This window comes from Peromyscus maniculatus, chromosome 23 (genome assembly GCF_049852395.1).
Source record: "Peromyscus maniculatus bairdii isolate BWxNUB_F1_BW_parent chromosome 23, HU_Pman_BW_mat_3.1, whole genome shotgun sequence".
NCBI lineage: Eukaryota > Metazoa > Chordata > Mammalia > Rodentia > Cricetidae > Peromyscus > Peromyscus maniculatus.
Genome location: NC_134874.1, coordinates 13356314 through 13477865, shown reverse-complemented (window position 1 = coordinate 13477865; position 121552 = coordinate 13356314). Strand labels below are relative to the sequence as shown.

Here is a 121552-nt window from a genome sequence, read left to right as displayed (position 1 = left end):
AGACGTGGAAGCTCAAAGGGCTCGGGTGCCTGGGGCGAGGAGGAGCTCTTGGAGAAAGTTGCATCCAGCTGGAGAGCGGTCCGGGCGGCCAGGTAGAACACGAGCCTAGCTCCGGGCCCGTTCCCGGGACCTGGCGGACCTTAGGTGGGGGAGCGGAACCCGAATGGATGGCGCAGCCGAGGCAGGTCGGACGGGTCAGAGAGCGGGGCTAGGGCTGGGCTGGGCTGGGCCCCCTTCCCCCCTAAGAGGTGATGAAAAAGCCGCGGTCGCAGTTGCTAGACCCGGCCGGGAGAGCGCAGATAAGACCCGGCTGGAGGAGTCCGCAGGGGCGCGCCCCCACGAGGTCCCGAAGGTCGGGCGGCCCCGCCCCGCCGCGCGCCAGGCCCCGCCCCACCCCTTCCAGGGGCCCCGCCCCGCTGAGGCGGGCGCGAGAGAGGCGGGGCCAAGCACGCTCCGCCCCCTGAGCGATTCCCTTCCCTTTAGGGGGCGCGACGCGACTTGGGGCGGGGGCGGGAGAGAAACTGAGCGAGGAGGGCGGGGCCGGGATAGGCCCCACCCCTCGCTCGCGGCTGGCGGCAGACGGGGCGTGGCCCGCCGTGGCCCCGCCCCCGAGCCGCCCTCGGCTGCCGCGCGCGCCGCTCCGCGGCCGGTTCCTCTTTACATAACGGCGCGCGGGGCGGCATGGGCTCGGGCCGTCGTCTCCTCCCGGCCGCCCGCCCGCCCAGACCGTCACGGGCCACGGGGCCCACAGGGGCGGCAGCGGTAGCGTCCCCGGGGCGGCCCGGAGCCGCGTCCCCCGGCTGCTGTCAGGCGCTGGCGGCGGAAATGAGGCGCTGGCCGTTTTCCGAGCCGGGGTTTCCTGCCTGAGCGCCGAGAGGCCGTGCGACGACGACGCCATGGGCCGGCCGGGCCCCGACCCGCAGCTTGCGCGGTAAGCGCGGCCCCGCCGAGCGCGCTTGGAGGAACCGGGCGGCCGCCTGCGCCCCGCTTCTGTTTTTCTGGCGTTTCCTCATTCTGTTTCTCTTCCCCAATCCCAGAGACCGCAGCGATGTGGGCGCGGAGGTCAGTGCTTGCAGCTGGGGCCTCCCGGAGAGGGGGCCTGGCGGGGCGCCGCGGGAGGAACCGAGAGCCGCCCTGGGGACACAGCGTGCTTGGCCCCTGCCGGGGAAGGGGGGCGGCGGACACGTGTGTCACTGACCTGACAGGCGGAGCAAAATCGGCCCTGGTGATCTGGAGGGGTGGCATACCGATCCCTCCAGGCGGAAAGCAGGCAGAGGTCGTGGCCGGGCAGGCCCATGACAGGCAAGGGTTTTAGGCTCTTAGGACACGCTTCTGAGCCTTGTCCCGCCGGCCCCCCCACCGGGAGGGGGGCTCCATCTGGGCCAAGGGATGAATACATTCTGGAACTTGTGCAGTCCCTATGGGCCCACGGGGGCGGCCAGCTGGGGAGGGACTGACCCGAAGCAGCAGCAGCAGCAGCAGCAGCAGCAGCAGCAGCGTGGTCTGGGGCCCTCAAGAGCTGGGCCGTGGCAGAGGAGGAAACAGAGGGTCCTAGAGACAGAACTTGAATCCTTCCTCCCTCTGCTTTGTAAGCTGAGAGCGAGCCGACCTCAGTTTCCCCTCGGTTAGGCGGGTAATAAGAGATTTGCGGTGCAGTTTTAATGAGGTGTAGTTTTAATGAGGTGTAGTTTTAATGAGGCTGGTGTGTGGCAGTCACCTGTGCCGGCCTGGCCTGGCCCTGGCAGAGAAGATCTCAATTACAGGCGTTTCACACTGTCCTGTTTTACGGACCCGAGCCGTGGGACCTTCCTTAGCTCTCCTGAGCACCCGCTGCTCTGGGGTTCCCCAGATCTTTGGGTGGGGGAACTCTGAAGGACCCAGGCAGGGTCAGGTGACAGCCCCTTCCTGGTCTTGGTCTCTTCAGTTGACACCTACCTTCTTGTGATGACCACCAGAGCACAGAATGGCTTGAGTCATGGCAAGGGTGTTATCTGTTTGGTTGAGGTCATTTCTGCTCCTGTTCCTTCCTGCCTCGGTGGCCCCCAAGTCTGTCACCCAGTGCCTGGTCCTTCCTGTTCAAGAGGTAACCTTCTTAGACGAGTTGAGGTCCTTTGAGCAGCTGGGCCGTGCAGTCAGCTTGTGTACCTGAGGAAATCTCAATCCAGCTGGGACAGAGCTGGAGGTACTTGGGTGCCCTTCCTGGCTTCCAGGCTCAGGGTGCCCTCTCTAACATGAGTGACAGATGGAGAGCTCCGGTGACCTCACAGGGAGCTAACGGCCCCCAGCTTGGTCTTATACTCGTGCAGAGCACGCCTTTGGGGTCCATTGTATGTGGGGTCCAGCCTATTGCCTCTGAGGCTAGTCAGCTTCTGGATCTCCCATTGCTGTGACTCTTTGGGTGGTCACTTAACCTCTCTGAGGCAGAGTCATCCGGAGTGGGAAGGGATTTAACTGCCGTGGAGTCTGGCCCACACAGAGATGGAACAGATAGCATTGTTGGAATGGGAGGCCTTTCCTCTCACGTCCCCACTTCTCCTTGGGGGCAGCACGCAGGTAGAGACTCAGGCTGCTAGCTTTAGGTGTGAGGCCCTGGGCAAGTGACCTGCCATCTCTTGAGACCTGCCCAATGTGGACCAAGTCTCTGCCCCTCTAGGGTGATGGCTGTGCCACGTGGGAGCCTGCCAAGGAGTAGGCATTCGAACTGGGTCGGCTGTACGTGTGCTGGCTGTGAGGTGTTAGGTTGGTGTTTTACCATCTCTGAGCTACAAGTGTTCTCAGAGCTCTGAAGTGGGGTGCTTGCTGAAGGACAGTTGTTCCGAGAGAGGCATGCAGTGTCGGCATGAGGTTAGTGCTCGGTAAGTTCAAGCTACTGCTATTAATCCCGGCATGGGGTGACTGGCACTTAATTGCCAGGCTTCCTGGGAAAACGGTCCCTAGGGCCCCCGGGTGTTGAGCGGCTCTGGTTGGGCGGGGCGGGGCAGGAAGCAGCTCCCATCTGGAGTGTCTGCAGGGGCTGCTTGCTCCTGCCAGGCCTGTTCCCAGGCACCCACCCTCCCCAAGGAAACTGAGGCTGGCAGGCTGCCTAGAGGAAATGACTCAGTGGGGGTCACTGGCTGAGTCATGCCTAATTGGACCCAGGAGCCCTGCACCCCAGCTCCCAGCTTCCGGGGGCTTGAGGTCCCTCAGGGACTGGGTAGGTCTCAGGCCTGGCTGCATGTCCATGGCCACGGCTCGACACCACCTACTTAAGCCCCATGATTCAGACAACCAGTGTCCCTTGGTCAGTGCTCTGGGGTCCCACTGACCACCCCTGGGCTGTCTAGCCCAGTGTCCCTCTTCTCATGGGGACAAGAGACAGGTCCCTAAGGGACCTGATGGCCTGCCCCACCCTGGCCAGCCGGAAACCCAGCAGCTGAGCAGATGGCTGAAAGATTTTTCCTCCCACACAACCCTGTCAAGGGTCGGCAGGGGGGCCAGCCCCCCCCACCCCCCGGGCTTCCTTGTGAGCCAGGCCTGGAGCCCCTTGAGGCCTGTCCGGATGTGCCCCCCCAGCTGCTGTGGGGGTGCTGCTTGGTCCGCAGGGAGGCCTGGAGGGAGGAAGTGTGTGCCCTGCTTGTGGGGCTGACTCACGGCAGCTGACTGGGGGCGGGGCCAGACTAGGGGTAGGGGCTCAGCGTGGCTGCTTGAGGCAGGAGGTAGACTTACCTTTCAGACCCCACACTGGTGGCCTCTCCATAGAGCCCAAGGACTGATCTGGGTGGGAAGGGGCGCACAAGGGTCAGGGGCTGTTGGTTCATTCTCCTTAAAGCCCCAGGCAGTTGAGGAGCTGGGAGGCTCTCCCTGATAGTGAGGTACATCTTCTGCCACCACCTCTGTAACTGTCAACCCTGAGGCTGGTGAAGGAAGCCCTGACTGGTAAAGAGAGGGTACACTGCTCTTGGGGGCTGGCCCCCTGCTCTCCCCACCTCTTGGAGCCTGTCTGGGGTAGTGGCTGTCTGGTGTCAAGTTGCCAGGGGCAGGGTACACAGGAGGAGTTAGGGTAGAGGAAGCCGGGTGACGCTTCTCATTCTGGCAGACTGGGCCAGCCTGGTGACCCCTGAATGGGCCTCACTGACTGTCAAGTGGTCTAGCCTTAGTCTTTCAGGGCCAAACTGATTCCTATGCACCCTGTTTCTTGTGGGCTAGAATTTGAGTTGTGTGCACTGGGTCTTTTCAGCTCTGTAGCATAGTCTGTTTGGAGGCCTCCTTGGAGGAGGTAGCCTTTAGAGGATGGTGTGGGGCTTCCTGTCCCAGCATCTAGGGGTGGAGCAGGTACAACTCTTGGGTACATACACACGGAGCAGCCCTCCTGGCCTGGCAGGTGGAGTGTTCCAGGCGTCCTCTGCACCTGTGGGATGGGGGTGGTGGCCAAGCTGAGAGGCTGCTGAGCCAGCTTTACAGTCATGGGCTGGGGTGGTCACAGAGTCCCCTCCAGCACCCCTCCATTCTCGCTGACTGGACAGGCCCTCTGTCCTGGGGGTGGCTGTGCCCGAGCAGGAGCATCTCAGCTTAGCTGCAGCTCCTGCGGACCAGCACTGCCTGCCTGGGTTGCCTGTGGCTGTCTGTGGCTGTCTGGGGGCAATGAGGGTGTTCGGAGATGCCACTCACCTCGCTGACTGCAGGGAGCTAGCTGCCCTGCTTGTTTGCCATGGGGACTTGGGGACAGGGGAACAAGCTTTCCAGGGCCCAGCTTTTCTTTCTTGTCCCCGCGGCTGAGCCCAGGTGGGTGGATGAGGCTGTGTCCTCTCTGTGGGGAAGGGCAGGAGAGGAGAGCCATACTGACAGAGCCTGTCACGAGCTGACCCTGGGGCTCCTGGGGCCGAGCTCTGTGCCTTCCTTCTCTCAGTTTCTCCATCTCATCCCAGGGTTGTCACAGCTGAGCAGCTGTGCTGCATCTCCTAGCACATGGAAAGTATTCAGTCACTGAAGAGGACCATCTTCCTGCCGCCTAACCCCCCTGGCCACCCCGCCTGGAGCCACCTCGGCCTGGGACAGTCTGTGTTCCACAGCCATGCCACCCATACTGTCTGACCCAGAACTGGGTGCCTCCTAAGGCTTGGGCTTTGCAGGTGGGCGGCCTGATTCACCTCCATTGCTCTTCTAAGTGTCAGGGATAAGCAACACAGCCGTTCTCTCCAGCCTGTGCCACCCTACCACAGCTTTGAGTGCCGCCGACAGGTGCCTATCAACGCCTGTCTGCCTGTCCTGCTGCCTCTGGGCAAGGTGTAGTGGGGGCAGCGCCCAGGGCTGTGGGGTAGGGTCCTAGAGGGGTGTCCTTCCTCCCTAGGGGTGTTCTTAGTGCCCCATGTTGGAGTGGGGCAGGTGGAGTGCCAGCCTGCCTTGCCCAACTGCAGAGGCACCTGGGGGCACTTGCTCTGAGTGTGGGTGTGGTAGGAGCGCCTCAGAGTGGTGGAAATGGATGGTACGCAGTATTTCTGGCTCCAGCCCGTGTTTGTGAGCAGGCTGGATGGAGTCTGTCCCCTCTGGGTGGCTGTGGGTCCTTGAGCAAGCCCACCTCCCATGCCTTGATTTCCCCATCTTTAACCTGAGCCTAAGGCCAGGACAGCCAGCTAGTGAGGGTTCGGGGAGCCTGGAGTAGAGCCGTACATTTCAGTGGGAGTGGGTGGGCTTTCCTTGTGCACTCTGACTACTTCTGCAGTTGGTCGGTTTGGGCTGTGGCAGGCCGCTGGTCACTTGCCGCTTCAGCAGAGCTGAAACAGTCCTGCATATTCTGGGCTGTGCTGTAAGCTCTCCGCAGGATGTAGAAGTTAGTTCCTGGGGTGCATTTGGGCTCTTTGGGGTTCCCTCTGTGAGTGCTGCACTGGTCACCCTGTGGTTTCATTCCTGCACCCTAGGGGTTCAGGGAGGCCTAGAGTTTGTCTTTGAAGAAGTGGTCAGAAGGGTGCCTAGCCAGTGTCCCCTTTGTGAGGGGCACTGGGGTGTGCGCACAGCTGGACCTGGCTCGCAGCCTGTGTGGAAGGTCCTGCCAGGGTCTGCCTCTGCAGCTGATAGACAGAGTGACTAGGCACAAGTTCCAGATGAAGGGGCAGGCAGGCTAGGAAAGATGGTGGCCAGTGGGTGGTGTGGTCACCAGGCATCTGTCTACCTGTGTTTATCCTTAGACTGGCGTGTGGCGCAGCTGTAGAGCTGCTGTATGTAGCCTGTGGGAAGCCTGGGTTCTATCCCTAGCACCACAGAAACCCAGTCCATGTCCAGAAACCCAGCTCTCAGAAGCTGGAGGCGGGAGGAGGCCAGCCTGGGCTACATGAGGCCATGTCAAGAGGAAACAGTTCTTTATGCCAGGCCTGCAGGAGGAGGATGTGCCCAAATCCCGTTTGGGCTGTGTAGTGAGACTTAAAGTTGTGTGTGTTTCATGGAGCCCCTGCTGTGGCAGGAAGTGGATGAGAGCAGGTGTGCCCTGGTCCCAGGGCCATAGTCTGGTGGAGATGGCCTCTGACAAATCCCCACTGCCGAGGACAGTTGTGAGCAGTATGCTGAGGACAGATTCAGGACTTGGTGCTTCTCTTGTGATGTTATGAAAGCAGAAAGAATCCAGCCCAGTGGCCCCTGCAGTGTGAGGATGGGACTGGAGCTACGATGTGTGCACTCAGCTGTGGGTCATCCAGGCTCTGAAGGCTGTGTCAAGGCCTGGTGTGTGGGAGTACAGCACTGACTAAGGCTGGGACTAGGTGCTCCTCATGGGGAGCTGGGCAGAGTGAGATGGGCTTGGTTAGATGTGGCCTGTTCCTTTCTGCCTCCTGGCTTTTACTGCTTCCTATGTGCAAAGTGCCTACTGTGTGCTAAGGACCTTACGGTATGGTATGCAAAGTACTGACAGAGTGCAGTGTCCCCCCAGTGAGAGCACGGGCCTCTGGACTAGAGCTGAAGTGTCCTGTCATGCTGGAAGTGACTGTCCACCCTTACTTGTCTATTCTGGGTCTCCAGGGCACAGGCCACAGAGGAGAAAGTGCCTGTGGTAGGGATAGCAAAAAGAGCCCCACTTGTGGGCCCAGCCGTTCCCCTCTAGTCATGGCAAACATTTTATGATTTTAGGTGCATTGGTGTTTCATTTTTTGGTTTTTCAAGACAGGGTTTCTCTGTGTAGCTTTGCCTGTCCTGGATCTTGCTCTGTAGACCAGGCTGGCCTTGAACTCACAGAGATCCACCTGCCCCTGCCTCCCTCTGCTGGGATTAAAAGTGTGCGCCACCACCGCCCGGCATGCATTGGTGTTTTGCCTGCATTTATGTCCTATGTGGGTGTCACATCACTTTGAGCTTGATTACAGACAGTTGTGAGCTGCCATGTGGGTGCTAGGAATTGAACCCGGGTCCTCTGGAAGAGCAGCCAGTGCTCTTAACTGCTGAGCCATCTCTCCAGCCCCCTAACATTTAATGAGCTGGAAATTGAGGTTCAGAGAGATGCAGTCTGGTGACAGTGTCCCCACAGCCAGTGCCTGGTCCCCTTCGCAGTGAGCCCTGGGGGACGAGGTTGGTTTGTTTTGAGACAGGTCTCCTGAAGCCCAGGACGGCCTCCAGTTCACTGTGCAACCACAGATGATCTAGAACTCTTGACCATTCCTGCGCTGGGGTTATAGGCACATGCCACCACACCAGCTAAGGTTTAAATATCTTGCCTGTTACTGTTGTGTCCCTGGGGCCGAATGCAGTGTCTGGTACACAGTGTATTGTGTGGGATCAATGGGTGGGTGGGGATGGAGGTGGGTCTTGTTCACGGGTCCTTGCATCTGGCCTGTGACAGGCAAGCTGGGTGGGTGGCCCTGTTCACTCAGGCTGAGCTTCAGAGATGTCCCTGTGCCTGGCTCCTCCGTGATTATCTTCTCCAAGGACAGTGCAGGGGTGACCCACTGACTGACATCTTGTCTTGCGCCTGTGTCTGCCTAGAGATGCCTGCATCCCTGTGAATCTGGTCAGTACAGGCTGTATGTCATCTCTAATGGGCTGCCCCCACGCTTGCTACAACATTTGAATGAGGACAGCATCCCACTGAACTTTTCCAGACTCTAGGCCATTCTCAACTGAGTCTTTAATAACGCTGGGGATGACTCCCCTGTGACGTGGGAAGCTGAGGTGGAGAATCACTTGAGGTCACTCAAGATCACGTGTAACTAGTGAGAGGTGGGACTGGGATTTGGACGTAGGCTTCAGAGTCCATGTCCCCAACCATGCCTTTTAGAGATGGGCAGTAACCCGCTACCTTAGACCCTCCCCTGCGAGCCAAACCTGCCCCAGGTCTACTGTTTCAGGACGGACTGCCTGCCTGCCAGGCCTGTCCTGACCACCATTAGATGTGTTACCGTGCCGGAGAGGGACGTGTGAGCCTTGGGTTGCATGCTCCGTGAATAAGGTTCTATAGGGTGGACTGTTGGGCCTGATTTCGGGGTGACGTTGGTGCTTCCTGGAGGAGGGGGTAGATTGCCTCCTGCTACAGGGCAGAGGCAGTGCCCTGCTGCCGCAGCGTTGGGGCAGGGTTGTCACAATGGCAGGGAGCTGTGGTCAGGGCTCTGGACGTGAGCAAGTGTTTACCCTGAAAACTTTCAGCTGTGGGAAACGGGTGTAAAATTACTCTTGATATACTGCCCCTACAGAAGTTGTACTGCGGGCTGGAGAGATAGATGGCTCAGTGGTTAAGAGCACTGGCTGATCTTCCAAAGGTCCTGAGTTCAATTCCCAGCAACCACATGGTGGTTCACAACCATCTGTAATGAGCTCTGGCGCCCTCTTCTGGCCTGCAGACAGAACACTATATACATAATAAATATTAAAAAAAAAAAAAAGTTGTACTGCAGCTGGGTGGTGGTGGTGGTAGCGCACGCCTTTAATCCCAGCAGAGGGAGGCAGAGGCAGGAGGATCTCTGTGAGTTCGAGGCCAGCCTGGTCTACAGAGTGAGTTCCAGGCTAGGCTCCAAAGCTACACAGAGAAACCCTGTCTCGAGAAACAACAAAAGAAGGTGTACTGCTTCACAGAACACACCCTAGGTAGTAAAGCTCCGGTGGTTTAGTCTTCAGCAGCCCTGGGTGTCACTGGCCAGTTTTACTTTGGGTGGGCAGTTCCCCTCATCCAAAATTTTACTCCCCATGGTCAGCCGCTTGAAACCACTAGACGGAAAATTCCAGAAAACCCCATGCATGGCTCTGAGAGGCGCTGAGCTCTGGGAGTCCCACTTGAGTAAGCAGCTCCTCCCCGGTGGCTCTCGCCTCCCCACTGTATCCACCTTGTATGCACTGCCCGCCCTGCTCTGCTGGTTTCCACGTGCGGGGTGCCCGGGGTGCCCGCGGGGGGCGGGGACGTTCCCTGGCTCACTGCCCTCTGTCCTGTCTTGCAGCCCGGCCGCCCCGCCTCGCTCTCCGCCATGAACGGGCCCACCGTGCAGCCGTCCCGCACGTCCTCGGCACCCGCGTCGCCCGCGTCCCCGCGCGGCTGGAGCGACTTCTGTGAGCGGCACGCCGCGGCGGCGGCGCGGGAGCTGGCCCGCCAGTACTGGCTGTTCGCGCGCGCGCACCCCCAGCCGCCGCGCGCCGACCTGGTGTCGCTGCAGTTCGCCGAGCTTTTCCAGCGCCACTTCTGCCGCGAGGTGCGCGAGGGCCTGGCGGGGCCACCGGGCCGCGACTACCGTGCCACTGCCCCGCATCACCGCCCCGCGCTGCCCAAGGCACGCAGCTCCGAGGACCTGGGCCCGCGGCCGGCCTGCGCCCTGCAGCACCTGCGCCGCGGCCTGCGCCAGCTCTTCCGCCGCCGCTCGGCCGGGGAGCTGCCGGGGGCCGCCAGCGACCCCAGCGACCCCGACCCCTCCGCCGCCACCAGGCCGGGCCCAGCCCGCAAGCTGCTACCCTGGAGCCTGCGGGAGCCGCCGGCCGAGGCGCTTAAGGAGGCGGCGCTGCGCTACAGCCTGGCGGACGAGGCAGCCATGGACAGTGGCGCGCGCTGGCAGCGGGGTCGCCTGGTGCTGCGGGCCCCCGGTCCAGGCCACGGCCGCCTGCTGCAGCTCTTCGACCCGCCCAAGGTGAGCGCCCTGCAGAGTATGCAACAGCATGCCCATAGCTCGGTAGGCCTCTGTGGCCCGGACTCTTCCAGGACAGTGAGTCTGCGATCCTGGAGAGTCCAAGGTCACGCTGTGGATGGGTTGGAGCAGGTTAGTTCGGAGTCTCAGGAAGTCCCGAAGGGCTGAGTGGCACCCCGTCTACCTGCAGTTTCTTTTCTGGACATTTGTTCCCTCCTGGCTGGTGGCCAGGGCAGGTGAGGCCCAGGGTCTTTGTGCTGTGCGGCAGCCGCATCCATCCCTCCTACGTGGGTGTGTGAGGCCCGGCTGCCTGTCTTGATTTCCACTCCGTTCTCTGTGGTCCCATTCAGTGTGACAGAGGCTGTAGGGTGAGTGGAGTGAGCGAGCCCAGCCCCAGGGCACTGATGTCACAGGACAGATCTTTGTCAGCACATACTGTATGCTAAGCACACATTGGGGACTGGGAAGTCACCTGTCTAGTGGAGCTGTGGAAGGAGCGAGCCCCCAGTGAACATGCACTTGGCACTGTTGCCAAGGAAAGGCAGTCAGGTCCGCTGGGGCGGCCAGGGCCTTGTAACACAATCTTCCCTACCAAGGACTGCTGAATGGTGGTGCTCTGAAGCTCTGAGTTTGAGTGTGCCCCAAATGGCCCAGAAGCCCCTGCATCTCCTCACCCTCTGCCTTCTCTCTCTACAGTTTGGATGTCTGGTTTTGTTTTTGAGTAAGGTCTTACCTAGCCTAGCCTGATCTTGAACTAGTGATGTAGAAACTGACCTTGAAGTTGGAGCCTCTTGTCTACCTCCTGGGTGCTGGGATTATTGGCATGCGCCATCATGCCTATTTTATGTGGTACTGGGATTGGACCTGGGCATTGTACGTGGTTGGTAGGACTCTACCCAGCCACATTCTCAGTCCCTATGTATTTATTTATTTTATTTTTTAAGATTCATTAAAAAAAAATTTAAGATTTATTTTTTATGTGCATTGGGATTTTGCCTATATGTATGTCTGTGTGAGGATGCTAGATCCCCTGGGACTGGAGTTACAGACAGTTGTGAGCTGCCATGTGGGTGCTGGGAATTGAACCTGGGTCCTCTGGAAGAGCAGACAGTGCTCCTAACCGCGGAGCCCTCCCTCCATCCCCATGTGTTAGCACGCATGTGCCCTCAGAGGTCAAAGGTGTTCGGTGCCCTGGAGTTGGAGTTAGAGGTGGCTGTGGGCCCTCCAGCCCGTGGTGTTGACACTGTGCTCTTCAGGGCGCGCACTGGCCCACAGCTGGCTCATCACAGCTGGTTCAGTGCCGGCCTGTTGTTGAGGGGTTGGTGGTTTCTACTCCAGTGCTTCCCCTTGGAGATGGGGTCTTGCTTAGATCCTCTTGCGTCAGTCTCCAGTGCTGGGACTACAAGTATATGCCCTCACACACTTGGCTTTTTTGGGACTTTTCTGAATAATGTCATAGTGACATTTGCATATAAGTTTCTGCAGGGCATGTGTTTTCATTTCTGTTGGGTGTATTCCTGGAAATGATTCCTGCCGACACCATGGCCTTTCCCAAGTGGTGTGGCAGTTGGTGTTCCTAGTGGTGGCGGCGGAGAGACCCCTGCTTCCACAGCCTCACCTACTCTTGAACCTACCTGGTCAGTTCTCAGGAGCTTTAGTGTCTCATGCTTACTGTGACTGATTCTTGTGTCCTTCGTGTGTGTCTGTGTGTGTGTGTGTTTGGGCACGCAGGTGCATGTGTGTGCGTCTTTGTTCTCCACCCTATTTTTAGAGACAAGACCTCTGAACCTGGAGCTCATCAATCCAGCTAGCCCCCCTGGCCAGGGAGCTCCAGGGGTCTGTCTGTCTCTTCCCTGTGCTGGGCTGTGCCCAGCGGTTTCTGGATTGTTTTGGGTTCTCATGTCTGTGGGTCATGCTTTTCCAGCTGAGCCATTCAATAAGCTGCTGTTCCCGTTTCTTAGGACCTCCCGGAGCTTGAGTGGAGTACAGGCACTCCTTCACTGCAGACGTCACGTCGCACAGTGTGGGCTGCCTTTTTACCAGCACAGGCTTTCCCCTTTTATGTTGACTTACTCCTGTAATTTAGCCTGTGGCAGGGGCGGGAGGGGCCGTGGCCTGTGTGTCTAGGTCAGAGGATGACTTACGGGAGTCAGGTCTCTCCTTTCCACTACCCGGGTCTCAGGGAATAGAACTCAGGTTGCCAGGCTTAGTGGCAAGCACCTTCCTTTACCCGATGAGCCATCTTGACAGATTATTTTTCTGAGACACCATCTCCCTGTGTAGCTGAGGTTGACCTTCAACTCATCAACCTCCTGCCTCAGCATCCTAGGTGCTGGAATTATAGGTATGCGCCACCACACTGGATAAGAAGCTCCCCATTTTAATGCTTTCTGTATCCTGCTTAAGAAATCTTGGTCCACCCCAGGCTTTGTGAGCACTCAGTCTTTTTCCCTGGAACTTTCATGTAGGACTTCATGGTGTGGCCGTGGGCATCTGGGCTGAGTTGGTGTGTGGGTTCTGGATATGTGGCTGTGTGCTGGAGAGACTGTCCTTCCTGCTAGAGTCCAAGGTCATTTGATGCTGAAGTGCTCGTCTATGGGGATATGCTTCTGGAAGTCTCTGTCCTGCTAACCAGAATTTCTTATGCGAACACCACTGGCTAATTGCCAAAGTTTCCTTGCCTTTTTTCCCCTCGCCCCAGACAGGGCCTCACTCAGTAGCCTGGGTCGGTCTAGAAATCACTACGTAGCACAAGCTGGCTTCCAACTGAATGCAGTCTTCCTGCTCCAGCCTCGAGTGCTGGATTACAGGTGTGTGCACCACACTCGACTCCTTGTGAATCTGGAGGAACCTGCTGACTGGCAGCAGGGGCCCCAAGGTGGAAGGTGTGGAGCATATTTGAAGGAAGAGCCAGGAAAGCTGCCTGGGTGGCATGGAGGCCATCCTGAGGACTTAGTGCTGTGTTCCAAATATGTACACAGGGGCGAGTGAACACTTATCCTTATTCGTAAGATATTCTCCCGGAGGGAGAAAAATCCTAGTCTAACTGGGTATGGTGCCACTACCTATAATCCTTGTAGATGGGAAGTGAAGGCATCAGGTCAAGGTCAATCTTAGTTACATAGCAAAATTGGGGCTAGCCTGGGCTACATGAGTTATACCTCAACAACAGACAAAAACCTAAGTCTGGGCATGATGGACACACACCCCCTCCCCCTCCCCCAATTACCCCAGTACTCTGGAAGCTGGGGCAGGATGATTGCGTGTCCAGGTTGAGCCTAGGATACAAAGTAAGCCCATCTCAAAAAATAGAACCAGACATCTTGAGACTGACACAGGAAGGTCCCTGTACCTGGTCTTCTTACCTGTGTGGTCTAGTAGAGACCAGAGGACATCACTGGCTGAGCGGCCTCTGTGCAGTCTCAGGGCAGTGGCCTCGGATGCTGTGTGGGTGCTGTAGATGTTGGGGCTGAAGGCAGTCAACATTTCAACCAGTGCCTCAGCTGGAGGTGCCACCGAGGTCCATAGGGAGCCCCAGCCTTTGCACCTCCAAGGAACCAAGGCTTGGGGCTGCTGGTCCCTGCTGCTCGGCCCATTTGGCAGAGGTGGTTCCCAGGCCTGGTGACTTCCAGGGTACTTGTGCTATCCTTAAAAGGCAGGCAGCCTGGTGGCTCTCCCAGCCCCTTGGAACAACAGGTTAGACCAGGCTCAGCCCTCCTTTGAGACTGAGGCCTACTGGTGCCACTCCCTGTGGCTTCTGTGGTGTCAGGAACTGGAGTGACTTTGGAGTTCGCCCGGGTCAGGCCTGCAGGAGCGGTTGCTTAGGGAGAAAGGTCTCACAGCTGCTGGTGGCAGGGGCTTAGAGTGTGGAGTGCTGTGGGAAGGGAACCGGGTGTAAGGCACCCTAGTGCCAGGGCTTTCCTAAGTGTGGCTGTGTGGCCTGAAATAGGTGCTTCAGAAGCTGGAATGGTGATGGTAGGAGAGCCATGCACTTGCTGGGCAGGAGGACTGGGAGGCTAGCAGACTTGAGGAGCCCAGGGCACACAGGGGCCTGGCCTCCCTTCCTCCTGCTGTGTGGGAAAGAGGAAGCAGAAAGAAAGGGCTGGCCACTGCCGGCCTGGCGGTTTCCTCTGGGCTGGGGAGGAGGTGGCGGGGAGGTGGCAGGAAGCCCCGTCCTGTACCCACCAGCTCTGCCGGGCTCCAGGCTCTGCTGTCCTACAGCCCGCCCCCACCTCCGCCCAGCCATGGGAAAGGCACTTGACCCCTGAAAGCCAGACCTGCCTCGGGACCATTCCAGCTGTGTCCCTGGTGCAGGGCTTTCCCTGTGACAAGCAGTATAGCTGACTGGGCATGGAGCCCTCCCAGCATCCCTTTGAGGCCCATCATGAAGTCAACCTCCAGATAAGACCGGAGGAGGCAGAAGTGGGGTCTTGTGTGAGCACAGGGCAGAGGACATTAGGGTTGGGATTGTGTTTAAACCCACACATGTGCAGAGCAAGCCTGCTGCAGAAGCCACACCCAGATGTCCTAGTGCTTGTCGGGCTCACCCACCTTGGGCCTCGGGGCAGATGCCTACCCATCTCTGAACTGTGAACAGTCAAGGGGCTTGCTCTGGGCCTAAAAGGGATTGGAAAAAGAAGGGGGGAAAAAGGAGGTCCCAGGGCTCCCAAGGGGCCTGCTGCACACACAGCCATTTGAAAGCATGCTCCCCTGGTCAGCCCCAGGCCCTGCTGACACAGCAGGCGGTGGGGTCACTCAGGCTTCTATCGCTCCAGGGCTGTGATGCAGGAGCAGAGCATGCACAGACGGGGGGAGATGCCAGGGAGTTCCGACCCTGGAGCACCCCTGTCCGCTGCCACCACCTTCATGGCGTTGGCCCTGTGGCTTTGTGGGGAGCCATCAAAGAGTCGGGGCTCTAGGCTCAGTGTTGGGGTCATGGTTAAGGGCAGTGTGGTGGGCACTGGGGAGGAAGCATCCGAGCTCCTAGTTTGGCTTATGTCCGTGGGGTGCAGCTCTGGGCTGAGAAGTTGACTTTCTGGTCCTCAGTTTCCCAGTGGTAGACAGAGTGCTCTGGTACATTACCATCCTGAGGGGCAGGAACGACTCTGCGTGGAAAACTCCAGCCCAGAGCTGGGTTTCCCAGGTGGGCCCTCCTCAGTTCTGCGGCCACACTGGGAGTCCTCAGTCCACTGCTTTGTGAATGGACGAGGAAGCAAAGGCCCCAGAAGGGCTCCAGGTGGCCCTCCTCCCTCCCTCTTCCGGCTGAGGCTGGGGTGAGTGGATGGAGACCCCGAAGGAGACAGGCCACCTGGCCTTGGCACCAACACAGGTGCAGCAAAGTCTCCCCCTAGGCAGTTGTCTGAAAGGGGCACGTGGCCTCCGAGTGCTGCCACCGTCTAGGGAACTGACGGGGTTGCCTAAAGTAACTAAAACCACAGATGGGCTCCCCAACATCCTCCTACCCTGACACATCCGAGTGTCTCCTTGGGTTGGGCTCCTCTCCTCACCCCAGGGTCCAGATTCCATTGGAAAATGATATGCTGCCGAGATGTTCACTAGTTCGGAGGGGCATGGCCATCACCACCCTCTCCTAGGACATTAGCTGAAGGACTCAAGCTGGAGGTGGCCTTTGTATATCTGCATTGCATCCCTTACGTTTCCAAGTCACATGCATTATCTTGTTCCTTTTAATGGTCAAATAATATTCCCTTGTATGGTTTTACCATATCTCCCAACCCCTAAATCATGAGTAAGTGGGAATTAGGCTGTTTCCACTTGGGGAGGTTTGGCAAATAATGCTTTGAACATGCTGTGTAGCAGGTTAAGGAGCTGCAGCATTACAACATAATGTGGTTTTCCCACAGGAGCACGGACAGGTCCTCCCTGACTCGCCACGCCACGGCTCCACGTTGGCTGCAGCTGGCGGGACCTGAGCCAGGACTGGACTTGGGTCTCTGGCTGGCTAAGGGTGTCTTTCCCACACTCAGTGACCTTTATCAGGGGCACTGTCTTGTCACCCCACTCCCCACTTTTACACTGTATCTCAGGCTAGCCCACAACTTGTAGTCATTCCATCCCAGCTTACGGTTTTCATTGTGTGTCTGTGCATGTGTGCGCTCTGGTGCCTGTAGAGATCAGAAGAAAGTGATTGCCAGTCACCAGGGAGGTGCCAGGAACCAGACTGGGTACTACGCACAGCACAAAAGTGCCTTTTTTTTTTTTTAAGATAAAATATTTATTTTCTATTTTAGGTGCATTGGTGTTTGACCTGCATGTATGTCTGTGTGAGGGTGTTGGATCCTCTAGAACCAGAGTTAGAGTTGTGAGCTGCCACGTGGGTGCTGGGAATTGAACCCAGGTCCTCTGGACCACTGAGCCATCTCTACTTTCAATACAAAGTGCTCTTAACTGTTGAACTATCTCTCCAGCCTCGAGCCCAGGCCTTTTCGGTTATGAGTATGACTGGCCATCTGCTTGTGTTTGTTTTTCAAGACAGGGTTTCTCTGTGTAGCCCTGGCTGTCCTGGAACTCACTCTGTATGTAGACCAGGCTGGCCTCGAACTCAGAGCCTGCCTCTGCTTCCAGAGTGCTGGGATTTAAAGGTGTGCACCACCACATCTAGCTGCCTTTCCTCTCTTTAAAAAACACCTGGCTCACTCCTCTCGGATCTTGAACTCCCTGGCATAAAGTTCTTTATGTCTCAGAGCCATCACTTCTTTCCAGCCTTCATTTTCACCCCAGAAAGGTTTCTCTGAGGACCCTGATAATCCACCTGGCCTTGACAGGCAGAGTTCTGGGGCTCCCTTCAGCTTGTGAGGGTTCCTGTGGGGCTCTTAATAGGGGGACCCCCTCCCCAAATATAGCCTGAGATGATTTCAAGGGGTCCCTTTAGAACTGTCTTGCCCCTTGGTCCCACTGGGTCTTTCCCCTCCATCATACAATCTTCATGCCATGACATAACAGTTGCGTTGTGTTGCTAGCCTGCAAACCCCACCCCTTGGAAGCACGTTGCTGGGCAGCCCATGTTGCGGTGTTGGCCAGTTCTGAGGATGTCCTCTCTGGCTATTGTGTGACCACTGCTTTCAGGCCTCTGGGACCACCCTGGCGCATGCTGCCAGATGTAGCATGAATCTTAAAAGTTCTTATTAATAAAACAAGCTCAGAGACAGGTATTGGGGTGAACACTGGATGATCAGAGAAGCAGAACAAGCCACAGCTTCCTCACCTTGACAGTTCCTCAGCTGGTCCTGTTTCCTCAGACTGGAAGCTTCTATGTCCTCATCCCAATGGCTCTCAGCTGAACTGCTGCTTGAAAGCCTGAAAGCTTAACCAGCCAAAAAAGCTCCTAGTTTCTGGTCCTCACGTCTTATATATCTTTCTGTTTTCCACCACCACTCCCTGGGATTAAAGGCTGCTTTTTGGGATTAAAGGTGTGAGTCACCATGCCTGGCTGTTTCCATTGTGGCCTTGAACTCACAGATCCAGAGGGATCTCTGCCTCTGGAATGCTAGGATTAAAGGCATGTGCTACTACTGCCCATCCTCTATGTTTAATATTGTGGCTGTTCTCTTCTCTGACCCCAGGTAAGTTTATTAGCGTGCACAATATTTTGGGGAACAGTACCACCATAGCCAGAGCTCTTGCCAAGGGGCCTTTATGCTCCATCTTGACCCTGTAGGGAACTCTGGGGGAATAAAGGTAGCAGGACCAGTCCAAGCCTGGCTAGCAGGTGCCATGAATCTGGAATTTGCAGACTTTCTTACCTGACCCTAAGTAGCCTAGAATGAGAATAAGGTCCAAGAAAGAGGACAGAGTCAGGAAAACGCATGGGCTCAACAGTCTGCTGCTAGACTGGTCAGAGTCCCTCTTCAGACTGACTTCTGGTCTAGTTGGCTTCTACATGTCTCTGCAGTCTGACTGAAATCCATTTTGGAACAAAGTGGGGTATTTGTGTTTTTGTTTTGTTTTGAGAAACAAGGCTTCCCGTTATCTGGGAAGTTAGCCCCCAGCTCCTGCCTCCATCTCCCTAGTGGCTTTTTGACAGGATTGTCCCGTCACTGGAGTGGGTGTTTTCCATCACCCCGGGTTTGAGGACGGCACTGGGGCTGGGAGAAGACAGTGACAAGTGGCAGGACTCAGTTGCCTCAAGGCCTTGTGGGGCCTTTCTCCTGTCACAGGGTGGTGGTCGAGCCTGGCTCTAGGCTGGGAGCTGCTTCAGCCTGGGTGACACCAGTGAGGCTGTGTCCTGCTGTGCCATTCACTAGGCACATGGCTTCTTGTGAGGATTTCCTTTCTTGGGTAGGTGTGGCTTCCTTGGGCCAAGTGCCTTCAGGGCTGCAGCAGTCTGCTGAGATACCGTTGGGTACCAAAACAGATCCCTGCTGTCTGTCCCTTGACACTGAAACTGTGTGGCTTTAAGAGTGACCAGGAATCAGCACAAGGACCCAAGAGGAGGCCACGGCTCTATGTGTCCCCCCCGCTCATGGCTCAGCAGGCTGGGGGTGCAGTGGCTGGTGGCAGGACTCCTGACCCCTGCCGCCTCCTGGCTCTGTCACTGCTGGGACTAGAGAGACAGGAGGCAACTGCAGCGACACAGTTTCCGCCATCATCCTGGCGACAGCTCAGGCCTTTTCTTCCACCATCAGACCCACATCAGCTGTCAAAAATACAGTTTGGAAAAGGGCAGCTCCCATGGCCTGGGGATGTAGAGGAGGGAGGGGCAAGACAAAGTAGAGGAAGGTAGAAAGCCAAGGTTCACTGTGGAAATGCGATTACTAGACTTGACACTGAGCACCCTAACAGCCAAAACCCCGTTTCTGGGCCTGGAAGTCGATGGTCTGGAGTGTGGTGGTTGGCGCCACTCCACTCCCACTGAGAACTCTCAGGGCCTGGCCATTTCAGTGCCACGGCTGTCCTGAGCTGGGTCGAGGGGGAGCTGCTTATTGGCCAGGCTTGACCAGTGAAGTACGCTGGTGAGGAAGAATCCAAGGCCTTCAAGTGTACTTAGGGTTCTGCTAGAGACCCCCCTCTCCCCTCCATAGTCCAACCAGATGGGCCACAGGGCCAGCGCTTGCGTGCCCTGCCCTGGCCTAGTCCAAGCTCAGGCACCCCCAGCAGGCAGCTCAGAACAGGCACTGTGGTGCCAGGAATTGGGGAGAATCCCAAGTCTGGTCAGCACACCGCAATTGTGGACAAAAGTAGGAATCATTTGGCCCATCTCCAGCAGCCCCCCAACCCCCTCATTCCAAGCTGACGGCATTGGGGTGGACTTTTCTGTCTGAAGCTGGGGCAGGGCAAGAAGCAGAACAAGCCCGGCTGGGTCTGATGTTCTCGGCTAGAGCACCTGGAACTCTGTCTTGTCCTGGGACAAAAGCCACAGAGGGAGGGGAAGAGGCCTGTCAGATCCTTCTTCCTTCCTACTGACCCAGCTCTCCCAGTAGTTGATGTCTTAGCTCTGCTGGAAGCTGGTCCTCAGCCATCTCAGCCAGCAAGAACAATCTTACCATCAGAGGAAATAAGGACCAGAGGTCAGGGGAGTGAGGGCCTCCCTCCTAGGAACAACCCTGACCCTAAGCTTTGCCTGAGAACTGGCATCTGTGATGCCAGCCAAACCCAGAAAGGTGGCACCTTCCAGGCATGTTGTGCAGCCAACTGCAAGGACTCTTGCAGCTGACCGTGTGGGCTATCCCAAATCCACTGGGCGGTCGGGTGGGGGAGGACTAAGATGCAGAAGGGCGTTCTGTGCCTCCTTCCTCTAGTGCTGAGAGACTGAAGACAACCTAAGAAGCCTTGAGGGGGGGTTAAAGTCTCCACGGGCAAGCCTTGAGTGGCCCTCTCGTTTTTTTCTAGAGCTCAAAGCCCAAGCTGCAAGAGGCCTGCTCCAGCATCCGGGAGGTCCGGCCATGCACACGCCTGGAGATGCCTGACAACCTCTACACCTTTGTGCTGAAGGTGAGTGCCGGGACTGTGCCTCCCTGGAGGGAGATGTGGCTCTCCTCAGATGCAGAGCTGTATGCTGCCTCTCTGCAGGTGCAGGACCAGACAGACATCATCTTTGAGGTGGGAGACGAGCAGCAGCTTAACTCATGGCTGGCGGAGCTCAGAACAAGCACAGGCCAAGGGTGAGGCCTGCCCCTGCCCAGCTTCGCTCTGATCCTCCTGCTGGCTCCCTCCTCACCCAGCCTCTTCCCCTACAGGCCGGAGCGCATGGACACAGAGCTAGCCCTTTCCTTCGTGGCAGAGCCTGGCCCAGCCAGCTCTCCAAGGGGAAGCACAGACTCCCTGGACCAAGGTATGTGTGCGCCAGACCCTTGGCCTCGGGGTCCTGGACACGTGGCCCCGTGCGTGTTACCACCACCATCCTTCCGCTAGGTGCTTCACCTGGGGCGATGTTGGACCCAGCCTGCCAGAAAACGGATCACTTCCTGTCCTGCTATCCCTGGTTCCACGGCCCTATCTCCAGGGTGAAGGCCGCACAGCTGGTTCAGCTGCAGGGCCCTGACGCCCACGGCGTGTTCCTGGTGAGGCAGAGTGAGTCCCGGAGAGGGGAGTATGTGCTCACGTTCAACTTACAGGGCAGAGCCAAGGTAGGGCAGGGACTGGCGGGCTGGGGTGGGACACTTCAGCCTGGGCGCGTGCAGCAGCAGCAGCAGCAGGCTGACGCCCTCCCTCCCTCCCCAGCACCTCCGCCTGGTGCTCACGGAGCGTGGACAGTGCCGTGTGCAGCACCTGCACTTCCCCTCGGTGGTGGACATGCTCCGCCATTTCCAGCGTTCCCCCATCCCGCTCGAGTGCGGAGCAGCCTGTGAGGTCCGGCTCTCTGGCTATGTGGTGGTCGTCTCCCAAGCACCAGGTAGGAACCCAAGTCTCTGTCAAGGGAGGGCTGGTGTCACGGAAGCCCAGGGCTTGTCTGCTGCACTTCTTCACTGTCGAGACTCACCTCTGTCTTCCCCAGGTTCCTCCAACACAGTCCTCTTCCCTTTCTCCCTTCCTCCCTGGGACTCGGACCCAGGTCTTTCCCACCTCCACTCTGCTGGCGGTCCCCCCAGCCTTGGCACAGAGGCTCTCCCCGGCCGAGGGACACCCCCAGAGCAAATCTTCCACTTGGTGCCTTCTCCTGAGGAACTGGCCAACAGTTTGCGGCACCTGGAACTGGAGCCTGTGAGCAGCGCTCGGGACTCAGACTACGGGATGGACTCCTCTTCCCGGAGCCACCTTCGGGCCATCGACAACCAGTACACCCCCCTCTCACAGCTGTGCAGGGACGCAAACTTGTGAATGTAACCACCCTCCTTCCCTCCAGGGAGCTCCAGGCTGCGGTCAGCCTCCCCAGCTCAGATGTGCCCTCCGCCGCCGGGCCGCCACAGGCCCGTCAGCACAGCCAGCCCTGGCTTCCCCACTGTTTACAGATGGAGTTCTTGTGCACAGGTGCCACTAGCTGGTACCCTAGGCCCAGTCCCCGACCCAGAGGAGGGGGCTCCGGGCCCAGAGCTGGCAGTGGAGACTGACAGTCAGAGCTGACGACAGACTTCCTTCCTAGCAGGTAGGGTCAGCAGGAAGCACAGACAACACTAACAAGTCCCCGTCTCCTTCCCGCTCTGCTCCACCAGGACCCGTGCCATTCTCAAGTCAGGCTAAGAGGCCTGCCTCACTCACCCGAGCTGAGCCAGCAGGCTCGTGTCCTTGTCTGCTCCTCTCAGGACGGTTGCCTGCTATGGGTAGCCACTGTCCTCCCTCATGCAGAGAATGAAGTGTGTCACCCTTTCAGGGACATCCAGGCAGCAGACAGAGAGGAGGGCAGCAAGGGACGTCCTACCCCAGTGCCTTATGTGTAGAAAACAGGACTGCTTTACAGCGGCTTTCCAGAGGATGGGATGAGCAGTGGGGAGACCCGCACAAATGGAAGGCTCCCCGGCCTGTGCAGTGGACCCAGATTTATAGCCCCCCCCCCAACACTCTTCAAGCATCTAGTGGCTGGTACCGTGCAGAAACCCCTGTAAGAGGTCACAGTCAGTGTTCTGTCGAGGCGGCGGCAGCAGGGTCCCCGGTGGAAGGCTGTGCGCCCGCACACGCAATCCCCGTGTAGACAGGGCTGCACTGGTGTGGCCTTTCCCAGGTGTGTGAGTTCACAGGGACTAGAGAGGGCAGCTCCTGAGCACAAAGGTGCCAGTCGGTGCAGCCTTGGGGCTTTTATCAGCGGCTTTAGGGAATCACAACTTATCTTGGACGCGTTGGTCGGAGGTGAGCATGCTGAACCCCTTATCTGTTTACCTCTGTACTGTGCAAGCTCATGTGGCCCTGAGCAGATGGGGGTGGGGTGGGGTGAGGGGTCAGCCAGCTGTGCTTCGCCTTGAACACCCACCACTGTGTTCACGGAGCAAGGCACATCCCACATAGGTACAGGTTTGTGTTCCATCTTTGAGAACTAGCTTTTCTTCATTTTCCACAGAAGTATGAACCAAAGATATAAGCAATATTCAGTCACTGGTCCAGACTCTTCTCTAAGCTGTGTAGGGAGGAAAGGGGCTGGGTGGACAGCGGGGTCCCTGCTCGTGGCCGGAAGCTCAACCAACTTCACGCTAGGGGCACTCACCTCTCCTGGGCCGTCAGACACAGCTCTGGGCAGAGAGGAGCACCTCCGCCCCGCGGCATTGGGGCTCCTCCGCTGTGGATGGCTTCCTTTCGAAAGGCCTCTATTATGACAAAGTCTCATGGCCCTGGGACAGAGTGGCGCTCAGCCAACACCTTTTCTTTCTGCTAGTGTAGGTCCAGTTGGCTTGAAGGGGAGCTCAGTGAGGCCCCATTCCCACCCCAGCCGTCCCGACAGACCGCCGTGGGCAGGTGAGGCCACACTAGGCACAGGGGAGTGGCCCTGTAGAGACTCTAAGTGCGGCTCCACAGTCCCTGCTGCTTTCTCCTGACTAGAACGACACACTAACAGCCACCAGCACCAAAGAATTAAGTCAACTAACCTGCCTTGACTTTAGACCAGCAGTCCACATGGCTTTATCTGGTATCAACTCTTCTGCCTTTGATCATTTCTGGACCACAGGAAAAAGGAATAGTGATTATTACAGTTTTGGGCCACACAACACTATTTTTACATAAGTTTCTTAACCTAAAAGAAGGCTTCATCTCTTCCCTGAGGGCTCTTGTTCAAATGTTACCTTAACATCACGTGACAGACTGTCGTCCACTGCCTCCTAATGAAGACGTGTCTAACAGCCAGTGTGGGGCTGGGAACGGGAAGAGGGGATTTAAACTTCTATCATAGGCAGAAGGTGTTTGGCAAATCTTTGTTTTATGTACTGTATGAGTAACTTATTCTTGAATAATGCAAATTTTGCTACCGTGTACAAATCGCTATATGTGAATTAAAAAAGTTTTCAGAATTATGGCCACGATCTCTGCCACACCACTCCCTCTCCACTGAACTTAGAGCAGACAGCTTGGTTCTCCTGGCTTTCCTGACCCCTGGCTCCCCTCCCCTCCCTGCTGCAGCCCAGATGGACCCCGGGCTCTGTGCTACTAGCAAGCACTCAGGCACTAGGGACACAACGGCCAGCCTGGTAAAGCAGTCCCTCCTGCCCCTGCTGGGAGCACAGGCTGAACTGGGACACAGCCCATCAACAGCGCTTTGGTTCTATAGACAGGAGACAGAACCAGACAGTCTGCAGCTGCTCACAGACAGGGACTTTTGAAAGCCCCCACCTCTGGCCAGTCTTCCTCCTGCGAAGCCTAACGCTAATCCCCCAAGAGGGAATCTCATCTTGACCTTTTCTAGATGCCTTGAGCCAGAAGCGAAGGTGAAGAAAAGTCATCGGTCAGCACCTCCTCCGGTAGGGTCTGTTCCTCAGAGCAGCAAGAGTCGCCACAAACACACACTAACTGGGTATCAGTTTTTAAAACTTTTTTTATTTTTTAATTTTTTTTTTAGTTTTTATTTTATATTATCTACAAAGTAAAAGTTTTCCCTTAACTTAAAAGTTGAACCACTGCAGACAGTGATCGCCTCATCAAACTTGATTTATAAATAATAATCCGTCAGTTTGGCGGTAAGAATTGACTGAACTTGTGTCAAGTTTAGTAAAAGGGCGTTCCAAGTCTTGATTTTTTTTAAAGCGGTAATAGCAGCAAGAATCACTCTTGTTACTTCTTTTGCTAGCTGATGTGTTCATGACTCTCAAGGGCCATTAAAAAATAAATAACTTCCAGTTTCAGCAAGCAGAGCTGGGTACTTGCGGGACCCTGCAACAGCGCATGGAATTATGAACAGCCACAAGTCCCTACATGCCTCTACTCGGTCCAGAACATCCTCCACTGCAAGTGAACTGTTAGCATTCCTATTGGATGGTAAATCAGTGTATCTTTAAAAAACAAAATCAATCAAGTTCTAGTTTTCTGTGCTTCCAGTTGGTAGAAGCAGGAGGAGGGAGGAGGGAATTTGGCCTTTCGGTTCCTCCAGGGCAGCCTTACAACTGCTGTTGGTGGTGGGCTTGTACTGTAAGAAAGAAAAGTGGCTATTTAAACGGAACAGAGGCACCACTGCCCACCAGCCTAGTGTCTGCAGCACGTGACTGTCGACTATTCTTGTGCTAGCTGAGTAGACTGGAGCTTTAATGCTGCCCCCACCCGCCCCAGCTGCAGCCAAGGTGGGGTTGGGGAGGGAAGGGGGGTGAGGAGAAACAAACCAGTCAGACGTAAAACCACTTCAGATACAAGTCCTGGACTTGCTGCTTGTGGGGCAGGAGCACAGGCCTTCACACCCCCTCCCACTAATGCTAGCCAAGCACCAATACTTTCCAAGTCACCGGGGAGACAGGTGTCGCCACAGCAGCCATCCAGTATGAGACATCATGGGCGTCCTGTGTCAGGGCACAGGCTGGGGCTAACACTACACTCAAACCAGTCCGCACACAGCTCATCAGTGTTCTCCTCCAAGCTACAATCAAACTCGGCCATGGGCATGAACCCCCCACATCAGCCTATAGGGACTCAGGAAGGAACACACTTGCCCTGTCCAGCCTGTCATACATAACCAGGAAGGCCAACTGAGTCCTCGGCATGCATCAGCTACCCAGAATGAGGCTGCTGCTCTCAACCAACCCTGATACCAGCAGAACACACACAGACTCCGCTCCGGAGGCCCTGAGCCCTGCTGCTCCCTGACCATCACAATCCCTCCTGCGCACACTTGGACGGGCCTTGCTAGCCAGGTTTGGAGCCTCAAGCAGTGGTCCTGCCTGCCGTTCTACCTGGGCGAGCAGAATGCTCGGGGTGCCCCGGCGGCCCCTGCACACACACGCCTCACCTGAAGGGTGCGTCATATAGGGGAAATGCGCTGTTGTCGAGACTGGAATGGGCTGTAGTGCACTTTGAGCGAGGGCGGCCTGGGGACCGCCGGGTGGCTGTGTCGTCATTAGCATCATTGGCGCATGGGCAGTTGGATGAGAAGGAACCATTCCTGACTGTACATGAGCCTGAAACAGAGAGCTCTTTTACGCATACAGGCAACATCTCCGTCTTAAACAACAAGTCAACTGTTCCTTTCATTGGACTGGGACTCAAGAAGGGGCAAGATGGAGTCCTTGAGTCAAATCCTGCAGGGTTGGGATGGAGACGTTGGCCACAGCCTCCTAGTCCCCAGTGTCTGCTCACAGACTGTCACACAGGGCAAGGTCTTCACCAAGAGCAGGCCTCTACTAGGGTGGGAGGGGCGCGTTCCTAACTCGCCATGGCACGGGGCCAAAGACATCAATGCCCTTTTCAAGTGAGCAAGCAACTAACAAGGAAGGCCTGTGAGGAGGCTGCCTCCCCAGCACCCTTAGCAGCTTCCTGCGCCTCCTCTCCCGCCCTCCCCCAGTCGTGACGGGTTCCCCAGAAGTAGGGTGAGCAGCACTTAGCCCCTCACTCTAAAAGCTTGGCTGGTGGAGCAAAGGGCGCAGTTAAAGGCTCCAGTGAGATGAGGGTGGCCTGAGGCTGGCCCAGCCTGGTGCCCTGGACCAGGTGGTGACAGGGTAGACCAGCCATGCTGGCTGACCGGCTGGCGAGCCCGGCCTCCGCTCTGCGGGAGTGGGCAGAGCAGGAAGAGGCTGCTTCCTGCCTCCCATGCTGTGCGCTGCTCTAGACCGTCACCCCAGCGAGGCGCTGGCTCACACCTCAACAGGCCCACGGCTCTCCGCTGTCCCTGTAATCGAGCCTCTCTCTGCCTCTTCGACACAAACACACAGGGAGGTTTAGGGGAGCCTGTCTCACACGTCAACTCGCAGCCTCTGCTCGACACTGAGGACCCTGACTCTTAGCTCTCACTCCACCAAAGCACTGACCAGACCGGCTCCCCTCCCACTGCACCAGACAATCAACACGAGGACGGCCTATGGCCCTTAGCTCTGGGGGAAGGAAGGACACCTAGTAACAAACTAGCCTTCTGCAAGAGACCCAACCGCACGGCATCTCGAGCCCACACCTTGCCAGAGCCTCACTGGCGCACTGTGACAGGAAATGGAGTCATTCAGTAACCCTGAGTGAGACCCGCCTCAGGGAGCTGCGATCAAAGCAGCCGAGACACCTGATGCAGCCACCTTACACTAGACAGAGGCCTCCCCTGGCCTGGGCTGCCCACAGTCCACGGCCAAGCACTCAGGAAGCACAACACAGGACTGCAGCAGGTAGAGGGTAACCCGGCCAACAACTGAGACACGTCTCGGAATTCGTGTGACTAACATTCAAGCCAACGGGCCAGTACAGTCACCTCAGAGAGCTGAGAACCACTGACAGCCTGCCTGCCGTCCCTGCCAGGCTCCCGTGTGTGTGTGTGTGTGTGTGTGTGTGTGTGTGTGTGTGTGTGTGTGTGTGTGTGTGTGTAGAAGTGTCTATATGTGCACACATATACACATGGTGGTTAAGCTAGAAAGACGCAGCAAAGCAGACACAGAGAGGAAAAGACCGGGGTGCATTCCAGACTCAGAGTTTTAAGGTCTCAGCTGGGAGATGCTAAGTCACAATTTCACTGATCCCATCACAAAATCATAGCAACATTCACTGAGGGCCAGAAGATCACGTACTAAGCAGGGAGGGGGAGACAGGCAGATGGCACCACACACAGGGTTTCCTGGCTTGGGGAGCATCTGGCTCCTTGCTTGCTTATCTGACAACCACCACACCCTACGTGGCCTTCACAGAAACTTGGCTAGTGCTGTTTTACCTGAGGTACGTGGGCCATGTGGGGAGGGGTGGTGTATGCCGGCTGAACATGAGAAGGATGGATGGTGAAGACTGTCTGTTGTGCTGCTGGGAAACTGCTCTGTGGAGACTGTGTATTAGAGGCAGGTGTCATGGAAGGTGGGGTCGGTGCCAGCCCCGCGTGGTAAATGGCTGACTGCTGCTGTGGACTGGCCAGATGAAGAGCTTGGGCGGCCTGGTGCTGATGGTGCTGCAAAGCAACGGGAGATTTCTTGACTGAGAAGCCGTCAGGATGAGAGCAGCAGCCCCGCCCCAGCCCAGCCACGCCCAGGAAGAACACCAGGGCATCTCCTGTCCAGACAGTCTTTTCTGGGTTCTCCAGCCCATGCACATCTCAGCCTGGCAGTTACAGGTCCAAACAAGTAGAGGTGGAACAACTCACGGGACGCCTGGCCATTCACTGCCCACTAGCAAATGTGGCTAAAGAAGCCACAGGAAGGCAACATTATCAAGTGGCTTCAGGAATGCAATTCCAGACAGTGCTTTAGACTTAAGCTAAAGTAGCTTTTCCACAATCATGTTTCCGGCATTTACCCTTAGGGGATGGCTTACTTGACATGACATTTTCAAGACCTCCCCTGTACCCACAACTGCCTGCAGCTACGTCACGATGGCTGCTCCATACATCCTGATCACACAGACTTGTAAGCAGCCGAGACAAGGAAGCAGCTGTCCACGCACAGCCCACATCTCCTTACCTGAACAGGACTGGGTGCAGGATGACTTCCACCATGCTGGCTTTGTTGCTGTCCAGTGGGAGTGGCCGAAGGCTGTGGATGGGGCGTATGTGGATGCAGGGTGGCATTAGGATGCGCATACTGCTGAGCAAGGGAGCCCGTGGAAACTGAGGCAAAAGGAAAAGGAATGTGTACAACCGATACATGCTGATGACCACTGCCAGCCCGCTATGCTCACTGAATGCCTCACGACCACTACAATCTGACCCATGCCACTGACATTCTCTGCAGCCGTTTACATCAGGCACAGTCTGGAAAATACACATCAGGGCTCTGCTTCACAAGGGCAGCATTTAACTCACGTTACAGCTCTGCACATTACACCAACACCTAGTTAATCTGAATTTACTCAACAGTCCATTTCTTTTGGAGGCAGAAACAATTCCAAAAATCACTCTGGCTCACATGAAGACATGTGCTGCCTCTCTCAGGGCCATCCTCTGGCCACCCTCACCATGCTACTGTCCTACAGTCTCAGCGCCCACATTGGTGAAGCTGGGGGCAAAGACAAGGTCATTGTTATCCCAGTCACAGCATCCATTCCACTCCTGCTTCCTACTGCGGAGCTCCTAATAAAGCCCAGAGATGAACCTGCCCACCCCATCTTGTTCACTAGAATACCACCAAAGGAAACACGATGACCCTCTTAAAATGTGATCAGAGACAAAGACCCAGAGGCAGCTCGCTCTCTATCTAGTATGGGCTCCACCCTGGTACCAAACAAGATCAAGAATTAGATGAACCCTGCCTTCACAACAGCAGGCTGAGCATGAAAAGCCTGGGAAGGTCTCACTGCTCCTGTAACTCTGGACAGCTCACGGGTTCAAACTTCACAGGGAGAAGATGGAGTCAAAGGTCTATCAGCCGGACCCTTAGCCCTCCACAGCAAAGCTGCTGTCACACCATGCTCATGCTCTTCAGATAATACGTCATCTGTGTTTACAGATGGAGTATGGCAAAGCAGCAAAGCTCCTGAGAATGGCCAGCATGGAGGACTCCGGCTGCATACCACCTCAGTGGGAGAGAGGGTTTACGGACAGTAAACAGTCCTTGTGTGCCACAGTGCAGGGCACTCTACTCCCAACAGTGTGGTCTTGAATGGTGAATGCATCTCAGAGGGCAAAGCAGAATGCCAGAGCTGGGATGACCTGTGCACCAAACCACCAAGGCCACAGCTGTCACCGATGTTCCTCAGTATCCAGGTTAGACTGATGGAGGCGGTTTTGTTTAGACCCCAGTCAAGCTTCCCAGACTGGTAAGAGTCAACAGACAGACACGGTAACGAGAAAACCACGGCAGTCTAATGTCGGGTGTCTTCAACGTGATGGGTTTCTGTAAGTCAGGGAGTCGCTGTCTTCCAACTTGCTGGATTGTTCAAAGCCACCCTTAACCAGCACAGTACTTAAAGCTACTCTTCTTCTTGGAGACAGATCTCCTATGCACCCTAGGCTGCTGGATGATGATGACTGGTCTAAAAGTCCCATTTTTAAACCACATACGTTAAAACCCTTCCGCTGTTTAATGTTTCCTTTGTAGCAATGCTAAATCCAACCAAGGGAAAGAAATCCTCAAATTCTACTTAGAGGGTTTTATAAAGACAGTTGGTACAGAAGCTCAAGAGCTCTGAGATTTCATTAGTAATTAATTCCCAAGTATTCAGAACATAAAAAAGAGAGAGAAGGAAAAGGCGTCGAGACACAGCTCGAGAACAGAAAGGGAAACAACAAGTAACTCTGAGGAAACTAGGAAAAGGCTGCACTCCCGTCGCCATGGAAACACAGCCACCGCAGTAACAGTGATTATGTCCACCAGTCTCAGAATGTACAAGTCTTGATTCTGCCGGGTGGAAAGATAATTAAGATTCTTATTCCTTCATACCTCAAGTTGGCCTGGAACCCACCATCCTCCTGACTATCACACACACACTCAGCCAGGGTGAAATGGCTTTACTACTTACTTACTTACATTTTATGCTAAAGATGGAAGCCAGAACATCCTGCATACTGAGTACATAGTCTACACAGAGTTACCACCCCTAGCCACGTTTGTAAAATGTAGTCATCGGAAGGAGGCCTAATGGAGCCTCAACTCTCATTCTGTCGTTCAAACCCTCACACAACATCATGTCGCTCAGGATGACCTTGAACTTCTAAGAGAACATCTTGCCTTAGCTTCTCACATGATGGGGTTATGATTTTGCTCCCACACCCAGTTTTAAATTTTATGTTTATATACAAGGTCTTGCTACATTGCCTGGCTAGCCCCAAACTCTTAGGCTCAACCAAACTTCCTACTTTAGCCTCTTGAATAGGCAAGGACATACATCATGTCCAACTTTTAACTATGTATTTGAAAACCTTAAAATTATTATTGGTGTGTGGATGCCAGGAGGCGGGGGTGGAGGAACGTGACAGGGTTTTTCTGTGTCAGCCAGCAGAGCTGGTTTTCTCCCTCTACCTCTACGTGGGGTGCAGGCTTGAACACGGTGAACTTTTACTGTGGAGCCATCTTGCTGGCCCTATAGATACTTCTTTTAAAAAGATCTATTTTTCTTGTCTATAAAAACCCCAAACTGAAGCCGAGCTCACCTTCCTCCTAAATACCAGGTAACAAGTCCTTAGACGTAAAAGGCAGAGCTGTGAGAGGCAGAGCAGAGCTGGAAGCAGCACTTTCAGAAGCATCGCTAGCAATGTTTCCATCTGCTTAGGTGCTGGCTCCAAGCGTCTAAACAAGCCCCTCACAGAGTAACTCCCTTGTGAGAGCCTGGAGCCACGGGAACCCGACAGTCACTGCACACTAACAGCGAAGAGACACAGAGTGGGGAGAGGGAATTCTAAACCCAGGGAAGACAGGTGGGAGCGCAGAGATGGGTAAAGACAGGAGAACACGGAGAATGAGAGCACAACTCGGGAGAGCAGGGAACAAGGGTCTCAGCGTAGGGCAGGACTGAATGGTTCTGCTCTACCGGTTAATCTGACGTCCTGGGAAGTTAAGACTGAATCCTCCCTCTCAGAAGCTCTGAAATGGCTATTCACCAGCTAACCCACTACTTACAAGGCCTGAGCAGCCTTACGAGAGCTGCGTGAGAAGAGGACAAAGTGTTTCTTGACCTAAATATTTACAATTCTAAATATGCCATCAGTCAAAAGATGTTTAACACTGACTACACCTAAAACCGGTCTCCTAAGTTAAGATGTTAACAGAAGCAACTTCAGTCCATAGGGCCACGTGTTTGACCTTTTTGACCGTGGATGCACAAGTCGTCACCGGTGCTCCCCAGCACTGGAAAACGACACTGACAAGAAGCAGGACACGATCCTCCGACTTCAACACTAATTCTGAAAAGGGGATATGACTCAAGGAGGACATTTCAAGGGGAAGGGAGTAAGAGACACCTAACTAAACCCTGGGGAAATGGAAGTGGAACACCGTGGCGACTACAATCCCCACTAGCAGCTGGTGGATTTTTGACTCCTTGAAAGTCAGGAGGGAGCTATGCTCAGGCTGTTAGTGCTCCGGGAAGATGACTGAGGACCTTCAGCCATTGACCAGGACAGGGACTGTAACAGACAGCAGGATGGTGAGGAGAACTGCATGTGAAAGCTGTCCTCATGGTACAGTCAACAAGACTTTCCACTTTCCCAAGAGCACCTTGTTAAAGGACTCCATTTGTTAACTGATCCCGGGCACAAAAAAAAAAAAAAAAAAAAAAAAAAAAAAAAAAAAAAAAAAAAAAAAAAGTAACTTATTTTGAATACCAAGCCTTGGTACAATTAATGAAAATTTAAGGTCAAAGTGTTTCCAAAACCCTGTACCTGATGATTAGCAGTCATGCCAAAATAACCCAGAATTTACTCCCTAGTAGAAAACTTAAATCTCAGCATTCTCTAGAACTCATGTTTCATACAAACTGACATCAGCAGCATACATTTCTCAAGGATCTGTACTACCAAACTCCGTGATCTGCTTTATTTGAAAACACTGCCCCCAAACAGGGAAACCCATCTATCAACTTCACGCAAGGGAAGGCGGCAGCCTAGACCTCCTTCTGTTGGCTGCAAGGCCTGTGCTTCCAGGTCTACTCGTGCTGAGGGAAGCTCCAGACACCCCACCATAGCTGCTCCAGGCACTCTAAGCCTCTAGTCATGAAAACACAAACCAGAAAGAAGAACTGCCTCTCCAAGTACATCCTCCACCCTCTGCTACAGGAACCCCAGTGAGGACACTTCTCTGTCGCCAGGACACTACAAAACCAGGGATTAAGCTTTACGCTAAGTTTGTGGCTTGTTCAAAAACAGTATTAGTTGTTCAGAAAGTTTCCCTGAATAAGGTATTTCCCACACAGTTACACTCTTGCTTTGTATGCAAAAACTGCTTCCTAAAACAACTCAGCCTTCCTTTGTCCCCAGCCTTATTAAGACGGGCCAGTTTTTCTGTCAAAACTCGGAATTACACAAACACAGCCACAATTTTTTTTTTTAACTAGGGAATAAATTCAGGGTCTAGTGCATGCTAGGGCAAGTATTCTACCACTGAGCTACATACATCCCCAGCCCCACATGCATACTTTGAATGATTCTGTCTAGCAGAAGGAAAATACTCTCCAACAAGTTAGCTATTTTAACATGTATCGCTTAGTGTTTACTGTGTAATTAAAATTAGTATAAAAAACCCAACTCACTGGCAAAGTAGAAAGAAGGGCTTGTCTCCTTGTTGTATGGTAATTTGGGACATGCTGAATTTGGGAAATAGAAAGGTACATTAGCCTCTTGAGGTGTGCATTGCTGATGTTCTGGAAAGGCCGACACATTCAGTGATCTTTGTACTGATGCACGGTTCGCCTGGACAGGGGTGGGTGCCCAGCACTGTAAATAAGCATTGCTGCAGAGATTTACAAGCGAACAGGACTGAACCGGAAGGCTTTCCTTCTGTACTGAGGGAGCAAGTCCACACGCTGACTTGCTTAAATAAAAAGAATAAGATTATTATCTAATATAGAACCATTCACTGATAAAAAGACCAACATGGCATCCATCAAACAGCCTTGATATAAGCAGTGGACTGAGGTAATGCAATATTTAAGCAAATTCATGATATACAATTTTTCACAGCAACACAAATGTAATTACAGACCCCTGGTAGTGAATCCTAAAGTTCATGATATAAAAATATGAACACAAGCCGGGCAGTGGTGGCCCACGCCTTTAATCCCAGCACTTGGGAGGCAGAGGCACGTGGAGCTCTGTAAGTGTGGGGCCAGCCTGATCTACAGAGTGAGTTCTAGGACAGGTAAGGCTACAGAGAGAAACCTTGGCCTGACCCCCCCCCCAAATATATATGTATATATACACATACACACATATAAACACAATATTTATGTTCATTATACTTAAAAAAACTTATCTGCGTTAAACCACACGTTCAAAATATTCAGCTGAGTGTGGCTATACACACCTCCAATCCCAGCACCAATTGGGAGCCAGAGGCAGGTAGATCTCTGGCAGTTCAAGGCCAGCCTGGACTATATAGCAAGTTCCAGGCTAGCCAGGGCTACATAGAGAGCCCCTGTCTTTGGAGAGGTAGAGGTGGAGAGAGGCAGAGCACATTCAGTTCTTCGTCTCATTATTGTTTCTGGAAATGAAACCATTGCTGGATCCCAACTCAGATGAGCAGGAGCCTGATATGAGGGGCAGACGTGAAAGTCACTTCTTAGGAGGGGAGAGGCAGCAAGATGAGGTGCTAACACAAGTCCTTTCTTAAGAGAGTACAAGGTCACACATGCTGTAGCCTCCTTGTCAAGAAGGCCCTTGCCTTGACTACACCAGTAACCACCAACAAAAAGGAGATGCCCGATTAGCACCAACAAGTGCGGCAAAGCACCATCACATCATCAAATCTGGAGTTAGCTACAAGTCAATGTAATTCGATTTCTTGACATATCAAATACATACTTTTCCAAGGACATGGACTTAAAATCAGCATTCCCATACAACAGTTCTCAGACAGTATTTTGGCATAACTGACCAGAGGAAGAGCCAAACTACCTAAAATTACTGGAAGGTACTGACAAACTTGTATGAACAGATTGTGACTGCAAAAAAACACCCCAACAATTAACTCCCTGGTGTGCTTTCAAGGAACTGCACGACCAAGCAACCCTTCTGCAGTGTTGCCCTGGCTGCCACAGTGGCTGTTCCTAAAAGCACTGGAAACCTCAGCTCCAGACTTTGCTGATCCAATGGGGACATGCCAGAAAACAGGAGGGAAGAGGTGGTTCTTCTTAATCTGCAGGAACCACCAGTGTCCACAATCTCACCAGCTTGCCACCCGAGCCTCTAACAAGCTGGAAAACTGCAGGAAGGCCAGGAAGAGGATCGCCAGAGTCTTTCCATACAAGGGCTGATCTGGTCCCAGGGAACACACACATCATGATGAAAACTGAAACCAGGCCAGGCTATCACTTTATAAATCAATTAAGGGGGACTTTTGAGACAGAATCTTCTAGTCACTTAGACTGGTCTTTGAATTTCTGATCATCCTTTTTCCTGATGTCCACAGGGCTGAGATTTACATGCTCACCATGCCAGGAAAACAAATGGACTTTTTTGTTTGGTTTTTCAAGACAGGGTTTCTCTGTGTAGTTTTGGCACCTGTCTTGGATCTCACTCTGTAGACCAGGCTGGCCTCGAACTCACAGAGATCCACCTGGCTCTGCCTCCTGAGTGCTGGATCAAAGGCGTGAGCCACCATTGCCCGGCCAGGTGGACTTCTTGAAAGCACAGCAGACTTCAGAATTCTATAAAGGCAGATGTTTTCCATGGCATATATCCTAACTCCTAATGAACCCCAGTGGCAGGTGTGTACTGCTTGAATGCATGTACGTGATTAAAAATACAGTAACAACAACACTCAGGCTGTCCAATCCTAATCTCAATCAACCGGCACAAATGTTACAACCATCAAGAAGGATCAAAGAAGTGTTTACTAGAACCTAGAAATGTAACTGTCCGGCATATGCTCAGTAAGGCACAAAACAACAACAACAACAACAACAAAAACACTAGAAATACAACGTCTGTACAGCTGCATGTATTTATCATCTTAGTCCTACAGTGTGCACTTCTCAATTTTATGAGTAAGCGATACTCACTATGAACACAACTGTGTGTTAAGTTTGTTTTGGTGTCATTTAAAGCTGGGACAAGCACACAAGCACACTGTAAAGTGGCCGGGCAGTGACAAGGGGTAGAAGCAGGGATGGTGGCACCCTTTCCTGCAAGGCTTAGGCAGCAGGGTAAGTGGAAAGACCCGACAAAGATACCCTCTATTACATCATTACCTTTTTGTTCCTTTCAAAACAGGGTCTTACTATGTAATACCAAGCTGGCCTCGAACCCCCAGAGATTCGCCTGCCTCTGTCTTCCTGAGTGCTGGGATTAAAGGCGTGCGCCACCACACCTGGCTCATGTTATCATTTTTTAAAGGAGAAACAAGTCGAGACAAGAACTACAGGTACAAAGTAGAAATGGTCTTTTGTTTTTGTTTTAAGACTCTCAATGTCACAGTCAGGTTACTTTTACTTCTTGTTTTTGAGGGAGGTCTCTTCACTGCCCAGGCTCGACTCTAACTCCTGGGCTTAGATGATGCTCCCACCTTAGTCTCCCCGCAAGCAGCCAGGATGTAGGGTCCCCCCAGCCCACCTATCTCAGGCTATTCCTAAACAGAGAATCTTCCCAGAGCTTTAAAGCAAGCACAGCCATACACACAGAAAAGACAGTGAAATGCTTCTTACCATACATGGCATGCGTCTGCTCATGAGCCCCGAACTGAGCTGCTGAAGAAGATACTAAACCAGGCTGTGCATGTGCTGCTGGAGCCATCATTCTGGCACTGCCCTGTATGACAGGGCTGTACACGTGGGGATGCTGCGTTCAGACAAAAACAGACAAACACATACATAAATAAAAAAATCATACCAAAATGAACCATGTGGATCTTAGTTAAGATTCATGGTGTATGTGTGTGTGTGTGTGTGTACGTATACATGTGTACACGTACACATGCATGCACTAATGTCTGTGTTGGTGCATGAAGAGGCCAGAATAAGGCATCATCAGATCCCCTGGTCCTGGAGTTACAGGAAGCTGTGAACTGCCATGTAGGTGCTGGGAACCAAACCTGGGTCCTCTCAAGAGCGGGAAGTGTTCTTCACTACTGAGCCATCCATCACTCCAGCCCAGTCAGTTCCTATTCCTACCTTCATGGTTCCCAGAATGAATGTGGTTCACATATATACATGCAGGCAAAACAATTATACACATAAAATAAATCACAAATCTAAAACAATTACTATAATTCTAACTTGCAGAGAAACGTAAAAGGCTCCATCTCCTTAACTATCTGATACCATTAAACAAAGCCAAAAACTCCATAAACATGTGACCAGCCAAAATGAGCTGTTTTTGTCAAGAGTTACAGTGAGTGAAGCCTCCCGCCTTACCTGAGACTGATAATGTGGCACATGCTGAACTAGAGGCTGATTGGGAAACTGCTGAGGGCTGTAGGCGACGTACTGAGTGGAGTAAGCGGGTGGGGTGGCTACAATGGGGGGGCCTGCCGCTGAGGCAGGGTGCATCATGGTGCTTTGATGATGCTGGTCTTGCCGCTGTTGGGGCATATTTGGTACTGCAGGGAAGAAAAAGAAACACATGAATAGGAAATGAAGCTTCCTCAGCACAATGCATGCACCTGTGTGATCTGACTCTGATCCTGCCTCGCACGGCTCCCACCCACCTTCAGCCACTCAGCTTACCATCCTGCTCTCATCCTCAGGAATATGACCCACCCTTCAGAGTTCAGCTGGTCAAGTGGTCTTCCCTTCACCTGGCTTTCATCGCTAACATAGACATAGTATCAGGATGGGGGAAGTGTGTCCGATACATTTTATCATGTGTTTGAAGGGCATGAAAGTTCACTTCAGAAGAAAAATAAGAATGACAATACAAATCCAACGCCTACCACTCAATCCCCTCTTCACTTCCCATCCCGTTTGGATTTTGTCAGGACCCCGGGAATGCTCAACAAGCCCACCACTGAGCTACACCCCAGCCAGCCCTCCTCGTCTCCCCCAACATCACACACCACCAAGGGCACCAAGTGGCAGGGTTCTAATTAACATCCCCATGCGCTTCCACATTCCTACAAGGGTTCCTTTTCCAGACAAATGCCAGCTGAGAGCTGCGCACACCTTCCACCCAACACCCAGGAGGCAGAGGCAGGAGGGTCTCCGTGGAGTGCTCACACACCCACTGTGTCACCGGGGCCTTTCTCCCACAAATGCCTAGCGGTTCTAACTGTCACACCTGTTTCTGATGTCACGCTAACTGAGGGGAGGAACTACATGCCTCGTGAGGGGTACGGCACCAAGAACATATAACATGGCTTGTTCACTAGGTGAACAGAATCAAAGCAACTATTTATATCTATGTATTTATTATTTTAAATTTTTAAAAAGGTTGGCTGTACATTTAATGACTACTATAATTTATGTTATCTATTTAGAAAGTAAACTTGAAAACAGAAGAAAACAAAATAATGAATTTTCCCAATATAGTCCTGGCAGTCCCCATGTTAAAAGGTGCTGAACTAAATACTGCGGAGCTAGTGGGAGGCTTTTTGGCAGGCACGAAGCAGTGAGGCCACCCCGAGTGCCACACAAACCAGCAGAACTGGTGCACACCTGCACAACTGTAGCACAAGGAAGGTGGAGGTAAGACGAGCCTGAATTCAACACAAGCATAAATGCACTTTTGAGGCTGGCTGGGATACATAACCCCTGAAGATAAATACATTAGAAAAGAAACAAGCAAACAAAGCCCAGAGCTAGTCATGCATACCTGACCCCTACAGAGGTGTTCTACTGACTTGGCTGTAGTGGTTTCTACAAAACTGAATGTCTATGCATCTTAGGTCACACTTTATACAGACCACACTTGAACCATTCCACATGTCAGCAGCAATTCTGCCCAACACAGGCCATGTGGCAGTGCCTGGAGACTGTCTGAGTCACTGTCATCAAGGTAAGTTGGGGGTACAACTACGAGGGTCTGGTGGTTGCCAATAAGCACCCCAGTCCACAAGGGGTTTCTCCCCTGTAGAAAAGAACACCAGCCACAAATGGCAATGGTGTCAGGGTGAGAAAATCTACTTGAAGCCTGGCATAATGGTTGCAGGCATGAAGCTCAGAACCTGAGTATAGGAGGCAAGATCAGTAGTTCAAACTCCACACAGCTACAAAGAACTGGAGGCCAGAGCAGACCCAAGGACTCTGTCTTGAACAAAACAGAGGTGTGTGTGTGATCTACTTTATGTTAATTCCCTGACTGGCATGTGTTCAAACATAAATCTACCAGCCTCACAGGATGCACAAAAGGTAAATGTAATTTATGACGAGGGGAAACTGAGGTGTAGTTTTATGCAACGTTTCCACTGCCATGCAAGAAAAGGTCTCTTTTGTATGGTGTGTGGAATTTTAGAACCAGCACTTGACTTTGTATATTTGAAAGATATTAGAAATACCTTTGTCCAGCACCTCAGTTTGTTCAGGAGCGGCACAGCAGTGTAAGGATACAGTAAACACACAGGCAGAGACAGCTGCCTTTGCAGGACTTTCTAAGTTATGACTTAGAAGATACAAAGTACTGATATTTCCAAAACAGCAGTTTAAAAGGCAGATACTGAGGGAATGCATGAGACCCTTTACTTCTACCAGAACAAGTTTATTCTTGGATTTTCAACTCCATGAAGGGAGACAATCTCCTCTAGGTTAATTTCTAACTTTACTGAGAGTCTAGTAAAAATGCTAGCTGGAAAAATATACAATTCCTTAAGTTGATAATGCTCAAAGCATACAACACATTATTTTTTATCTTTAGAGACAGTTTTAAAAGGGCACCTCCTTTTCAATTGCATATGGTGTGCAAAAAAAAAAAATGAGGGGGGTAGATATAGGGTCTCATGTAGCTCAAGATGACCTTGAGCTTCTGATCCTTCTGCCTCAGTTTCCCAAGTATTATTAGAACTATAAGTGTGTGCCATACACACAATGAGAGGAGACATGACCCACCTCCACTGAAAGAACATGCACCACTCATAACAGCACAGACTGAATAAAACAAGAAACAAAACCCAAAAAAGCCCTATAGTCTGTCATTGCGGCAATTTGGGAGGCTGAGAAAGGATGAGTGTGAGTCCCAGGCTTCCTGGAACACAGAGGCAGAGAGCAAGGCTATCCAGGACAGCTTCAATGACTCTCTCCTCCCCTCCCTCTCTCCCTTCCTTGTGCTTTGATTGCCATACATGAAGCCCTGAGTTCAATTCTCAGATATATCTTCAACACCAGGGGGAAAATAAAAACCAACTTTGTTCTGGAAATTACTATTATGTAGTAATAGAAGTTTCCAGGGCTGGAAAGCAAGTAAGACTCCTTTAAACAAACACTACCCAAGGATACGATCAACAAGATTCAGATGCTGCCAAGAAATTAAAAAATGCACTCATTGGACTTAGAGACCAGTACTAAAGCTGTGGGCGGGGCAGGAGGAGACTCGGGGCGGGCAGCAGCTGCTTCCACACAGGAGCAACACAACAGGGCAGCTCACAGCCACCCGTAACAGCCCCAGCAGACCCAACACCCTCTTCAGACGTTGGAGGGTATTAAACATGTACTTGGTGTATATACATACGGACAGGGAGACAAATACATGACAATGAATTCTTTTTTTTTTTTTTTTTTTTTTTTTGGTTTTTCGAGACAGGGTTTCTCTGTGTAGCTTTGCGCCTTTCCTGGAACTCACTTGGTAGCCCAGGCTGGCCTCGAACTCACAGAGATCCGCCTGGCTCTGCCTCCTGAGTGCTGGGATTAAAGGCGTGCGCCACCACCGCCCGGCTAGACAATGAATTCTTAAAAAGTAAAATAAATAAATTGGGGGGGGGGGAATGGAAAGGTCTGTGGTTAAGAGTGCTTGTTGTGAGACGCTATCTAAAAAAAAAGAAAAAGAAATTAAAAAGCACTTGCCAGGTAATAGTGGCCCATTCCTTTAATCACAGCACTAGGGAGGCAGAAGCAAACCGATCTCTCAGTGTGGAGTATAGACTGAGCTCCAAGACAGTGAGGGCTACACAGAGAAACCCTGTCTCAAAAAACCAAAACAAAACACAAACTGCAGCTCCATGGGATCTGACATCCTCTATTGGCCTCTTCAAGCAACTGTGCACATGTACATACACATATGCATATAAACACACACACACACACACACACACACACACACACACACACACACACACACACACAATTTTGAGATCTGAAGAAATGGCTCAGTAGTTAAGAGGTCTGTTCTTTCTAAACCCAAGTTCAGTTCACAACACCCATGTTGGGCAGCTTATTACTAACTGGTAAATAAAAAGAAGTGGTCACTAAAAAACAAAAACTAAACAACCAAACCCTCCCCCTCCACACACTGATTTCATCATAGAGAAAATCTAGTGCTGACCAACTCTAATCCCAGGACTTGGAAAGTAGAGACAGAAGGAATGGAAGTTACTCCAAGGTCAGCGTGGACTACATGAAGCTACCTCGGTCAATGAAACACCTGCTGTGCACCATTAGAGCCCGACACCAGACCTGCAGCACCAGGAAAAGAAGGTGTGGCTCGCACCTGTCACCCTACAGTCGGAGCCAGGGAGATCTTTCAGGCTAGAGTTCTAGGTTCATTGGGAGACTGCCTCAAAAACATGGTGGTCAGACACTTTGCTCGCATGACAAAGAAACCAAGTTCTCCTGTGGCTGGATGCCCTTCCTGAGTCAGTGTGGTGGTTTGAAGGAGAGTGGCCCCATAAGCTCATGTATTTAGAGGCTTGGTCCCCAGCTGATGTACTGTTTGGGAAGGGTTGGGAATAAGTCCTTGCTGGAGGAGGAATCTCCCTGTTGGTGGACTTTGAGGTTTCAAAAGGCCACACGAGGTCCAGTCTGTTCCGGTCTCTCTTTATGTGGCAATCCACATAAAGGACTTGAAGAAGGAGGCTTTTGCTTTCTGCCTGCTTGCCATCACTCTCCATGGCAAGTTTCATTGTCCTCTTGCTGAGGCATTCCCTCAAGGTTGTTAGAAACTACTTCCGGATCCTACAGACGAAGACCAGCTAGCTGCTCCAGGAGTCCTCTGGGACTGCAGAGCCATTAAGCCATAGGATTAAATACCTATCTTTCTCTCAGGGGAGAAGCCTTGTTGGACTACCTGAACCACAGTCTGTAAAGCACTCTAATAAGTGTGTGTGTGTGTGTGTGTGTGTGTGTCCATCCTTTGCAAACAACCTAAGGCCAAGAGCTAGTGCCAGTGGTCCAAAAAAATGTGAAGTAATAACCCTGTGGATCTAGGCAGGCAAGCATTGTGATCACTTCTTGTGACAGCAGATCAACATTTAATATCTTTTAGCACCTTAAGTCTCAAGTAAGAAACTAAGAGGGGTAATGAATGAGAGGGTAAAGGACTGTACAGGGCTTAGTGAATACCCAAACCCACGTAAGGTTATGTGAAGCAGAGGTATCTGGGGTCTCATCTAGCACGGTGGACAAGCGAAGACGCTCTGCCAAACCAGGTGACTGCTGAGTACTGTTTTTGACCTTTATGCACACACACATGCGAGTACATATGTCTCAGTAAACATTTTACAGTAGTGGCTGGAGAGCTGGTTCAGTGCTTCTGAAAATGACTGATTATCCTTCCAGAGGACCTGAGTTAGACCCCCAGCACCCTCATGACAGCTCACAAGGGGATCTGATGTCTTCTGGCCTCTGCAGGTAGTACATAAACATAGTAGAGACACACATGTAGACAAAACACTCATACACATACACAAAAATGAAAATAAAGATTAAAATTAAAAAAAAAAAAATTGCCTGGCGGTGGTGGCACATGCCTTTATTCCCAATACTTGAGAGGCAGAAGCAGATGGATCTCTGTGAGTTCGAGGCCAGACCAGTCTACAGAGCAAGTTCCAGGACAGGCTCCAAAGTTACACAGAAAAACCCTATCTCAAAACAAAACAAATTTTTAATTCACAATGTTATTCTTTTTTTAAAAAATTATTTATTTTTATGTACATTGGTGTTTTGCCTGCATGTATGTCCATGTGAGGAAGCCAGATCCCCTGGAACTGGAGTTACAGACAGTTGTGAGCTGCCATGTAGGTGCTGGGAATTGAACCTGGGTCCTTAGGAAGAATAGCCAATGCTCTTAACCACAGAGTCATCTCTCCAGCCCCTACAATGTCGTTCTTAATTAGAAACATCAATATTAATTTGTTTTTCCCTTCGAGACAAAGCTTCTCTGCGTAGCCCTGGCTCTCCAGGAACTTGCTCTGTGCACCAGCCTGGCCTTGAACTCACAGAGATCCACCTGCCTCTGCCTCCCGAGTGCTGGGATTAAAGGTGTGTGCCACCACCAGCTGTCTTCAATATTAGTCCTTAAATCTAGTTTTTGTGGTAGTTCCCAGTTTTGGTCACTAAAAGGAGCGACAGGTAGTGACTCACTAGTGAACACACCAAATGACTAGGTTCCAAAACACAGTTCTTAGTAAAAGGAATTGGGGGTGCTAAGTGGTGGTAGCACACACCTTTAATCTCAGTACCTGGGAGGCAGAGGCAGGTGGATTTCTGTGAATTTAAAGCCAGTCTGATCTACAGAGTGAGTTCCAGGATGGTCAGGGCTACACAGTGAGATCCAGTCTTAAAAACAAAATAAAAACAAACAAACAAACAAACAAACAAACAAACAAACAAACAAACAAACTAACTCAAGGTTTCCTGGAGAAAGGCAGTCGGCTCAGCCAGAGCTACTGTGACTTCAAGCTGCTGGGAGACGACTGGGTGTTTTAAACCTAGAGTGGAGGTGCCCTGCCCGAAGGGGCCCCTCAGTCAAAGATGGTGCCCTGCCTGGAGGGGCCCCTCAGTCAAAGGTGGAACAAGAACAAAAGAGCAACTGACCCAGGCGTGTGTATTCATCCATGTTTCACAGAGTCTTTTTAAAATGAGAAGAAAAATGGCTGATTAGTCCAATAGTAGACCAATAAAGAGAAGGAGTTACAAGCTCACAGAAACCCAAGTGAAGCTGCAGCGGGCACCGTGGGAAGCAGAACCGAGGAGGAGTGTGCCAATTCTTTTTCTGAAAACTGGGCCGGGGGGTGGTGGTGGTGGTGGTGGTGGTGTGGTAGTGGTTCTGCATCTGTGTATCAAGTATCTGAGGTTAAGGCCTCACACGGCCCAGGTCCACAGAGGATGACTCTACCTAACAATGGACAAGAATTCCTATGCACTCAGAAGCTTCTACTTCACACAGCACCGGTGGATCCTGGGAACTGACTCTTACTTTCCACTAGAATTGGGGGCCATGCTGCAAACTCCTGCACAGAAACTACACACAGGCTCAGAGCAGTTGCACCTCTGCTAAGCACATCTCTCCTCACATGCTTCAGATACACACTGAACCTGGAGAGCTACGAGTAGACGAAGTGATGGGAAGGACCAATCAATCCACAGCCAACTACAACAGTGGATTGCTTGCTTACAGTGGGAGGGGAAGGAGGTGGTGGGCAGCTGGGTGTCAGTACCGTGTGTGGGGCCCGACACTGACGTGGAATATCTAGTTCCTCCCTAAGGAAAGCACTGACTCTGCCAGTCACCAGTGACCAGAGAACAGGCAACCTATGTGGGGACACTACAGAGCAGTTTCTGCATACCCCTCAAATAAAAGCAGCAAGAAAGGGAGGGCAGGGCTAGAGACATAAGAACACGCAGGAACCCGATGATGCTGTGACCCACTTCCCCAACAAGGCAGCTGTAGGAGGACACGCTTGACTCCACTGGCACCAGCCGGATTACATGTGGTTACAGGGAACTATTTACAAGATTAAAAATCAACAAATACATAAATTAAGGGAGACAAGGGGGTGCCCTGGCTGTTTAAGGAAACTGCACAAGCGTCAGCGTGCTAACACCCGAGTGATGGGGTGCTACGATGATGGCATTTACTTTTAATCCTCAGCAACGAATGACAAAATCGTGTTGTCACTCAAAGGAACTGAATGTCCCTAAATGACTTCCAACTCCATGACAACTCCTGTTCATCTCTGTCCTCTACTGTTTAGAGAGGAACCTGACCTGGCTTTCCCAGGCTGTTCTGAGAGATCCTCCTGCCTCAGCTCTGTGAGTGCCACATATTCATCACAATTCCACAAACAAAATAATCCATGAACAGTAATAAACCACAAACAAAATAATCTCTTCAAGAATTTCAATTTAGACTTCAGGTTGAAATTGTCAAAATTTATTTCTTTTGAAAGAAAATACCAAATAGGCTTATCAGTTCAGAGCATCTGATGCTCTTATAGAGGATCAGGGTTCAGTTTCCAGCATGCACTAGGCAGCTTACAACTGTCTGTGGTAACAGTCTAGGGTTCCACTGCCCTCTCCTGACTTCCATGCACCCATACAGTACAAGTACAAACATACAGGCAAAATATTCACATATATAATGTGTGTGTGTGTGTGTGTGTGTGTGTGTGTGTGTGTGTGTGTGTGTGTTGCCTGCATATATGTCTGTATACTCTGTGTATACCTGGTATGCAAGGAGGCCAGAAGAGGGCATTGAGACTGAAGTTAAGTTTGTGAGGCAACATGTCGGTGCTGAATATCAAACCTGGGTTCCCTGCAAGAGCAACAAGCACTCTTAACCAATGATCCAACTCACCAGGCCTCAAAATACATCTTTAAAAAGAAGGCCAGGTGTTGTGGTGCATACCTTTAATCCTAGCACTAGGCAGACAGGTGGATTTGTATGTGTTCCAGGAAAGCCTGGTCTACATAGCAAGTTCCAGGCTAGCCAAGGCTACATAGTGAGAGAGTGAGAGTGAGAGTGAGAGTGAAAGAGAGAGAGAGAGAGAGAGAGAGAGACAGACAGACAGACAGACAGACAGACAGACAGACAGACAGACAGACAAAAGACAGACAGACTCTCCTTTCAAGGGAAGAGGGGCAGAAGGGAAAAAGAGACATGGGGGGGGGGTTGGCAAGATAGTTCATTGGTTAAAGGTAATGTGGTCCAGCCTGATGACCCAAGTTTGATACACAAAATCCACAAGGTGGAACTCCTACAGGGTTCTCTTAACCTCCATGCCCGTGTGCACATGCACACACACAAGAATATTTTTCACACGATTACTATCCAATTCTCACTCATCAAGAGTCACCCGAATGCTCACACTGGCCATCAGAAGCGAACACACACCCTATGAGTTTCAGGCAGAAAATCTCCAGGCCTCAAAATACATCAGGCAGAAACTCATTGAAGCCAACTATTTGCTGGGCCGTGGTGGCGCACGCCTTTAATCTCAGCACTCGGGAGGCAGAGACAGGCAGATCTCTGTGAGTTCGAGGCCAGCCTGGTCTGCAGGACAAATAGAGCTGTTACACAGAGAAACTCTGTCTTGAAAAACCAAAAAAACAAACAAACAACATAAGCCAACTATTCTTTGCACACTGGTGCTTAATTCATGCAGCATGCAGACCACAAGCAAACACAGGCAGGGTTATTCTCACCTTTACCTGCTCTATATGTCTTGGCTTGGTTCACCGGCATGGGCGTCATAGGTATTGGGTATAAAGGCTTAAAGGGATTGAAAACGTATCATTAGATTCATATGATAACAATTCATGTTCTATCAATGTCTTCTGATGTGATCTGGCGTGGGTTTTCCTGACTCCTTATGAGTTATCAAAAATTAAAATAATACAACTAAAAGGAACAATTCTGGACTATAGTAAACGCAAGTCATTTTTCTGTAAACTACTCCTGGGACTCTGATCCGCGTGCGAATAATACACTAAATCCCTACCCTCTGCCCGCTCTGTAGCCCGCTCTGCCATCAGGTGTCCACTCAGTGCAAACCCAGGAGACTCATGCGAACAAACGAAGGTGGCCCAGCCCTTCCAACCCGTGGGACTTACCTGCACGCCTGGGCTCACTGGGACCGGATACATCATATTTGGTGCAAAACAAACAGGCTGGGTGTACACTGGAGCTGGCTGCTGGTGCCCAACCATTGACGGGCTCGGCTGCGCCTGCGGCCGAGGTGATGTTGGGGTGGTAGAAGGCTTTGGCTACAAAACCAGAGATCAGATTCAGCCAGGCCACCTTGAGAGTGACTGACAGTGAACGCAAGCTTTAGGCCACAGTGAGTGTGACTGACGGTGAGTGCAAGCTTTAGAGCAGTTCCCCAGCTTTCTACTGATTGTTTTCTTCTTCTCTCTCTCCCCCTCTCTCTCTCCCTCTCTCTCTCTCTCTCTCTGGGTTTTTTGAGACAGGATTTCTCTGTAGCTTTGGAGCCTGGTTTGTTTCTAACTAGCACTTTTTATCCAAAAGACAAAACAACAACAACAGAAGTAACCCAGAGTCTAGCATGTAAGAAGCTGACTCAATATCCAGGGGGTAGGAAATGGAAAACTCAGGCAGCAGACATTGTTCGGTGGTAGAGGACTGGAGGACTGGTATAAACAGACTTGGGACATTCCCCAGAACTACCACTATCCCTACCTCTCTCCCTATCTAAGTGTGTGTGCATACAACTCTATTTTAGTGTTTTGAGACAGGTTTCTCTGTGTAGTCCTGGCTGTTCTCTAGATCAAGGGGGCCTTGAACTCAGAGATCCACCTGCCTCCTCTTCCTCCCAAATGCTGGCACTAAAGGTGTGGGCCACATGGCCCACTATATATAAATTTAAAAATCTCACACACACACACACACACACACACACACACACACACACACACACACACACACAAAACGATTTGTTAGAAAGCTAAAATATTTATCATGAAAAAATATAGAAAGCTGTAGTAATTTTTTCAGAAACTAGAAAAGGTCTATCCCTTCTTTATTCCTTTTCATTTCTGTGTTTCAGACAGGGTCTCACTGTGTGGCCCACACTAGCCAAACTCCCGCTCCTTCAGCCCCAGCCTCCTGTTTGCTGGGATTCCAGGCATGCTCTGCCACACCTCCCTGAGGGAAGGAGTGGAACGACCGGTATCTGAGCCCAGCAGCCTCACTCATCAGCACCCTGCATTCTGAGCTCTTCTTCACGGCCACTGTTCTAACGGCTGCACAGCCCGCACTGCCAAGCCACAAGGAAAAACAATCTGTCTTGTTATTCCACGGCTGTGCTTAGTTAGGACAGAAGCACAGGAGAAAAATCATGACTGATCACAATGAATTCTCTTCAGAACTGACTTACCTGAGAAAAAGAACGCGGGTTGAACTCCTTTGCATTGGGATTCAAGGTTGACTTCCTAACTTGCCTAAATGAGGAAAGAGAAGAAAAATGGCCAGTGAAACCTGCATGGAACTCAGGTTTTCTTCAAGTCTGCCACACTGGTCAGGTTTCCCAGGATGACTGACACAGTTAAGATAAAGGACTCTCCTGCAGCACTGTCCGTCTGTCTCCCTTACTGATGCACATCTGCTGCTAGTCTGACAGACGCCAGTGGTACAAGAACAAACCGAAGCCAACTAATCCCACCCTCATGGCAGTCAAGGAGTAGTATAACTGAAATGGCAGGAACCCCATAGAAAACACCCTAAAACAACAACAACAACAAAACCACGAATCTAATGGGGCTGTGAGACAGAGGCTGCCCTTCCACAGGCCTGAGGTCCAATTCATCCACTCCAGTTCTAGAACATCTGACACCTCTTCCGGCCTCCGAAGGTACCGAGTGCATGTGTGTTCAGATGGACATGCAGGCAACACACACACACATAAATAAATCTACTGTAAGAAAACCCCAATGCTTTCTGTATGAATTCACAGTATTTCTCACTGGTGTTTTTAAAAAGATAGGGCTTTTCAGTGCAGCCCAGCGTTGGCCTTAATCTTGGGATCAACTGCCTCAGCTTCCCCACTGATGTGCTAACAAAACCTGGGCCACCGTGTGTAAAACATGCGGTAACTTTTAACAGTGTCAAGCTGGGTGGTGGTGGCGCATGCCTTTAATCCCAGCACTTGGGAGGCAGAGGCAGGTGGATCTCTGAGTTTGAGGCCAGCCTGGTCTACAGTTCAAGATAGCCAGGGCTACACAGAGAAACCCTGTCTCCAAAAAAAGAAGAAGAAAAAAAAAAAAAAAAAAACCCGAAAAAATAAAATAACAACCCCCCCCCCAAAAAAAAGCACCAACAGTCAGGATTTTCTAATCACATGACTTGGGAAAGGCCATTGTTCTAATAATTATTTTTAATTGCATGTCAAGAAAAACTGTCAGGGCTGGAGCGATGGTTCCAGTTCAAATCCTGAATTTAATTCCCAGGAACCACGTGGTGGCTCACAACTATCTATAATAGGATCTGATGCCCTCTGCTGGAGCTCATGCAGAGAGCTCATACATAAAATATAAATACATTTTTTAAAAAAAGAAAAAAGAATAAACAGTCTCTCAACAACCTGCCATCTAAAAGTTCAAATACAATTAGGTTGTTTGCTATCCAGAACACAAAAGCCCACTAGTCTATTTATTAAATTGCTTCAATATGCCAGATGCACAGAATTAAGATTTATAAAGATGTGCATACTAACTGAACATTTCTGACAGAAAATGTCTTGCAGCATGGGCACCAGTACTGTGTACACCCTTTCTCACCTGGGGCAGCAAACAGTCCCTGCAGACAGCAGGGTCAGAACACAACTAGAGCCCCAGGATAGGCCTTTGAACTTTAACACTGACTTCTATGTCTCTACAGAAGTGGCTTTTCTTACCCCCCTTGTTGGGTGCAAATCAGAATGGGAAGAATGTTAAGATTTCAATGACCGCATTCAGCGAGGATTTATTAAACCTGCTCTTATTAGCTACTTCGAAAGCCCTGTGAGCATGCAGACAACTCCAAGTGGGAAGGAGGAAATCCTTTAAAGCAAGTTTTACTTGGATAGAGGATGTTCTAACCCCCAGATGACTCACTCAGCAGCGTCTTTTTTCTCTTCTCGGTCATCCTTCTCTTGTTTGCAGGCTGGACTGGAAGTCTGCACCCCCTGGGACGTGACCTCGGGCCCCCTCTTGTGCTCTGTGTTACTAAGCACAGAAGGGGAGATGCTAGGGCTGTTGGTCTTGCTGCTGCCACTGGGACAGGTGCTGCTGCTGCTGTCAACAAAGGCATCCTTAGCATTTGCTTCCATTTTGTCTTTGATCAAATCTCGTGACTTTTCTCCCTCTCTACTTTTGCTTAGAAGTTGATCCATAGATTCGGATGTAGAACTTGGCTGTAACTAAATAAAAGAAATAAGTTCCCGTGAGTATAAGCAAAGTAGTATCTGAAGATAATGAAATACTTTGAATAAGGCTTTTTGTTCATATTTCCAGAATATGGCCTTTTTTTCTGAGACCAGGTCTCTCTACATAGCCCTAGTTGTTCTGGAACTCACTCTGTAGACCAGGCTGGCCTCATGAGATCTGCCTTCCTCTGCCTCCCAAGTGCTGGAAGTAAAGGCCACCAAGCCTGGTTTATCCCAGCACTCAGGAAGCAGAGGCAGGTTTGTGAATTCTAGGCCAGCTTGGTCTATATAGTGAGTTCCAGGACAGCAGGACTATGTAGAGAGACCATGGCCCACCTCTCCACAATTATTAGCTGAATACGGTGGCTCATGCCTACAATTTCAGACCTTGGGAGGCAGAGGCAGAACAGCTGGGAGTTCCAGCCATTCTGGGCTATATAAAGAGATTCTGTCTGAGGGGCAAGAGAAAAAAGTTAAATCTTTACTACAGGCTTCCAAAACGAGCAACTGTATGGCTGACACCAGACGACACGGGAAGGCAGAAACCCAAAGGGAGGCCAAAAGAAGGGAAGCCTCAGGAGAATAACCATAACCTAAACAAAAACTAACTTTAAAAGCCCAACAGTGTTCCAGTCTGTAGTGGCACACACCTTTAATCCCAGCACTTGGGAGGCAGAGGCAGGCGGATCTGAGTTCAAGGCCAACCTAGTCTACAAAAGTGAGTTCCAGGACAGCCAGGACTGTTACACAGAGAAACCCTGTCTAAAATAAAAAAAAAACCAATCAATCAATCAGTCAATAAATAAAAAATTAAAGTAAGATAACCAGCACTCAGCTATACTACAGAATGAAGACTGCTCTTAAAAGAAAGAATGGCAGTCAACACACCAATCCGAACGTCACAGGGTGGCTGATGACCTATCTACTGATCAGTCAGGACCGCAGACAGCCCAGCCTGTCCTTCACTGGCCATGGGACTGCCCCGTCTCCTGATGCCCACGGTGCAGAGTGACAGAACTGGCTTCAAAGCACCACAGTGACAGGAGGGCCAGGACAGAAGCCCCAGGGAATCAGGACAGAGGAAGCACGGAATGGACACCATACACTCAATTTTACATTTAGTAATGTGTTTTGTTTTTTTTTAAAGATTTATTTATTATGTATACAGTGTTCTGTCTGCATGTGTGCCTGCAGGCCAGCTCTCATTACAGATGGTTGTGAGCCACCCTGTGGGTGCTGAGAACTGAACACAAGACCTCTGGAAGAGCAGCCAGTGCTCCTAACCTCTGAGCCATCTCTCCAGCCCCTAGTAACGTGATTTTTAAGAAACATTAAAGTTTCTTAGACACACACACGCACACACAAAAAGTATGATCAACTCCTTGTGACTGACTCTTAATGTTACTACTACCTGGAATTTAATGATTAAGTATTAAAAAATTATTAAGGAAAAATTTAAATTAATTTTTAAAAGTCAAGCAATAAAGAAATTAATGATATGATCTCAAATAAGTAACTCAATGCTACACCTAAAGTTCTCAGAAAACCAACAACCAACCAAGCCCAAATCAAGGCTAGAAAAAAAAAAATGAAGATCTGGACAGGGAAAGGATTTATCACTAAGGGAGGGTCAAAGAGAGCTGTAAACTAATACTGCAGTGGCTAGAAGTCATCTAATACATAAAGAATAGCCTGCGCATGCGTGTGTGTGTGTGTGTGTGTGTGTGTGTGTGTGTGTGTGTGTGTAGAGAGAGAGAGAGAGAGAGAGAGAGAGAGAGAGAGAGAGAGAAAGAGACAGAGAGAGAGACAGAGAGACAGGGGCGGGGTGCACAGGTGATGTGTAGAGGTCAGAGGACAACCCATGTTAGTCTCCTGTTCATTGCTGCATACATACATACTATGTATCCATCTTTACATAGTTATCTGTGTGTGGCTTTTCAAGACAGGGTTCCTCTGCGTAGCCCTGGCTGTCCTGGATCTGCTTGTCTCTGTTGAGATTGAGGTGTGCGCACTACATCTGGCAAGAACAGCCTTTCAAAAAGGTATCACCTGCAATCAACACCACACGGGCAAACCACAGACACTGGAAGGAACGGAGAGTCTAGTACCAAACTTCCACATCTGCAAGCAACTTTCCACAAGAGTCGGAGTAACACAGTCCATCTTCCACACGTGAGAAGGAAGAGGCCCACAGGGAAAGACAGTGTGCCCCTCACTTAGCAAGGTGAGCTGTGCAGACGCGACCTCCCCTCGGAGTCTTAGGAGAACAGCAGTGTTCCTCCAGGACCGTGGATTTACACAGTGATTGGCAAGACCAGACACCAACGTCACAAGCCAAGTGGCAACTGGTATCAGGAAAAAAGAACTAGATGTCATTAAATAAAGCTGTCTGCTTCGAGGAACGGAAAGTGAAAAGACAACCCACAAAATGGGAGAAAGGAAACTAACAAACCCAGATCTTCTGAGGGACACAGAACAGAGGATGGAGCTCTGTGCCGCCCTGGATTCCAAAGCTAACCCCACAGAAGTGTCAGATAGACAGCAGCAGACTCAGGTCTGTGCTCCACGAGAGCAATGACACTAGGAGAGTAGGGCGGACTTAAGACTTCAGCATGGCTCATGACCATCACAACTCCAATTCCAGGCACCCTGTTGCCTCTTCTAGTCTCCAAGCACACTAGGCAAGCCCATGGCCCACATACATAAGGCAAACACTCATATGCCTCCAAAAACCAAAACAAAACCAAACAAACTAAAAAAAGTTTGACTTTCTGCAGGTTACTTAATAATGAATGTGTGTGTGTGTGTGTGTGTGTGTGTGTGTGTGTGTGTGTGTGTGTGTGTGTATTTTAAAAACGTATTTTTGTGAAATGGTCGTATAAAAAAAAAAAATCACTATTTTCTTTTATAAATTCTAAGCAATCAGTCGATAGGGAACTTACCCTAAAATCATTCTTAAACTTCTTTAAATCATCAATCTGTTTTCTATGTTCAGAAACAACCGGTGACATACCTGAAAAACCAAAACCTGTTAGATTCCAATTTACTTTTGACCTTAAACTGGAAATTCTTTTAATATGGGATATTAGAAACGAGAAGAGAGGCCAGGTGTGGTGGCACACGCCTTTAACCCCAAATAGGGCAAGAGGGATGAGAACAGACCCATCCCCTGAAGACTAGCATTTCTAATAGCTGTTGGGCTTGGTGCTGATTAGCATGTGCACTGCGCACAAACCAACTTTAGAAAGAGGGCAGGCAGTGTGGAGCACGAAATTAGATAGGCAAGGTTCTTCAACACACTCTGACCTTTGTTTTCAGCTTTTGAAAAGCCAGGTGATGTTTCACTTGCTTTAATATTTTCCTTATTCCCTGCAGGAGAGTTCTGCCTCTGATCTTGAAGCCTGGAATCTTTAGCTAGAAAACAAGTTAAAAAAGAAAGCGTCATCTGACAGACATTAGGAAAGTCACAGAGAGAACACCAAACCCTTCTGATTTTCATTTAAACACAAATTCTTCTGCCCGGCTAGTGATCACACCAAAACTCAGTAAGCATGTTCATACAACAGGACTGTCACACAGAGCAGGTCAGAACCTCTGATACCAGAGGTTAAATAATATACGCAGAAGAGTAGGCCTCACACAGGCCTCTTGTTTCCATGGAAACACCACTGTATATTCAGAATACAGCTCTTGGTCACACGGGAAAGACCTCCGGTTCATACCCTCAATGGACGGGGTCAGAGCTCTGTTGGACGCAGGGCTGGCAGGAGTGGGAGACGCAGCGGGGACAGCCATGGACACGGCCTCCGCAGGGATGACGCCAGCTTGGGGAGAAGCAAGCACAGCCCCACTGGGAGTGTTTCCAATACTGTTCTGCCTGGGAGACCTGGGCCTGTGCGTTTTTGGAGATAACCTTGGAACTAGGAGCAAGAAGATATTCATTAAACTCTTAGAAATATGACAGAAATTACCAATATCTAAGTACAGCTGTGGTTTTCCCTCCTAATTAAATGTATTAACTTTGAAGTATTTTGAACAAAACTCAAAACCAGAGTTCAATGGCAAGCCAAATTACACTGAAGGAAAACAAGACACCAAGGACCTCCATAGCAGTAAGTTACTTTTCAAGATGACAGAGATCCCTACTGCCCTGGTCTCCTTCCATCAACACAGGAAACAAAACCCCTTTGGTAGCTTGCTGCTTAGCCTATGTGCTGAAGGAAATTGAGACACAATTAGCCTAAAGGTGCAGCTAACACAGAATGAATGAATGAATGACTCCAAAATAACTGCGTAATGTTTCATAGTCCATTAAAAACCTATCTGCAGAGTTCAGGCTCAAGGGCTTAACGGAAATCGTTCGATTTGCATCACTTTAGTGACTTTCCTTTGTGAAATCACAAGCATCATAGAAGGAAACTGTTCAGTACTCTGACTTGTCCAATTAGTGTAGAGAAGAGCCCTGTACACGATTCTCAGTGTATCCCTAGCAACTGTCTCTCTTATTTCTTCTAGTGAGGTTGCTACCCTCAAACTCAGTTCCAGACCATCCAACTAATGCCAAAGGAGTAGAACACCTCAAGATTCTCCTCTTCTATTTTCATTTTAATCTTCAGTTAAGAAGGTCAAGGGACAGAGTATAAAGGAATTTACAGGGCAACTACTACAACTGCACACTATACAGGGTGTAGGAAAAACAAACCAAACCAAACCCAGACATGTATCAGTCCTGGGCTTTTCTTTAAGCTGGCAAAGGCCTGGTGGCTGATTGAGAACAGTAAGGAGGACAAGTAGAGTGGGCACAGGCCCTGGCTCTGCAGTCCTGGGAGGAAGCACTATGGCCTGACCTACACAACAGGGGAGCAGTCTGGGCCTAATTCTACATCTGCTCAAAGTAGGACCCTGATCGCTACAGCTGCTGACCGTCAGCATCTTCTCGGGCAACTCATATAGAAAAATGAACCTCCTGTTGTGTAGACTACTCCTTGAAGATCACCAGGTGAGTATCTGTTTATTCCACAAGCAGATGCCATGGAAACGCACAGTGGTAAGAAGCCTAAACATGTTTACAGATTGAATACAGAGTGATGGGACAGTCCTTCAACTAGTGTCCTGAGGATGTGTAACATTCATAACCAGCAACTCTCACTTAGGCCACCATAGCTAATGTGACTCTGTACCTCCTCTCAGATCTTGAGCTCGGCCTTTCTGGACATGGACCATAATGACAAAATCAGCACTGTCACAGGGTCATACCTACCCCCACTGACCACTGAGGACCACGTGCCCCCTGCAGGACTGGTCCTGGCCACTGGAGGAGCAGCTGCTTCACTTGGGGGGTTGTGGGATACAAACTCGAGGCCACTAGACATGGAGCCTCTCCCCGCGGAGACTCTGTGACTGCGAGGGTGCCGCTGTGCCTTTGGAGACATCCTTGGAGGGCCTGAGGGAGACACGATGGGCGGCGGTGAGTCCTGCACTGTCTGCCTCACTGGCTTCTTGCCACACACAGACACATACTCTGACTTCCCTAACAGACTCTCATTGGTTAAAAAATGAAATAAACACACTGCTGATTTTTGGCCACACTAACAGTTATCTTGCGGGATGTCAGTTATCTAAGTACATTTGATCGCCCCCTCTTAAGGCTTATTTCACTGTTCACTATCCTGTGTGTCTGTAGGAGGGTATGCGCACGTGGGCTCAGGTGCTGTACACCTGACAAGGGGGCTGGGAACTGAACTCAGGTCCTCGGAAGAGCAGAAGCTCTCTAATAGCTGACCCATCTTTCCAGCCTTATTTCCCTTTACTTTTAAAGCAAGGGAGAGATAAAGTTGATTGACGGTGATAAATCAAAGAACACGGTATAACACTGCATAACTTCAGTTTGTATGTAAGGATAAGTTATAATACAGTTTTAATAGGAATTACGGCTAAATGATAAGATATTCTTACTTTACCTTTCTACCCAATTTTACTACTTTCAAAATGAGACAAAAAATGTTTTTTTGCAGTGCTGGGGTCCCCATACTTGTTAGGACAGCATTCTATCTCTGAGGTATATTCTTTAGGGTGTGTGTGGGGGGAGTATTTTCAAGCAGAACTCAGTTCTCTTAGTCCTCTTTTACCACGGTCATCAGTTTTACAGATCGTGACTTAGGCAGTCCTCACACGTAAGGCCAGGAGGAGCAGCTCTGGCAGAAATGTGCACTGTGTCAACTGGTGACACTCTGTCACTGACTCTGCCAGCCATCAGGGATGGTTGTGTCTACAGCCGTCTGCTGGGTGGTACTAAGGCACTGAGTAAAAACCCAAGCCCAGAACTACCCTTCTCAGAGCCCTAAGTGTGGCTCCTAATACATGTTCTCTCTGTGTGTCCTCAGTGGGAACACAGTCAGAATGATCTCAGAAAACACTAATCAATGTCAGGACTTTCCTTTAATTTTTAAAATTTATTAATTACTATTTTATGTGTATGATGGGGGGCTTATATATGCCATGGCATGTAAGAGAAGTCAACTTTAGGGAGTCAGTTCTTTCTCTCCATCTTTCCATGGGCTCCAGAGACCAAACGTAGGTCCTGAGGCTTGCACAGCAAGGACTCTTAGCCAGAGTCAGCTCACTAGCCTACTGTGGAGGGCTTTCACCTGGAGTGCCAGCACCCTGGACCAATGCAGCAGTGCATTCTTTCGTGGGCACCAGGAGCAGCGCTCCCACCCGACTTCAATGCCATGTTCACGGTTCACCTGTGCTCACAGCTCCTAACTAAGGCATTCTCATGGAATAAACACCTTTACCCCATGGTCTGCAACAGAGTTCCAGGTTGCAGCTAAGGACCACTAGAAAAACAGGCATTACAATTTCAGTGAAATTTGAAATCTTCAGCCATGAAGCTCCCTTCTGCCTGGTGGAAAATTGAAAAGTAGCCAATATAGTTTACTCCCAAGCAGGTTCTTCAGGAAACTATTGGTCTTGATCAGCTACATTTTTCATGACTTTTACCAAGACAATCTGATTAGAGTATTAACAGAAATATTCTGAACAAAGGACATTGTCATTTAGAACAAAAGATGTTTTTAACTTACAAATTGCATTAAATCAGAATGCTACCTTTTGGGGGCAGGTGTGGGAATGGCTAGGACAAGGTCTCACCATATACTCCTGGCTGGCTTAGAACTCATTCAAAAGCCAAGCTGACCTTAACTTTTGGCAACCCTCTTGCCTACGTCCCGGGCACTGGGATTACAGGTGTGTGCCACCATTCAAAAGATATGACATGCAACAATGGTCAATTCAGCATCAAATACAATTTTGACAAGAGCAAATAAGACAAAAAAAAAAAAAAAGACCCTCAAATTTATACCTGTTTTTTAATTGATAAATTTTAGATAAATGCCTCCCCCCAAATTAAAATAACCTTTCACTATAGTGATAGTGCAAAACTAATTTAAAAATAATTATTCAATTAAATTTATAGTTCCTCAGGCACTCTAAGAACTACTGTTACCTGAGGGTGGACATACAAAGCCACTATAAGGGATGTCATGAATCACAAGGGACCCCAAAATAGCAGTCCTGCCCTTGGCCAACAGGAAGCTTCACTGGCACCATGGCCAGGGAGTTGGAATGTGGCAGGCCTCTATCCACCCACGCCCCGGAGCGGCAAGTGGTCACAGCCCCGATTCATCACTGTTACTGTGTTGGGCCTGTGACCTTCCTAGGCTCCAAAGGAGCGACATTTAAGACAGGTCAGATCCCATCTTTCCATCCAGGACAGTGCAGAGCTTTACACACAGCACTTAGCAAGTTTCACTGTAGTGAACAACAGGTTAATAGAAGTAAGTTTTAATAAACTAAAGTTAAACACAGAAATTATAGGTTATTAACTAATGAAGAGGAAACTACTCTGTAATCATAAACTCACAAAGGAGTCAAACAAAGACAAACAAAAACATGAACAAATCGTGGTATTGTACCTTCTGAAGACATGCGTTTAGGCACAGTAGAGACAGGAGCTGGAGAACCATGAGCAGAGGGGTGAGACGGGGGTCTGGATGGCCTCGAGGGGGGCCTGGAGGGCGGCCGTGTAGGGGTGGCTGCCCGAGGTGGAAGAGAGTTGGGACCTGACTGGTAGCGAGAAGGTGGGCGAGAGGAAGGAGATGGGCAGGGCGATGGCCAGGGAACACCTGACAGAACAAATGATATGAAGGAAAGTATAAAAACTAAAGAAAAAATGAGGGGAAAAGTAAACAGAAAAAAAGTAAAATGACAAAAATGATTTCTTGTACATTTTAACCCTTTGAGGACAGTCATTTGATTTGTGCTAAGTTTTAGCATAACTTAACTGACACAAATTCACATTTTCTTTAACCTCCTTCAAAGCAAGTCTGTTTAAATGAATCCACGTTCCCAAAGGGTTAATGAGGATCTACACACACTACTGGAGAAGACAGTTACGACTCTGCCTAGTACCCCACTTCTTCGGCTGTTGTGAAGAGAATGTCACACACACAGATCATTTCCCTCAACAACACAGTAAGTAACTCCTGCTCCGGAAGGCCATCTCCTTTACTGGCTTCAGCTCTGGACAATAACGAAACACCAGCTACTGAATCCAATGTAAAAGCTGTTTCCTTATGTTCACCTGAGATTTTCATCAGGTCTACATCTGAGCCCAAGTGTCAGTCTCAAAGCTCATTAACCCAGTCCCACTTAGTTAGAAATAAAAACTTAGTTCTACTGTTTTCTAGAACGCTGGATGGAGTAACAACACTGGGTGCTTTTGTAAACCAATCTCATTTCAACACACTAGAAAGGGCCGACCTACCTACAGCCTGCTGTACCAGCCGAAGACCTGCCAACTGCCCAGCCAGGCCTCGTGGCCACTTCCCTGGCGCTTAGCCAGCAGTCCAGGGCTGCTCTACAGGGGGAGGGGGGTCCCCATACTCTGGAGTATACACATTTCTCAGCCCCCTTCAAGTTTTTAACTTGAAAATTCTGTTCAGAAACAACTGAAAACCTTTACTCGGTGAGCAAAGATATTTTCACCACCATTGCTAGGTACAGAAGTACTCAAAGTGTTTACTTGGAGAGGAATTCTGGAAAGACTCAGTGAAAACAAATGTTTGTACTCATCTGAATTCCTCTCCTCCCTTCCTTTCTTTAAGATGGGGTCTCACATGACCCAGAATAGCCTTTCACTGCTCATCCCTCTGCCTCAGGTATGGGCCTCCTCATCCAGCTTGTACTGTTCTAACCCTCAACACCTGAAACTGGCTGTCCATTCTTCTCCTGAGTAACACCACACTACTGCTGTTAACGATCACATGTGCACATAATTATTTCATTTCTGCTGTTGAGTCTATCAGATTTCTACTAACACCTATCATCTGTGTTCACCTGACTCAGACACCACAAAAAGTGCCGTCCTACTCAAGATCCAAGGTGCTGCTACGCACTAACACCTACCCGCAGAAACCCAAGGTTCTGTGCTGTATTTTCAGCACGATTCTCTCATGATTTTATTCACATGACTCTTGCTCATGTCTGATATTATAAATATTACCCCAAATTCTTCCTTGAAGTAAACAGAATGGAAATCCATCATAGTTAATAAAATGAATCTGTATTAACTGGAGTATCTTTCCCATGAACTATGCCTACAGTTTTATTACCCAGGGCTTTTTAAATTGAGACCCTCCTCAAGAGTTTCCAATCTTGTATGTGGAGTGTTTTTAGGCCAAATGAGTATGAGAGACATGCAACAGCTCAGGACCGTGTTGTCCTTTAAATGCGCCAAGGACATATATGATGTTATACTATCTGATAGCCACAAAACAAAACTAAGTTATAGATAATAAAAACTACTTCACAAAATTCAAAAATGGCATGCACATTCCTATCCATTCTGTAAACTCTTAAATATTTAGATATCTCTATATTTGATAACATTAACAAATCTGGTCAAAATACTTGCCTCCATTAACTACTCTTTGGTCTGAACCAGAGTTCGGGTTGAAGTCTGAAGTGTGAGAAGCGGCTCTTGATGGCATGGAGCCTGGTCCAGGCTGGCCCATCCGTGGTGAGCTCTGTCTCCCACTTCCCCAGGATATGACTTCTCTGTTTCTTTGTCCAGGAGGAATATATTTATTTTCCCTGGAAATAAGAGCCCCTCTAAATCATTTCTGCTAAGAAGTGTGGGACTGACAGAACACACTTAAAGGTACAGCAGGCAGAAGAACATTCCTCACACAGCTCAGTCAGTACCACACGGCCTGAGTCCCCCCCGCCAGCAGTGTAACAAGCTGTGCTCATTTCAACCTCCTGACACTCCGTGATGATCAGAAGAACCACAAAACTCAGCTAGGAAACCTTGAAGACAGAACACAGCTTGTGCTGTCCTCACAATGTAGCAGATTTGGACAACTGTTTATGAAGAAACGAGAGGCCCGCAAGCCCCACAAAGCACTCAACCACTGATCCTCACATGTCCCTTCCAGTTCACTTCACACTGGCTTTAGCTCACGTGTTCTCAGAACGAGCATCAGTAAAAGCTCAATTTCCGAGCAAGGCTCAAGTTCCCTGGTTTCCAGCCTTCCCACAGCGAGGCTGTCTAGCAGCTAACACTCCTCTCGGCTGCATATGCCACACAGACAGGGCTCTCCGACTCAGAGCGTGTTTGTTCCTCAATGTTACCTACAAGCCCCTCTTCAAATACGGCACACCAGTACTTCTGCCACCTGCCATCATGGCATCCAAAATACCGAACCTGGGTTCTTAGCCTTCGCCTGAAGAGGCCAGACTCTCTTACAGGATCGTGTTTCTGCCGGTGGGGGAAAAAAAAGTCCCACCCTGCCAGTGGCAAACAGGCCCCATTATTATCTTATCACACATGTTACCTCCTGATGTGGCTTGTTCCCACTCCAGATGTCCCTAGTACTCTCCACAGACCTTCATCCTGCAGGCCACAGTGCAGAGCTCCTTGGGGTCTGGGCTGGGTCCTCGGATGTCCAACACTTGACTCCAGAAAGCTGAATCCCCAAAGATACTACCAGGATGACCACTGTCTCTTCTCTAACCGAATCTTACCCCAACCCACCAGCAGCATTTTCTCCTTAAGCGTCAGGAAAGAGGAGGCAGTGGGACGACCTCTTCTCACCCAGGGGGATGGGTCCAAACACTGTGCGGTGGACCCTGTAATACATACCTGGTGTTCGGGCCATGCCCCTCGCGCTCACTGCAGTTCCTCTGGACCGCCGTGTACTTTTCTTCCTCGCTCCGGTCGTCATTCTCAAGGGCCACACGGGCTTTGTACTGAGCACTGGATTCGATCTCCTCCGCTAACTGGTTGGCCCTTGCCTCCCGTTTCAGAAATTCTTCTGAGTTATCCCTTTCTAAGGGAACCCTGAACACAAAGAAAAGAAGATGGTGACTGTCTCACCGTCACACTTCTGTTCTGGGTCACACACAACTATTAAGAAAGTTTACAGCATGGGGTCACCAGAGACACTGTCAAAGTAAGGGGGGTTTGCTATCATAAACACGCACTCTTTGTCACACAAAAGAGCATTTACCATTTCAGGAAATGATTCATGCAAACCCATATCACTGGGAATTTAACCTTTTTACAATTTGAAAACAAAGACAAAATGTATTTTAACCAAAAAAGAAGGTATGGGGGGAGGGACTACATTTATTCACTGTTTTATTGTGAGCTTGAAAGCCTAAATAGTTAAAAGAAAGAACGTCACATTTTTGTTTTATTTATTTATTTAGGTTTTTTTTGGGACAGGGTTTCTCTGTGTAGCCCTGGACAACCTGGAACTCACTCTGTAGACCAGGCTGGCCTCGAACTTACAGAGATCCACCTTCCTCTTCCTCTTGAGTGCTGGGTTTAAACATGTGTGCCATCAGCACCCGGCTTTCTTTGTTTTTGTTTCGATGTATAATTTAAAATAAAACAGAAACATTTATTCAACAACATCATTTAAGCTGATTAAGACAAATTAGCTAAAATAAAAGAGAACTTTGTGAACTTACGTATATGAAGATAAACTGCTATCGTATGTGGACACTACACCGTAGTTCTCTTCATTATATCGAAACATATCATTGGGATCCCATCCATTAGACTAGAAGGAAAACGAGGGTCATTTTTCAAAATCAACTTTTTAATTCAGCTGCAACCAATTCTTGCAATAACACCTAACAAACTGCACTGGCTGGACCTAATCCCATCCCTTCCCTCCAGAAATGCCAAACTTGCCTTTAGAAACTTTTTAGAGGGGCTGGAGAGATGACTCAGTGGTTAAGAGCACTGGCTGCTCTTCCAGAGGTCCTGAGTTCAATGCCCAGCACCATATGGTGGCTCACAACTATCTATAATGAGATCTGGCGCCCTCTTCTGACCTGCAGGCATACACACTGGCAGGATACTGTGGGAGGGAGGGAGGGAGGGAGGGAGGGAGGGAGGGAGGGAGGGAGGGAGGGAGGGAGGGAGGAAGGAAGGAAGGAAGGAAGGAAGGAAGGAAGGAAGGAAGGAAGGAAGGAAGGAAGGAACCTTTTCAAGAAAGCTAGACATAGCTCCTGCCTGTCATACCAGCACTTAGGAAACTGAGACAGGAGTATGTTTTGAGTTCAAGGCCAGCCTGGGCTATAGTAAAAAAGGCCCTATTTCAAAAAACAAAAATAAACAAACAACTCTTTAGGAAGAACTCTTCTTACATGTATCACCCCCTTAAATTGGTAGGTGATTACATGAGTTATCTGAGAGGATATAAGAAAAACTTAGAACATCCAGCCACGTCATGAATCCGGGGCCTCTGGGTCAGAGTTCTCTCCTTCAGTATACTAACAGCCTTCCCTACAACTTCCATCCCTAAAGTGGGTCTTAGAAGGGTAAGAGGTGCATTGTGATAGCCAAAAACCTTTGGGAAAGGAAAAGCAGTCCATTTTTTCCTACTGATTTCCAGGCCCTGCCACCGTCCCTTCCCCAAGGCAGGAAAGGAAGGGCAGCATAGAGCAACAGGAAGGCAAACGGGACGACAGCACACGAGTTGAGTCTGTCTGCCATGGAGGCTGCAGGGCGATCCCAGCAACAGCTCTGGGTCTCACTGCCCTAACTTCCAACCTCAGCGGAGAAGGAAACGGCCACTCTCAAAACATGGGCTGCATTCTTCAGCAGGGAAGAACTGGGGCTAATAGAGCAGAATCTTCAGTGGCAAGTATCAATAGATGGCTTGCCACATACCTCTCTCATGTCCAGTTCTCCTTCGTTAGCCTAATAGGCTAAAGCTGGAGAGATGGCTCAGTGGTCAAGAACACGTATTATTTTTTCATAGGACATGGTGGAGGAAGAGAGCTAACTCCCACAAGATGTCTTCAGGACCCCATTTGCACACCATGGTGTCTGTCTCTCTGTCTCTGTCTCGTAAATTGTTTTTAATTGGAAGACTATGACTTCAATAATCTATGAATGATGCACCAAACTAAACAGAAAAATATCCACTAAAACTAAGCACCTTCAAATTCCAAGGCACATAAATAACTACTATTAGGAACTTTTTTGAGCTTAAGCCAGTGGTTTTAAGGTTAAGAGCTCTTACTACTGAGCCGGGTGTGGTGGTGCAGGCTTTTAATCCTAACACTCAGGATGTATAGCAGACGGATCTGATTTCAAGAACAGCCAAGTCTACAGAGCAAGTTCCAGGATAGCCAGAGCTACATAGAGAAATTTTGTCTAAAAACAAAACACCCAACAACTAAGAAACTTTGTCTTAAAAGAAAGTAAATAAAATAAAACACAACAAAAAAGAGGTCTAAGTAATGAGGCTGGATTTGTAGCACCTGCATGGTAGCTCTCAACTCCATAGAATTCCAGCTCCAGGGAATCTGTTGCCCTTCTGGTCTTTATGTGTACATAACTTATTTACACACACACACACACACACACACACACACACTCACTCACTCTCTCTCTCTTAATACGTATTTTTAGAATTTAAATACAGTATTGCTATTCTGCAACTTGTTTTTTTGTTAATAAGTATATTAGGTATCTTTCCTATTTGAATATTGGTTTTTGGTAGGAATGTATCTCTATTAAGAAATTCATGCTTTCCTAATGGGTACCTACTAACAGAAATAATGCTTCAAAATACCCTGAAACATAATTATTTGCATGTATTATAGATATATTAGCACTAAAGTAAATATTCTATTTTTAATTTATATAATTTTGTTTTTCTTAAAGAGACAAAGTCTCAGTAGGGCAGTGGTGGCACATGCCTTTGATCCCAGCACTCGATAGGCAAAGCCAGGTGAATCTCTATGAGTTCAAGGCCAGCCTGGTCTACAAAGTGAGTTCCAGGATAGGCTCCAAAACTACACAGGGAAAACCTGTCCTGAAAAACCATAAAGAAAAGAAACAAAACAATGTCACACAGTGTAGCCAAAGCAGGCCTTGAACTCACAGAAACCAACTGTCTCTGCCTCCTAAGTGTTAGGACTAAAGGTGTGCACCACCACAATCAGCTAAAAATCTTAGTAGGATTGATAGAATAAATCACATTTTAAATTTTGATAAACACTGCCCCTCTCCCCACAAAGCCCTCAACGAACTTATCCACCTAACTACCAGAGTAAAAAGTTTCCCATCCCAAGGTGTGGTGATACACATGTGAGAACCACTGTAATAAGTTTAGATGAATCTTTAGAGTTTGAAGATGAACAATGACAGGTTTCCAAGGCAGTTCTGTTCTATCAGCCAGGTGAGCTCTTAGAGGAGAAGATACTCTTACTACATGACTATGCCTCAGACAGTAGACTCAGGTGCTCTGTTCACAACAGAAGGTTCTTTGCTCACATAACCTTATTTATGGTTAACCTTAAATCTCTATGTGCTAAGGGACTGGAGAGATGGCTCAGTGGTTATAAGCACTGGCTGCTCTTCCAAAGGACCCAGGTTCAATTCCCAGCACCTGTAGAAACTCACAACTGTCTGTAGCTCTAGTTCTAGGTTATCTGACACCCTCTTCTGTCCTCTAAGAGGTAGGTGCACAGACATATATGCAATACACCCAGACACCTAAAATAAAAATAAAATTGAGGCCGGGCGTTGGTGGCGCACGCCTTTAATCCCAGCACTCGGGAGGCAGAGCCAGGCGGATCTCTGTGAGTTCGAGGCCAGCCTGGGCTACCAAGTGAGCTCCAGGAAAGGCGCAAAGCTACACAGAGAAACCCTGTCTCGAAAAACCAAAAAAAAAAAAAAAAAAAAAAAAAAAATAAAATAAAATTGAAAAAGCTCTGTGCTCTATCACAAAGTCTCCTACAATCTGAATTGTAGACGGCATGTTAAACACACATTTCAGAGACAAGGTTCTGTAGAGAGTGACACTAACTTAAGTTCAAGGGATTTAGGCAATACTTTAAATTTTTTGTTTTGTTTTGTTTTTTTCAAGACAGGGTTTCTGTGTGTAGCTTTGGAGCCTGTCCTGGAACTCGCTCTGTAAACCAGGCTGGCCTGGAACTCAGAGATCCGCCTGGCTCTGCTTCCCGAGTGCTGGGATTAAAGGCCTGTGCCACCACCGCCCAGAGCAATGCTTTAATTTTAATATAATGTAATTATTTGCTTTTGTGATTGCTATTTTTTCCCCCCAAGACAGGCTCTCACTGGGCAGCCCTGGCTAGTCTGGAACTTGCTATGTAGACCTGTCCGTATCTGTCTCCCGAGATTAAAGGCAGGTAACACCACACTGGCTGATTTGTTTTTTTGAGTAAGGATCTTATACAGTACAGGCTAGCATCAAACTTTCTCTACAGTGAAGGCTGATCCTGAACTCCTAACCCTTCTACCTCTACCTCCTGAGTGCTGACATCACAATTGGCACACCTAACCTAAAATCTTATCTTAACGATAACTTTCTCTTCCTCAAACAAAAAGGCCAACTTTTGACTTCAACTTTAGGAAAGTCAACACACGGTTAAATGCTACCTGCCTTAGGCTGCTTATTTTACAGGCATTGGAAACAACAGGCTGCCATCGCTTACCTTAGTTTCCAGTAGTAAATTACGTATCACTATTTTATCACAAAGAAGTAATTTTATGAGTGCTGAGCCCTCCAGTCAGGGTGAAGGCTTTTCTTAGTCTCTGCTCTATATGTTAAATTGAGAGCTGGGGTGTGCCAAGCACGCTGGACGGTCACCAATGGCACTCACCACGTCATTCTCCAGAGCCTCGAGCTCCTCGCTGGCTGTGAGCTCCCCTGCATCCCAGGGTTCCAGGTCCCTCTCCTTGTGCTCACCATTCACTTTGGCGCTGACAGCAGAGTCGGTAAAAGCATCTGTGAAGATACAATGGGCAGACGACACTGAGATACAGACAAGTAACCACGAGAAAGAAAGTGACTTTCTGGTATCTAAGTAATAATCCAGTCAACTCGAGCACAGGTAACTAGTGAAGGCATTTCCTCTCATCACTTCATGCACTCGAGCTCACAGTGAGTTCATGCTCTCTTTCAGTGAATAGAGCCTCAATTAAGACACATCTTTTCGGTGGTGTTTTGTTTTAGGCAGTGTCTTCCTGGGGAGCCCTAGCTGGCCTAAAACTCAGTATGCACCCCAGGCTCTCCTTGCACGTTAGCACCAGGATGGCCAGCAAGTGTGCATGTGTGACTGGGCAGAACGGGTTACTTTGCAAGTTCAGGTCTGTGCAGGGTCAGTGTCCAGACTTATCTTCTGACAATACGTGTGGTAAGTTAAACCATTCTGAGTGACCCTTCCCTTCCCAAACACCCTCAACCACACCCTGATGAGCAGCTCAGCTTCTGCAGAGCTGCTGCCTGTCTCTAGCAGGCTCACCACTTCTAGGATCTGAGCCTGGCTTAGAAGCGTTGCAACCCCTACATGCTCAGCTCCTCTTACTGCTAAGGAAAGAAATGCTCCACAGCTGGAGTTAAAAGAGCTAGACAGCGTTAGGAGTGCTCTGCAGATATAGGTGCACACTGAATGCTCACACTCACACATCTTTCTAACACAGTAATGTTTTTGACTTGCTCTGCCAGAGACTACAAGCTCCCAAACTCTTTTGCCCTGACCCTTATGACAAGTTGCTACAAAGAGCAGGAGAAGAAAATCCGTTAAGGTCTAGAGTTATTCCACACAGGAAGACTATTCCAGGGGTTTGATATGGCACTGCTCTGGCATAGTATTCCCAAGGGTCAAGGCATTGCCAAAGTAAGACACGTGAGCGGAAAATTTTAGGCAGAGCATTGCAGGACTAGTAGCCCTAACCTCCTCTCTTTCCAAATGAGGAGCATGTAAACACGAATGTTTGTGTACCATGCATGCTAGGCAAAAAGCTGCCTATCTCTCCAGCAGATGGCTCTGCTGCCATCAGTTATAAGGGCCCAGAATGCACACAGGGAGCCCCTCAGAGCAGCAGAAGACTGGAGTTGGACTCTGGATACAGCTTTTAGCAGAAGACAAGACACTGCTCATTTTCAACACCATAAATAGCCCTATATATCTAGCCTCATTACTTCCTTCTAGCTTGTCTCAATCCTGTTCATCACCTGAAAGTTCTATCAGCTGTTGGCAAATGTTAGTTTATAAAGCTGGAGAGGTGGCTCTGTTCTTGGAGAGGACCTGGGTTCAGTTACCAACACCCACAACCACCTGTAACTCCAGCTCCGGAAGATCTGATGCCCTCTTCTGGACTCTGTGGGCATCTGCACTCAGGTGAACACACTCACACACTAATCAAAAATAATCTTTTTTAAAATTAATTTACTCAGTCAGGTGTGGTGGTACACGCCTTTAGTCCCAGCACTCGGGAGGCAGAGGCAGGTGGATCTCTCTGAGTTTGAAGCCAGCCTGGTCTACAGAGAGTTCTAGGACAGCCTAAAGAAAGCCTGTCTCGAAAAACCAAAACAACTAAAAAATAAAGAAAAGAAGAGAAAAGCAACAACAAAAAATTTAATTTACTTGTGTATACTTTCAGGAAGAAGAGAGATTCCAACAAAAGTAGCAAATAATTATTAGTTAGGATCCTGAGAGTCCTTTAATTAAATTAAAAGGGACTAAGAACACAAAAGCAGACCATGGGGTACTGAGAACCAGTCATAATCATCTCTATGCAAAGCTGCAACACTGTTCATAAACAAATCCTGTTAACATGCCAACCACTACTTTTTCAAAAGCACACATTTAAGTGAACAAAACATTTACTTAGATACAAACTCAGCCTACAACACCAACACCTTGATTCAGGAAGTTAAAACTCACAGCAGGGAGATGTGCCCCCAACACTGGGAGGCTAAGCGAAGAGGTTCACTGCTGTGCAATACATACAATAAGAACCTGCTTGGAGGGAGAAAAAAGGCAAAAGAAAGAGGAGGGGGAGGGAGGGAAGGAGAGAGGGAGAGAGAGAAAGAGAGAAACAGAGAAAGAAAGAGAGACAGTTAAAGGAAGAACAGAGAGGAGACATGATAAAAGTTAAAGTATACCCATAGTTAAGGACCCATAGCCACACACAATTATACTTTTTTGGGAAGAGACAGAACCTTGCTACATACACAGCCTAGTATGGTGTCCTAGAACTCTGAAATGATCCATCCTAAGCCTCAGGGAATACAGATAGATGTGTCCCAAAGCTGACCTAAATGGCTCTTTTCTTGTATGGGGGAGGTATGTGAAAATTTCAGAAGATTTAGGGATGAGCCAAGAGCTCCTCTCAAAGTACCACTCTAAGGGAAAAAAGAAAAAGGAAAAGCTGCAAAACCAACCCATAGACTTTTAACTACTGTGTGTGTGTGTGTGTGTGTGTGTGTGTGTGTGTGTGTGTGTGTCCTGATCTTGAGCAGCATCAGACAAAAGCCTACTCAGAAAACAGCACAGGATGAGTGAGCAGGCAGGGGGAGGTTCTCAGGACCAGACTCCCACTGCCATCCATGATGCAGGCTGTACAAAGAGGGCATTTTTGCTTGGCCTGCTTCAGGTTCACTACTGCATACTATAAAGAAGGAGTATTCACACACTGTAACTTAGCAGAATGCTTTATTTGAAGGCAGAAATGGGAACAAGGAAAATGGAAAAGCCACAAGGAATGGCATTCCATCAAAAAGCAAGCAGCTTTCTTTCTTTAAATTTATTTTTAAATAAATTCTTATTTTATGTGCACTGGTGTTTTGTCTGTGTGTGGAGGGTGTGGGATTCCTTGGAACTGGCGTTACAGACAGTCGTGAGCTGCCATGTGGGTGCTGGGAACTGAACCGGGGTCCTCTGGAAGAGCAGCCAGTGCTCTTAACCCCGAGCCAATTTCCTAGTCTCATAAGCAGGGACTAAAGCCAATTTGTAGGAAGGCTTCAGCACTGCATACCAGACTTCAGGACAACATGCTCTGGTGATCTAAAGGGAGTCAAGAGCTGAGTGGTCTGCGGCACACTCAGCAGCGGCCACCACGGCAGAGGGAATGTCCCCACTGTACAATGAACGTCAGGATTTCCTGTAGAGCAGACTGGACTGTGAAAGCATTGGAGCTGGTGCCCAGGAACCCCAGCCACATTCTAGTCAGGGCAGAACATGCTCCTACCACAACTCAAAGTCTATCGATTTCCTATTGTGGTCTACAGCAAGACATGAGTGCTGGAAAGGAAAAGGAGGAGGGAAGTTATCAGGGAAGGAAGGAAGGAAGGAAGGGAGGAAGGAAGGAAGGAAGGAAGGAGGGAAGGAGGGAAGGAAGGCTGGTTCAGCTCTTCCTGTGTCCCACTCCCTGCCGCCTTATAAACACACACCCCAGGCCTCCAGACCAGAGGGAGGAAAGGTCCACATAGATCCATCCCCCACTTCCATGCCTCACCCACAAAGGGCCATCTGAAGGTTGGGTTGCTGGTGCCACCTAGTGGTGGTCAGAAGGAAACACTTTCCTCCTGCCCCATTTATATTCTGCTCCTCAAACTCAAGTCAACTCTAGCTCAGAGAAAATATTCAACTTCACCAGGCACGTTGGCTCATGCAGCAACTGAGTCAGCATGGGGTACACTGTGAGTTTCAAGCTTTTGACAACAGTCAAACTTGTCCAAGAATTGGGTTTTTTTTCTTATTATGAAACTGGCTGGCAAGATGATTTGGCACCGAGTCCTAAATGGCTAAGGCAGAGAATCAAGTGCCCTGAGTGATCCTCTGAACTCCATATGCTTTAAAACTATGAAATTTAAATGTTTCTACAGACCTGTTCAGACACTTACTGATGCTATCGGGGCCGTACTTATCTTCTGGTCTCTATCACGTCACTGTGTTTGTATCTTAACATCTACGAATGTAATGTAAGTAAAAACTGCGACGCTTATGTGGAGGTCAGAGGACAAACGGGTCAGTTCTCTCCTCTCACTGCATGGCTCCGGGGGTCGAACCCTGGCCCTGCTTGGTGGCAGCAGGCGCCTTTATCCCCGGAGCCGTCATCTTGCCAGAGTTGGAGTATTTTTAAGGCAAAGCCAGAGTAGCAGTCAAGTAAGTAAAATGTTAGTATTATATTACAAATAAACAAAAAATTAAATTTATAGAAACAACACAATGGGGTACGGTGCAACTGAACGGCCGAACGCCGGCTGCTTCCATGTGCTTCCTTCCCAGCACCACAAACATTAAACTCCAAGGCCAATGAGAGGCTCAGCGGGTAGAGTATGCTGCGCAAGGCTGACAGTCTGAGTTCAATGCCCGGAACACGTAGAGGTGGGAGGAGAAACTCTCAGAACTTGGTCCCTGACCTCCACATGTGTGTACCACCCATCTACCCTCTATGAAATTAAGAAAAATTTAATCCTGCCTTTTTGTTAACTATCCCCTAGAAGTAGAGGAAGCTGAACCCAAGCCCATCTTTATGGAATTTACTGTGTCAAGTGCTTACAGAGAATCAAAATGGGTTATCTTGTTCTTGAGACCAGAGTTTATTCTATACAGCCCAGAATGACCTGAAACTCAATATGTAACCGAAACTAAGCTGTAATGTATGGCAATCCTCCTGCCTCCGAGAGCCTAATGCTGAGATTATAAGCATGCGCCACCATGCCAGTTAATCAGAAACAAGCTCTAAGAAGCAGAGGGCTGCAGCTGAACACAACAGACAGGGACTGGCTGGGGGCTAGCTCAGGGGCAGAATGCAGGCCTGTTATGCTTACAAGGCCTCGCTTTCAAAGGCCCTGCACCACAAGTACACACACATTACATGGCCAAGTGCAACGCACACAAATGACTCTACTTTCTGTTTTAGAATACTGAAGAACACTGCCCACAGTGGAACAATGCCTGCAATACCCAGGATGCAGTAGGTGAGGAAGAGAAGTTACAAGTCATCGTCAGCTACATGAAAATCTCCAAGTCAGCCTGTGATAAATAAGACCTTGTCCCCAAAACAAATAAATACACACAAATAAAAAATAAATAAAAAGACTGGAGAGATGCCTCAAGCATTTAACAGTACATATTGCTCTTCCAGAGAACCCAAATTCAATCCTAACACCAATGTTGGATGGTTCACAATCAATCACCTGTTAACTCTAGCTGCAGGGGATCCCATACCTATGGCCTACATGGGTACCCATGCTCAAGTGCACACACCAGACACACAATATACATACTTAAAAATAAAGCAGGGCGGTGGTAGCACACGCTTTTAATCCTAGCACTCTGGAGGCAAAGACAGGCAGATCTCTGTGAGTTTGAGGCCAGCTTGGTCTACAGAGCTAGTTTCAAGAAAGCCAGGGCTACACAGAGAAACCCTGTCTCAAAAAACCGAAATCATAATAATAATAAATTAAGATATATCTTAAAAATAAAACAGAACAAAAAACCACCAAGAAAAGAAACGTGGGAAGGGCAAAAGAGAACAGGCCTCTGAAGACTACAATGGCTGTGGTCAGAGCTGACAGTCTCTGCTACACAAGATGAAGGGTAATGTTCCTAATGAAACATTGCTCTGCTGTAAAAATGTAAAAAAATGTAAAAAAAGCAGAGCCAGGTCTTTCAAGATTGTCATTATCTCTTTTGGGTGGGTGGTTTTGGTTTTTTGGTTTTGTTTTGGTTTTGTTTGTTTGTTTTTTTGAGACAGGGTCTCTCTATTATATAGCTCTGGCTGTTCTAGAATTTATGTGTAGACCCGGCAAGCCTCAAACCCACAGAGATGCACCTACCTCTGACTCGCATGCACGGGGAGTTAAAGGTGTGCCCACCACAACTGTCCTTGGTGTGCCATCGTGTAAGAGAAGGAACAAACTCCTATCGCTGCCTTCAAAGAAAGCTGGTTTTTAATTTTGTTAAGTGTTTCATAAAATATTTTTGCTTTTAAACTACAAAGAAACACAGTGAGAATCTGACAACCTGAGTCCAAAAATTACCACTTCTTTTGGATAGAAAGAAGCAGCTCTCCAAAGTACATCTACTCAAACAGCTGTGGTTTTCAGTGGGCAAGTACTAAGTGAGCAAGCAGTGGGGGCAGAACAGACTTCCCTACCCGAGGCCTTCTGAGGTCAGTGTGTAGGCTTCTAAGAGCTGAAAGGAAGACATGGTACACAACGACAGCAAAACAAGAGTGCACTAATCTAAAACTGCTCAAGGAGAAGGTTCAAGTATTCCTGGAGAAAGCAATTTGCATTCAATAGAATTCAAAGGGAAAAAAAACCTTAGGAATACAGCTGAGAAACACAGGCATGCATGTGGTCTCAGTACTCAGAAGGCTGTGTAGCAAGGACAGTGAACTTGTAGCCAGACCAATCTACACAGCAAGACCATCTCCAATCACAAAATGGAAAAAAAAAGTCTTAAGTGTAAAAACAATTACTGTGAAGAATGTAAATATATCTTTAAAACAAACAAAAATTAAAAGAAAACCTCGGAAGATGACCTAAGTATAAAAGACACCTCATGTTTTGCGTTATTAATCCCCAACTTGAACGACAGACTCAATATAATCTCTATAAAACTCTACTAAAACTCACTGGGAAACACCAGTCAATCAGAGCAGTCAAAACCATTTGGAGGTTGGTGTGGTAGCTCCCTCTTTTAGTCCCATTGCCCTGGAGGCAGAGGCCCATGCACAGTGGTAGGGTCTCTGACTTCTAGGACAGACAGAGCTACACAGTGAGATCCTGCTTCAAGAAAAACTTTTTATGAGTGTCTATTTTGAGGACTAGTACTTCCGTTTCTTGCAGAGGACCTGGATTCGATTCCCAGAACTCACAGAGAGACTCACAACCATCTGTAACTAGTTCCAAGGATCCAATGTCCTCTTCTGACCTCAAAGACACGAAGTACCCTCATACCTACATGCAGGCACTCATACATGTAAAATTAATCTATAAAAAAACTTTAAATTCAACTTACTGAAATGGCACAGTAACAAGACACTGCAACTCTGAATAGAATCAGGCACAAGAAGCAACCAAAATAACTGGGAATTCATATATCTTTTTTTTTTTAAAGATTTACTGTTAGCCGGGCAGTGGTGCCACATGCCTTTAATCCCAGCTCTCGGGAGGCAGAGCCAGGGGGATCTCTGTGAGTTCAAGGCCAACATGGTCTACAGAGTCAATTCCAAGACAGGCACCAAAACCACACAGAGAAACCCTATCTCAAACAAACAAACAAACAAACAAACAGAAGATTTACTGTTATTGCATGTGTATGAGTGTTTTGCCTTATGTGAGTCTGCAGAGTCCAGAGAAGGTATCAGATCTCCTGGAACTGGGGCTAGAAAGTTGTGAAGTACTGTTTGGGTACTGGGAACCAAATCTGGGTCTTCTGCAAGAAGAGCAAGTGCTCTTAGCCACTCAGCCTTCTCTGTAGCTCCCATAAATCTTGACTTGTGTTAGCTTCATTTTCAGTAAAGGTAGTAAGATACTTTACCAGGAGGACAGTCTTTACCACAGAGGATGCTGGGACATCTGAAATATCCACACAACAACTAAGTTAAAATCTGCCATAAGCTGAGTCAGTCTGGAGCTTAAGAGGTTGCTTCTCTTCCAGAAGACTATTCAGACCCCAACACCTACAAAAGACACCTCACAACCTTCTGTGACTTCAGCTCCAGGGGATCCAATGCCCTCTTTGGGCCTCCACAGGCACCCACACAAATACATCATAAATAAATAAATAAATAAATAAATAAATAAATAAATAAATAAATAAATAAATAAATAAATAAATAAATAAATAAATAAATAAATAAAATGGGGGTGCAGTCTGACCTACAGAGGGAATTCCAGGACAGCCAGGACTACACAGAGACCCTGCCAAGAAAGAAAAACGAAAGAAAGAAAGAAAGAAAGAAAGAAAGAAAGAAAGAAAGGAAGGAAGGAAGGAAGGAAGGAAGGAAGGAAGGAAGGAAGGAAGGAAGGAAGGAAGGAAGGAAGGAAGGAAGGAAGGAAGGAAGGAAGGAAGGAAAGACAGACAGGAAGAAAAGACAGACAGGAAGGAGGGAGGGAAGGAGGGAGGGAGAGAGGGAGGGAGGGAGGGAGGGAGAGAGAGGGGGGGAAGGAAGGAAGGAAGGAAGGAAGGAAGGAAGGAAGGAAGGAAGGAAGGAAGGAAGGAAGGAAGGAAGGAAGGAAGGAAGAAAAAAAAAAAAAACTAAAACTGACCCAGGTGTGATGACACATACCATGAATCCCAGTACTGGAGGCAGAGGCAGAGGCCAGTGGATCTCTGAGAGTTTGAGGGCAGCCTGGTCTACCTAGCAGGTTCCATGCCAGCCAGGGCTACACAGTGTGATCTTGTCTCAGAAAAACAAAAACATAAGCATACCAGCCACAAACCACAGAAGAACAGGAATAAATCTTCATGATCTTGAATGAAAAACTTTCACAGGTACAGACAAAATAACAGGCAAATGGAAGAGAAGCATGTCTGAAATGACATGTCAACAAAGTAGCTGCTGCTAGCATGCATCCCAGCACTTGGGAGATAGAATAGGCCAGCCTGGTCTACATAGCAAGTTCAGGTTAAGCAGGAACACATACAGAGACCCTATCCCAAAACATATAATTTAAAAAAAAAAAAAATGAAAGAAAGAAAAGAGGGAAGAGAAAAAAGAAACTAATTGCTGAGCATGGCAGTGCACACAATAAGCCCAGCTCAGTGCTCAGCCTCACACAACTCCATCTGCTAGGCCGAGCTAGTTTGTGACAGCAACGGTAAGAAGCCTGATTATCCTCAAGTAAATGATATAACTTTATGACGTTATGCTATGACAAAGTATTTTAAAAATAGAAAAACGGGCTGGAGAGATGGCTCAGCACTGACTGTTCTTCCAGAGGTCCTGAGTTCAATTCCCAGCACCCACATGGTGGCTCACAACCATCTGTAATGATGCCCTCTTCTGGCCCGCAGGGACACATGCAGGCAGAACACTGTATACCTATAAATGAGTAAGAATAAATTTAAAAACTAAATAAATAAATAAAATAGAAAAACATCCTCATCAGAAATACAGATCCTATTTAAATGCCTTTTTAAAGGAATTATTTTACTTAAAAATCTTTACTTAATAATCTTACCTTTAATCCTAGCCCAAACTGCCAGTGTCCAGAAGAGGTGAAGAAAATTGAGTGAAATTAAATAAATTCCAGTTCTTATAGCTGTGAGAAAGCCTGTTTCCCTGGCAAGCACACTGACAAACTCAGCCTGTTCTTTTCTAATAGACACCAGAAGAAAAACTGTCTATACACGTGTACTTACCTGCCGGAGTTCAAGAATGCCACCTGCTTTCAGAAGCACGGCACACGAGTGCTGGAGCCGCCTTCCACTTGCCTCACTATCGCCCAGCACAGCGAGGCAGTCTCCTCTCCTTAAACTGTGGCTCTCTAGTTAGTAAGGGAGGCAGGTCACCATTCTGTGCGTCCGACACCTATCCTATTTCCTAGATCTAACAGATCTTCTAAGGAGAAGTCATTAGCTTTGTATAAAACAGATTTATTTATCTTTTTGGTTTTGTTTTTAAGAGTCTTATTTTAGTTTGCTTTTCTGTTGCTGTGATAAATACCATGACTAAAAACAAGTTTCGGGGGAAAGGTCTCATTGCCCTACAGGTTACAGGAAGAATTCAAGATAAGAGTTTGACGCAGTTACCTCAGTGGAATGCTGTGTGCTGGCTTACAATCCCAGGCTCACAGTCGGCTACTCTTACATAGCCCAGGCCACCTGCCCAGAGGTAGCGGCTCCCCACAGTGGGTTTGATCCTCCTCCAATCAGCAATCAAAAAATGCCCCAAAGACCAGATGAGGTGGCACAGGCCTTTAATCCCAGCACTCGGGAGGCAGAGGCAGGCAGATCTCTGAGTTCAAGGCCAGCCTAGTCTACAGAGCGAGTTCCAGGACAGGTTCCAAAGCTACAGAGACCGGGAAGGGGGGGATGCGGGGATGGGGGGGCGGGGCAGGGGACACTTAATCAAAAATGTGTGTGTGTGTGTGTGTGTGTGTGTGTGTGTGTGTGTGCATAAGTGTGTGTGTACATGGGTATGCTGCAGCATGTGTCAGGGAAGTCAAGTCCTTCTGTTTTCATCTTCTCTTTGCTAATACACAAAAGTGCAGAACCTTTAACATCACATCAGTATCTATAAAAATGAAGCTCTTCCCGACAGTGGTGGCACAAGCCTTTAATCCCAGCACTCGGGAGGCAGAGGCAGGCGGATCTCTGTGAGTTCGAGGCCAGCCTGGGCTACAAAGCAAGTTCCAGGAAAGGTGCAAAGCTACACAGAGAAACCCTGTCTCAAAAAAAAAAAAAAAAAAAAAGAAACTCTTCTTTTTGGAGATCATAAGATCACCTAGAATTGACCACACTATAGTATTACATACTTCCATTCAAACCAGAAAAACATTTTCAATTTATCCAAATCTACTTTAATAATGTATTTATTATTACTTATTTAGTATTGTTGTTTTTGCAATGCTGGACACTGAACTCAGGACAGCACAAGGACAGTGGTGTAGCTCAGCTGGCAGTCTTGCCAGGAACACCTGGGTTGGACTCCCTGCACTGAATGAGACTGTTGTAGTGGACCCAGCAGTCTCAGTACATGGGTAGTGGAATCAGGATCAGAAGTTCAAGATCATCCTTGGCTACACAGCAAGTAGCCTAGAATACAGGAGACCTTGTGAGATGGGGACCAGACACAGAAATACACACACACCAGTGAGATTGCTGAGGGGTTAAAAGGCTCCTGCCACCACGCCTGACAATGAGTCCCACCAGGGCACTCACATCACAGGGAAGAATTAATTCCCACAGCTTATACTCTGGCCTCCACACAGATGCCATGGCATTTGTGCCCACATACACAATAAATAAATGTATCTTTAAAACAATATATATATATATAAGACTATCTTACTTTTAGTAGTACTAAATAGTCATCTTTTTGGGGATAGGGGAGAGGTTCAAGACAGGGTTTCTCTGTGTAGCTCTGGCTCTCCTGGATCTCGCTCTGTAGACCAGACTGGCCTTGAACTCAAGAGATCCACCTGCCTCTGCCTCCCCAGTGCTGGGATTAAAGGTGTGCACCACCACCTCTTGGCCTAAATAGTACTCTTAATCCTCCTGCCTTAGTAAGCCTCTTGCTAGGATTACAGGGGAGTACTACCAAGCCCAGCAAAACTCCCCCCCCCTTTTTTAATGCTCTGACCTGCTGTTGCACAGCATGTTTTACAACTGCAACATTCCCTCACCAACAGGTCAACAAAGAGTCGCTGTGATGGTATCAATAGGAATGGCCCCCACAGGCTCATGAAGTTTGAATGCTTAGGTATCAGGGAGTACCAATACTTGAGAGGGATTGGGAGGTTTGGCCTTGTTGGACCAACTGTATCACTGGGGGTGGGCTTCGAGGTTTCAAAAGCCCAGGCCAGGTCTAGTATCTTTCTCTTCCTGATGCTTATGGATGCTGCTGTAGAAGTCTCAGTTGCTTCTCTGGCACTACATCTGCTGCATGCTGCCGCGCTCCCCACCATGATAATGAACTAAGCCTCTGAAACTGTAAGCCAGCCCCAGTTAAATGTTTTCTTTTATGAGAGTTGCCGTGGTCATTCACTATGACAGTCACAAACCTAGAAAACCAAAAGCTTAGAAGTTGATGTGTGTGTGTTGTATCACCACAAAAGTCCGTCACACAACACATGGGCACACACACATGAAAACTACAGAAGAGAATCTCTACTTTCTACCACTCTGGGGTAACAGTCCATTTTTCGTGACTATTTCACAAGCTTCAGTATTTGCCTAGAGTGGTATTGACTAACATAACCCTGAGCTTCACAGGCAGATGGAACACAAAGAAATTTAAAATGTACACACAGTACACCAGGTCCTCAACAGGCATTCCAACGAGCTCCCTGCACCCTTCTGCCCTGTCCACAGACACAGCAGAGTGACCGCTCCGAGGCCACAGGTGCTGCTTTCGCTGTCTTCCCCGGATTTCACTGGCTTACTCTTGGGGTGTGTATGTGTGGGCACGTGCAAGGGGCACACACTTGTGAACCTGCCAGAAGGCCTCGGAGGGTATCAAGTGTCCTCCTCCGTCACTCGGCCTTTCTCATTTCAGGCACAGCCCCTCCCTGAATCTGGGACTGGTCGTTTTCAACTAGACTGGAGGCTGGCCAGCTCCAGCTCCAGCAACCCTCCTGTCTCTCCACTACTTGGTGCTGGGGTTACTCATAGAAAATGGACCACACCTGGCTTGTTACACTGGTGTTGGGATTCAAACTAAGCTCTTTGTAGTTGTGCAGAATGTACTGTAAGTCACTGAGTCATCTCTCCAGTCCTGGCTTCCTAGCCTTCATGTGAAATTGTGGTTCTTCAACGTAGATGTCCGTCAACTGAAGAATGGATTAAGAAAATGTGGCACATATACACAATGGAGTACTATTCAGCAGAGAAAAACAATGACAGCATGAAATTTGCAGGCAAATGGATGGAATTAGAAAAAAATCATCCTGAGTGAGGTAACCCAAACCCAGAAGGACAAACATGGTGTGTACTCACTCATAAGTGAATTCTAGATATAAAGTAAAGAACAATCAGACTGTAACCCACAGAACCATGGAGGCTATATATATAGCATGGGGGACCCTAGGATGACTATGGCTTATAATAAGTTTTGGTTTTACGCAATTACTGAGCAAGCCTCAATGAAACATTTCACTATTAAGATAAGAATTTATACTGTATCAAGCTGATAATAGAAAAATTAATTAATTAAAAAAATAAAAAGAAATTGTGGTTCTTTAAAAGTATTTTAGGATACTAAATGTCATGCATCCAAAGATGCCTATGCTATGTCCCAAAACACTATGGTAGTAGTGTCTAGAGCATTTTTAAAAGATTAAAAACCAACCTTACATCAAAGAAACTCAACCTAGAAGCTCGTGTCTGTACTCCCACCCCTGAGGAGGCTCAGCAAAGAGAACTGCCAAGAGGTTACCGCAAGTTTACGGCTAGCCTGGGATACAGAGCGAGGTTTCTTTCCTACAAAAAATAAAGTAAAAAATGAAGACACTACTCAAACTTAAGGCATTCAGAACACAACGGGGAGAAACATCACCCACATACAACCTGGTCTAAAGGCGGTGGTCCAGGTGCTGGGTGGTCCAGGTGCTGGGGAGGGGCTTACACATGGTATAAGGCCAGGCGAGTGCATGGATGAGGGCACTGGAGCAGAAGTGTGTGAGAGGGTAGTGAAGGAGGAACAGTCAGCCAGGAAAGCAGGTGCAGACAGTAAATCTGCACAGCATCCAATGCAGCGCCAGAGTCTGAAAGAGCCCAGAAGGATCTGGCAAGGGCTCTGGGTGGCCTAGGGTAGGACAGTATGTATGAGGAAGAGAAAAGGGATTCTGCTCAGGGAAAGGAGACCTCAATTATTTGTAGGCATAAGTGAAGGAGTCATTAGGATGAAGAGTGTCAAGTGTGGAAACAATTGGTATAAAAGACCAAGGTGGGGCAGGAGAGATGGCCCAGCAGTTGAGAGCACTGGCTGCTCTTCCAGAGGACCCGGGTTCAATTCCCAGCACCCACATGACAGCTCACAACTGTCTGTAACTCCAGTTCCAGGGGATCTGACACCAATGCACATAAAATAAAGTTAAATAAATAAAAAAAAAAAAATCAAGATGATCCAGATCCATGCCTAAAAAGCTGAGTTCAACACCCAGAGCCCACAGAGAGGAGGAACCAACTACAAAGAGTTGTCCTCTTACCTCTACACAGCCATGCACACGTACATTACACACACAATAAGTAAATCCAAACAAAAGATCAGTAAGTAGGAATGCTGTGGAGGAAACAGTGGAGGGGAGAAAAGAGATCAAGTTTGTTGAAAGTGGTAGTTGTAGTTACCCCCTAGGTCATTCTCAACGAGGCAGCTGCTCATTCCTACTTACTGAATGTGGCAGCTGATAAGCCCAAGAGACTTTTGTCTGCTTCTAGTGGGAGTGGTCAGCAATCGGAAACTGAGATGAGACACACACTAGTGCAAGCATCAGTGCTGAGCATGAGATTGTGAGAGCATGACATAAAACATGTTCTGCTACTGCACCAAAACCAGAACAGCATGGCGCTCTTTTAAAAGATTGAGCTCTAAATAGCTCCAATGCAGAAGGAAAAATGATTTAGGCTAAGGGTTGGCAAGCTTTCCTGTCAAAGGCCAGATGAGGTGGATGAGCAAGGCCAGGCGCCTGTGAAGACTAAAGACTAACCTCTGGCTCTGCAGGGCAGCCGCTCAACTGACACAATCACACTCTGTGGACTGTGCCCGTCTGCCAACCACTCTCCAGGCTGAGACTCCACAGACGCATAAGGCAGTAAAGCGGCTGCAGGAGACAAGCAGGAGAGAAGCCGCGTCAATCCCAAACACGGAGGAGGAGATCATCACAACAAGGACACGGTCCCAACACAGGCGTGTTCATCACCAGGGCCGGGGGACAGGCAGTGACAGCTGATGGGTGGCATGCAGGAGGACCTGGTAGAGGGGGGTGCTCAATGGGAAGGTCAGGAAAACAAAAATGGGAACCGCCAACTAGACAAGGACACTGGAAAGAGTAGAGAAAGAAACAGAAGTGTGATTCCAATTCCAACAGCAACAAAAGAAGAAACATGTTCTGAGAACAGGTGCAAAAAGAGGCACAGGCAGGGAGGCAGGGGCAGGCATGCTGGTAAAGCACTGGCAGAGTAAGCAGGAGGACCTGAGCTCCAAGCCACGGCACATAAAATATGCTCACATGCTGCTGTGCACCATCATCAGTGCTAGGGAGGCAGACAAGAGAATCCCTGGGGTACACTGGCCAAGCAGTGAGCTCCAGTCCAGTGAGAAACCGTATCCCCAAAACAAATAAGAACATGATTGAGAAAAACATCCACCAGGCATGGTGACCAAGGAAGCAGAAGCAGGCAGATCTCTGAGATTGAGGCCAACCTGGCCTACTAAGTGAGTTCTAGGACAGCCAGGGATCCTGGCTCAAAAAACAAAAACAGGAAGAAAAAGGAGAAAGCAAACAAACAAAAAACCCATCCAAGATCTATCTACTTTTGACACACACACACCCTAGGACTAGGAAGATGCACAGTGAGTAAAAGTACTTGCCACATACACGAGGATCTGAATTTGAGTCCCAAGAACCCACCTCTTCTGAACACCCCAAGCTCCCCTTAGGGGGATATGAGGGTGAAGACAAGAATCCCTTAAGTTCACACTTGCAGCTAGCCTGGTGTATACAGCAGAAAAGCTACAAAGAAACCCAAGGTTGGACATCCTGTGAGCTTCACACTATGCGCGCGCGCGCACACACACACACACAACCCACACATACACAAAAGAAAGCATTCCTAATTTGTCTGCAGTATAATTCAATTATGAAAACAAGCCAGGCAGTGGTGGCGCACACCTTTAATCCCAGCACTCGGGAGGCAGAGGCAGGTGGATCTCTGTGAGTTCGAGGCCAGCCTGGTCTACAGAGCAACAATCATGCCCACTCTAGAAAATTGTGATGACAAGAAAAAATTCACAGAAAACACAACAGAATCTGACATAAGGACTACAGAGAAGATGGCTCAAGAGTGTGTGCTGCTATTGCAGAGGACACTCACATACATCAGGTGGCTCACAGCCACCTTTAACTCCAGGTCCAGGGGATCCAACGCCCTTTTCTGGACTCCAAAGGCATTTACCAATACATGGTCTTTAAGAATACAAACTTTTTTTTGCCGGGCGGTGGTGGCGCACGCCTTTAATCCCAGCACTCGGGAGGCAGAGCCAGGCGGATCGCTGTGAGTTCGAGGCCAGCCTGGGCTACCAAGTGAGCTCCAGGAAAGGCGCAAAGCTACGCAGAGAAACCCTGTCTCGAAAAACCAAAAAAAAAAAAAAAAAAAAAAGAATACAAACTTTTTTTTTTTGTTTTTGTTTTTGTTTTTGTTTAAAGACAGGGTCCCATTATGTAACCTTGGCTAGCCTCAAACTCAGTATGGAACCAAGTTGACTTTGCACTCAGAAAGATCTGTGTCCCAAGTACTGAGGCTGAAGATGAGAACCACCATGCTCAGTTGACCTTTTTTTAATCAAGAATTTAACTGTGGCCAGGCGGTTGCGAACACCTTTAATCCCAGCACTCGGGAGGCAGAGCCAGGCAAATCTGTGAGTTTGAGGCCAGCCTTGGCTACAGAGTGAGCTCCAGGACAGGCACCAATACTACAGAGAAACCCTGTCTCAGAAAACCAGAAGAAAAGGATTGGTTGTGTTGGGAGTGTATGTGCGAGCAAGCCTACAGGGGTCAAAGAGCAACTGTGAGAAGAGCTGGGTTCTCTCCTCCACTATGTGGGCCCTGGGGTCAGACTGTGTTGGCAGCACACATTTACCTGTGAGGAGCCATCTAATCAGTCCCTAAAGTACTTGCTGCTTCAATCTCATTGCTGCATGATTCTCACCTTCCCCCTCTCCCCTCCCCCTGCTAATTCAACCTAGGACTCAGGCATAGTAGTGAAGCACATCCCCCAGCAGTGATAGGGGTTTTTTGAAAGTTTTATTTTTTAAAAGTTTTCATGAGTCAGGCAGTGATGGCGCACGCCTCTAATTCCAGCACTTGGGAGGCAGAGGCAGGCGGTCTCTATGAGTTATAGGTCAGTCTGGTCTACAAGGACAGTCACAGCTGTTACACAGAGAAACTCTGTCTCTGAAACCATGTGTGTGTGTATGCGCGTTTTAGCTGTGTGTCTGTAAATGACTGGTCCTAGCTTGAACAAAAGAGAGCATCAGATTCCCTAGAAGTGAAGTCACAGGTAGTTGTGAGCTGCCGTGTGGGTGCTGGGAAGTGAAGCCGGGTCCTCTGGAAGAGCAGCCAGTGCTCTTAACTGCTGAGCCATCCCTCCAGCCCCAGCTGATGACTAGTAAATTAGAATAGAAAGAAAGGTGGACTAAACGTTTGGAAAATGTCCATAAGTTTAACTACAACTCAGTGTTAACAAGCACCAGTTAAATTCCATCTTCTTTTTACTCCAGGAAACTAAAAAGCCAAGTAAATCTCTAATACAAACCACTCATTTTTAATGACGCACCAATTATCTTAAATTATTTGATTAAGGAAACATGCCCAATTAGTAACTGAAACTTCTGCACATAAGCAGTAACTCCATCCAAAGCAACAGAGACAGCAGCTTCTACCAGTATCGGACATATGCACACACAGGCCCCACACAGAACCTGGCTGGAGAGCTCGGAATAAGGCTCAGTCAGAGTGCTTGCCAGATCAGCATACATATCCAAGTTCAAGCCCTAGCAGCCATACAGAAGCCAAGCATGGCTGTGTGTTTAAAATCCCTGCATTAGGGAGACAGAGATGGGCAGTTCACTCCAGTTGACTGGCTGGCCAGTCTAGTCTTATCAGTGAACCCTAGTCCTGACAAGACACCTTGTCTCAAAAACAAAGATGGATGACTCCAGAAGAACACCACCCAAAGTTGGTCTGGCTTCCATGTGCATCCACACAAAGAATCTGGAGCAATGACCCTAAAATCCTGAAGAGAGGCAAAGCTTATCTTTAGTATGCAAAGGCCCTGAGCTCATTCCCAGCACTGAAAAATAAAATCCACACTACATTTAACTGTAACATGAATCTTAAATGTTCTTATTTAAAAAAAAAAAACTCAGTGCCAGCTATTGGTGTAAATTCTGAAAGATCAGAGAAGCAGAACAAGCCACAGCTAACCTCACCTCGACAATCCCTTTTTGGATCCTGTTTCCGCCAATCTTCAGAGTGAAAGCTTCTGAGTCTTGACCCGAATGGATCTCAGCTAAACTGCTGCTAAAAGCCTAAAAGCTTAAAAAGCCAAAGTTCTGGTCTTCACACCTTATATACCTTTCTGCTTCCTGCCATCTTTTTTTTCCCCCCCCTGGGATTAAAGGTGTGTATCTTTTCCAAGCAAAGACATGAGATCTCAAGTGCTGTGATTAAAGGTGTGTGTCACCGTACCTGGCTCTGCTCCTAATGTGGCCTTGAACTCACAGAGATCCACAAAGATCTCTGCCTTCCAAGTGACAGGATTAAAGGCATGTGTACCACCATTTTCTGGCCTCTATATCTAGTGGCTGTTCTGATCTCTGACCCCAGATAAGTTTATTAGGGTCCACAATATATTAGGGAACACAATATCACCACATATAAATGTATAATTAACTAAACCACCATGGATTTTTTTTTGGGGGGGGGGGGTTCAAGATAGGGTTTCTCTGTAGCCCTGGCTGTCCTGAAATTCACTCTGTAGATCAGGCTGGCCTTGAACTCAGATCTGCCTGCCTCTGCCTCCTCCTCCCACCATACCTGGCTTTCAACTGTGGTCTTAAAACAAAATACTTGAAATTATTTCAATAATCTTCATAAGGAAAATTAAAATGTTAATACTAAGTACAACAGGCATCCTTCCCCTCGTGCATACATCAATGTCTGAAAGCCGTTACCGTCATCTGTATATTCTTGGCATGCACCTGAGACATGAAGATATAATATAGTAATAAAATAAAACCACCAATTTCAAAAACTATCTCAGAAGTGATTCTTACTTATTTCCATCCATATTTGGGAAATGCCAATTCACTATTTAAACTTTAAACAACAATAGCATGTTCCAGGGTGTGGACTCATAATCCAAGAACCAAAAAACAAAGCAAACAGCTAGGCAATGGTCACACTCTGTGGTGGGTCTGAATAGGAATGGCCCCCATAGGGAGTGGCACTATTAAGAAGTGTGGCCTTATGGGAGTAGGTGTGGCCTTGTTGAAGGACAAGTCACAATGGGGGATAAAGGTGGGCTTTGAGGTCTCCATATGCTCAAACTATGCCCAGTGTGGCACACAGTGTCCTTCTGCTGCTTGTGGATCAAGATGTACAACCCCCAGTTCCTTCTGTGGCACCATGTCTGCCTGCATGCCACCATGCGCTGCCATGATGATAACAGACTAAAACTCTGAAACTGTAAGCCAGCCCAATTAAATGTTTTCCTTTATAAGAGTTTCCATGGTCACGGTGTCTCTTCACAGCAACAAAAACCCTAATAAGAACACTCCATGATTCTAAAAGGTTAAGATAAAAGGATCAAGCCTGGAGTACATAGCTACTTAAAAGCCAAGTCCCTATCTCAAAATAAACAAATACGTAAATAAGAATAAAAATAAAAGAATAAATAAATAAATAAAACAGGCTACGATGCGGCTCACCTAGTAGATGCTCACCTAGCATGCATGAGCTGGGGTTTAATCCCAACCACCTTGTACAATCTGGGAGGTTGGAGCACACCTGCAATCCCAGTACTGGGGAGTGGAGGCATGAAGCTTTATCACTGGACGAGTCCTGATGACAAGAGAACCTGTCTTAACAACTAACAAAGGCCAGGCAGAGTGACACACACCTTTAATCACAGCACTCCAGGGGCAGAGGCAGGTAAACCTCTGGGAGTGTGAGGACAGCCTGGTCTACATGGTGGGTTCCAGGACAGCCAGGGCTCCACAGTGAGAGCCTGTGGGGGGTGGAGGGTGGGAGAACAACTGAGCAAACAACAAACAAACATCAGAACTTCAGCAGCCGGGTGGGGCTCAGCTGGAGGCTTGCCTAGCACCATGGGGTGGCTCTCCAGCACCCACCACCACCTCAACAACACAAGCAGGGCCTGCTGAGTGTAACAATGGTAGCAGGCTCACCTAGTGTCCAGTGTCCAGGCTGGGTCCACAGCACTCCCCAAACAAGCACATTGCAAACACAACAGAACGGCCAGTGATCAGTGTTCCTCACAGCCAACACTCTCTCTTCCCAGAGTGCCATGTGTACACTCAACCCATTTGGTTCTCCCCTTTGTCTTCTGACCAAGGTCAGTCGTAAAAGTTAAAAACATTCAAAAGTCTAAATATAAATTATTTGTTATTCCAAAGTATAAGCAAAATTGACTCTAAAGGCAGCAACTAAAAGCATCTGTCTCCTTCGTGGCTGACTGAAGGCTTTTTGAAGATTACAAATCCAAGTCCCCATCGCTGCTGGCCTCTGCAACAGGAAAGGTGATGAGTAAAGGAGAACTGTGTTGAGAAAGGCTGTAACTTTCTGTGCCTCTAAGTTTCAGAAACAGCTGTTAGCACCAACTGAAGCATCAAAAATCAAATTATAGTTCATGACAATCTACCATTCAAGAATTGTTGACCTGCAAAGGTCCTTTCCCAGTGCTACCAAGAGGAAGGGCCAATGCCACATGTCCCTCTTCAACCAACACTTGCAACAATCTAACACCTTCTTCCGACCTCCGAGACACCAGGTATGCACATGACATACACAAATACAGTCAGGCAAAATACGCACATAATAAAGTAAATCTAAAAACTTTTAAAAAATGCATACTACAATTACTCTTATGCTTCTAAAAGTACCAAGTTATTTTCTCTGTAAGTTTTAGATATTTTAAAACAAAAACACATTAAAACTCCCATTTTAATTGAATAAAAAAGCCCAGCACTTGGGAGGCAGAAGCAAGCACATCTCTGTGTTCAAAACCAGCCAGATCTACAGAGCAAGTTCCAGGACAGCCAGGACTACACAGAGAAAAGGAGGATCAAGAGTCCAAGGTCAGCCTGAGGCACATAGCAAGATCTGTGTGATTGCTGGAGTGAGTCTATTACCCCAGGAGGGCTAGGATGACTTGGAAACCACAGCCTACCTCTTCGTGCGTAACTGGAGTCTGTATCTTTAAACTGTACTACAACGAAGTCTGAGCATTTGAACAAAATACTCTCCATTATTTCTTCGCGTTTTGGCCCCGAACTGGATTCTGTACTTTTCTCATGTGCAGCATCAAGTACCAAATCACACTAAAATGAAAAAAAAATTAATAAGCATTAAAAACATTATTAAATAATGTTTACAGGGATATTTAGCTCAAAGCAAAAGCAAGCATCACGAGAAACCCTGTCAATCATGTCCTGTTTAGAAATGTAATGTCATGCACCCAAATTGCAGAAGTCCTCCGAAGTACAATCTACCCGTTAGAGGGCACCTGAAGCGCACTGGTGTTAGCAGAGGACTAACTCAGCCCACGCCTCTTCTGCTGCCAGTGCTGAGATGGCTGCGTATCACCACACACAGTGTCTCCAGTTATACAAACCAGTTGTTAAATAATAACAATTTGTTACTAGAGGGAAAAACTGAAGTGGTTTTTAAAAATGGATAGAATGTGTGGTGAGCATGAAACTATCATCTCATGAGCTCAACTGCCAAATCCAGTCAGCTCAGACCTGACACTCAGGAAGTGACATGACCATAAAAAGTGAGCCCGGAGTTAAAATTACCTTAGGACTGTATGTTTTAAAAACTCCTTCATAGACACCACCATTCTTCACTTGTACTTCACATTTCGATCCCTAGAAGACACAATTGCGTGAAATAAATAGTGTGGTACCTCACCATCAGAGACAAGTTTTTCATTTCACTATATATATGAAGTTTCAGCACATTGCCATTACCCCGAATTCTCTACACTGCACAGAACTGGCAGCTCCACAGAGAGCATGAACTGAACAGTAAAGCCGCACATTTCTGTCCACATACCATCAGACTGTAACAAAGTATTACACAAAAGACAATCAGTGTAACCACTACCATACATACATCAGGGTCAGCAAGAACACTTTCACTGGGAGCTAGCATCAACTGAATACTGTTCTAATGTATTTTTAAAGCCATCTTCATTAAGTATGACCTAATAATATTAGGCTGAGAATTGTTCTCCACACTTTAACTCCATGAAATGGAGTTCTACCCCAAAGGAATTTATCCCCAATAATCAGGTAACTTACAACAACTGATGTAAGTATATGAACCATCCTCACGTTTGCATAGATTCCATCAAAAGAAACCTGGAAAATTTAAAAAAAGAAAAAAAACATGATTATCTCAGCTGGTATCTGCACTTGTCTGCATATTAAAGCTAATACTTCTCTAGCTGTAAGATGTTTGGATTATAATGCATGAAGGAAGAGATATAAACAATAAACTCAAACAACTATTCTAACTAATAATTAATATGACATAAAACAAACAAAACCAGCAGACTTCTACACCTCCAAGTATGAGAAAACAAAAACCTCTGGAGAAGACAAACCAACTTTGTAGGGACAGACTGCACAGCTCCCAGATAGGGAAATGCCACGTCTTGAGTCCAGGAATGGCTGCAGGGTTATAAACTTTAAAGTCTCTAGGCACAGACAGGCATGCTTGCACACACTTTTAATCTCAGCATTCTGGAGGCAGAGGCAGGTGGATCTTTGTGAATTCCAGGCCACTGGTCTACACAGTGAGTTTCCAGGCCACCCAGGTTACATACTGAGACCTTGTCTCAAAAACACACACAAATAAAAAACCTCAGACAGGGACTGGTGAGAAGGCTCAGTGGGTAAAGACACAATGAGCCCCAAGTCCTGAGTTCCATCCTCACAAAGTGGCCCTCCGCCAGGGCACACTCACTATCCCCATACCAAAAAAAAAAAAGCACACCACAACAGAGTTAACCGTCAGCTACACTAGAAAATAGCTGGATGGAAGAGTGCTTGCCCAGCACATTAAAGAGCCTGCACCCTAATTCCAGCACCAAGGGCAGCTGGGTAGTGAGGAAAGAGGCTGTGGGGTGGTCCTTCTGTACTCTGTGAATGTGCATTGCTCTCATTGGTTGATAATAAAGCTGTTTTGGTCTAGGGCAAGGCAAGATAAGGTTAGGGGTACAATCAAACTGTGAGGACTGGGATGAAGAAGGGCGGAGTCAGACAGAGGCAAGCAAGCTGCCCAAGGAACACGATGCCCGAGGACCGGTAAGCCATGGACCACGTGGCAATCAATCAATCAATCAATCAATCAATAAATAAATAAATAGATTAATAGGAATGGGTTATTTTATACATAAGAGCTACTTAATAATAAGCCTATGCTATCGGTCAAGCATTTATAGTTAATATAAGTCTTTGTGTAGTAATTTGGGAAGCACCTGGTGGGTATTTGGGACCTCACAATCTATATCCTAAAAGGGGTACAGTACATCTTAATAAATTAGGAGTGGTGACCAGGGCACACCTTGCATCACCAGCTTCTCTCAGCATGTTTGAATCAAGGCAACAGAACTATTCCAGCCAAGCCAGACTACACAGGGTGTGTTCTCCTGACTCTCAGGAAGATAACATGACCAATAAAGACCATATTTCAAAACTCAGTGGTGCTGGGTATGGCGGCGCACACCTTTAATCCCAACACTTGGGAGGTAGAGGCAGTAGGATCTCAGTGAGTTCAAGGCCAGCCTCGTCTACAGAATTAGTTCCAGGACAGCCAGGGCTACACAGAGAAACCCTGTCTCAAAACAAGCAAGCAAACAAAAGGAGCAAAAAGAAACAAACAAAACCCCTCAAAGGCAACCAGATCTCTATGAGTTTAAGGCTAGCCTGGTCTACATAAGTTCCAGACCGGTCAAGGCTACACAGCAGATCCTGTCTCAAAAATCTCCAATTAGTGGCAGCTTCTCATATGGGACTTTATGCTTTTGGTGTTCATTTTAACTTCACTGATAAAAGTTGGAAAATGTCAGACTAGAAGGTGTTTCCAAGCGAGAAAAATGAAAGGAGTTTAAACAGACAGCACATTAATTCAAACAAAAAGCCCAAAGGACTTTACAAACTCTGGTCCTAGAACATCGAAACACTTCAGCTGGTATCAGTATTACACACGACACAAATACTATTAACAGAAAATTGTACATTTCATAGGAGTCCTTACTGAAAAGCAATATAGAAATCAATAACTTTGTATTAAAGTGACTCATCTATATATTATCTGTAGCACAATTCAAGAGATTTTATTCCTAGCTTTATTATTGAGTCTATGGTTAGAAATCACACTTTATATATTTTTACAAATAACATGAAAGGTACTCACCGTAGGCTGAGGCAGCCCTTTGCTACTGTTCCGACCTCTGTAAAGATTAAATATTGTTTTTATTAAATTCAAAAGACTACATACACTTAAAAACATTGTTTAAATTTAAAATATAATCTTATAATTCTACTCAAATACGGGTCAGGCTGTCTGTGGAAGGGGCCGTCTAACCCTGAGTGACAGGAAATCTAAGTGGCCATGTGCTGGGCTACCAGGCCAGGGAGAGATTACCACCGACAGGCAAGAAGACGAGATTAGTGTTTTATCAGAACCAAACAGGTGAGTCAGGTGTAGTAGCGCTCGACTCTAAGACAAGCAATAAGGAGGCAGAGGCAGGCAGATTCCAAGACAGCCTGGTCTACACAGTGAGTTCTAGGACAGCCAGGGCTACTAGGTGAGACGTCTCCAAAACAAACAAACAAACAAACAAACACCAAAATGGATGAAAGAAAAGTAAAGACAGTCTAGCTGGGTGGGGTGGTGCATGCCTGTACCTCACACTTCAGAGACTGAGGCAGTGAGATGCTGTGGGTTTCAGATCAACCAGGGCTACAAAACAAGACCTTGTCTCTCCACCCCAAACAAGTACACCGAAAGAAAGAAATGACATTAAACACAAAGCAACACTATCAAGGTATAGTGGCACACACTTGTATCACATATTTTACTGGTACCCCAATCATCTCTCATTGTTCCCCCGTCTCTAAAAAGTAGGTAATATATCTATAACTGTAGAAAAACTATTAAAAAATATTAAAACAGGGTTTTTCAGAAGGCTCAGTAAGTAAAGGCACTTGCTACCAAGCCTAATGATCCAAGTTCAATATCCAGGACCTACACCTGAAAGGAGAAAACCAACACCTGTAAACTGTCCTGTGACCACTCCCTGTGTGCTATGACAAACATACACACACTAAGTAAATAAATGTCTGAACATTAAATACACAATTCTAGACACGGCAAGTTCTAAATACATGTCTCTGACAGAATTGGCTTTGTGATATAGCAGATCTGGTGGTCCACAGCTCTAATTCCAGCTGAGGCAGTAGCATCCTGATTTTGAGGCTAGCCTGGGCTACACAGTCAAAATCAGGAATTCTCCAACAAATGCTTTTCTTCGCCAACTCTCTTTCCTTGGAAAAGATATGGTACACAAAACTCAGTTACCAGGTTGGGAATATAGCTCAGTGGTAGAGAATGCTTGCTTAATGTGTTTGAGCCCTAAACTCAGTTTCCAGCACTGTAGGAACAAACAAAATCCACATCAAACAACACAAGACCTGGCTATCAAATGGTCCCTTGTATGTGGACTATTTGCAAGTGAACTGAATCATAATAAACAATACCATTGTTCCTTTGTACTCTACGAGACTGATCCAAGACCCCATCAGAAACAAAATTCAAGACTGTTCAAATCCCTTATATATAGTACTTGCATGACTCACATACCGTTTTATTATTTAAAACATCCAGTCAAATGTAAATGTCATATATACATGACTGTATTATTTAGAGAATGACGAGAAAAAACAAACAACAACAACAAAAACAGGCCATACTTAGTGCTAGTGCAGTCCACCCACCACCCTCGGTCAGTTCAACCTGCAAGTCTGGAACAGAACCCATGCAGAGGCTGGCTGTAGAGCATAAAGATTGGATCCTCACAGAAACAATACTGTATTCCTGCTCCACGCTTTGTGGAACAACACAACTGGATTTTAAAGTTGTTGGTGGGTGAGTGCCTGCCTGTATGTCTGTACACCGTGCACATGCCTGGGGCCCATGGGGGCTAGAGGAGGGCATTGGATCCCCCAGGACTAGAGTTACAAAAAATTATAAGCAGTCATGTGGGTGCTGGGAAACAAACCCAGGTCCTCTGCAAGAGCTCTTAACCACTAGGCCTTCTGTCCGGCCCCTGCAATCCCATTTTAATACAGTAACCACAAACTCTAATTAAGTCAAAATTTGAAGTATTCAATAGGAAAATTTAGGTGCTGAAAGCCTAGAGCAGTATTGCCAATTCCTCAGCAGCCACACTAGCAGAACTCTGCGGCAGTCCTAATCTATTCTCCAAATGTTGTCTTCCTCACCTTCACTTAATTACAGGAGCATGGCTTAGGCGAGATGATCTCTCATTTCTTTCAGGGATTCTGTAACCCTCTGCTTCACACATTATGAAATGTTCTTGCCACTTGGCAGAATGGCTCTGTGGGTAAAGGCACCGCCACCTAGCCTGACAAGCCAAGTTCCATCCCCTGGACTCACACAGTGGAGGAGAGAACTCCTGCAGGTTGTCCCCTGAGCCGCACATTCCAGTCAGGAACCATTTGAAAAGAAAAGAAATCCTGAAAACCTAAGAACCTGAGCAGTAACTTGTCACAGATCTTACTAGGAACCAAGTTCAATGTTAAGCACTAGATTCTAATTAACCACCTGTTTTATAGTTGATGGAAATGAACCTTGACCCAAACCACCCAACCCAGTTCATGTGCAGTCAAGTCCTGCTGAAACCAAGTGCACCTGATCTACACCAGGCTTGTTTCTGTGGTTAAGCTTTCTCTCAGAAGTCACATCCCAAGAAGAACTTCCTGGCACCCTTCTAACTTTACAATTAAGGCTTATGGCAGACTCAGTTAGTAGAGTGTACCCAATCCTGGGCTCCATTCTCAGTACCACACAAAAATCAGGTACAGTGAGACACACCTGTAAGCTTAGCACTCAGGAGATAGAAGCAGGATCAGGAGTTCAAGGTCTAGACCACACAGATGGCTCAGTTTTTAGGGTGTACTTACTACTCTTCCAGAGGACCAGTTAGGTTTCCAGCATCTATGTGGGGTGGCTCGCAATTGCCTCTAACTCTAGTATCAAAGGATCTAACTACTTCTTCTGGCCTTTAAAAGCACTGCACTGCACACACATATACACATAGATACAAAGACACACACATACTTAAACATACATCTTTTTTTTTTTTTTTCTTCAGAGACAGGGTTTCTCGGTGTAGCTTTGGAGCCTGTCCTGGAACTCACTCTGTAGCCCAGGCTGGCCTCGAACTCACAGAGATCTGCCTACCTCTGCCTCCGAGTGCTGGGATAAAAGGCATGCACCACCACCACCGCCTGGCTTAAACATAAATCTTAAAGCAGAAGCAGGTCAAGACCAGCCTCAGCTACACAAGAGCTTGAGCCCACCCTAGACTATATGAGAACCTGTCTTTAGAAGAGCCACCTCTTCCTCAAGGGTCTAGCCTGGCTAATGGATGAAACCAGAAAAGATCTTATTAAGGAAACCCAGACCCATAAAGACAAATGTCACATGTCCTCTCTTATCTGAGGTGCTGGTTTCCAGATCTTCAGATGTTAAGATCCTGGAGTAACTGCAGAAAGCAGGAGAGTAAGAAGGGACCACTGGGACTAGGTATGGTTGTGCACACCTTCACTCCCCGAACCTAAAGGGCAGAGAGGCAAGAGGACTTCTGAGTTCAATCAAGGCCAGCATGGTCTGCATTGTGAGTGTGAGGACAGCCAGGACTACATAGAGACCCTGTCTCGAAAACAAAACAAAATACAAAGTAAAGGACCACTGATGGGGTAGAGGTTGGGGAGCAAGAAGGGGCACAGAAGGACACAAGTGATCTGATCAGGGAAACAGAAAAGGGGAGGGTGCCTCTTTAGGGAGGTAAGGGAGGAAAGAGGGAAAAATAACAGTAAGGATGTTGAAAAAGTCTTAAGAATCATACTGCTGATCAAAAAACAAAAGCAAACAAACAAACCAACCCACAAACATGTTACATGTACTCTGTGTCTAAACACACACACATAGTTTAAATGAACTTCTCTCATCTGGGCTGACAATGCTTTCTCCAAGAGCCAAAGGCAACCTAACAAAAAACCCAACACCAGACATGAGAAGCCTTCTGAATTGTTGGTCAGGGTGTCCAAAAGACTCCTAAAACCTACAGCCTATTGCTACTGCCCTTGGGTGACTCCCAGCGGTGCAAGGTAAGTGAGTCTCTATTGCTAAGACACCACGTACTTCAAAAGTAGGACCCAGAGGCCTAACCTTCCTGGTACCAGAAGGCACCAGGCAAGCTTACAAGGAGGCAAACAACCAACAGCCATGCCCAGCTATGATGCCTAAGAACCACAGACACCCCAAGGGTGTCACAGTGGTAGGCATACCTTGGCAGTAACCAAAAACTCTCTAATTGGACTTAAGACCCACTCAGTAAGAAAAAAAAAAAAATGCTTGGTCCCGAAAACCTAGCCAAGTGCTCAGGGCTAGTGAAGTCGTAGCAGCCCTTTACTAGAACAGGGCCCGAACAACTCTAAGTACTTGTCCTTACACCACAGATAAGTGTAATCCTCACCTCTCATCTACAGCACTTCTCTCTGCAACAGACAGAGACCATCACAGAAACACACAACCAATCAAAGTGCAGCATTACAGAGCCCAGTCCCAACGGACACATCTATAAAACATTCCTGCACCTACGGCTCAGGGAACATTGTGGTAGAGAAGGAAGAAACATTCTAAGAGCCAGAGGATCAGGGAGTTTGCTGTGAGATTGTGTCTCCGAAGAATGTTACAAGCTACACCCAAAGTTTCACCAACTTGACTGTCTAACCCTGAGCCGAACAAAGACAACACTACAGTCAGGCCAAGTGGACGGGAGACGCCCCCGAGGCCTCAACCCACACAAACAACTACAGGTAACCCAGAATGCTGCGAGGGGGAGAAAAGTTTCTCCAGGAAAGTGTACCTGGATGGTACTATGGTCAATACCTAATGGTCGACCCTAACAACATACACAGGAGAAACAAAGACTGATCAGGTTATATTTAAGAATATAACTACAGAGAAACCCTGTCTCAGTGGGGAAAAAAAAAGAATATATCGATAAGCAAATATGCACTCAATAACAGTTAATGAAAAAAAGAAGCCATGGATTTGTTTCAGTTTTTGTTTTGTTTTTTGAGACAGGGTTTCTCTGTGTAGTTTTGGTGCTTGTCCTGGATCTCTGTAGACCAGGCTGGCCTGGAACTCACAGAGATCCGCCTGGCTCTGCCTCCCAAATGTTGGGATTAAAGGCGTGTGCCATCACCATCCAGTCCATGGATTTGAAAAGAGCAAAGAGGGGTACATGGGAGGGTTCAGAGGGAGGAAAGGCAAATTATTTAATTATTATAATATCAAAAAATAAAAATAAAAATATATTCACTGGGTATGGTGCCTTTAATCCCTGGAAGCAGAAGCAGGAGGATCTTTGTGAGCTCAAGGTAAGGAAGGCCTTCATAAGAGAATTTCCCAGCCAGCCAAGGCTAGTGAGACCTTGTCTCAAAAACAAAAACAAAAGTATAGTGGGGTGGGTGGGGGTGGGGTGGAGAGAAGTCTCAGTGGTTGGGAAGTTCCAGGACAAGGAAGGATACACAGGGAAGCCCTGTCTTGAAATACTAAAAAAAAAAAAAATCCCATTTGACAACCACGTCTCACTGATTTCCTCCACCTTTTCAATCATTAACTCAGCTCTAATTTCCATTCACTCATAAAATGTTTCTAAAAATCAAAATGGAAGTGAAGCATAGTGACACACGCCTTTAATCCTAGCACTCTAACAGAGGCCAGCCTGGTCTACATGGTGAGTTCCAGGACAACTTGAACAACTTGAGCTACTACACAGTGAGACCTTGTCTTGAAAAAACAGAATAAAAATATATCAAAACAGCTGTACCTTACTATGAGTTATCTTTTCCTGGTTGCTGAGATACCACTAAGTGTCACTAGGTGTCCCTGAACACGTGTGGCTTCTCCACAAAGCCACAGGAGAAACTAAAGCAAACCGTCCCTGACAGAAGGCACAGCATCTTCTCTTTGCTGGGTATATAGTTACATCTTTGAGTATTATGTAGCAATTGTTTGGCAACCCAGTTTACTCAGAACAAATCAAACAGTTCAAAGGGAAAACAAACCCTCCCCTCAGTGACGCCCAAGCACGGGCACCCACTAGTCATCACTGACCCACACGTGGTCAGGTAGCTGAGGGACTCTACTGCAGTAGAAACTCTGAAAACCACAGTTCCTATTCTTTGTCAAACACACCCTTCCCTCCATTACCTAGAGCAGTGGTTCTCAACCTTCCTAATGTGGTGACCCCCCCCCATAAAATTATTTTCCTTGCTACTTCATAACTGTAATTTTGCTACTGTTAGGAATACCCTGACCAAAGGAGTCTCAACCCACAGGTTAACAACCATTAACCTAGATTATGGTTTACTTTCGGGGTTCTTTGTTGTTGTTGGGTTTTTTTTTTTTTTTAGAGACATGAATCTCATGTATCTCAGGCTGGCCCCGAACTCGATATGTAGCAGAGGACAATGCTGGACTCTAGATCCTCCTGTTTCTATCACCTAAGTGCTGGGATTACAGGAGGTGTGTACCACCACCACACCAGCCTAGGCAGATCTGGGGATCCACCCCAGGTCTTTCTTTATACATCTAGGCAAGCATTTACCCACTGAGTTACATTCCCAGCTCACAATTTCTTCTCTAGCACTTTAGATCAACGATTCTGGATTTTGGATCCCTGATTTCTTTGGGCTTTAGACTCAGAAGATGTCATGGGATGGAACCCAAGTTTCATGTTTCACATGTGTCTTGTGCACACAGGCTAAAGGTGTCTGTATGCAGAACCTTAAGTGGCCATACATTCTGATCACACTGCCGTTGGCTGAATGTAGAACTTCCCACTTGTGGCATCATGCTGGAACTAAAGACATTCAGACTTTGGAACGTGTGATATTTCTCATTTCCGAACCAGGGAGACTCAACTTGAAACAGATACTGACTCTCTAACACAGTAAAGAAGGGGTAAAGGTACTCGTAGACCTCAGTTCAATCTCCAGAACCTACATGGTAGAAGGATAAAAATGACTCCCTAAGCCGGGCGGTGGTGGCTCACGCCTTTAATCCCAGCACTCGGGAGGCAGAGCCAGGCGGATCGCTGTGAGTTCGAGGCCAGCCTGGGCTACCAAGTGAGCTCCAGGAAAGGCGCAAAACTACACAGAGAAACCCTGTCTCGAAAAAACCAAAAAAAAAAAAAAAAAAAAAAAAAAAAAAAAAAAAAATGACTCCCTCAAGTCATCTTCCGACCTCCATAAATGTACGTGCCCACCACCCCTGCCACACACACACACACAGACACATACACAAACACAAACAAAAGTTCCAGGCCAGCCAGGGTAATTTTTTGACCCCATCTCAAATGAGAGGCTGGAGAAACAGTTCAGCAGTTGGAGAACATTTACAGATCTTCCTGAGAGAAACAGAGTTCACTTTCTCACACTCAAGTCAGGTGACTCAGAACCATCTACAACTCCAGCTCTAGGCCATCCATAACTCTGGCTTCCTCAGGCACCTGGAATCATGTGCAGACTCATATGCAGACATACACACACCTACACACAAAAACAATACAGATAAATCTTACAAATAAAAATAATTTTAAATGCTAGTTGCATTTTAAAGAAGCCTGCACACAAAATGATACAGCTTCCATACTGCTTGAGAACAACAGGAAGGAGGAAGTAGATGGAGTATGGAGCAAGAGCAGCATGACTTGCTAAGTACTGAAGGTAAGTGACAATGTACAAGGGTCATCATACCAGTCTGCCTACTTTCCTGCACTGTTCCTTAAAGAAACCAAGTGCTGCAGCAGAGGCTCAGGCCAAGCACCCACCTCTCTTCCAGGATAGGGAAAAGAAGCACAGGAGTGTAAGCACCACTGGAGGTGGTCACACGTGTCAGTGAAATCCAGTGTGGTCAGTTCAACAGGAGATCTCACTAAGAAACAACTGGAAGGGTGGAGGAGACTGCACAGCAATCGGGGCATCTGCTCTTGCAGAACTCAGGTTCAGCTCCCAGCACCCACGTGGCAGCTCACAAGCTTCTGAAACTCTGGTCCCAGGGGATCCAATACCTTCTCTACACTTACACTTACACAGACACACACAGACACACACACACACACACACAGAGAGAGAGACAGAGACAGAGAGAGAGAAAGAGAGAGAGACAGAGAGAGAGACAGAGACAAAGACAAAGACAGAGAGAGAGGTATACAATTTAAATCCTAGCACTTGGGAAGCAGAGGCAGGTCGATGAGTTTAAGGACATGGTGAGTCCTGGGCCAGTCAGAGCTACATGGTGAGACCTCATCAAAAGAAAAAAGGAAATCTAAAATCATGAAACTCCTAGGAAAAATATTACCATGACCTTGAATTCTTAAATGTGACCTCAAAAGCACCACAATTGGAAAGTTAGCCTTAGGGCAGTTATATATGATGTGGTCTCAGCTGCTTGGGAGGCTGAGGGAGGAGGAGCTCTTGAGCTCAGGAATTGAGCATAAGCTTCAACAACAGGGCACTACGTCTCTTGAAGTCAACACTCAATAGAGGGTGAGTTGTGTGTGAACCCTGTAACTCACTAACAAGAATATAACCAATAACCTAGTGTAAAATCAGCAATACACATTTCTCCCAGGGAATTATACAGATAACCAATAATTAACAAAAAGATGTTCAAGGGTCAACTGAGAACACTTGATGTTCTTCCAAAGAGCCAAATATCAGATCCCAGCACCCACATCAGATGGCTCACAACTCCAGCTCCAGGGGATCCTTCTGGCCTCTGTAGACACCCATACACAGAACACATAAATAAATCCTGAAATTAATCTAAAAACAAAAAGACTTTCAAGGTGACATATACTGTAAGCCCAGCATTCAGGAGGTAGAAGCAAGAGAATCAGGCATTGAGAGGCATCCCTGCTACACAGAGTTTAAGGACAGCCTGGGCTGCATGAGACCCTCCTTCCTCAAACAAAAACTATTCTCACTATCACTAGGTTTTAGGAAATTACACTTCACATCCATTACTGCAGCTCAGGGGTAGAGTGTTTACCATTCAAGAGGTCGTGGATTTTATTTCCAGCACTGTCTCCAACAAATCCCAGAGTTAACAGTGGAAAATTGAAGCCTTGTGTGGCACTGCTGGGAAGAGACAATGGGTGCCACTCTTGTTAACATGATGACTCCACTCCTTGAACCATTGAGACAGCTCACTGAGTAAAGGCATCCATGGAATCCATGAAAAAAAGTGAAAGGAGAAAACTGGCTCCCCCAGAAGTCCTCTGGCCTGTCTGCCTGCCTACACACACACACACACACACACACACACACACACACACACACACACACACACACACACACACACCTAGAGACTTGTTGGTCTGGTTCTTGCCACTGCTCTTGGTTGTCACTAGAACTAGATAGTCAAACTTTTACTAATGAAGACACCACACACTTTGGATGCAGGACAAAGAAACCCAGCTCTAATAGGGCCGGGAGCTGCCCCACTGGCTGCCTTTCCCAGTGCCTGAAGGTGCTCACCAACTGCCCAGAAGGAAGTCACCAGTGAGTCCTACAGCCCAACACCAACCTGTGAGTCCAGGTGGGTCCACTGTACAGTAATGGCATTGTTTGGGAAGGGGTAAGGAATCACTTTCTAATTGATCTAAGGCCTGTTCCACAGGAGAAAAGTCATACCTATCTGATACCATAAAGCTGGTCCAAAGTCCAAGACTAGGAAAGCTGTAGGCCAGAAGGGACCATCTATGTTGTTCTTCTAAGTGGACATGGTGTTCAATTCCTTTCTAAACATTTTCCTTCATCCCTACAGATTAGAGCTGCTCACACTTGGTCTGAGAGTAACATCTAGTCAGAGTGCAGAGGATGAGCGACCGCTGAGTGCTAGACCTATAACAAGAAATCCACATCCATCCCCCCTCCAGGGTTCAGAGAGCATCAAACAAGGGGAGGGCACCAACAGTTTAGAGCCAGAGGATGGACATGACATGTGTTATGATACAGCTCGGGGAGGCCTGGGCAGGTTGGGTGAGAGACACACCAAGCAGACACAGCAGCAGGCCGCGTGGCGCAGTGGAAAGCTACACCTGGAAAGTTTATTATTGAAGGGGAGGGGAGAGGAGAGAAGAGAGGGAGAGAGAGGGAGAGAGAGAGAACAAGCGAGCCTGGAGGTGCACACCTCATGGGAAGAGAGAAAAGGCAGGGGGGGCGGGGGTGTCTCTTAAAGTGGACTTTACATAAGATGACATCAGGAAAATGGGCAGTCTGGGGTATTATCTGCTTATTGGCCAGAATTCCAAGAAATGGGTCTGAATGCTAACAACACACACTCATGAACTTACAGCAGTTGAGGTAACATGCACAAGACTGGGCCCACCTATAATCCAGCAGAGACAGGACATGTGATCCACTCTTCACTGGCAATTAACGGTTGCTGGAGGAGGGGATTTTTCCTTAGTGCTGTAGTGCCCTCACTACAGTGAATAACCCCACCCCACACTCACGTAAGCAACTCTAATCAAAACGAGTGACCACTAAATAACCAAACAACACTACAAGGACATGGAAAGGGGAGGAGGGTTAGCAGGAGTGGAAACAGGTAAAAGGATTCTGAGAGCGGGGAACAACCAAAGGACATTATGTACATCAATGAAATCATTAAGACACTAGAGTACCTGGGAGAAGTTTAAATAGAATGACCACAAGATCCAGCAGCTCAATTTCTGGGCATATCTCCAAAAGAAATGATTGAAGCAGTGAGTCAAAAGATAATCACACACCCATGTTTGTTCACAACAATGTCGCTCACCACAGCTATTCAAATGCACACTGATGGGTGAGTGAATGGGGGGGAGGGTAATGAAATGTGGCCCAGCCTACAATGGAATGGTATTCAATCATAAATAAATAGTTCTCCAGAGCTGGAGAGATGGCTCAGTAGTTAAGGGGAGGCTTGAACAGGATCTAAGTTTGGTCCCCAGCTCACAACTGCCTGTAACTCCAGCTCCAAGGAACACAATGCCCTCTTCTGGCCTCCATGGGTCCTGCACTCACATGCATATACCCCCACACAGATACATGTGTTTATACATAACTTTAAAACTAATAAAAATAAGCCGGGCGGTGGTGGCGCATGCCTTTAATCCCAGCACTTGGGAGGCAGAGGCAGGTGGATCTCTGTGAGTTCGAGGCCAGCCTGGGCTACCAAGCAAGTTCCAGGAAAGGCGCAAAGCTACAGAGAGAAACCCTGTCTCAAAAAAACCAAAAAAAAAAAAAAAAAAAGAAAAACTAATAAAAATAGATTTTAAAACTATATATAAAGTCCTGGTATGTTACAACACAAATGAATCTTGAAGACATGCTAAACTAAATAAGCTAACAGGAAACACAAGTGTTACACATCTGCACTCAGACCTTATATTCAAAACCATGGAGACAAACTGGGATTCCCAGATCAAAGAGAGGGAGAAAAGAGGAACAGCTGCTTACTGGGTATATAAAATTTCCTTTGTGAACCTGGAAACTTTGTTTACAATTAATGCAGGTGGTAGCAATAGAATTCAAATGTCACATTTAACTTAAAAATAATTTAAGAGCACTGGCATGCACTGCACAGGGCGCACAAACATGCCAGCAAAATACCTGTAGACATAAAATTTTAAAAATCTCTTTTCTAAGCCGGGCGGTGGTGGCGCACGCCTTTAATCCCAGCACTCGGGAGGCAGAGGCAGGCGGATCTCTGTGAGTTCGAGGCCAGCCTGGGCTACCAAGTGAGTTCCAGGAAAGGCGCAAAGCTACACAGAGAAACCCTGTCTCGAAAAACCAAAAAAAAAAAAAAAAAAAAAAAAAAAAAAAAAAAAAAAAAAAAAAAAAAATCTCTTTTCTAAAAGAGAGGACCAGCTGTTCTTCCAGGGAATCTGGATTCATTCCCAGCACCCACATGGCAGCTCACAACTGTAACTCCAGTTCCACAGGATCCAATGCCTTCCTGTGACCTCAGAAAGCACCATGCATGCACTTTGTACACAGGTATACATTCAGACAATAACCCATACATATGAATTAAACTTTAAAAAATTTTAATGATTAAAATGATTATGTTGTTGGGCTGTAGTGGTGAACACCTTTAATCCCAGCATTCTGGAGGCAGAGGTAGGCAGATCACTCAAACACACACACAATAATAATAAAGAAGCTGGCGGCCAATGGGGGGCGAATGTCTTTAATCCCAGCACTTGGGAGGCAGAGGCAGGAGGATCTCTGTGAGTTCGAGGCCAGCCTGGGCTACAGAGTGAGTTGCAGGAAAGGCGCAAAGCTACACAGAGAAACCCTGTCTCGAAAAAGCAAAAAAAAAAAAAAAAAAAAAAAAGCATATGGACCTGACATCTGATACCCAGTACCCACATAAAAGCCATGCCTGGTGTCACAAATCTGTAAGCAGAGTTCTAAGGAAGCAGCAGTTAGATCCCAGAGCTCAATGGCCAGTCAGTCCAGTCTAATGGCTGGATCTGTGCTCAGTGAGAGACAATGCTACCCAACTTCAACCTCTGGGCTACAAATACCCAGCTACCCCCAACACACACACACACACACACACACACACACACACACACATGCTGTAGAGACCCACAGAGGTTTCCTAGTGAGAACGTACAGGGTCCAAGAATCAGGGCTTGCTTTACCTAGCAGGGTTGCATAAGGGGATGAGTTGGCCACGGGCTGTGGTTACCAGGTGTTTGGAAGGGGCTAAACTTGGCTGTGAGGTGTGCTTTGATCTAGCAAGAGGGAGGTCTTTTGCCCTGCCCCTTAGCATTGTTATAAAAAGCCCTTTTGAAGAGAAAGAAGGGACCGTTGGGTTTTGACTCAGGTCCTCCCAAAGCTATCCTGTGTTTCTGTCTGTCTCTTCACTATCTTTCTTTCTAATATTTTTCTTATCCCTCTCTTTAAAAGGTGGAAGATGGTTTCCCACAACACACACACACACACACACACACACACACACACATGAGTTAACTGCACAATTAAAGCTAGTGTAGAACAATTAGACCACAACCCATAGAACCATAGAGGCTATATATATAGCATGGAGGTCCCTAGGACGACTGTGGCATATAATAAATTTCAGTTTTACTCAATTATTAAAAAAAAAAAATAGCCAAATGAATGGAAACACATGAACTATGAACCAAAGGCTGAGGGGCCCCCAGCTGGATCAGGCCCTCTGAATAGGTAAGACAGTTGATTGGCTTGATCAGTTTGGGAGGCAACTAGGCAGAGGGACCAAGTCCTGTGCTCATTGCATGAGTTGGCTGTTTGAAACCTGGAACTTATGCAGGGACACTTGGCTCAGTCTGGGAGGAAGGGACTAGACCTCCCTGGACTGAGTCTACCAGGTTGACCGCAGTCCTCGGGGGAGGACTTGTCCTGGAGGAGGTGGGAATGGGGGGTAGGCTGGGGGTAAGGGGAGGGCGTGGGAGGGGGGAGAATAGGGGAACCCATGGCTGATATGTAGAACTGAATGGTATTGTAAAATAAAATATATATATATATTAAATTAAAATAAAAGATTATAGGACAAACAGAAAAAAAAGCTAGTGTAAACATCTTTTTAAATCTGTCTTTCTACTGAATGACATACATTCTGTTGTGTAAAACCACAAGTAATATCGGATACAGTAGCTCATATTCCAAGCAAAACCTGCATGAACTATAGAATATGACTTTATAAAAGAAACAAACTAAGGTGACCAAGACTGACAACTGGAGTCCCATCCCCGAAACTCACACATGCAGAGTAAATATATAAACTTTTAAATGCAACAGTATTTGTACATGACCTACAAACACTGTCATATACCCTGAGCACTCTAGATATGTGGCACCCAGCATTTAGAAGTTGTGCACTGTGCTTCCACTGTACTGCTTAGAGAATAGCACATGTTCAGGATACATGTTTTTTCCTTTGGACACAAGGAGCTAGCTTACTGTGTTGCCCAGCGTCTTAAGTGTCTATTACTGTGAAGAGACACCATAACCAGGACAATTCTAATAAAGGAAAACATTTGGGACTGGGTTAGTTTCAGAGGTTTAGTTCATTATGGTCATGGTGAGAAGCATGGCGGTATGCAGGAAGCCATGGTGCTGGAGACGTAGCTCAGAGTTCTACATCTTGATCCTCAGGCAATAGGAAGTGAACTGTATCACATTAGGCCTAGCTTAAGCATGAGGCCTCAGAGCCCACCTCCACAGTGACACACTTCCTCCAACAAGGCCACAGCTCTAACAGTGCTGCTCCCTGTGGGCCAAGCACTCACACACATGACCTAAGGGAGGAGCCCCTCCTTCTCAAGCCACCACCCCAGCTTCGTCTCAGACTCAGCCTCAAGCACCGCTCCAGCCTCCGTCCTTCTCGATTTACACAAACCTCACCACCTAGTCAAGGAATTTCAAGTCAGACACAGCCTGACTTCCAAGAATGTCTGGTCTGTAGAGGGCTTAGCACTTTTGAATTGTTAAAGTCCACAGTATAGTCTATGTGAATTATGACAAGCACTAATTCAGTTTCTCCTTACTGTAAAGAAACGTACAGCTGTCAGGAGGAGTGACAGGGCTGGGGAAACAGCTCATTTGACAGAGCACCCTGCAAGCAAAACGTGAGTCTGGACCCCAGAACCCATGTAAAAAATTGGGCATGATGACATGTATCTGTAATGCCGGCAATGAGGAAATGCAAGCTGGTGACAGGCCTACACGACTAATGATAAACCCCATCTCTAAGCACGAGTGATGCCTGAGATCCAACATTATTCAACACACACACACACACACACACACACACACACATGCACACATGCACAGGAAGGAAGCAACTGGGTAACCCTAAAAATCTAATCAGAGAGCTTACAATTTCCTTGAGTAGGTGAGTCACTTGCTCTTCCCAACTCGAGTTTATTATTATTATAGAGTAATCCCATAACCTAACCTTATTAAACACTTCCTCTCCATGTGAAGTTCTACCAACAAGAGCTATTGGGTTTCATCATGAGTTAAGGCTTTATAAGTGGAGATAGACCAAGATTTTTACATCTAGGGTATAAGAACTCTTTGGATCTTAGATCCAATGCTGTCCCAACAGAACCCCATGATAATGAACATTTCATACATCACACTGCTCAATATGGCAACCACTGGCCATATGTGGCCGCGACGATTTGAGATAGGGCTGACATGACTTGAGAACTGTAATGAATGTGTACATTTCAGTTCATCTCATGTTTTTTGGTTTTGTTTTTTAATTTAACGTGCACTGGTGTTTTGCCTGTGTATGTCGCTGCACCACATGCATTAATTATAGATAGTTGTGAGCTGCCATGTGGGTGCTGGGAATTGAATCTGTGTCCTCTGGAAGAGCAGCCAGTGCTCTCAACTACTAAGCCAGCTCTCTAGGCTGTTGTTTTAGGTTTCTTAAAAATGACATGTATTAAGCCAGGCAGTGGTGGCACACACCTTTAATCTCAGCACTTGGGAAGCAAAGGCAGGAGGATCTCTGAATTCGAGGCCAGCCTGGTCTATAAAGTAAGTTTTAGGACAGCCAAAGCTACATGGTGAGACCCTGCCTTGGGGTGGGGAGACTTACTCAGTTGGGTGTGATGGCACACGCTTTTAATTCCAGCACTTGGGAAGCAGAGGCAGAAGGATCTCCGAGTTTGAGGCCAGGCTGGTCTACATGGTGTGTGCCCCAGGAGAGCCAGAGCTAACATAGTAAGACCCTGTCTAAAAAGAAGTAATTCCAGCCGGGCGGTGGTGGTGCACGCCTTTAATCCCAGCACTCGGGAGGCAGAGGCAGGTGGATCTCTGTGAGTTCGAGGCCAGCCTGGGCTACCAAGTGAACTCCAGGAAAGGCGCAAAGCTACGCAGAGAAACCCTGTCTCGGAAAAAAAAAAAAAGTCATTCCAGTACACAACAGGGCTAATAGTTCACAACACATGTGCGCCCACCCTCCTTCCTGCTGCACTGGAGAACCTGAAAAGAGAGATGAGGTTTCATTCATCTTTTTTTTTAAAGATATTCTTTATTTCATCTGAGTGCTCCATCTGCATGCACTCCTTTATTCCAGAAGAGGGCATCAGTACCCATTACAAATGGCTATGAGCCACCATGTGGTTGCTGGGAATTGAACTCAGGACCTCTGGAAGAGAAGACAGTGTTCTTAACCACTGAGCAATTTCTCCAACCCTATTTTTTAAAGAGTCCTGGTCTTGCAGATACAAATATGATCAAGGCACAAAATGAACACATGCTTGGTGGTAACATACAACTGTAATCTAAACTGTGAATTCAAGGCTAGTCTGAAAAAAATGGCCAGGCCAAAATGCGTGTATGCGTGCGTGCATGTGCGCGTACGTACACATATAAACATTTAATTCATACCAGATATTAACTTAAACATTTAAAAATATAATTTATAGAAGAAAAGAGGCAAATGCTAGTGAAGTAATTTGCCCTGTCTTCCTACGAGGAAAGAAGCCAGGCACTGAGAACCAATGGTGTGATCTTGACAGATCCTAAGTGTCAAGGATCTTGATGAGGCTTTTTTGAGCAATTGTAAATGAAACTGTTTCCCTGATTTCTCCATCATGGTTGTCACTGATATACAGGAAGGCTACAGACTTTTATGTGAATTTTATATCCTGCCACTTTGCTGAAAAAATGAGTGACAGAGTTTTTGGATGAAATCCTTAATATCTTTTACATATAGAAGCCTATCTGTAAATAAGGGCACTCTGACTTCTTCCTTTCCTATTTTTTTTTTTTTTACATTTTTTTTTTTGTTTTTTTTGTTTTTTGTTTTTTGTTTTTCAAGACAGGGTTTCTCTGTGTAGCTTTGCGCCTTTCCTGGAACTCACTTTGTAGACCAGGCTGGCCTCGAACTCACAGAGATCCGCCTGCCTCTGCCTCCCGAGTGCTGGGATTAAAGGCGTGCACCACCAACGCCCGGCTTTTTTTTACATTTTAAAGGAATTTTTTTATTTCTTTTTAATTACATTTGTATATTTATGTGTATGGGTGTTTTGTCTGCATGTATATCTGTGTATAATGTATGTGTTTTGTCCAGAGACCAGAAGAGGGTATCAGATCCCCTGGAACTGGAGTTACAGGCAGTTGTAAGCTACCATGTGGGTGCTAGTAACCAAACCTGGGTCCTCTGAAAGAACAGTCATTGCTCTTAACTACTGGTCCATCTCTTCAAGCCAAATATATTTTATTACATTTATTTACTAGGGAAATGTACACATCACAGCATGTGCATGGAAGTCAGAAGTCAATGTGCAGGAATTAGTTCACTCCCACCACCATGTGGTTTACAGAGATTCAACTCAGGTGACCCAAATTAGAGGCAAGTGCCTACCACTGCCAACCTGCTGGCCCCTTCTTAGGGGTTAAGGCAGGGCCCTAGTATGTAGCCCAAAAAGTTCAAGTTAGGCAGTGGTGGCGCACACCTTTAATCCCAGCACTCGGGAGGCAGAGGCAGGCGGATCTCTGTGAGTTCGAGGTCAGCCTGCTCTACAGAGTGAGTTCCAGGACAGCCAGGGCCATTACACAGGGAAACCCTGTCTTGAAAACAAAACACCACAAAACAAAACAGTCAATAAGTCAAAGCACTAGCTCCTGAAGTGCCTTAGTATCACAGGTGGGGTGGGAATTTTTAACTATTTTCTGCTGTCTACACTACCGTGGGAGCTCCAACGAGACGTCTCATCTCACCTGTCCACTACAGTGTCCTCAAGCCTGGCAAACAGGAACTACTGCAATACATTATTCCAGAGTCAATAACTAACCAGCTACCGAGTAGGCAAATTCTATGGGACCATCTGTGTCCCTCCTCTAAATCTACAATGCAAGCTGACCCCAGAGATGATACATTGGAGCCTAGGGGTAGATCAGTGGCAGAGCACAAGCTTTGCACTGAGGTGCTAGGCTAGAGGGAGGGAGCTATAGCTAAAAAAAATAATAATAAATAAATAATTATTATTTTTTTAAGGTGGACCTCCTTCTAATAACAGCTATGCAGTCAAAGATGAGAGACTTGGCAAACATCATTGGTTCATTTTCTTCACCTGTAAATAGAACTGAATACAAAACAACCACCAGAACCAAGGCAGGGTGGTGGTGCACACCTTTTGATCCCAACACTGGGAAGACAGAGGCAGGCCGATCTCTGTGAGTTCAAGGTCAGCCTGGTCTACAGAGTGAGTTCCAGAACAGCTAGGGCTGTTACACAGAGAAACCCTATCATGACAAACGAACAAACAAAAAAACAAAAACAAAAAAAGACACCAGAACCTTTAGCTTCCACTCTGTATGGTTTTAAGGGGAGAGCCATGGAGGGAAGTGAGGAGATGGAAGGCAGAGAGAATGCAGTGCCTCACTTTCTTGTGTGTGGTGGCAGGGAGGGAGCAGGGCATGCACTGTACCCCAGAGCTACCCGAGCCCCACTGGTGGTTCTACTAAAGCAGGTCTTTCCTGGACATACAGTACAACTGGGTCCTCACGCCAACAGCCAATCCAATCCCAAATGGAGCTCCCTAACTCAGGCAGCCTGTGTTACAAGGAGGTGAAACAAGTCTCCAGCTCCAACTAATACAATCAGAGGAGAACTCACACTGTGATGCTGTAAACCCGGTCAATGCCACTGGCTCAGGAAAGCACAGCCACACAGAAGAGAACTGTTGGGCTGCTAAATGACCTGTAGTCCAACTGCCTTCTAAATACAGAAGCTTATACCCACAGACCAGGGCTGCTCTCAAACGCTGCAGAAGTTTCTCTCTGCAGTTAACAGACTCAGAACTGGTCAAAATGCTGAGAATAAGTGAGTGTTAAGTGCTTGGTCCTAAGCAGGGCACCTCTCTCAACACACCTGACCCAAGATTCAAATAATATCATGAGTTAAGGGGCAGAAAGAATTCAAGAGCAGAGGGTGGGGAGGAGGATTGGAAACGCGGTCTTCTGAATATACCATGGTCGTTGCACTCATGAGAGCACTGCAGCTACAATCACTTGCACTAGAACTACACAAGATCAAGCCAGGATCAGTCCACGTTTCAACACAAGTAATTAGATTCAATGGGTTACACACAAAAAAAAAAAAACGTAGGGCCAGGTGTGGTGGCGCATACCTTTAAATCCAGCACAAGGGAGGCAGAGGCAGATTATCTCTGCCTGAGGCCAGCCTGGTCTACATAGCAAATCCCAGCCTAACTGGAGCTACATAGTGAGGAATATTCCCCAGAGGGGGGGAAAAACTTTAACAAGAGTGATTTCATAATCTAATCAGTCATGACCTACAGTTTGAAAAATACTTCTTTGAAATATATTAAAAATAATTTAACCTTATGAGTCACCACTGCGAGCATGTTAATTAACTACACTATGCTATAAGGCAGTAATGCCCCTGGGTATCAAAACACCCAGCAGGGTATGCTTTCTGAGATCTCATGAGTGACTGTAACTCTGCAGTCTCCCAACCTCAGATCACACTGTTCCTTCTCATTGTTCTCAGTTATATTTGCCTCCCAAAGTTTTACTTTTTGATTCACTGGCAACTTAAAAGCATAAGTAATTTTGTTTTTCATCGAAGTAAGCGGGAGGCTAGGGAGTACAGTGCTTGCTTGTCATGCATAAGACACTGGGTTCAATGCCCAGAACTGAATAAAAACCTTTCCTTGGCTATGTACCAAGTCTAAGACCAGCCTGGGCTATGTGAGACCCTGCCATTAAAAACAATAAAAAATAAAAATAATATTTAAATAGATGTCACATTAGACTTATGCAGAATTATATAAATTAAAAACAATTAAGGGACAAGACTTATTTAAATGAGCCAAACTCAAGGTTATAAAAGAAATCCTGGGGGCTGGAGAAATGGCTCAAGAGTTAAGAACGCTGGCTACTATTGCAAAGGACCTGGGTTCAAGTCCCAGCCCCCACATAGTGGCTTACAACCATCTGTCACTTCAGTCCCCATCTGTAACTGCCTCCAGCATTGCATACATGTGGTGCACAGGCATGTGTGCAAGCAAAGCACCCAAATACAAAAATAAAAGTAAAATAAAGCATATATGGCAATCACACACAGGTATGCACACATTTAAAAAAAGGAAAGAAATCCTGAAGGGCAAAGACTGTCTACAGCTGTACTCTGTAAGATACACAGCAAGGTCTTCTTTATGTTTTCACTTTCATTTTTATTTATTGTCTGTAATGCTGGAGATTTAAGCCAGAGTCTAACACAAGCTAGGCAAACACTGAAGTGGGGAGCTGCACCCACAGCCATCATCTTGTTTTTATGTCTGTATTGACTTAAGGAGAGGGTGGAATAAAAATCAACAAAGGCTGCTTTTGGCAACTCACCTAATCTCTCAGAGCTGAAAGCTTTTTCCTTTTTATTTTGTAAGATTTTTCTGTTTTCTCATACTCTAAAATTCTATCATCTCAAGAAAAAACATTCTTTAAAAGATACAAACTACTGAACTCAAAACCATGTCTATGGGGCTAGAGAAACGGCTCAGCAATTAAGAGCACCTACTTCTTCCTCTGTTGTTTTCCTCTTTCTTCTTTTTGTTTTGTTTGTTTTGTTTTTCGAGACAGGGCTTCACTGTGTACATCCCTGGCTATCCTGGAACTTCTTCTGTAGACCAGGCTGGCCTCGAACTCACAGAGATCCACCTGGCTCTGCCTCCCAATTACTGGGATTAAAGGCGTGCGCCACCACCCAGCCCACCACCTACTGTGTTCTTGAAGAATACCTTAGTTCCCAGAACCCATGTTGATCAACTCATAGTCTGTAACTTCAGCTCAGAGAATATGACGCCCTCTTCTGGCCTCCTTAAAAACTTCACTCACATGCACATTTCCCCCAGAGATACACAGCTATCACTAAAAAATAAAAATAATAGGCTACAGAGATGACTCAGTGGTAAAAGCATAGGAGAGAACTCAGGATTCAGTTCCCAGCATCCACACAGTGGCTCACAACCATCTGGAACTCCATTCTTAGAGCATCCAATGCCCTCTTATGACCTCCAATGGCAGCAGGCATGTACATGGTGAACATAAATACACGTAGGTAAAACACTCAAGCATAGCCGGGCAGTGGTGGCGCACGCCTATAGTCCCAGCACTCGGGAGGCAGAGCCAGGCGGATCTCTGTGAGTTCGAGGCCAGCCTGGGCTACCAAGTGAGTCCCAGGAAAGGCACAAAGCTACAGAGAAACCCTGTCTTGAAAAACCAAAAAAAAAAAGAAAAAAAAAAGAAAAAAAAAAAAAACCTCAAGCATAAAATAACCTAAAAATATTTTTAAATAAAAAATAAAAATAAAAATCCTGCCAGGCGTCAGTGGCACATGCCTTTAACCCCAGCACTTGGGAGGTAAAGCCAGGCGGTTCCCTGTGAGTTCAAGGCCAACCTGGTCTACAGAGTGAGATCCAGGACGGGCTCCAAAACTACAGAAAGAAACCTCATCTCAAAAAACCATAAAGAAGCCGGGCGGTGGTGGCACACGCCTTTAATCCCAGCACTTGGGAGGCAGAGCCAGGTGGATCTGTGTGAGTTCGAGGCCAGCCTGGGCTACCAAGTGAGTTCCAGGAAAGGCGCAAAGCTACACAGAGAAACCCTGTCTCGAAAAACCAAAAAAAAAAAAAAACAAACAAAAAAAAAAAAAACCATAAAGGAGAGAGAGAGAGAGAGAGAGAGAGAGAGAGAAAGGAAGAAAGAAATCCTGCCAGGTAGTGGTGGCACACATCTTTAATCTCAGCATTTGGGAGGAGGAGATGGAGGCAGGTGGATCTCTGAGTTTGAGGCCAGTCTGGTCCACAAATGGAGTTCCAGGACAGCCAGAGCTACACAAAGAAATGGTGTTGGGGGGGTGAGGGAGGTGGCGCAGCCATGGACTATGTACCATACCATATCTGTTTGTATCACATACAAATACATAATGGTGGACATCTTTCAAAAAAGGACCATTTCAGTATTTGAGATTTTTTTTTTTTGCTTCCCAGTGAGAGTTTTTTTATTTATTGAGAGTCTCATTATGTAGCTCTGGCTGTTCCAGAACTCAGACTGGCTGTAAACTAAGAGATACGCTTGTCTGTCTCTCAAGTGCTAGAATTAAAAGCATGCACTAACATGCCTGGCAGTATTTTACTTTTCTGAAAGTAACATAAAACTTCTTCCAATTATAAGACAAAAAACAAACCCATGTATGAGTAAGTAAATACTTAAGACGTCTGCTTACTAATCTCACAAGTAAATTTGTTCTGCACTCAGGACATGCTCAATTCTATTACAGACCACATCCCATATAAATTTCACATGTCTGTTTTTCCAAATATTGTACAGACACAGCATACATATAAATTACGAGATCCCAACTGCTTTAAGCAGGAAGGTAGCTTATGGCACAACTACCTATAGAACTGAAATAGTGCTTCAAGACCGATTCCCCCATGGAGAAGTGCATCACATTCTATACAGACGTTCACCTTCCAAAGTATGAGGCACTCTTTCTGGATTAAAAAACAAAACTACGTTAAGAACATTTAGATGTGATGGCACCTGACTATAAACCCAGCAGCTGAGGAGCTGAGACAGGGGAATCTTAGATTCAAGGCAAGCCTAGGAAAAGTAAGGTCCTATCCCTAAATAAATAAATCACATTTTCCATCTTTAGTGACACTAGTTTTAAGGTACAAATTGAAAAGTGTCTTAACAGCTGCAGACTTAACTCCCACCAACTCAAACCCAGCGACAGGCAGTTTCCTGAGAAGCACGCTTTGTGTCTGCCAATGAGGAGCAGACAGGTGAGCTAGCACTGTGCTTGCACTTCAGTGGCACGTTCCAAACAGACAAGTGCACCCTTACAGTGGCAGATGACCCTGACACACCTTTCAAACACCCCAAGCACTTTTTATCATTATTCACTCACTCGCTCCGCCCCATCTTTTTGAGACATGGTCTAGCTATGTAGCCATTGCTGACTTGGAATTCACTATGTACACCAGGGTGTCCTCAAACTCACTCACCCATGTATTTTTAATTTTTTTTCAGAGCAACTTCAAATCAATGTTTTTCTTTGACAGAACCTGGGATTCGATCTAGAGCATCTTGAATCCTAGGCAAACCCTCTACCACTGAACTACATCCCTCCCCCAAACATCTCCAATTCAAAAACTCCAGCAGTAAGTTAGCCTAACAAATTCCATTTACATCTCCACTGAAGCTGTCACCATCACTTCAAAGAACTGTAAAAATAGACTTTTGTACCTGCTCTACACTATATAATACTAAAAGCAATTTCCACCTAGCCAAAATAGAACATTATAATTCAAGGAAAGTCTCTAAAGAGAATGTGTGTGCGTGCACAGTGCTACAGTAGAATGAAGTTCTCACACGGCGGAAGCTATCTAGGACAAAAAGATCAGGATGGTTCTTTAAGTCTGCATTAAACGGGATGGTGAGTTCTCAGCCCCTGTGTAAAACTGCAACTGTCTCATTAGAGAAACAAAACCACAAGCTCACGTTCAGAACAGGAACACCAAGCCTGGCCCCGTAAGTGACTCCTCTGTCAGACCTCAGCACGCACAGCTCTTACTAGCTCCAGCAATGCCTTTTCTTTCAAACACAGAAAAGCAACCTCCACATATTTGGACCAAACAAATCCACTAAAATATGTAAGCACAAAAGAACAGCAAAAAGATGTGTTTCTTTTTTATTAGCAGACTTAGTTTATCTCTAATGACCTAAATATCAGCTAACTTTCCTGCTAACTTCATCATCAAACAGCTATCAATACCCTTTGAAAAGATGACAAAATGAGCCAGTCTCCATTTATGAACTGCAAGTAACTTCAAGAGGACTGGTTCAAAGACCTCACCCTCCACTGTTACCTCCTCAAGGAAGCTCCTCTAATCCATTCAAAGTTGCAGCCATCCCCTTCCTCAAACTGTGCCCTTAATCGGCTTCCTCTAATTCCAGTCCTGTCTAATGCTGTCCACAGGTGTGCTGTTTAAGGACGCCTGCCTCTCACAGTATGTGGTGAGCCGGGTGTGGCGGGTGGCACATGCCTGCAATCCCAACAAGCCAGAGCTGACACAGGACAATCCAGGCCACACAGGGAGCTCTAGCTTCAAGGCTCAAAAAAGAATGTGAGCTCTAGGAGAGCAATTACCTTTGTTTTAATCATGAGTACATCCCAAGACCGCACTCAGCTCTGCCTTACAGATACTCAAGAATTTGTGCTGAATGCAGAGTTCTGGGCACTTCAAGAGATAGGAACTCATGGAGAGGTCTCGGACATTTAAATGGAAGCATGATAAACAATTTCTAAGATGCAATCAATACCTTAAGAGAATGAAGCCATAGAAAACACAAAGCTGAGAAATCAGAGAAAAGGTTCTTTTAAAAGTAGTAAACAGCTTAATGAGTAAAGGCATTTGCCCCCAGGTCTGGCAGCCTGACTTCCATCTCCCTGGCCACAGGATGGGAAGAGAACCAACTCCTCCAAGTTGTCCTAACTTCCAACCACACACTGTGAAGTACCCCCAACACACACACACACACACACACACACACACACACACACACACACACACCCCTGCAAGGTCAGCCTAAGGCTACATTTTTATAAAACATGGTATAGGAAGGAGTCCGCCATGGTGCCGCTCAGCTATCCTAGAACTGCTGAAGCAGAGGCAGGAGGATGTACCCTGCAGGCTCAAGGCCAGCCTGGTCTAAGTAGCAAGTTCCAGGCCATCATAGCAACAAAAACCATTCTTTAAAAATAAAAAAAAAGTCCCAAACTAAACCAGGCATGACAGTGCACATCTTTAATCCCAGCACTCAGGAGGCAGAGGCAGGCAGAGCTCTGAAAGTAGAGGCCAGCCTGGGCTACAGAGCGAGATCCAGGACAGTCAGGGCTACATAATAGAGATCCCGTCTGAAAACAAAGCAAAGCTAAAAATTAGGATTGAGAGTTGGCTCCTTGATTAAGAGTACTTGCTGCTTTCCCAGAAGACCAAGGTTCAGTTCACAGTACCCACATGGCAGCTCACAACTGCCTCAACCTCCAATTCCAGGAGATCCAATGCTCTCTGCTGGCTTCCTCAGGCCCCTGCACACATGGAACACAAATACACAGGCTCACATCCATACACATAAATTTCAAAAAGTAAATTGAAAAAAAGATGTCTAAGCCAATGAGCCAGGTGTGGCACATGCCTTAAAGCCCAAGGCTACATAGTGAAAGGTAGTCTCAAACAAAAAAGCCAACAACAACAAAAATCAAGGGCAGCCTGGTCTACAAAGATGCTGCTGCTCCACCCACCCCTAACCCCAATACAGAGGAAAGGAGGGATGAATTAACCAATGCTGATTCCCAATGGAGGCACTAAATACCAGCCGAGAATGTAGCTAAATCAGTACAGTGCTTGCCTAAGATGCAGATAAGCCCTGAATTACCATCCCCAGCACTGCATAAACTGGGTGCACACCTACAATTCCAACTCTTGGGAGAAGGCAGAAGGGCCAAAAGTTCAAGGCCATCCTCCCCAGCAGTTCAAGGCCAACCTACAACAGACGTGACCTCAAAAAACCAAGAGGCTGGGCTGTACACAGTGGGCTCAGCAGTGAAGAGCACTGGCTGCTCTTGCAGAGACCTGGGTTCCGTTCCCAGCACCCACACGGCGGCTCACAACCCATAACATAACTACAATTCCAGGGGATCTGACCTCCTCTTCTGGTCTCCACAGACACCAGGTAGATGTGTGGCACACATACACAAATAGCAAAACACTCATACACTGTTTTGTTGTTTTGTTCTGTTTCACGACAGGGTTTCTCTGTGTAGCCCTGGCTGTCCTGGAACTAACTTACTCTGTAGACAGGCTGGCCTCAAACTCAAGAGATCCTTCTGCCTCTGCCTCCTTCAGCAAATCCTACTCATCACCACAATCAGAAAATTTTTTTTCAAAAATCATTATACACTTAACAGCTAATAACATAAGTAAAAGAAGGGGATTAACAATAAAAAGGAGGGGCTGGAGAGATGGCTCAGTGGTTAAGAACACTGATTGCTCTTCTGGAGGACTCGGGTTCAATTCCCAGCACCCACATGGCAGCTAACAACTGTCTATAACTCCAAAACCCTCACACTGACCTATATGCAGGCAAAATGCCAATGCACATAAAATAAAAATAAATTAAAAAAAAAACAATAAAAAGGAAAGAAAAAAAAAGCCCAAAAAACTTGAAAACAGTTCCTTCAGAATCATGAATCTGCATCTGTGGTATACACTACAGACTCCTAAACATTTTTATATACAGTCCAGTCAAAGCTCAACCAAAACTCACAGGGCTGAGGCGATGCAGAGCACTTGCTGCTGGTGTAAGCCTGCTCCTATGTAGAGCAGCCTGGCCCCAAACACAGACACCCGCCTGTCCCGTCTCACTAGTGCTCAGACTGGAGGCACCGACCCTGGCATTTGCTGCTGTTGCAGAGGACTAAGCTCTGTTCCCAGCACCTACTGGTGGCTCACAACTATCCCTGCCTCCAGCTCCAGTGGATCCAAAACCCTCTTCTGGCCTCTGGGCATCAGACAAGCATGCAGGGCACTTACAAATATGCACACAGAACACACCTACACATAAAAACAATCTCTTAAAAACTCAAAAAGAAATAACCAGGAGGGGCTGGATTGACGGTTCAGGGATTAAGAGCACCATTTGCTCCTGTGGAGGACCCAGGTTGGTTTCCAGCACTCACAAGGTGGCTCACAGCTAATGTAACTCCAGTTCCAAGGATTACAGGGTCCTCTTCTGGTCTCTGTGGACACTGGGCATGCATGTAGTATACTTATAAAATTTTTAAAAGGCTCTTTAAAATAGAGAAACAACCAGGAAACACACACAGGAAAGCACCTACTTGTGTATGACCCTGATGTGGAGGCAAAGTTCCCGACCCCAAGAGTGTCTGACAATTACAAAGACACTGTTGCCCTGTAGAGCTGCCCACCTCGACTCCAGAACCCACTAAGCCTTCAGAGAAACAACATAGCACAGCTTGTGAGAGCCAGAAAACCTTGGAGTCCTTGACCTAGTGAAACCACTTCTGGGCACTTTCTCTAGGGAAAAATTAAACTGAAGCAAGAAGATTCTAGTATGAAGATGTTCACTGTACCACCTCTACAAAAACAAAATTATCAAGACCAAAATCCCAACAGTTAGGCAGAAACTTAATATAGTCGGTAAGTCACTGTTTAAAATTAAAAAAAAATCGTCAGGTTAAGGGGGAACAAGCTGATCACACATGAGCACAACCTCACAACGAAAAGGTCAAAGTCTAGAATACTCAGAGGGTTCAGGTGCAATTGTGTGGTAGGACTTTAAGAAAGTGATCCACAGTTCTTTTCTAAGACACCTCTAAGCACTGACAGGAAAAAGTTGTTCTCAAAGTTAGAAAATTCTTTTCACACAAAACCCAAGTCCAATCCAGGCTGGCGGAGTAGCAAAGTCCTCCCTCGTCTAGCAAAAGCAAAGCCCTGGGGTAGAGTTCCAGGCTGGAGGAGGGTCCAGAAATAAAATGGTGCTTCAACAGCTGTGAACCTCTAGGCCGTGAAGAACATTTTGCTATCACAAACAACAGCGTCAATGCCACTTTTTCTTTCTTTTTTTTTTTTTAGTTTAGTTGTTGTGGGGGAGGGGAACATGCCCTGGCAGGTGTGTGGAGGTCAGAGGACAACTCAGCTACTTACTGCTCTGGTGATGGTGGTGTGGGGTGGGAATCCTGGCTGACAGGCCTGGCAGCAAGCGCCTTCACCCACTGAACCATCTCACAGCCCCGGAGCTGCATCTCCTCTCCTCAACCACGTTCCAGTCTTACTTAAGTGATACACACAAACCCAAGCAAAATTCTTGAAGTTGCAATGGATTTACTAAGAACCCAGAGAAGACTAAGGACTTAGCGCAATTCTATCAGTGTCAGCATTAACCAAGGTTCTGTACAAAACCATATTACATATTCTGAGTCCAGTACTGGACGAAAACTGTCCGAAGAGTAAGTGCTAAGATGTATGCCTCAAGTTTCCTTAAAGCAAGGAAAACTAAATGCTTTTAACTTTTGGGAAGCCTCAAGAGCAGAAAGATTCCGAGTACTTATACCTTGCTCATCTGGGATGCTCAGATCCCCATGGAATAACTCTGCTACCATCTAATCTTTACGCCTAAAGAGATAGTTGAAGCTTAAAACTTTAGTTTTAATTTGTATTTGACCAAGTTAAATACATCTGCCACTTTCTGATAACTGAAAACATGGAAAAGCAAAGAAAACAGGACGCATCCTTAAACTTAAATTTAAGTATTTTTCGTTTCTCACTAAAAGTCAAGGACAAAAAAAAAAAGAAACTTCACCAAGCTGGGGGAAAAAATGGTTTAATTTGAACTAGGCGGGCTAAGCAGGGTTTGCAACGTCTCACGATAGGAAAAATTGGGAGTGTGGGGGAATAAAAGTAAAAAACAGACTGTTCCCAGCAGAATCCCTTAAAAATCTGCTCTGACTCACCCCACGGGTTAACTTCTGCTGTAAAGAAACACTCTCTGGAAATGGACAGCTGGAAAATGCGGCTAAAAAGAAAACTCGGTACATGAAGAAAAAAAAAATCCCCTAGCCCACCTCCTAAGTCCTTGGACGTCTATTTAAGGAGGAGGCTGGTAAAGGCCCTGCCAACCAGGCCTAGGCCAGAGGGAGGCACAGCAGTGCCTGTAACACGATGGACTGGGGCACAGGGAAAATGGACTTGCATGCCCTTGGTAAGCTCGGGCGGCGCTTCCCAAGTTAAGGACACCGGCCACAATGGAATGGAGTCTATTGGCATTTGCCTCTCCGTTTTAACACTAAGCATTTTCTTAGTTCGTGAAATACGAACTGACAACCTCCCCCACCCCTCCCCACCCCCGCACGCACACACCCTCCAGAGTCAAGCCCAGTCACACAGGACAGCACCCGGTCTCCAGCTCCTACCAACAAAACCCGGCCCAGGGGAGAGGAGAGGGGGGCGAGGGCGCAAGCCAACACCCGCGATGTTGCCACCCAGACCCGCACCAACTCCTCGGTGGAGGCTCCTCATCCCTAGAAATCTCGGGAACCGGGACGGGGGCTGCGGGGGGGGAAATGCGCTGCGTGCCCGATGCCCGCCGCCAACCCACCTCGCGAGTCCGGCCCTCGCCCACCTCTATTCAAAGGCGCCTTCTGCTCGGCTCGGCGGACGAGGAACGGCAATGCGGATCGGCCACCACCCGCGCGCAGGGGACCTTGCGGGGAAGGAGGGAGGCCGGCCCGAAGGGAGCCGGGCACTCCCACCCCTTCCCCAGCTGGGGGGGTGAGGGGGGAGGGCAGCCCGCTGCGGGAACCCCGCCGCCCCAGATCTATAGGGGGATGGGTGCCGGAGGCCGCCAGCCACCCACCTCGCCTCGGATGACCACCTTCCCAGGGTCTGCGGGGCGGGACACAGGCAGGACAACCGGCTGACCCCACCTGGGGCGGCTGGGCCTCAACTTCCCCTCCTCCCTCCCGACTCCCCCACCCGGCGCAGAGGCTCATTTCGGGAGAGGGACCCCTGCGACCTCCACCCAGGCCCAGCCGCCCTTCCATCACTGGTGGGGGGGGGACGCTGCAAGGGGGTGGGGCGGGGGTACCAATCGCCCCTTGCATGCACACACACACACACACACACGCACACACACACACACACACACGCACACGAGGGGCAGGGGGCCGCCCCGGCCGTCCATCTTGGCCGTCTGGGGGAGGGGACGCGATGGTGCGGGAGGCTGGCCACGGCCTGGGAAGCCTGAAGAATCCTCCGGCGCCTCCCGCCCCTCCGCGGGGCCCCCCAGCCCACCGCGATGCGGGCCGGTCACGGGGCGAGGCGGGGGAGGGGGGGGACGAGCGGCGCGGGATCGGCCCGGCGGGAGCGGAGGGGGGGGGCTGGGGAGCCGACACCCACCTGCCCAGGCCGGGGCGCCCGCCGCCCGCGGCCGGCGAGGAAGACGCCACCGTTTGCGCGGCCGAGGCCGGCGCGGCGCCGGGCGACGAGAGCAGGCCGCCGCCGGGCTTGCGGCCACTGGCGGGCGCGGGCGGCTGCGGCTGCGGCTTCAGCGACATGGTGAGCGGCCCATACACCGGCTCGCACGCCGGGCGGGGACAGCCGGGAGCCGGGCGCGCTGAGCAAACGCCGGAGCGCGGCGGGGACGCGCGGACGCCCAGCGGGCAGGCGCGGGCTGGCGCGGTCGCGGGAGCCAGGGGCAGCAGGACGACGACGAAGGGGCGGGGAGGCCCGCAGACACCGAACAGCCTCCGGGAGCCGGGCCGGGACGCGCCGTTGCCGTTGCTACCAAAACAGTCTGAGGCGCAGGGCGGCGAGCGCGGCCCGCGGGGAGGGGCGCCGGGGCCGCGCGGGGGAGGGCCGGCGGAGGGATACGTCGCCGCGCCGCCCCGCCCGCCGCGCCGCGCCGTCCGCGGGAGCGAGCGCCGCGCGGCCCAGCCCGACCGGCGGGGCGGCTCCGGACCCGCCGAGGGCCGCCGAGCGGCGGCGGCCGACGGGCGCATGGGAACCCGGCTCCGCGGGACGCGCACGGGGCGACGCGGCCCGGAGGGCGCGGAGAGATGCGGGACGGACCTGGGGGCGGGGGGGCGGGGGTGAGGGTGGAGGAGCAGGGACGGGGGGGGGGGGGACTCTTTACCGGAAGTCGGAAGGGTCAGGCGGAAGTCGAACGTGAGCCGGCGGATCGGGGGGCCGATCGGGACACGTGAGGAGCGGGCGCCGCGCTGGGCCGCGTTCGCTCTTGGGGGGTCGGGCGAGGGCCGCGGCGGGGGATCCGCCCTCTCCGAGGCCGGTCTGCCCTTCGCGAAGGGAGCGCTGGGCTTCGCCCGCGGGGACTGTCGTGGATGGGTGCCCCGGGCGGCTCCGGTGTCCTCAGCCCTCCCGGAGGACCTTGGTTCCCCCTCCACCACCATCACCAGATAACAACATAGACGAGGGCCCGCGGGCGCCTTCGGGGCGGAGACCCGCAGTTTTCCTCCGCATCCCCCCTGCCCCCGGCCGGGCCTGGCACACAGTAGGCCCCCAGGTGCCACTGCATGTTGGTTTCCCTGCCAGCATGGGAAGCTTGCCAGCACTTGAATCCACCGCCAGCTGCTTCACTTTGCCCCACTTTACGTCCACCCCGGCGAACTGTTGGGTATCTGACCTTCATTTGAACCCGTTTTTCCCTCACCCGGACTTCGCATTCCTCCTTCGGGAGACTCGAAAGGAAACGGACGGGATTGGTAGAGCTGGAGAATGGGGTCTTGCCATGGATAAATGGGGGTCTCCCTCAGTGGAGACAAAACAGACCTCACCAAAATAAATAAATAAATAAATAAAAATGTGAACTTCAGACCTTGACCCTTTTAGAAGTTTTACTTTAACTCGGGGAGGCCGCCAAACACGGTAGACGGTTTTTGAACGTGTTGTAATTAAATTGGAAGCAAGTAGGTAACTTTTTTTGCAATGAGTTTAGGGTTTGTTTGTGGGTTTTGTTTTTTTGTTTTTTGTTTTTGTTTTTAAGTGAAATCGCTTAAGGAAATGATGGGCCGGAGAACAGCAAAATCCCCCTCGTTCTACTAAAATCATTCACACGAATTAAAAGTCTGGCATGGTGTTCATACC

The 121552-nt window shown here is 48.0% G+C and overlaps 2 protein-coding genes across 22 annotated transcripts; one reads left to right on the top strand and one right to left on the bottom strand.

Moving 5' to 3' along the window:
* The first annotated feature begins 790 nt into the window (after positions 1-790).
* On the top strand, positions 791-23449 carry Sh2b3 (SH2B adaptor protein 3). Of its 3 annotated transcripts, none has more exons than XM_006970761.3 (8): positions 791-931; positions 9384-10061; positions 19908-20009; positions 20088-20179; positions 20255-20349; positions 20430-20644; positions 20739-20910; positions 21013-23449. In XM_006970761.3, exons 2-8 carry the CDS (start codon positions 9411-9413, stop codon positions 21333-21335), a joined length of 1650 nt encoding a protein of 549 aa, XP_006970823.1. In that variant the 5' UTR covers positions 791-931; positions 9384-9410; the 3' UTR covers positions 21336-23449. The 3 variants fall into 3 exon arrangements, with proteins under 3 accessions (XP_006970823.1, XP_015852379.1, XP_042124405.1); XM_015996893.3 differs by having other exon boundaries at positions 923-1062; XM_042268471.2 differs by lacking the exon at positions 791-931 and adding an exon at positions 7836-7966.
* Positions 23450-23952: 503 nt separating this feature from the next.
* Positions 23953-121171, bottom strand: Atxn2 (ataxin 2). Of its 19 annotated transcripts, none has more exons than XM_076561034.1 (25): positions 121119-121171; positions 89872-89908; positions 87753-87812; positions 87246-87317; positions 86618-86768; positions 65621-65745; positions 61445-61536; positions 60612-60809; positions 59382-59560; positions 57382-57591; positions 54666-54848; positions 53128-53325; positions 52712-52819; positions 52348-52418; positions 49095-49399; positions 47381-47444; positions 46098-46250; positions 45690-45756; positions 36537-36721; positions 35829-35961; positions 32718-32771; positions 27998-28143; positions 27262-27489; positions 25369-25537; positions 23953-24558 (listed from the first exon to the last, which is right to left on the bottom strand). In XM_076561034.1, the coding sequence occupies exons 3-25, from the start codon at positions 87777-87779 to the stop codon at positions 24530-24532; spliced, it is 3147 nt and encodes a 1048-aa protein (XP_076417149.1). In that variant the 5' UTR covers positions 87780-87812; positions 89872-89908; positions 121119-121171; the 3' UTR covers positions 23953-24529. The 19 variants fall into 19 exon arrangements, with proteins under 19 accessions (XP_076417149.1, XP_076417151.1, XP_076417157.1 ...); XM_076561036.1 differs by lacking the exon at positions 121119-121171 and adding an exon at positions 121092-121115; XM_076561042.1 differs by lacking the exon at positions 121119-121171 and adding an exon at positions 120585-120734.
* Between the last annotated feature and the right edge of the window lie 381 nt (positions 121172-121552).

Excerpts from the sequence above, each read along its gene's own strand:
- Sh2b3 (XM_006970761.3), top strand. The coding sequence starts at position 9,411 with ATGAACGGGCCCACCGTGCAGCCGTCCCGCACGTCCTCGGCACCCGCG. Across the intron at positions 10,062-19,907 it reads AGCTCTTCGACCCGCCCAAG|AGCTCAAAGCCCAAGCTGCA; the intron begins GTGAGCGCCCTG and ends GTTTTTTTCTAG. Across the intron at positions 20,911-21,012 it reads GGTCGTCTCCCAAGCACCAG|GTTCCTCCAACACAGTCCTC; the intron begins GTAGGAACCCAA and ends TGTCTTCCCCAG.
- Atxn2 (XM_076561024.1), bottom strand. The coding sequence starts at position 120,006 with ATGTCGCTGAAGCCGCAGCCGCAGCCGCCCGCGCCCGCCAGTGGCCGC. Across the intron at positions 89,909-119,848 it reads GGGCGCCCCGGCCTGGGCAG|AGGTCGGAACAGTAGCAAAG; the intron begins GTGGGTGTCGGC and ends TAATCTTTACAG. Across the intron at positions 45,757-46,097 it reads CAGTGAGCCCAGGCGTGCAG|CCTTTATACCCAATACCTAT; the intron begins GTAAGTCCCACG and ends AATCCCTTTAAG.